General features: G+C 32.1%; 7 protein-coding genes across 7 annotated transcripts; 6 read left to right on the top strand and 1 right to left on the bottom strand.

Annotated features, from left to right (window-relative positions):
• The first annotated feature begins 1,101 nt into the window (after window positions 1-1,101).
• LOC139481252 (excitatory amino acid transporter 1-like) lies at window positions 1,102-30,421 on the top strand. Its single transcript, XM_071264431.1, has 15 exons — window positions 1,102-1,330; window positions 4,210-4,418; window positions 5,587-5,661; window positions 6,772-6,894; window positions 11,510-11,588; window positions 15,145-15,187; window positions 15,833-15,959; window positions 16,429-16,555; window positions 17,993-18,226; window positions 19,107-19,301; window positions 19,536-19,670; window positions 19,861-23,505; window positions 27,715-27,792; window positions 28,649-28,762; window positions 30,264-30,421. Exons 2-12 carry the CDS (start codon window positions 4,274-4,276, stop codon window positions 20,066-20,068), a joined length of 1,491 nt encoding a protein of 496 aa, XP_071120532.1. The 5' UTR covers window positions 1,102-1,330; window positions 4,210-4,273; the 3' UTR covers window positions 20,069-23,505; window positions 27,715-27,792; window positions 28,649-28,762; window positions 30,264-30,421.
• Window positions 30,422-37,897: 7,476 nt separating this feature from the next.
• Window positions 37,898-38,791, top strand: LOC139483083 (beta-1,4-mannosyl-glycoprotein 4-beta-N-acetylglucosaminyltransferase-like). The gene has a single exon (XM_071267114.1). It carries the CDS (start codon window positions 37,898-37,900, stop codon window positions 38,789-38,791), a length of 894 nt encoding a protein of 297 aa, XP_071123215.1.
• A 6,211-nt stretch (window positions 38,792-45,002) lies between these two features.
• On the top strand, window positions 45,003-58,288 carry LOC139481253 (excitatory amino acid transporter 1-like). The gene is made up of 11 exons (XM_071264432.1): window positions 45,003-45,200; window positions 45,585-45,659; window positions 50,751-50,873; window positions 51,182-51,263; window positions 52,937-52,979; window positions 53,531-53,657; window positions 54,864-54,990; window positions 55,597-55,830; window positions 56,480-56,677; window positions 57,201-57,335; window positions 58,012-58,288. Exons 1-11 carry the CDS (start codon window positions 45,056-45,058, stop codon window positions 58,214-58,216), a joined length of 1,494 nt encoding a protein of 497 aa, XP_071120533.1. The 5' UTR covers window positions 45,003-45,055; the 3' UTR covers window positions 58,217-58,288.
• A 5,142-nt stretch (window positions 58,289-63,430) lies between these two features.
• LOC139481255 (uncharacterized) lies at window positions 63,431-68,001 on the top strand. The gene is made up of 4 exons (XM_071264434.1): window positions 63,431-63,917; window positions 65,348-65,499; window positions 67,110-67,200; window positions 67,902-68,001. The coding sequence occupies exons 1-4, from the start codon at window positions 63,464-63,466 to the stop codon at window positions 67,997-67,999; spliced, it is 795 nt and encodes a 264-aa protein (XP_071120535.1). The 5' UTR covers window positions 63,431-63,463; the 3' UTR covers window positions 68,000-68,001.
• Window positions 68,002-68,984: 983 nt separating this feature from the next.
• Window positions 68,985-90,049, top strand: LOC139481254 (nose resistant to fluoxetine protein 6-like). Its single transcript, XM_071264433.1, has 11 exons — window positions 68,985-69,217; window positions 70,322-70,495; window positions 71,036-71,132; window positions 71,979-72,071; window positions 81,479-81,644; window positions 82,699-82,778; window positions 83,553-83,657; window positions 86,484-86,610; window positions 87,049-87,235; window positions 88,138-88,280; window positions 89,911-90,049. The coding sequence occupies exons 1-11, from the start codon at window positions 69,007-69,009 to the stop codon at window positions 90,040-90,042; spliced, it is 1,515 nt and encodes a 504-aa protein (XP_071120534.1). The 5' UTR covers window positions 68,985-69,006; the 3' UTR covers window positions 90,043-90,049.
• Window positions 90,050-92,060: 2,011 nt separating this feature from the next.
• LOC139483084 (excitatory amino acid transporter 3-like) lies at window positions 92,061-102,733 on the bottom strand. The gene is made up of 11 exons (XM_071267115.1): window positions 102,454-102,733; window positions 102,002-102,076; window positions 100,980-101,102; window positions 100,681-100,762; window positions 99,829-99,871; window positions 99,198-99,324; window positions 98,404-98,530; window positions 94,544-94,777; window positions 93,759-93,953; window positions 93,118-93,252; window positions 92,061-92,321 (listed from the first exon to the last, which is right to left on the bottom strand). The coding sequence occupies exons 1-11, from the start codon at window positions 102,602-102,604 to the stop codon at window positions 92,093-92,095; spliced, it is 1,521 nt and encodes a 506-aa protein (XP_071123216.1). The 5' UTR covers window positions 102,605-102,733; the 3' UTR covers window positions 92,061-92,092.
• A 7,295-nt stretch (window positions 102,734-110,028) lies between these two features.
• On the top strand, window positions 110,029-113,815 carry LOC139481257 (toll-like receptor 4). The gene has a single exon (XM_071264435.1). The coding sequence runs from the start codon at window positions 110,122-110,124 to the stop codon at window positions 112,603-112,605; it is 2,484 nt and encodes an 827-aa protein (XP_071120536.1). The 5' UTR covers window positions 110,029-110,121; the 3' UTR covers window positions 112,606-113,815.
• The last annotated feature ends 11,902 nt before the right edge of the window (window positions 113,816-125,717 follow it).

The raw sequence follows: 125,717 nt of genomic DNA on the forward strand, positions 1-125,717 counted from the left end.
AGAAACTATCAACAATAACAAAAGAAAAAAAGGGAAACAAAATCAGCAGCAGTAAAAGATCAATCAACTGAAATTCTAGTCATGAATATATTCTAGCGTAATACATTGGAGCTTGGCTTTCTAATTTCCATAAAAACATACTGCATTCTATTTCAAAAATGAAATGCCGACTAGCGGTATTTTTAAAATACATCGTACTTATTCAAGACGAGAAAAAAAAATGAATAAATAATAATACAATGTATAATAGTGCACAAATATAACATTCATTTCCTTTTCCTGTTCTGGTAATTCAAGATATATTTGGTTGAAATGCACTAGAAATTACCAATTGAGGGGAACTAACTCCGTAATTTGCTATCATTCTAACCAAAAATTATCTGGAGATTACTCGAATTACCAGACACACAGAAACGAAAAAGCTACCATTCCTACCTCAAGATGAACGTTACTTCAAATTGGATGATTAAGTTGGTTTGGGTTTTTTTCGGTCAAATTTGAAATTCTTCTAAATTGCCTGACGTTTACAAAGACTTAAATATATACAGCACAACTCACACAGATTATAAAGATGAATAAAACAAATTTTTATTTTTGGAAAACTGCATGGAATTTTTCAATTTCAAACAATATTCTCAAGCTTAAACTTATTAAAAATTTTCATTTTGCCTTATTCTACATGTGTAACTTCCAAAAATTATTTTTCGAATAAAAAGAAGCAATACACTATTCAAATTCAACATGCGTCGGTGTAAGTTATCACATCGGTGAAATATGATTGTATTTAGTACAATTAAAACATGTGTTACGTAGCCAAAACAAGGAGATGCAATATTCGGAAATAATGATAATTTCAGATGTATGAGAAGGTATATTAGACATGTAATTACAATGTTTAAATAAATATTTACGGATGGACAATAATAGTATCATTTTAATATGGATAGCCTAGCTATACCCTATAAGAAGATACAATCAACAACTCATGTTACTTCATTTAATTTACTGATGATTATGTATAACATATCAAAAAAATATACATACAAGTTTTTTATTTTTTTTTTATTTTGATACAATCATCAATCTTTAAGTGTAATTATTGTCAATTTTTTAATATATCTTGTGCGTAAACAACACAACCTGTTTCGCCAATTCTTTTAAAACCTTTTTTTTCAAATTGGAAAGATAATATTAAATTGACTCCGATTGACAAATACGTTCCCGAATTCGTCAATATATCTAATCAATGTACGTGTCCACACGCGGGTTTATGATGCACGACTGGGAGATTTCATTTTCTTGCTTGTGACAGTCCTACAGACAGTAGTTGGTAAGTTGAAATTTTAAAGATGTTATGTAAATATTATCTGTATGTAGATATCCGAAAGGTTTGTTAGTTTTACGTCCTTTTTAAAATTAAATACTTTTGAAAATTTGTGCCTTTGCACTCAATGATCATATAATTATAAAATCAAAATTATTCTTAAAATAAAGGTCAAATTAGAATAGAGGATGTATAAAATTTAAACATCGGTTATGTACTATTGCATAGATCGATATTTGCTGAGTTATTATTATTATTATTTGTTTTTATTCTTTACTTTTATTTTTTTATAGTTTTATTTTTGTTGGAAAAAGGGGTAAGTGTTGGGGTCGTTGTTCCAGTAAAAAAATATTGGTTTACAGACTAGCAGAATATGTTTCATACATATCAAGTTTTAAAAAAATAATACATAATTTACGCAGGGTTTTTAGAGAAATATGATAAACATTGAAGTCCAGCTCTCAGCTTACAGAGGATATAATGTTATGTGCAAAACAAAGTGTATCATGTTGCTATTACAAACAAAACTGTAACTTTCTATTCATATTTTTCTTTTCCTACTGACTGTATATTTTTGTCAAAATATGTTAAAATTGTTCACAATTATCATTTTATTTTCGGAAATCAATTTTCTTTTATCTTTTACACATCAACACACACTACTTAAAACTTTTAAAGGGGTTACATGGAATAATATATGTGTTGTTAATCAATGTGTCGGATTTTTTTCAAAACAAAATGGCATATAGACAAAGCAAACAATCATATATGATTCCATATATGCGCATTGCTTTCGTGTTTATATTAAATGCTTTTTGCGAGTTTAGGGTCATTATAACAAATGGACAAAAATTGCTGTGTTTAGAGTACAAAAAACTACTCCGAGTACGGACTACATTCATCTTTCTTTGATGGAACATGCATACTCTATTTTTAAAAAATATACCGAACACTTTATCCCATTTACGGATTAGTATTAAAAGTAGTGCATTTCAGTGAAGAAAACAAATAACAATAACTTCTACTTTTTTCCGCCCTACAGACTTGACGAAGTCTAATGGCAATTGGTCACGAAGTCTTGTGGCAAGTGGTCACTTTGTCTAATGGCAAATGGTCAGTGGATCTAATAACAAATGGTCACAAAGTCTAATTGCAAATGACCAGTGAATCTAAGTAGACATGGTAACCATTTGCCATTAGATTCACTGGCCATTTGCCATTGGACATAGTGACCATTTGCCATTAGACACAGTGACCATTCGCCATTAGATCCACTGACCATTTGCCATTAGGTTCACTGACCATTTGCCACAAGACTTGGTGACCAATTGCCATTAGACATAGTGATCATTTATCATTAGGTCCACTGACCATTTGCCATTAGACATAGTGGCCATTTGCCATTAGATTCACTGACAATTTGCCATCCGACATAGTGATCATTTGCCATTAGATTTACTGACCAATTGCCATTAGACATGGTGACTATTTGCCATTAGATTCACTGACCATTAGACAAAGTGACCATTTGCCATTAGATTCACTGGCAATTCGCCATTAGACATGGTGACCATTTGCCATCAGATTCACGGGCCATTTGCCATTGGACATAGGGACCATTTGCTATTAGCGACATAGTGACCATTTGCCATTAGACATAGTGACCATTCGCCATTAGATTCATTGGCCAAAAAACCAAAAGTGTCGGACAAAAAGCAAAAAAGACAAAAAGCAACGGACAAAAAGCAAAAGTGTCGGACAAAAAGCAAAATAATCGGACAAAAAGCAAAACGGACAAAAAGCAACGGACAAAAAGCAAAAGTTTCGGACAAAAAGCAAAATAATCGGACAAAAAGCAAAAACGGACAAAAAGCGAATTGCGGACAAAAAGCACCGTATCAATCGTATATAATGAAAACTTCATCTTGAATTCGAAAACAAATCGTGTATCGTTTCTTTTGTTGACTAACATATATCAAAGACAATCAAATATCGTCAACCACTCCAAAAAACATGAGATAACTAGCATGTTTCAACAAAAGACAAGTTTACCTATATAATGTTTTTGCTATTTATGAATTGCTGTGGATATATGAGAATATCATATGTTGGTTTCTAAATCTAATTTCTATCCTCTGATTAATTGTATTTACAAATCAGATGAGACTGTGCATTCATATAAGCTAGCAGTTATATCCCAGTGCCTAACATATATGAAGGCCACAGTAGTATACCGCTGTTCGAAATTCATAAATCGATTGAGAAAAAAAACAAATTCGGGTTACAAACTAAAACTGATATATTAGTGAACAGCAGAAACGATTCAAGGCAATGTGTTTTTTCATATATAATGAAATTTAATACACTGTAACCAGTTAAATAATTGGGCAATTGGTTTGAGTTATTTTCTTATCAAATTCATATTTTAAAGGCAATTTTGGTTATTTCAAAAATTTTCACCCAAAATATATACGTAACAAACACAACATAACCGGCAAAGTTATTTGAAAAATCGGATTTCTAATAATTCATTGTTGATCATTAGTTAGATAGACGGACTAAAATACCAATAAATTTTGTATTTTCATGTTGATTATTTTTTTTAAGTATGCCAGAGTTACTATTTAGTGCGTAAAAAACATATAAAATGGTGATATAATTATAATGTTCTATTTCATATACGGATACCCACATCTTTTTTTTTTATTTCATCAAAGTAATAAATGTACCATAGCGTATTCATAATGCGTATTCAGTTTAAATAGATTGTTACCATTGATATGTAAAGATTTATTATTAATGAAAAGCCTACGCTTACCTGCACACTTTGAATCAAGCACTTATTAAAAAGATGTATATTTACTTGTATCTCATTATTTCAAAAGTTCATATTTTTCGATGAAAAACAAGTAGGAGTGCCTAAATCTTTGAGTGTCATTGTATTGCAACATGGCAGTAGGAAAAGAAAAATGCTTGGAGATTTTAATAGCAAACTTGTTGGTACTTTTGACCTTAGTGGGAGCTGCAGGTGGATTTATTATAGGTGTGGTTGTTCGGAATACAAACCCAACGGACAGCACACTCATGTGGGTTGGTAAGTAAATTAACGAAACTCTGGTAACATTTTTTTATCAATGCCATTTGTTTCAGTTTTTATTGATTCTGAACAAACCTCAAGCTTTAAAACAAACAAAAAATAGTTATTAACAGTAACTGTTGTTATCTATTTGTTTAATGTGTTTGAGCTTTTAATTTTGCCATTTGATTAGGGAATTCCCGTTTTGAATTAGCACTGCGTCTTGTATTTTTGTAATTTTTACATAGAGGTGTTATCATTTATCAGCAAACGGAGCAGATTTGGGCAATAAAAATAGAAAAGACAAGACAGTACAGTGATTTGTATCGTCATACAAAAGCAGTGATCAATTTGTTGACAAAATTATAAATGTGATTAAGATTTGATTTCAAATCCATAAGTACACGCAAACCGTCTTCTGAAAGTGTTACTGAATCTTGAAGAGATAATAACGCTTTTCAGATTTAATCAAAACTTATTGCTCTTTTTAGAACAGCAGAAAATAGGATACAAAGTTTATTTATGAATTATATGCTAATCAGATATAATCCTCCTAATCTGAGCTAGATTAGCCAACACGGAAATTGGTAACGACAAAAACTTGATCTAATAAGATCTGCATTTATAGGTGATAATATATGATTATTACATGGCATCTGGCAAATCTTCAATTGTCGGTAGTCAATCAATGGAAACTATTGACTGTATAACGATACTTTTACAGAATCTTGTTTACGTCGTGATATTTCACATATTTGTTTGTCTATATCACTTTAATTCTTTTAATTCTATTTCATATTTCTGGGTAGGGTCAATTTTAAATGAGTGACGAAGCCTTATTTTTGTAACGCAGAGTGGATGTAGGAACTTGTGGGCTCCCTCACAATATTTTCATTTTCCAGTTATCAGCGTATTGCTTTTCTTCCAGTAGAAAATAATATAACAAAACCAAATCAAACAATGATATTTATTTTTGGTTTTATTTGGTTTCCCGTTCTTGTCCGTAGGTTGAAAATAAATTTGAAGAAGAGAATTTGGTATTAAGAAAAATAAAGTAGTATATTTTAATATTTATGTTAAAAACATGATATGAGAATGTATAAATGTTTGCTCGTTAAATATACTTAACATATATAGTTACGAAGTGTATAGCAAATTATTAATAAAGTTAGGGTTTGTGTTGTAGGTATCCTAGGAGAAATTTTTCTAAACATGCTGAAAATGTTGATAGTTCCCTTGACAGTAGCTTCAGTTATAACAGGTAATTAGGTTAAATTGTGGTGATAATAGTTGGACATTTTTTTTAAATGAAATTGAAGGGAAAAATCAGTCTTTGAAAAGTTTTTTCATGAACATACAGTGAGGATAAGTTTTTTGATTATTTTAGATGGGATTTGTTCCTATCATATTTTATAGTGTTTGTCTTCCTAAGTATTAACATAACTATCTAAAACTTGGGTCATATAATTATATGTTATGCATATGTTAAACAATTCTACTTACATCTGAAAATAATGACTTGTTACTAGAAAGAATTATAACATAGAATTATATTTTTTTAATTACATTGAACTTAGAATAAATGAATGACATACTTACCTATCTATGCTAAAATATCAATAACGTGTATGTTGAAAGAACTAAAAGAGTGGATAATTGCATCATGACTATGAACTACTCCCATGTGTATGGTTCTGTTTACTAGTATTGTCATGGCTTTGCATTAAAATTTGTCTGATTTGGGGAAAACAGTTTCAATGCTTTTATTAGCTTTTGTACTGTAAATCTTTTGACTAGCACATCATTGAATAGCCTTTGGAAACTTACACTTGCAGTTATTTTTTTACTGTTAATGTAAAAACTTTCAACTTGCCACATTCTTTTAGTTACGTATGTTGACTGCCATCAAACTGATATCATAATAGCTACATTACTGTACAGGCATATACTAAATCATTGGCTAGTAAATGGTTGTTTCATTCATGGTTCAATTGAAAACAATAGCCAGGGTATGTCTGCTAATGAGAAAACTTTCCATAGCAGACCATAAGACGTAGATGTTAACAACAAATGATCACAGGTACAGTCTTATCAATGAACCAAAGTCTATACCGCAACCAATTACAGGCCCTGACATGAAAAATACTAAAACATTCAAAACAAATAACCTCACAGTATGATTTAAGAGCAAAATAATAAACCAAGGGTCATACAATCTCCTTGAATAAACGAAAAATAAATATGATATGCAGCAACAATCCACCACAAATTTCAGACTCTTAACTTGACATGAATATAAAAAGAATGTAGAACATTAGGAACTCATGTTAAATTAAATTCATTTATAATTGTGTGTTATTTGATTAAACAGGAACAGCTACCCTAGACGCTAAATCAAATGGAAAAATTGGCTTAGTTAGTTTTGGTTATATTATGATTACGAATTTCCTAGGATGCTTAGTTGGCAGTTTACTTTGCTTGATCATCCGACCCGGTAAGATATTCATATCATGATCATTTAATACTTCACGCAAATGATTTAGTCTATTAACAAACAAATATTCGCGATTTCACAGCTGAATAATTTGCACACTTAGTGATTCACAAAGAACAAAATTAAAACTACTTACACGGTGGGTATGGTTGTCCTGCGAGAGAACGTTCTGTGCTGGTGATTCGGTCCTGACGGGTGCTGGTGATCAATGAAAAAATGTAAACAAAGACGAAAATGATGATTTTTGACGTTTTCACTCATAAAAAATGGAAGAAAACAGTTGAGATTTTTCAATTTTGTTTCTTATGGGTTCATATGTAAACCAATAAAAACTTGACCCTCTAAACTGTTTCAGTAAGCGTAACACAAAAATGCTCATTTTCAGAAAATCTAGAACTGAAAAAATAAAACAAAAATGCTCATAGAGTCCGCTTTCTATACCGCAATCCACACGACAAAACTATTTTGTGAAAAAACATTGCAATTTATTAAAATTTAGCATTTTCTCAATTTATTCATGTCCTGATACTGTGCTGGTGGGTCCTGTCATTGTGCTGGTGGGTCCTGATACGGTGCTGGTGATTTTGGATAAGAAGTTGATCATATTTGAAACAAATGTTACAAAATCAATAAAATTGGGCAGATAATTGTTGTCAATATAATGATCTATGACTCCTATTTTAGCTCTTGTGCATCCATTTGACTGTTTAATATGTGTTTTCAAATGATCGTAACTTGTATTACATAATTACATAAAAGGGCAACATCTTTTGTCCAATATCAGATAACAATATATAGTATCTAAAATAAGAATAGTTTTATTAAGATATCAAATGCCCCTTACATTGATGCTTCAACAATTATCAAAGCCCATGCCGCATAGACATGTTTGTTAGCGCTCCGCATACCCCTCCCCACTTCCACCCAACCAACCCTCCTCATTTTCCTCCTTCATTGTTACAGTGGTGTACCAACACAACAATTTATCACATAAAATAATAACACAAAGACACATTATTGAACAACGAATGCTCGCAGGTACTGAAAGCTAGTTCAAAGCCGCATTTTCAACTAATAGATAAACCATGTTCTCATATACAAAAATTCCAATCGTGTCGATTAAAAAATTCTCAAGACTTAAGTTCGCATTTTAATGTTTGATGAAGCAGAACTTTAAAAGTGTGCAGTGAATCTTGTACTCACAACAGTTATTGTCATAATTATGTTTACATAAGACTTATAAAGGAATTAGGTAGGTACCAAGAAATATTTTACAGTTCAATTTAATGATATTGAATGGAAGGAAATGGTACGGAAGTTTACATAGGACAAAAAGAAATTGATAGTATTTTTTGGCGAAAGACTTAAACGCTTCTTTGCATTATATAGTACAGCTCTTCTATAAAAGCATGCAAAAAAACTTTGATTGACTTGCTTGCTATGTTTGCTTGGATGTTTTCAAACATTAGGTAGGTGGAGTTTCAATACATACTGGAACAAATACAAACTGACAGGAATTGAAGTTAATGTTTATTGTCCAAACAAATTCTAGTATATAGTAAACAGACTACTTACCTGTCGTTTACAAACATCCAAACAATCATAGCAAGCAATTTGATCAATGGTTTGCTTTGCATATATTTATAGAAGAGCTGTTAATTCTAAAAAAAAAATCTTGTTGTCGTAGATGGTTAAATTCTCAACAAAATCTCAATAACTTTGTTGTAACGAATAAAGGTTTTAAATCAAATTTTCGTGGACTTTTTAGCTTCCACCCTGACGAGGCATGTTAGCTGTTCGTATGCTGTTGCACCTGACGCACGGAAACTTTGACATTTCCATCTTTTTTTCTGAAATATTTTTCCCAGCTCATACTTGACAAGATTGTTATCCTAGTAAAAGGTGTAACCAATGAATTGAACACAAGTTCAAAATTCCACAATACTATATAATTCATTTTATGTGTCAATTTGTTCGAAAAAAAAGTCGAAAAGAAGAGAGTTTTTTTAATGTCATGATTATCTGTCGCTTTCTAGATCTATGCTTAGCGTTTATTTCAGATGACATGGACTCCTCACCCTGGTGACCCTGCTGCCTTTCATAACTTTATCCGTATACATATATTGATAGATAAACAAAAGGCTGCAACTGCATGGTATTTTTGTATTTAAAATGAGAATATTTGTGGTGAATGGAAACTGTGAGGGTCAAAATCTTAAATTGCTTATAAATGTTGCTGGACCCAGTTTCGTTATCTGATCTGAATTTTCTGAAATGTGCAAGGTAGATAGACATTGGCCTTTTGATTTATTTTACTCGGTAAGTTTTGCCCTAATTGCTTGAACTTTTGCAATATTAAAGCCGATTTCAATGAGTGTGTAGACAAAGGGAATATATTTGGTTATCTTGCTTGCTGAACGGAAATACATTGTTAGGTTATGTCAACTACTCTACTTTAAGAGTAGACTAGTCCGACAAATGACACATCTTTCTGTCTGTAGGACCAGGCTACTTCGAAAGGAGGGTAGTATACCTTACCTAACAATGACTTCACGGTTTAGCTAACAAGCAAGCTAACTAAAGATATTACCTTTGCCTACATACTCAATGGAATCGGCTGTAACTAAAACTCGAATACATTTTAACAGACAGTGCTCATGTTTGTTGATGAATATTGTTTTTCCTAGATTCACTCTTGAAAAATCATTTAGTAACATTTGGTCAAGTAATTTCAGATAAGATCTTTTTGTAATTTCGAACGCCAAGACAATACATGAACCTCACACAACCCCTCGACAAAGGTGAGCTTATATATGATCTTGTAGCGATTCGGGTTGATAACCAGTTGAAATTAAGCCAGTTTTGTGTGTGTGTAGATTTGTATTGTTTTAAACTGTTATGACCTTTTAAAGTTAAATGTAGGTGTTTAATCTAAGAATTTCTTTTTTAAACTTATATACTTGTTTTATACTCAATTGGTAGTATGAAGCTACGAGATATTTTAATTGAAGGCACAATTAACAAAGCAAACGGTAGTTTCAAATACTTTTAAATAGATCTTTAAGGATAATGTACCCTTGTGTTGATCCCATGCTAAACATAACAAAAATCTCTGTACAAAGGTTATCTCGTCTTCATTCTCTGACATATTCTAGTCTGTCCTTTCATAAAATAGTGATTTTTTTTAGTGTTATATCGAAAAATACCTGATAACCGTTAAGACAATAAAATTATGTTGAAAAAATCTTACAGATACAGCAAGTGATTCTTAATAGCTATAAGATACATTTTTCTTTTCAAATACAACTTTTAAATCTTATGGGAAACTATTCCAAGCTTAACACTTTCACTGTAACCTCGCTCTAACTTATCCCCCATCCCCCCCCCCCCCCCCCCCAAAAAAACAAACAAACAAACCCGCAATACTATTGTCATTCTTATAGTCAGCACTAAATTGTTCCCAAACAAATGTGTTTTAAGCTGCTAAAGACATATGATTCAAACGCTCAGAAAGTCCTTTGTTCTATATTTTGGCTCTCCATTTTTATGCAAAACCTTTTACATTTTTATTTTATGGGTTACTGTTGAAGGTCGTACGATGACGTATGATTGTTAACACATACTTCCTTTGGTTTCTTATGGAAATTTGTCCATTGACAACAAACATACCACATCATCTACTTTATATAAGTATTGTATAAATTACAACGTATTTTGGTGATCTTATAAAATGATCGTAATCCCGAAAATCGTAAACATATTTTCTTATCTTAAAAGGGGGCAAGAAGGGTTTCATTTAACAGGCCAATAAATAAGATTACAGTTAATTTTTAAAAAAATTAAAAAATTGGGGATTTTTTCTCTCATAATAACAGTAAACAGATTCACAACAATGTCAATTTCAAGAAAGCAGACAACAGTTAATTAATCAATAACAGTACAGCATCAATGATCTTGAATATATGCCACTTTTAACTAAAATATAAAGACACAGAACCAGGACATAGGAGCACAGAACCAGGACCGTTTTTCTTATCACCAGCACAGCGTCAGGACAATTCTGTTTAACGAATTAGCACGACTTTTGCAATATAATATTGTTGTAATATACTTTGCATGGTACTTATGACGCATCCGAGAAAAATTAAGCAACAAAACAGTCGTTTCATTGCCGTTCTGATACAATGTAAACAAACCCACCAGCACAGAATCAGGACCCACCAGCACAGAATCAGGACCCACCAGCACCTGACAGGACCAAATCACCAGCACAGAACGTTCTCTCGCAGGACAACCATACCCACCGTGACTTAACTACTTTCAAAATCAACGAATTGCGTACTTATTACCGTTTTAATACGATATATCTTCAAGACTTTCTAAAGCATGTTATATGGGTAAATTGTAACCTCTGTCATTTGCTTCACTTTTCCCCCGAGTCATCTTGTTTACAGTTTGAGAAATATGTAACATGTTAAAACTTGCATCATTGATAAAATAAAAACTAAAAAATCGATAACACCGATTCTAGTTTATTTAAATTGGTCAATACATTGCTTTGCTTCATAACCAAAGTTTACAGTCTTCAATATTGTGTTTTGTGCTTTAATTACAGGTGAAATCGCTAAGACAGATATCAAAGCATTCAACACAGTTCCTCTACAAACGGAGGACATTTTCGCTGATTTACTCAGGTAACAAAGGCGCTATTTAGACTTACTTTTTATTGTAGATATTAAACTAAATACATGTATTCCTACACAAAAACTTAGAGTTCGAATACATTGTTGCAAAACTCAAGAAGATACCAAGCGACAGCCACATGTTCAAAGCAGAACAAACGACACTATTCCAGACGAAAAATTAATAACATGACCAAAACTGTACAATGAACTACAGATTGAGCGCTTAAGGTGGTATGGGAGTATAAAATAAAAATGATGGAAATTGTTCATACTTTGCCAAAACGTAGTATCTATTGATATATGTTGAAAAATATAATAAAAATGATAGGTCACCGTGCATTTTCTCAAGCTACAGGATGTGACAAAATAACACATTTTGTATGGATTATACAGGAAAAAAACACCATTTTGTGATTAGAAACTTAACAAAATGATAAAATTGTAAAATACTTAAGGAAAAGATAGCTTTCAGACAATGCTTTGAGAATATCAAAAGAAAAGATAGGGTCACCGTACGTTTTTTCCGGCTAAAATATAAAAAATAGGAAAATTTCATGTAGAATCCTTTAGAAAATGCACTGTTGTAGAGTAACCTCCCCTTGAAATGCCAATTTAAAAAAAAATAAAAAACAACCAAAACTAATCAACATTTGCAATAATATGAATATTTGTAAGTTATATTCGTATAAATTGGTTCTTTTAAATGAAAATCACATTAAATATCTGCATTCCTGCATCCCATTTTGCTAACTTGATAGAAAATATGGACCTTTAGTTCTCTGTTTTTTACAATCCAAGATGGAGGAAGACACCCATACCACCTTAAAACCCGGATTTAATTCCTTTTTAAGTGAAGTACTGTTCAATTGTCGAAATGCTCATCTGATGCAGTAAAATTGACACTATTTATTCATTTTTTTACTACCACTAGGACATAAATAGATCAGTAACTCAGTACTTTGGTATCTTTATGAAAATACTTTTCTATTGAAATGTTTTGTTGAACGTTGTTACCACGACTAACTCATGTAACATTTTACCTTTATTATATTGTATAAGTTAAGTTGACCATAGAAGTAATTAGCTAAAAAAAAGTTGTCCTTTTAAATCATATGATCTCAGTTTCAGTTTTGATAATCCTTTGCTTTCAAATATTAGTAAATCCAGAAAAGGGCTTCGGAAGTATGAATTTTTTTTGCATTAGGGGTTTACTTTCATATCAACAAATTTACCATGGCAAGTACATTTTAGATACACTGTAACATAAACTGCCAGTTAACATTATTGGCATACAATTTTGTTTTTAAATGTCAAAAGTTAAAATGTCAACAGGAATGTACATATAAAGAGCATCTGAAAAACATCTATAAATATTTCAATCCTATCAATGCCTACAAAAACACGTTCACAGAGGTAGAACAATGGCCTGATTGAAAATCATTTCGTTATTTGTTATATAATATCAGCATTTGTAGTGGTAGTGATGGTAGTAATGTCACTGGGGTAAAGCTGATCACCGTAACTGCATTCACGGTCATCCCAAGATGTCGGATGAAAAAATAGGTCAGTATCTGTATTGTCTGTTACAGTGTTTCTATATCATTTTCTTTACAAAGGAGACATTGATACGATGTAAATTTATAAAAGATTCACACGGAAGTCACGAATGACTTCCGAGAAATGTGCATGAAACAGGAAATTCGATTTAAAAAAATCGCTAAGATGACAGTAAATCACAATCGAGATGACCGTAACAGAATCAGCAATTCATAACAAAAGGTGACCGTAATTGGTTAAAAGATGACTGTTATTTGTAAAGGATGAACGTTATTTCTAAATGATGACAGTAACTTTTAAAGGATGATCGTCAATTCTAAGAAATATATATTTGTATAACTACTTTTTTTGTATCAAATGATTAACGGTGATATAAAACGTATTTATATGAGAGTATTATCCTATAGGTAGGAGAAAATAAGACGTGCTTTAAATACAAAGTTCACCATATATATCTTTTTTTACGGTACGGGGTATAATTTTTAACATGAACATACAACAAGACATGAAAAAGTGGGGAAAACATGCAACAAAAGCGCGGTTAAATGACACCTTACAAGTATAATAAAAAAAAAAAAAGTGTGCTGCACAGCCTCCAAAGAAAAACCAAAAGATTTTTTTTTATTTCTGGAATTCCTTGTAATTTTAAAAATGCCAATGGATGTACACCCATTGATATTATATCGTCTTTGATTTGTCTTCTATTTTGTCTTGCAAGTAAAACTAACAGAACCTGTTTTTATAATACTACGACCAAACTAGTGAAGGCGAGCTCCAGCAAAATGGATCCTTAAAATAGTCTTGTGCGTATAGCGTATCACAAGGGGCAGGGGCGGATTTAGCCATTTTCATAAAAAAAGGGGGGTCCCAACCCAGGGTAAAGGGGGTTCAAACTATGTGTCCCCATTCAAATACACTGATCGGTAAATACAAAGGGACCCACGGACCACGGACCACTTGTATATACAGCAATGTTATTCATATATAAAGACAAAATAAGATTTTCATCTGCTTCCTCTGGAACCATACACACATGCTCGTTTACCGGATATTCATATGTTTGATTAGTGTTTTCTTATGCTCCATTTATGGGCATCATGTTTTCTGGTCTGTGCGTCCGTTCGTTTGTTCGTCCGTTTGTTTGTTCGTCCGTTTAAAAGTTACGATCATCCTTTATAAATTACAGCCAATCTTTAAAAATTACGGTCATCTTATACAAGTTACGGTCATCTGTTTACCAATCACGGTCATCCTTGAGTTATATATATGTTACGGTCATCTTGAAAATATTTTGATAATGATTAACGGACATCTTAGCGATTTTTTCAAATTGAATTTCGCGTTTCCTGAACATTTTTTGGTAGTAATTTGTGATTTCTGTGTGAATCTTTTGTAAATTTACATCGTATCAATGTCTCCTTTGTAAAGAAAATGATATAGAAACACTGTAACAGACATTACAGATACTGACCTATATTTTTTTTGCAGTTACGGTCATCAGCTTTACCCCAGTGAATGTAGTTGTTGATGTAATTGTTGTAAAGGTGTACTACTATACGGTTTTGCCATGGCAAATTTCCATTTACTTTAATCAAAATTGAAGGAAGAAATATGTTCTTACGATCGCACCTTTTTAAACATTATCAACAACTATATCTTCTATACTAAAAACGAGTAAAAGACTTCGTTTATTTCTTGAAGGTACAATATAAATGGCTTGTGTCTCTGTAACATATACAAAAAGAACTATTGCATGAATGCCAGACAACTTTAATCAACTATAAGAACATTTTTCCTGCATGAATAAATGTTGGGTCGTTTTTGTGTTGTTTGGTTGATGAAGTTTACCCGACATCTTATTTTATAAAAAAAATTGCAAATATTGTGTAAATTTTCCAGACTTTATTTTTCATATTATTATTACATACAGCGGCTGCTGGGGACATTTTTATTCATCCAATCCGTTTACATCGATCGATTTATCAAATATATAATTTTCGTTTCACAGAAATATTTTTCCCGACAATTTGATATCTGCAACTTTTCGTAAGGTAAGTTATTTACAGAGTTCTAAGATCAGAAAGACTATTATTTATGATTTGATGTTGCAACAATAAACGTTCATTTTCGAATGTTACAGTGTCTCTCATCTTTCGAAACAAAGTTGCGGAAGGACTATACATAAGCGCTTGGAGAGAGCTTGAGTCACTTTTCTTTATTATTTCAATGTCAAAAACAAATTTCACAAATTTGTTGATGTGATTAATAATGGTGAAAATTTAAGGTCACTACATATGTTAAATAAATAAGATGTTTTATAGGTATTATTTATGGAATGACGATACCTTAAAATGTTTTGTATTATCTCGTGATTTTTTTTTTATATGTGCCACCTTCATATTATTTTACCTGATTTTTGGCCTCATTATTCTGTATTCATTAAAATGTTCTCATCTTAAATTTTATATGCATAGCAACACACACACAACCGTGGCAAAAACAGAATGTCATAAAATTGAGAATGGAAATGGGGAATGTGTCAAAGAGACAACAACCCAACCATAGAAAAAGACACAACAGCAGAAGGTCACCAATAGGTCTTCATACTTCATACTTACACGCCTGGGTTTCAATTGAATTAGTTCCAGGGAAGACATCTTCAGAGGATTTCTACAAATTTCATTGCTGTTTTTCAGACACTAACGAGCTACGATACAGAGATGTACAAAGCAAATGAAACTATAAATGGGACAATCGTAGAAGTAATAAAAACTATGGTGACTGGAAAACATATATCCAGCGCTGCTAGCACAAATATTCTAGGTATGGTCCTGCCAAGACGATTTGTTCAATTTGTTATATAACATGTGAACAATGTATACATATATATTAACGAACATAAATTGATTTTTTTTTAAAGAAATAATCGGTAAACACAGAAATCATATTTATGAAGTACTGTATTCTATACCTACATTAGATTACTAGCCATGTTCACGTGTTAAGTTTAACATCCTTCAGAAGTGATAAACTTTTCATTAACGCGTCAGTGTAGAATTAAACAATATGGCAATCACTTAAATACTTATCTACGATAGGAACATGCCGCAATCTTCTTGTTTATATCATAGACGTCACATAAAAGAAAATTCCAATTGTTTTTTATTGGTACATTATAAATTTATACAGCAATTAATTTTCTTTTTCATTTATGTTTTATGTGTAAAAATATAAACCAACTTTTTTACGCTCTTGCTATATTATGAAAAAATATATTATACTATTTATTTAGGTCTTTTGATTGCCAGTGCTATATTTGGCATTGCCACGGCGTCAACAAAAGAAATTGGACAACCATTCTTCAAGTTCTTCTACTCAGCTACTGAAATTATATTGGTGATATTAGGAAAATTAATTTGGTAAGGATTCAAAATAATGATAATAACTTCATTATAGACACAAGGCTTTTAACACCAAACGCGCAATTTATCTATAAAATATTCACCAGCGACGCTCAAATTAAAAACGTTTCAAAGGTCATTGTGATGAATGTTCCCTTTCTTTATGCGTATCAATACTTTGAAACAGAAGTTGGGTTGATCGAATTTTGCTGTTTATTGATTTTAACACATTTTTAATCACCAGTAGTTACGTATACTAAGTAACCGATTTGATCAAACATATCTGTAAGAGACAATTTAATTCAAAATGTAATGTAAGAAAAGTTACGTACAAAAAATGTAACCAACTTGCTTAAAGTCATATGACTTGAGTGAGTGGTGATAAATAATGTTTATCTGATTCTTGAACCAATGCATGTATATATCATAAACTTAGTCCTCTGTGCACGATTTTCTCATTTTTTACGCAAATGTATTGTATAATCGTCATTTTTTTTCTCTCTGTCTATTATGATTCAACAAATATGGCTGCTCATTAAATGCCATGTTTTTAAAGCCGAAGTTTACCGATTGTAACCTTATAGTAAACAAATAACAAAAAGCATGGGTATTGAGCACGTGTTTAACATGTACAATCAGACACTTGTTTATTTTAATGACAGATCCATGCGTATTGCGATAACCGGACTTTTACGAGGAGGGTTACGTTCAGGTCACTATGCATACGGAAAATTTGTAGACGAATTGCTTCCTAGAAGGAAGCAATTAAAAATAAGTAAACGTCTTCTAAATGTGGACAAATTAAAGAATTTTCCTCAGATAAAAGTAAATGTACATAAGTTGTATAATGAAAACTATCCATTTAGTTATAAAGAAACATATGTATATTTTTTTTTAATTTGAGGTTTCTTATGACTTTAATAAATGTACATTTATATTTAATACATAAGTCTTTATGTAACTATGTTCCATCAAATGCAACAAAAAAGGAACCAGTAAATTGAATATATCAATTTGTATATTTTCATACAACGACTAGATCATATATATTATACCTGAAGATAACCGAATATTAAAAAACAAATAAAGAATAAGGATGATGTTGATGATAGATCTAAAATAATATGTAGTGAATTAAGTCAGTAATAAAATTAACGATACTAATTTTCTTGCACCAGATGCGCATTTCGACAATACATGTCTCTTCAGTGATGCTCGTGGCCAAAATATTTGAAATCCAAAGCTTACATAAAAGATGAAGAGCTATAATCCAAAAGGTCCAAAAAGTATAGCCAAATCCGTAAAATATATGATGAACGCGGTTGCATGTTTTAGCCTATATGTTAAATTCTGCATAATTATCGGGTTTTTCATTGGTTGCATAATTAGTCTGGTTGATACCTCATTGGTGTTTACAGATAGTTATTTTATTCGTATAGGGAAATTTAATTCCAGGTTTACTCCAGTTGGTGTAGCGAGTCTGATCGGTAAAACTATTGGAGGAACCAAGAACTTGGAGGATGATTTCAGTAGACTCGGTTTATACATAGCAACTCAAATGATTGGTTATGTACTCTTCGGAATAGTAGCAGTTCCAATTACATATTTTATATTGATGAAAAGGAATCCGTTTAAATTTTTTTTCACTCTGATTCATGCTTTTGTAATAGTGTTTGCTACCTCTATAACGTAAGTACTGAACGCCATTGATAGTACATTTAAGCACGTTTGATCGATAGTAATTGTCAGACAATACTACTAGTGTTAGACTGTAAATAATACAGGTCATAGTGAGTGTTGAGCACTTAGATGTTTTTACACCAACCGTTAATATAAAGAAATAGAAAAGCTATTCAAAGTAGCATTCAGCTAGCTTGAATATACTTTTAATCCAGATTTCATGGTTATCTGATGCAGATAATCCTCACATTGTTACAGTATAAGCAGATATAGTTCCATATATTATAAAAATCTCATCGCCAACTTTAAATGAAATCTGTAATACAAATATTTAAGCAAAATAAGTTTCTGAAATACCTTTGGGTTTGATATTAATTCATTGATAGATATATAATTGATTCTGCGTCAGTGTTCTATGACAGCAAGTATGTGTATAAAAGACGCGAAAGTAGATACCTAAAAATACAAATATTGCATCATGGAACTAGAATGTAAAAACTAATGCATCTATAGTACCTAAACTCTAATAACCTTAACAACTCTAACAATACTCATGAAATTCGTTCGAACATTTTGCACAATCAATGATGTATTTCTCGTTATGAGTGGAATAAAGCTGCATCTGTTGGGTTTTATATTAACATTACTCCTTTATAATATGTTTTCTCATTTTGATTGACATAATAAGAATTTTTATTAATTCAGTGTTTTATTTGTAAATATGCAACATGGTAGAAATCGTATTGTATTTAAATCAAACATTGATGATAAATGTGAAACATTTCATTAAAAAATTATCTGATTTAAAGTATTTTTCATCAGGTGCACTGTTGGATGTTCAAATATGTGAAGCAAACATTTATTATAACCTTACTATTTCTCGTATCAGAGCTTTGACTATTCCTGAAAGTATACGACAATTAGAAGGACCAAACAAATTAGACCGTAGAGTGACTCGATTTATTATTCCATTATGTGCTGCTATAGGACGTTGTGGAAGCTGTATTTACATAAGTATATCCTGTTTGTTTGTCATGCAAATCACTGGCCATGAAGTAGACGCAGCTTCTGTCATTTTAGTTATGTAAGTTTCTTAAAAGTAAAAGTTTGTTACATTCGTACAAGATAAATTCATTTTAGAAAATAAAATTCCATTCATTTATGTACACTTTGAAAAGACGAACGCCTAATATATATGAATAACTTTATACTTACACGAAAATCCTATGTTTCACATGAACATTAAGACCACAAAGTTTGAGAATTTTGTATTGAATCTCCAAACAATAACTGATTACTAACAAATATTTTGTTTTAGCATTTTAACGACATTTTCGTCCTTGGCCATACCATCTGTGACAGGGGCTAGCTTGATTACTGTGATTATTCTACTAACTGCCTTAAATATTCCACCAGAAGCGGCAGCACTTCTTTATACATTCGAATGGCTTCTGTAAGTATATTGTTCCGTGCTATCCTTATTGTGTCTCACTCTTCGAATATTTAAATATGTACCAATTTTGTTTATGCCGGATAGTATGATATGTATGTGTTTGATTAAAATGGTTTTTTTATGAAAAATGTTCTAAAGTTCTTGTTGATGTATTAGTGCTTTCACTTTGTAAATACTTTTCTTGTTTCAGAGACAGGATGAGATCAATTACAAACTACAGCGTACAAGTGACATGTGTAGTGTTTACACAGAGGCTGTGTTTATCTTCATTAAAAACTGATAACAAAAATGATGAAACATTACAGGCACTTCATGAAAAAGAAAATACAATTGAAATAGCTGAGATGGTTGACGACGAAGAATTTTTTAAAGAGGACACATTTAATCAACTCCTTTGAAATATACCGTGGATTTTTTTCTTTCGCCATATCGAACGGAATATAAGCTTCAGTCTGCACAGGTTTTGGAACAACACGCATACTGGGTACATTGTATTTCAATGTATTCAATGTATTTGAAAAATATCGCTTATGCATTTTTCCTTAATTTAACAATTTCACTTGATACGCTGTTACTAATAGTCTGCTTGTTATATGCATCTTTGGTTGATTATTAATATGAAAATGAACTTTTTTAAGAAAGGATATCGTGTTAATATATCAATAAGAATAAAGTGTCAAAACTGAACATTATACATTTGTACTTAACAAAAAATGTTTTAAAAAAATTGATCCACAATATGCTACAGTGGGCGGAGTTTAAACAGACTGACCAATACTTATACAAAAGATTATCTGATAATCGTCATATTTTACTCCCACCCACTACAGACTAAAGATATATTTAAAAAGCAGGAAGGAAACATCAAGTTCGATATAGATTGTTTGTATTAGCATGAATTAAGTATCATACTGAATTTTAAAATTGAACTACAATTACACGTACAAGTTGTTTATATGTGTACTACATGTCTGTACATAGGCAATCTACACTTTAAAATCTTAAAATGTATATAAAAATATACAAATTATGTCAACGAAACAGTACTTGAAGTCGAATAAAAAATAATTGCGATGATCAGTTATTTTATTTTATTTTATTTATTTAAAGAAGGAAATAAATGAGTAAAACTATCTATCCGCAACAGTTTCCAGAGAGACGAAATTCGTTTCCTTATTTTAATATTTGGTGAAGATAAAGAACATCGAATTAAAATAAGCGGCTATGAAGTTTGTCATTTCCAACCCGATCAGATCATTTTCTTTTTGTCTACAATACTGATGCATAGAAATAACAATTTATAAATTTCGGGCGTCCAAAGTTGGATTTACGTTAACCAGAAACTCTGAAACCAAAATAAAACTGAAATTGGGCAAGAGAGATAAAGAAATGATCTCATCAACTAAATTTTTTGCTAAATTTGTGGCATTGTTTTCGTTATGGAATTCGACCCGGAACTGGTTTATTATGGGTAATATCAATTATGTAGATCACAAATGGGCATGGAGTGGTGCAATTTTTAATCGACAATATTGATGAATGTTAGTTATACTACAAGATTCCCGCGAAGTTCGATACAATATTGGGCAAGTGCTAAAACAAAGAGTTTTTACATGTCGCTGCAGAACGTCGACTGAAAATGCACAATACGTTTTAACACGGAGCGCTAACGGTTTCTGAATTGGGATATTTTCTTAAAAATTTGCGTTTTCTTTGGAATAAAGATGGTTTCAAAGATAAATAAAGAAGTACTAACACTACATTTAAATAAATACGCCATATCACAAATAATTTTGACTTCGTATTGTTTTAGAGGAGTTGCAGCTCAATGAAAGTAGTCTCTTCCTTTAAAGAAGTATAGAAATTAAGTTTTCATTTGAAAGCTTATTAAAAGAGGAACAAAATGATATAAATAGTATGTGCCGCAATGACAATTAGGGAGGTTACCGAGGACCTAAATGCCAAAATGCACGTGAATATTAAGAAATAGCCAATTTTGAATAATGGAATGGATATTTGCAATATTGGAATAGACTGTCGCGACCCTTCAACCCCTAATTCCAAATATAAATTATACCTAATTCGAAAGCTTACTAATATACCATTGTATCCCTCTTTCTATAAGCTTTCAAGTAGTGTATAAAGGGATCGAAGGGTCTGTGTTACTCCTCTAATAAGCGTTTCGGAACATATTGACTATATGTCTTTTGTTTTCTATAAATAAGCTATATAGTATAAATGGTATGCATGTAATTAGGGGCTGAAGAATTGCAGCAGTCCATTCCATTTTTCAAAATATCCATTCCATTATTCAAAATAATCTATTTCTTAATGTTCACGCGTATTTCGACATGTAGGTTCTATGTCAATCCTCTAATATGCGTTGCGGAACAGATTGACTATATGTATTTTGTTCTCTATAAATAAGCTTTCGAATGAGGTATAAGGTATGTATGTAATTAGGGGCTAAAGGATCGCAGCAGTCCATTCCATTATTCAAAATATCCCTTCCATTATTCAAAATTGGCTATTTCTTAACGTTCACGCGTATTTAGGCATTTAGGTCCTCCGTAACCCACTCTAATGGTCATTGCGGCACATATTATTTATAACCATTTTATTTCTCTATTAATAAGCTTTCAAATGGTCTATACATTTTTCCTTAATTATGGGCTGACGGGTCGCAGAAGTTCACTCCATTATTCAAAATAAGCTATTTTATAATGTCCCCCCGTGTTTCTATTTTTATGTCCTTGTTTACTTCTCTAATATGCGTTGCAGGACATATTGACTATATTCCTTTTGTTTCTCTATTAATAAGTTTTCGAATTAGGTCTAATTTATATCTGTATAGGGTCTGAAGGGTCGCAGCAGTCCATTCCATTATTCAAATTATTCCTTTCATTATTCAAAATTGGCTATTTTCATAATTTTCACGCGTATTTTTGCATGTATGTTTTCTGTAACCCCTCTAATGGTCATTGCGGCACAATGGACATGTTATATCTATAAATATGGCATGAAGAACAGCAAAGGTACTGTGAAAATAAAAAAAGGTAACGTTGAGTAGTTTGATATATATATATATGTTTTGGTAGTCAGGTCGTCCATACATTGAACCAAGGAATTTCTGTTAAAAATAGTTAGGGAAATCCACTAGTGTATTCTCCGAAACTAAACAAATGAAAGAATTAAGTTAAAAAAAATTGATAGTGCTTTGCATTTTTTTTCTGATATTAATTTTAATTATAATAATCCGAGATAACGATAAAATAATCCGAGATCTCGATATAACAGTTTCGTTTTCTCGAGATAACGATATATTTTTTATTGAAATCTCGGTAAAACGGTAATGTTTTATCGTGATCTCGAATTAAAAAAAAATATTTTCTAATGTTTTGAGTTTCCCCTTAAGGCTTCCGTAGAGAAGGGACTTTCCATTTTTTTAATCTTGGATTTTGCATATTTTGTTATTTTACTTTTTAAGACGATATGAATCCGATTGTAAAAAAATGTTGGCTTGTAATTGTTGCATTATAAAAACATTTCACTTATTAAAAGTATTTATTTGTCTCAGATAGTTAGATGGGCGACTGTGAGAACAAAAGACAACTTCAAAATAAATAGCAGTTTCAGTTGACTCCAATTCAATTCTTTCTGTTGAAATTTGTACTTAACGTGATGATCTTGACCTGAACTTGGTTCATACTTATCTTGTTAGCTTTCTTATCAGTATGTAATACGGTCACCAGTCTATAACGTTTGATATACATAAATAAACATTCAGTTGACAATGAAGCTTGAATATTTTCTATGGTCCTTAACAGTTATATTGGTAAGCATAGATGCCTTTTTTCTATAGATAATTGTGAATGGGGAATATAGTTGACTACCAAAACTGTTATGTTTCATTTAGCTACTAAAATTACTGTTGCAACTCTCCTTTTTTTACAGTTTAAATTATGTATTGTCTTTATAGACTTAACAGTGGTTAATTTGATACATGCCTTTTTGTAATTACATATTTAATTGTTTTATAGTGATTAAGATTATAACACAATGTTAACTGATTTACCCCTATTTTTTTTATTTTTCCCTTTTATATGTCTGTTTGTTTTGTTTACATCGTTGTCAATATAGTTGAATTTGATGCGACTGTAATATAAGTGAGAGGTCTATCTAGCTATAAAGCCAGGTGCAATTTACCATTTTCTACATAAGAAAATTGCTGTACCAAGTCGGCAAGATGACAATTTGTATCCATTCGTTTGATGTGTCTGAGATTTTGATCTTGCCTTTCGATTTGGGACTTTCTGTTTTGTTTTTTCTTTGGAGTTCAACATTTTGTGATTTTACTTTCATATGTGAAAAATGGCTGTCAATTTTAAAGGGAAAGCTTTTTGCATAAAATATGTATGATAAGTTAATTCTAAATTACAATTACGCTCACGCCCTGAAAAAATTAAATCTATCACTCAAAAAGAGACAAAGGATACGAAAGAGATATTCAAAGAAAAAAACTGACAACGCCAGGGCAAAAACAGAGACAAAACAAAGATAAAAAAGACTGCTAACAAATCACAACACAGAAAACTAACGGCTTAGCAACACAAACTCAAACAAAAACTGGAGATGACCTCAGTTTCTACGATTTCGGTTCTTAGACAAGAAAAGAATTGGCAATAAGTCACATTTGAGAATTGAAAGAATGGATTCAAGTTACGATAATGCAACATTTTTGAAAAAAATATTTCATAAAGGTCAACCAACACATCATAAAATTGAGAATGGAAATAGGGAATGTGCCAAAGAGACAACAACCCGACCATAGAGCAGACAACAGCAGAAGGTCACCAACGGGTCTTCAATGCAACGAGAAATTCCCGCACCCGGAGGCGTCCTTCAGCTGGCCCCTAATTAAATATATACTAGTTCAGTGATAATGAACGCCCTACTAAACTCCAAATTGTACACAAGAAAGTAAAAGTTAAAATAATACAAGACTAACAATGGCCAGAGGCTCCTGACTTGGGACAGGCGCAAAAATGCAGCGGGGTTAACATGTTTGTGATATCTCAACCCCCCCCCCCCTTTATACCTCTAGCCAATGCAGAAAAGGAAACGCATAACAATACGCACATTAAAATTCAGTTCAAGAGAAGTCCGAGTCTGATGTTAAAAAATGTAACCAAAGGAAATAAACAAAATGACAATAATACATAAATAACATCAGACTAGTAGCAGTTAACTGACATGCCAGCTCCAGACTTCAATTAAACTGATTGAAAAATTATGTCTACATCATATGAATATCAGGCACAATTCTCCCTGTGAGGGGTTTAGTATCATACCATCATAACATATATATGAAGAAGAACATAACCGTGTCATGCCAACAACTGGTTTATAAATAATAAATGTGTTTAGTTCCGATGCAAAGACCCTATAAGTGAATCAATATTAACGCCAATCTTTAATGACCTGACAACAGTATCGTAACTATATCCCTTAATAAGTCTATTTAAAGGTTTTGTTAGCTTCTGAGGTGAATACTGACATTTTTGTTCTTTATAAGGAATATTTCCATAAAATATTGGATGTGAAATACCTGAACGTATAAGCAGTCTGCATGTTGAGCTATATTTCTGAATGCTGTCCTTATACCGATTTTAAAATTTAGTAAATGTTTTGACTACTTTGTGATATCGAAAACCCTGGTGTAATAATTTTTCAGTTATACATAAATTTCTCTCGTTAAAATCTAAAAGCAGTCTGCATGTTGAGCTATATTTCTGAATGCTGTCCTTATACCGATTTTAAAATTTAGTAAATGTTTTGACTACTTTGTGATATCGAAAACCCTGGTGTAATAATTTTTCAGTTATACATAAATTTCTCTCGTTAAAATCTAAAACATTGTTAACACGAGCGAATCGTACAAGTTGAGATATATAAACACCGTAAGATGGTGACAAGGGAACGTCACGATTTAAAAATGGATAATTAACGATAGGAAATGAGAAATCATCTCTTTTATCATAAATTTTAGTATTAAGCTTTTCGTTAATGATATATATATCAAGATCGAGGAAAGGGCAGTGGTCATTGTTAGTATTAGATTTATTTAAAGTAAGTTCAACAGGATACATTTCTTTGGTATACATACTGAAGTCGTCATTATTGAGAGCCAAAATATCATCCAAATATCTAAAAGTATTTTAAATTTGTGTATCAGATGTTGTTTCGATGGGTCTTTGCTGATTTTTGTCATAAATTGTAACTCATAGCAATACAAAAACAGTTAGTCCCCATTGGAATTCCGATAACCTGACGATATACACGGAATCTCCAAAGCGAACAAAAATGTTATCCAGTAAAAATTCAAGGGCAGATATAGTATCAAAGCATGTCCAATTGACATAGTTTTTTTGTTTATTGCTACTAAAAAATGACCCATGTCGTTTAAGAGATGACTTCAACATTACCACTTGAAAACCTTTTATTTAATGATTCCCTTAAAGCATCAACATTCTATCATGGAAATCATGATAGCAAAAGCAGGGCAATTAATGTAAGGGCTAACCGATCAATTTGATTTTAACATCATCTGAGAACGTTAAGTCTTTTAAAGGAGTTGAAGTTTTTACCGACATTTTCTTGCTGATAGTTCGAAATTATTACACGGTGTGATTTTGTACTGGTAAATAACAACCACTGAACAGTCGAAACACAGACTGAACATAAATAACTACAAACAAATTGTCTGATTTTCCACAATGGATAGGACTGAAAATTGACTGAAAGACTGATCATAACGGTTTATTTTTTTATTTGGTCTTTTAAGAGTTGTTTAGTTCAGTTCAGTAATGAAACGCAAGCTCTGAAAAAGAGTACCAACTTGGAGATATGTATAACACATATGTAGGCGCTGCTCAAATGTTGATACATAACTGTGAATAGTTCAGAATTATGAAAATAAATCAAATTTTTGGTCATAAAGTTTCATTTTCAGCCGCCACTTATTGTCAGTTTATAGATGTAAGTCCAAAAAATAGGCATAGTCACTTGACTGTAAACTAATTAACAGGAGGCCATCATCTATATAACGGAACATAAAATCGCTTCTTTTTATTCTTCCAAAGAAGCTCTAGCAATAAGTCTACCTGATATAGATAAAGGAACAAGTCTGCAAGAGGAGTCCATGAGGCTAATCTGCGGAGACGCTAGCTCATTTGTGAAGGAGATTCAAGGGATGCCACGCAATATTTAATAGATCCTTGATGGTCGACGAAGTATAAGCTTCATTGACCGATTTAGTTTTTTAATTCCATTTTAAGTCAACGACCTGCAGCCATAACCCATTTAGAAAGAGTGTTCTTTTTGCGTTTAGTCCGTCGCCTGTAGCTAATAAATGAATCAAATAAATGTCATAAATAGTGTATACCAATTATTCGGTAAAATAAAAACACTTCCTATTTAAAATACCCGTGGAACCTAATTTTTAAGATACAAATTATCACATGTAAAAATAACTCATCGATGATCCTAGGCGTATACATGTAGTTGTTTACGCTTGACGCTCTTTTTTATCAGAGATGTCCTTATAAAAAAAATGTCATATAAAGAACGAAGTTGAAGAAAATTGAACACAAACAAAAGGTGTATTCTCATACAAAATATCAAATGAAATAAATAAGAAGATGTGGTATGAGTGCCCAGGAGACAGCTCTCCATCCAAGTCTCAATGTATGAAAAGTAAACAGTTATATGTCAAAGTAAGGCCTTCAATACGGAACCCGGCTCACATCGAATAGCAAGCTATAAAGGGCCTCACAATGATTACTTTAAAACTATTCTAATTGGAAAATCAACGGTATAATCTATATAAAAAACGAGAAACGAGAAACACCTTTGAACCACACCAACAAATGACAAACACTGAACAACAGGCTACTGATGTCTGTTCCAAAGTTTAAATGAATTATATCACACTTATTGTTTATGAATTTCAAACATGTAAACCATTAATATTTCTGTATTAAAGGTTGGATATGGTTTCAAAACATGCTTGTCAGATCACCCAGAACACACAGATCTATTATTTAAATATGAGCCTGATTCTGTAAGTAGAAGTTGTAAAGTTGTAATGATGGTAAAATGGGAACAATGTAGCTAAAAAGAAGGGGGGGGGGGGATATACAAATTGTGGATTCTTCAACTCTGTTATATTACAGGTGTCACATTCAAAACAATGCCAGACAAAAATTGTTGGAAAATTTCTCTTAATTTATCATTCAACAGCAATCGAAAAATTGTCATTGAGAGAACTATTGGAGAAGAATTGATCATACTTGATTAGTCCTTACTTACCAATGCACATTATTACTGTGCACATTAGCTCACACTTTTACGTAACACCAGAGCAGCGGCGTAATACATATACATATGTATACATGTAAAGCAAGCTATAAAGGACCCCAAAATGACTAGTGTAAAACCATTCAAACAGGAAAACCAACGGTAAAAAAACGAGAAGCATGAAAAACTTGGGACCACATCAACAAACAACAAACAACAACTCCTATGCTATAGATGCCTGACTTAGATAAGGTGCATAAAAAAGCAGCGAGTCTAATCATTTTAACAGGCGACAATCTGCTCCTTAATCTGAGACAGTAGTGTAACATTACAACATAAAAATACACACTAAAATATCAATTGAAATGGCTTTGCTCTTACAAAAAGACATTTATACGAAAATACAAGTAAACATACACTGAATGAATAAGTTTGATCTATGACACAATATAAATACAATATTAAAACAAAGGTGTTTATATAACATAGACGCTGGATGTAGTAATAAAAAAGATGTAGGAAGAGTGTCAGTTAGACAACGCTTACCTAGGATAAAATGGCGTTAAATCAAACAACGTACACAGGTACATTTAAATATAATAATTCTATATTTGTTTCAGAGAATGTTTGGAGTTAGATTTACAGTACACCGAAAGAGACACTGCTACGCTTATAACATGACGGAGTCGGAGCATTCATTGATACATACCCCCGGAGGCTTGCTATCAGTAGAGGTATAATTTATTGGTATAAATCCATAAACAAGAATATTATAAGGTAAATTTACAGTGGAAAACTAAAAAAAAAAAAACTTGAGTATGATTCGTTTTATGACGATTTGTATTACATTTTAAGACAGATGTTAGATGACCTTAGTATGCAAATATTGTTTCAAATCTAAATATCAGTCTAAAACCACTACATATATGTTGATCAAATTGATCAGTTTAAATGTAATCAATTGTTATTATATAAAAAAAATCAGTCTTTATAAATCTTTTACATGAAAATTATATATACTGTCTGGTAGTCCGAGATTACTCTGACGTCCAACGGCTGTTTTGCCAGACAAGCTGGGGCCGTGGGACGTCAGAGCTCGTCCCATATCAAAAAGTGGATATTTGCCCACCCAAAATAGATGCGCTGCTTCGTCGCTTCTGGTGCCGATTGAGGGCCTTGGAATTATATAAACCGGGCATCAATCTGTTCATTTTTCATTTATCTCTCCATTTATGTAAGTTTCACCTACCTGCCAGCCTTTATTTTTCCATATTTTAACAGTTTTCACAGAGACCCATCGATTTCTGCATTTTGAATTTCATTTTCAAAGATTATCACGTGGTCACGAGAAAACAGTGCAAATGACCAAAATGTAACACCTCGTTCATTTACAATGCAAGTTATCTAAATGTCCGAGAGCTTCCGATTGTTATCGTGGTTGGAACTAAATGCTAATACCGATCTCCTGTAAAGGAGGTGAAAAATCATGGTTAGCTTCTAAATGTTAAACATCGATCTCCTATAAAGGAGGTGAAAACATATAAATATTTGCAAATTTGAGTCTCGAGGCCACGAACTCTCTCGTAACTTGTCGTCCATTTGAAAGTGAAAGTCAAAATGCAGAAATCGATGGGTCTCTGTGAAAACTGTTAAAATATGGAAAAAATATGGTTTTATACTGACACTCAAGGATATTCAACCATCGGATGTTCCTGAAAAAATCAAACCTAGAACGATAAAGGTTTAGTGACATAAACAGTGTTGTTCTGGACTACAAAATCGATTGAACCCTGTATTACTGAGTTTATACAATAATATCAACATGCTGCTGATAAGAACCACATTTAACGCAAAAGAGATTGTATTTTCGAAAACAAGAATATATACCTTGTGATGTTCCGATTGAGTATTGTGCATTTAAAAACAATATGGAAATACCGTCAACCTAATACATTGCGTCTGAAGCGCTTTTCCGGAATTACCATCACCAGGAACGGAAAAGGTCAAATTATTGAAAGCCTAATAATTCTTTAAATTAAGCTTTATGATAGATGTTATCAACTTTTATAAAATGTACCATCTACTTTTGATAAGGCTATTAGTAAATTTCCACACTTTTATTCCATAGACTTATCACTAGTATTAATACTATAATTAAGGCTATTAGTAAATTTCCACACTTTTATTCCATAGACTTATCACTAGTATTAATACTATAATTATTTTATTTTGTAGTCGACGGTTCTAGCATTGCTTTCAAATGCTACACATCTGGCTCATATCACTCACAGGGAATCCATTGACCAAATCAGTCGCAACTTCGGCATTTTTTGTGGGAATGTCATAGTATATCTTTTGAACTGAATCTTGTATAATAAAGAAATATCAGTATGTTTGATTTTTTCTCTATTGATTGTAACTGTCAAACAAACTGGTTCCATCCTGCTAGGTCTGTTTGGGTAGAAAAGCTCTCCGAAGTGAGTCTCATTATGTGAATATTCAGTGCCGTATCGTTTATCTTGTTGAATGATCTGTCAAATTTTGTTTTACGGGTTTATTACCAAGAAAAAGATTAACGCAATGTTATAATGAAAAGAAAAAGAAATAACAGATCCGTTTACATTGGTTGCATTGAATTGCCGTGATTTCTCAGTAAAATCCAAACAGATAATTTCACATGTGAAATAAACCTGATTATGTCACTCCTGTTTATTCCTACAACAATGGATGATGTCAAGACGTTGTCGATGGCGTTGTATCAATACAATTGAGATTGTGCAGAAAAGAATATAATAGTTCCTTTCATTTTTGACTTTTTTTCCATTAAAAAGTCCAGGGTCAATGTAATAAAAAGAATAGCTCCTAGAATTAAAATATCGATAAATATTCAACTCGTGAACGAACAACACTGATAGCAAAGGCTTACACAATGATTGCATGAATAATCATGACGGTATGGAAGGAACAAATATATATATATTCATACATGTATATACTAGTAAATGTCATATCTCCCACGTCAATGCCTTTTTTTTGTCTTACCAAGATTAATAACAAATTTAATGCGTTTAAAGGGTTGCTGCAAATACAAAAGGGATGATCAAACTTACATATCAAACTGGCAACGATTTGACAAAAAACGGTAAAAAGGCAAACATTAAGTGTATAAAGACTACATAAAAACTGAAGACTGAGTAACAAAAGCCCTATAAAAAAATCAGAAATAAAAGCAGTTAATGGTTCACATGTGCCCGCTGTGGCTAATGCAGAACTTTTGGATATGAATGTCTAAAATCTTATCTAGTCTCAGATCAAAGGTAAAAGTCCTCCGGTAAAATGAGGTAAACAAATCTAGGAGAAACGCCTATAGGAAAAAAATAGTTTTTAAATTAAACAAAAATATCGTCGAGTTCTAGATAACTTCGTGGTCCCCAGCCCCTAAAAACCAAGTTATCACTTCTTCACCTGAAAAGATTATTACGGATTTGTGTTCTAGCTATATACTTTTATACTCAAGAAGATAAATAAAGGGAAATATTAAAATGATATTTTAAAAAGATATTCAGTTATGATTAGTTTTTTATTGTTTTATTTTATTTTTGTTTTTTTCATGGACATTAGAATCATATTCATAACAGCGTAGACAAGACCATGTCTAGACGCATTCAGGTTATCATTGACGTGGTTAAATTAGGTGAACGTTCGTCTGTTATGCCCATTTGTCATATCGTACTTGTTATAGACATTTAAGGGCATACGATACAGTTTTGATCCCGTATTTACATTTTTATAAAAATTTCCATATAGACTATTTTTCACCCGATTAAATCAAATATGTGATAAAAAATATACCTTCATGTGCTACTTTTTGTGTAAAATGAGGTCGAAATTTTGTATATTTGCTGAAAATTCGAATTTGTGGCCGTATTTTCTCTTTCGAAAGAAAGACATAACTTTTTTGTTTTAAAAGATAAACACAAATTGTTTTTTGTTAGATAATTTGTAATTTCTGTATTTCATAAGTATTCTAAAATTTATACCTTTTTTATTCAGAAATAACTCATATTTATCAAATGTTCATGAATGTAGAAAAAAAACATCATTTTTTGCTGTATATTTTTCAAATTAAAAAAAATTGCACTATTTACGTTTTCATGAAAATTGGCACACATAATCTTCTCGCATAATCAAACCAAATGGCATTTTAAAAAAGAGGGGTCCATGAACTCGTTTAAAAGTTAAATCAGTTTGAATGATAAAAATCAGTCGAAAACTGAATCTTTTCCCGATAAGTCATAGTTTGACGTCGCGAAAATAACAAAAGAACACATAGAACTATTTTACTTTACCATGTTTACGATAGATTGAGTGCACCTTTATTTTGTTATTGATTCTCAAAAACATTTTAAAAATTGAATAAATAGTTGTGGTAACGACATGTGTATACCAGTAAGCATAAGACTTATCTTACTGTAAGGAGTGATAACCACTAAAGGAAGGTTAGAATTGATTTTTGGGGTTATGGTCCCAAATGTTTAGGAATTAGGGACCAAAAAGGGGGCCCAAATCAGCATTTTGTAGTTTCCAGACAGTAACTTGTGTTAAATTGTATGAATCTCTCTGGAATTATACCACAAGTTTCTATACTACAAAGGGATGGTTAGGATTGACTTTGGGTGGTTATGGATCAAACCATTTAGGAATTAGAGGCAAAAAAAGAGGAAAAAAAGGACAATTGAGACAATTTAAAAGCAGTGTAAGGGAGCTAATCCAAATCAATTTAAAGAACAATGTTTTAATCCTCCCTTACACTGCTTGTAAATTATGTATTAAGAAATGATGATTGTCTTGAGGTGATTAGCTGTCAATTTATTTTTAGCAGTTACTATTAATTAATTATAGTTTTAGCCACGACTATGTATGTCAGTTAATATTTCAAAACTTTATGATGTATTCATATGGGTACCATAATTATGGTTGCAAACTCCATAATAAATTTGAATTGATATACTGACCATGACTTGAAGGAAAGGGTTAATTATTTTTTGGGGGGATAAGATTAGAGGGGGACAATTTATCCCATTTTTGATTTCAGAAATTATAAGAAAATTTCTTCAAATATTTTTTTATTTTTTTTTTTTTGGGAGGGGGGTAATATTCATCAGCATAGTGTATTGCACAAAAGCAAAATAGATAATATAAATTCAAATCATATAACCAATTTAAAGTCCTTTGACTACAGTTATTCTGAGTCAGAAACCTATTATGTGTCAAAACTTTAATTACAATCCAAATTCAGACCTGTATATTGTGTCCATTTTGGCTCCAACTTTTCAGGGTTGGACATCTGCTGTCGTATCTAGCTGCGCTCAGTGAAGCAATGTATCATTAGTATAAATGTTTATCAACGGTGCTTTACACATTCATGTTTACATATGTACATTTATAAACCTGAATGAGAAAAGAATGTTAATAGCTTTTGTCAATCAAATCAACTTCGGGTCAAACAGAAGTCAATAATAAGTTCGTGTCAGTTTGGGTTTTTTTAACAACGATTTGAATACAAAAAAATGTTCTTTATTTAACGGATAAAGGAGATAAATCGAACACACATTAAATGTAATTAAACGAAACTCAACGTAAGGTTGCGTAACATTCAACAACACAAAATAAATTAGAACACTATTGTTTACCCACAACAATGAAAGGTTGCGAAAATAATTATTTATCAAATAGTTTCCTGTTGTCTTTAAACACACTGCAATATCGATTGAAATTTGTTACTGATCAAAATCACTGCTCCTTAATGATACTGTATTTGTGCTAGGGGCGGCAACTCTGAAAAGCAGATATCCATTTTGAAACTATCGAGATATCCTTGCATATGACTGTCAGTACTTGTTCTATTTCTCATAAAAATGCAATATTTTGTTCATATGTAAACGATAACAAAAATATGACTAATGCATTCCAAACAAACACAAATCGTCGGCATTTTTTTTAATTATGAAAGGTTTGATGATATAATAATATGCAGATTATGATCGCTGACACTACAATTTCGCACATGATTCTTATTCAATTTATGAAGAGTGATTGGCAATGAGCCAATGAGAGGACATGCGACAACTTTTCAACAAAGGGAAACCAATGAGAGATTGCGAGACAAGTTTTCAACAGAAGGGAACCAATGAGAGGACATGAGACAACTTTTTAAAAGAGGGGAACCAATGAGAGGACATGAGACAATTTTTCAAAGAGGGGAACCAATGAGACGAAATGAAACAACTTTTCAACATGGGGGAACGGCTGGGATTTAAGCATATAATTATACGTCAGCATACGTCCCACAACAATAATTAAAAGGCACAAGTCGAAATGGCAAAAAGAGATTCGATTAATTAAATAAAAACAACGGCTTGATTTATAATAGAACACTATTGATACAGGGAAATTCACACCTAACAAACAGAAATTAACAAGTACTGCAATATAGGCATTCCGAATAAGGCTGGGTTAAACATGTCTGTGAGCGCTACAAAATCCCCAAACTTTTCAACAGCCTGTGTGACAGAATAACTTCAGAACAAACTATAAAATCAGTGAAAAATGAATTGTATGCTCAAATCGGGAGGAATTGTGCTTAGTTTTCATACTATGAAGACATAATCTTTCAGTAAGTTTAATTGAGGTATGGAGCTGGCATATCAGTAACTGCTAGTAGTCCTTTGTCAATTTGCTTAGGTTCTTTTGATACCTATTTTTTTTTTCTTCTTTATTATACATTGCCTAGAGAACAAAGGGAGAGTTGATATCTCAAAAAACATGTTTAACCCCGTTGCAATGTTTGTGGCTGTCCCAAGTCATGTGCCTCTGACCTTTGTTAGTCTTGTATATTTTTTCAATTTTAGTTCAATTTTATGTTTTGGAGTTTAGTATGTGCCATTTTCACTACCCTAGTACACATTTTTATTTAGGAGCCAGCTGAGGCGGTCTCCGTTTGTGGGATATTCTTGCTGCGTTGAAGACCCATTGGTTGCCTGATGCTGTGTTCTTCTCTTTGGTCGGGTTTTAACCCTTTTAAAAGTTTGACTTATTCCCCAGTGATATTCTCAATTTTATCTTTGTATTTCGAACAACTAAATTTTTTTTGTAAATAGTAAATTTGTTATATTATGATCGATCTATAATTACCTATATTAAAGTGTTGTTTAAATTTAGTGTAATGATTAACATGGCAAGATATTATAAATAAACACACCTTTCAATGATTTAAACAATGAAATATTTAAAAACAAACAAAACAGTATACTAGATAAATCCTTTATTTTAACATTTTATTCATATTTTCAAGAATCGACGAAACGAATTTCAGTTCATTAGAATTATTTTTGCTATCTGTTTATTTATTTTTTGTGTAAATGGATTTCACATCACTGGTTCATGAGTAAATAATTAGGCCTCAATACTTGGCAGACTTTTTATTAGGTAAGTTTTTTTTTTGTTTTTTGTTTTTTTATTGTTTAACAAATTATATTTCGCGTTATTTTACAAAAATAATGAACAAGTACTAAGTGATATTGAAGCTTGCAAATGTACAGTAAGTATAATTGACAGCAGTTCGTTCCTTTCTACCAATGGGCTGTTGGACTAATGGGCTGTAGGAATGATGGCGTGTAACCGGAGTAATGGGCTGTCGGAATAATGGTTGTCGGACTAACGGGATGTCACCATCTTGTTTTCGAAAGTTTTACTTAAATTGGTTGAGAAAAACCGTTGGAAATATTTTAAATTAGGGAGCTACCATTTGATTTTTATGGGGGGGCTAGGATGAAAAATTTTGTCCTGCATTTTTTTTAGCTGTAATCTCTGTCCTGCCTTTTTATTTTTCACTCTGTTCGGTCCTGCCTTTTTTTTTTTTAGTTTATCCAGACTTTTTTTTTACCTAAATTGTCGTCCTGACTTTTTTTTTTTGCAAGTGTCTCATCCTGCCTTTTTTTTTACTCAAAACTCCTGTCCTGCCTATTTTTTTCAAATTTCATCCTAGCCCACCCCCCCCCCCCCCCCCCCCCCCATAAAAATCAAATGGTAGCTCCCTTAACTCGAGTGATAATATTTTTTCCTCAATAATGCTGCTATTTATAAACCCTTACCCTGCGAGGGACGTAATGGCGATCCATACATTTGGAGGTCAACGTTATGCACATGATTAACATCTTTGAGGCGAATTCCTGACCACACATCCCCGCATCCTGACCCCAACCACCCCACCCCGTGATCCCCTATCTTAGATTTAAAGGAATCATCAGGGTATAGCTCATTTGCATATAATTTGCATATTTTTGAATAAATAAATCAGCATGGTAAGACACTTGCACTTCAAATAGACACCACTCGGTACAATAAACAGTAACTTAACTTAACTTTTAAACTTTTTTTTTTTGTTTTTTTTCCATAGCTGCAAAAGATGCGTTGAATGTTAATGATAGCTTTATTATACTTTTTTATATATATAAATCAAAATGGTTAATACGGCAATAATTATTTATAATTTTGTAAGGAAAAAAAATTGTCTCAGATAAGAGCTTAAAACATATAAATGTACCAAAGTTTTTAAAAGACTAACAAAGACCAGAGGCTCCTGAATTAGGACAGTCGCATAAATTCGACGGGGTTGAAAATGTTTTGTGAGATATCAACCCTCACCCTGTACCTCTAGACAATGTTACTTTATTTAATCGATTATTATACCACTGCTGGTGGAAGATTCCTTCTCAATGGTACAACCAGATAAGTAGTCATCAAATCTGTGTTAACATCAATAATATGGTCAAAATTATAAATTAACTGTTAACGAATGTTTTAATTTTCTCAAAATGCCAAGGATTTTCTACCCCAAAGAATATATCAACTTATCCCTATTTGGAAAAAAAATAGTATTTTAGGTTTTTAATGCTATTCAGATTCGTACTTTATTCGTTTTGTTTTGTTTTGTTTTTTATTTGAGCATCTCTAGCGAGTTAAACGCCCGTCTAGCGTACAAGTTTTAAGCCTGGTACATGTATCTATGATTAGTTTATTTAGTTACAATCACTTGGTCGAAGACTCTGCTGGTGGAAGTTTCCTTCAAGAGAGTAACATACAAGGGGCTAGTAGTCATCCAATCTGAATTGGTATGAATTATCTTTGAAAGTTTCAAGCTTGGTACATGTATCTACGTATTTGATGAGGTTATTTTGCAACAGTAGAATCATATAATCAGGGAAAAGTTTTTGTATGAGGTATTACTTATGTCATCGCATGTTGTGGTTATAATGCACGGAGTTAAATATCAAGGATTAAATGAGATACATTTGACTCATTTACATTCATTCTGCCTAAATATAAAGAACAAGAATGTGTCCATAGTATACGGATGCCCCACTTGTACTATCAATTTCCATGTTTAGTGGACCGTAAAATTGAAGCATTAAAATTTGGCTTTAAAATTAGAAAGATCATATCATTGAAAACATGTTGCTTGGTTCAAACTTTATTAAAAACTACCTTGACCAAAAATTTTAGAAGAGCTTTTCTGGGTTTATCTTTATTAAGAAAGCTCAAAGCCAAATATTTGAAAACATTAAATAGTAAGTGATTAATGTATGATATTACTTTTTTTCAGATAACTTGACACAGCAATAATGTACTTGCGATTAAATAAGGTCTGGTTTTTAAAGTTAACTATAATATTCATGTTTTACACATATGTATTATACATTTCTCTCCCCGAGATTCTTGCAAACATTCAAACACGGTACACAGATAATTATAAATCGTATCCGAAGAAAGTTTACCAATCGAAGAGCACAAAGAGATGCTTAACTAAAATGTCGAATGATACGTGTAAAACATGCTTGAATGGCTGGAGTGGAAATGATTGTGGGATACCGCTGCATCCAAATCACGTGACCATAACTGAAAGAGACGAGCCTTGTTATATAGTACAGGCTACAATAGTAAACCATGAGATAGACATGTTAAAATTAAAGATAGAAAACTCCCTTCCTTACACGGATGAGTTTATTGTCATTGAAGGAGATAAGACATTTGCGTTAGAACCCAAAACATTTTATTTAAAAGACCACAAGAAGGAGTTATCGTCCTTGGTTAAATTACGTCAACATCATGTTCACATAAAGACCAGAGATAAATTTTCTTGGGATGTTCAAAACGAAATGCGCTTAAGTAATACTACATTACATAATTTATACAAGGACATACCATTAAACTCGCTTGTTATTTTTACTGATCTAGATGAGATTGTCCGTCCAGAAGTTCTTCATTTTCTTAAGTATTACAACTGCTCCCCATATCCGACTGGAGTCAAATGGGATACATTTCTGTTCGGATTCTTTTTCTTTGATTCTGTTGTAAATCGTCAATCTTCTTTTGGAACTATATTCAAATCACCACTTGATATTCGTCATCAGCCAAAAACATGGACTATTCCCAAAGGAGGATGGCATTGCCGGTGGTGTTTTACAATAGAAGATATCCAGATGAAATTAAAATCTTCGCCTTATGTTGATTTACCACGCATTGCAGATAACCCAGAAAAGATGAAATCCAATGTTATCTATGAACATATCATTAATGGAAAATGGTTTCTTGGGAAAAAACTTATTCCAAGGATTGAGCCTAAAGACTTTCCCATAAATACACCGATTTATATGAGATCGTACGACTGGTGGATAAACCATCCCCCAAATAAGACGGCTTGATATAAAATTAAATCTACTTCGTTTATCTTATATATTACTAGAAGATGTCCCCGAAATCGCGGTACAATTAGGCAAGTGTTGAAACAGTGTTTTTAAATTTCGCTAGCAGTAAGTCGACTGTGCATGCGCGCAAGCTTATAACACACGGGTCGATACTGGTCGTTTGGATATTTTCTAAAAAATAATAATGGCGTTTTCTGTGTTTCAAAGACAAAATTAAGAAGTACAAAACACTACATTTATACGTCATGTCACAAATATTTCTGATTTTGTATGGTTTCAGAGGAGTTGCGGCTCAATGAAATCGGTATTTTCCTTAAGTAGTATAAATTTTTTATCTTTCTGGTGAATTTATATTGAATATATTAGTTTTATATAGGTGGTTCGAAATGCGTGAAATATGGATGAAGCATTTTAAAAGAAGGACGAAATACAAAATGTATACCAGAGGGACATTCAAGGATCGCAAATAAACTGACAACGTCATGACAAAAAAGGACCAAAACGCAATCAAATGTTCACAAAACACAACATACAAAACTAAATAAAAAAACCGGGTGTTATCTCATATGCTCCGGAAGGGTACTTTTTCTATTTAAATTGACTGTATCATGCATATGTGGGGCCTGTTATTGAGTTATACATGTATTTAAGTGTTATACATGTATTTAAGTGTAAAAATGTACATAACTTAGTATCTCTGGTGTGAATATATTCATGTCGGATCTAAAATGTGAGCTACAAAACTATTTTTGATATAGTTAAAAACATTAAAAAAATAAAGGCAAACGTCAGACAATCAGCTTATATAAAATCGGTCACATATTCCTAGATGGCCGCACCACCTATCACACAATTCCACAGTCACTATCGGGCATAATGTCAGATGGACCTAGGGAGATATGAGTACTCATTGCAAAATTACTGTTGAGTGACAGGAAAGTATGTTTAACCCTAAAAAGGTATTAAAGATATAATAATTTACCATTAGTATAGATTAAACGTTATTCAACATTATGTAACTAAATGAATAACTGTAAATAGGTTTTCCAGACATACAAACTGGTATCTGCATCTACCATTCGATAAAAAGCTCTCTTCAACATAATGTTACTCACTGAAAAAAAACAAAAAAGAATTTACAAGAAAAGGAACCATAACTAAACAATTTGCTGAAATGTAAAAGAGGTGTATAAAATACTAAGGAGATAAATAAAATCAGTAGCCGGGGAAAACAAATAACAGTATTATACAGTATAGTCAAAATGAAAAAGGGTAATAAAAACAAACAAAGTTTAAAAATGCTACACAAGGCAAAGAAGCAATTAGCAACTCAAAACCTCGCCAAAACCCGAGTGATATCAGGTGCTCTGAAAGGATTTTAAAAGTATTGTCGCATTGCCCATGATCATGACAAGTATAAGAGATTTGCATTCGGTGACGGGATTTTGATTACAATGATTGGACATATTTGTGGTCAGATATACATTGACAGTCAATCAAATCATAACAACAGTTATCAAACTTCCGAAGGAATGACCTCAACTTTTCAATTGTTCGGTTTATTGTGCTCTACATAATTAATTTATAATACTTTAAACTATTAAAAAAATTCGCATTTATAGCGCATAAATGTAAACACATTTTATCAATTAAATTTCAGGTTTAATTATATGCACAATTTGGTATAAACATATTGACAATTATCAGGACCTGGAAACAAGCTGTTTTCTTATATTAATCCGTTTCCTAGCACCTTCGTTGATTTACCTAGATTTTTAAGGTAAATGATTAATAAATATATTGATGTTTTGTATTATTATTTACTCGTACAATAGCTGTAGCTCATATCTCAGTTGTTTGATGTTATGATCCTGTAATTACAGCTTAGTTTTAACTAGTAGCAGCTCATCTTGTATTGGTGATAATTTATTTAATCCGTTTTCAGTATTTCTCAATTAAGCAAACACCAAGCAACAATTTCTACCTTTCATTACAGTAAAATGGGCTATCGAACAGATTTTGGTAAAAATTTCCATACTGCTTTGGCTCGTTGGACTTAAACTGAAATTCCGAAAAATAATGCATTTATCTCTTTTATTGTCTGGAAATAATCCTGGTATCTTAGATGAGTTTATTTACTGACTAAATTCTTTCTAGATAGGTGAACATTTGAGTAGAAAGCATCCCCAAGTGTTTTCGTTAAACAGTATTATTTTTAAGAAGCTTGAAATAAGCAATGTAAAGATCTGAAAATTACGACGGGATCAACGCCATTTTGTAATAGCAGCTCTTCATAAAAGTAGTCAAATTTGTCGTTTTAACATCGTTTATAGCATATGCTTATGATTGGACAGTTTTTGTAACATTCTATTGAAAAAATATCAAAAAATTTCTCATTTTTGTCCTTGTGGTCACTGATATTTTTAGGTCTGACCTTTGACCTCAGTTTCACAAAAATGTGACCACTATGGATTTTTACGACCAAACTTTTATTATTGTACACGTTTTCCTCATTCCATCAATAGTAAAATTAAGAAAGGAAATGAGGAATGTGCCAAAAAGACAACAACCCGACCAAAGAGCAGACAACAGTCGCAGGCCACCAATGGGACGTCAATTCAGCGAGAAACATCCGCACCCGGAGGCGTGCTTCAGCTGGCCCCCAAATAAAAATGTATACCAGTTCAGTGACAATGGACGTCATAGTAAACTCCGAAATATACCCAAGAAACTAAAAATTAAAAATCATACAAGACTTACAAAGGCCAGAGGTTCCTAACATGGGACAGGCGCAAAAATGCGGCGGGGTTTAATATGTTATTTTATATCTCAACCCTCCCCATATACCTCTAGCCAATGTAGAAAATAACAAACACACAACAGTTCGCACAGGAAAACTAAGTTCAAAAGAAGTCCGAGTCCGATGTCAGAATAGGTAACAAAAAAAACTTAACAAAATGACAATGATACATAAATTAACAAAGGACTACTAGCAGTTACTAACATGGCAGCTCCAGACCTCAATTAAACTGATTGAAAGATTATGTCTTCATCATATGAATATCAAGTGCAATCCTTCTCGTTAGGGGTTTAGTATTATACCATAATAAAATATATGAGAACATAACCCATGTCATGCCAACAACTGGTTTTAGAATAAATGTGTTTATTTCCGATGCAAAGACTCTATAAGTGAATCCACAATATGCAATCTTAATGACTTGACAACAGTATCGTAAGTATATCTCTTCTTAATGAGTAAAGGTTTTGTTAGATTTTAAGGTGAAAGTCGACATATTTGTGCTTTGTAAAGAACATTACCATAAAAATTAGATGTGAAATATTTGCACGTATAAGATGTCTACATATTGAATTATATTTACAAATGATGACCTTGTACCAATGATAAAATGAAGCAATTGTTTTGACTAGTTTGTGATATCGATAACCCTGGTGTGTGTCATCTGCAGAAGATTGGTGTATCGTCATCTTCTGAAATTTCTGTCACTGACGCATTCCGGGGACGGACATTAATCTGGTCACCCATACGGTCTTTATTTCATCAATGAGTTCCCACTTTCTGCTTGCTCCAGATGTGTTGTGTTCATCTTCCATTTATATCAAATCATTTTGCAGATAAGGAAAGTTTAGTATCATCTTTTCACTTAAAATGAATCCAATTTTTCAGTTGGTCTATTATTTCTATACTTATAAGCATTGATTACTATTACAAAAAAACAACATTTCTGCTTTTTCTGTCATATGTGTGTATAATTAATGGTTTGACAACAAGTCTATCTTTCCCCTGCATATCATTGTCATTAGATGTTGTAATATAATTATGAGATGATAATGTTGATGTACATGTTGTTTGAAAAGGAGTGGTAGATAGTTGTGTTTGAAGTATATTATTCGTTCCATACTAAGCTGGTAAATTCCTTCTATTATTTGTACTAACAGGTCTCGGTTCCTGCTCATTTCAGGGTAGATCAAACCTTCTAATGAATGATCCTGTATATGATGATCAAGTAATTGTCTGGAACATGAAAGGTGAAGTTTTAGCATTGGTAGCTGCAAGATCTATAAAAATACGAATATTTCAAAGTAAACAACAGATTTTAATGCAAAGTAAAATAATCATGTATGAATTTTACACAACAATGAAAGACGGCAATATTGGTAGAATAACATGCATCTTTTTACACTCTCATTTTCTATCACAAAGATTGAATATTTAAAATATATAGATATATAGATATACTATTCCTGGGTCAAAGTAGCTACACAGAATGTCTGAGCGGTTATAATCGTCATCTTCAAATGAATAATTGAATTGAATTTATTGAATTAGTAACATCATTGTGTTTAGATTTAATTATTGAACAAAAGCGATAAATTGCTACCGATTCGATATTTTTGTTAACGAGAAAAAACACTTGTAGATTAAAGTTAATTCAAGATTGAAGTTCGAGACAAATGCAGTGTATATGTTACAGGGAATTTGTGAAATCAGAGATTTTGTAAAATCACTGAAATTTCAGGGAATTTGTACAATCACTGAACTGATTAGTGATTTTATAAATCTAGTCTAGACCAATGGCTCAGGCACAAATGTCTTGAAATCAAGAGCAAACATACACACAAAAGTTACTTCAAATAATTGAGGTAAAATTATAGTGCAACATATGGAACCAGGGAAAATATGATAAACATTTTGGAATATTTTGTCAATGAGCTACAGACAGAAGACAAAACAAACTCTTATCACTACCCTGTTTGAAAGAAAGTTACTGTTTATTTAGTTTTTCTGTATAATTACTGTAGAAAATAAAACAAATTATGTAAAATTTTTAAAATCAAATATAAAAACGGAACATATAGGTAAATAATACATGCTGCATATCAGAGCAAGAGCATCTTATTGCTGCATGAAAAGGAGTAGGTCCGGTAAGGCCCCAAAATATAGCAGTTTTGCAAAATTTTTAAAACGTAAACTTTTAGTTACGGTAACCTATTGGAAAGTAGAATGCTTCTTCTGCTTAAATATGGGTTGTTTTCTACAATAAAATGCACATATATCGGGTACTTAGTAGCATCATTAAGTCATGCTTAATTACTGAAATTTTCACAATTCAAGCATTTTTGTTAAATTTTTGACGGTTTCCGTCTTAAATGAAAGTGGCCGTATTTGTGTTCATTCATCATATTAAAATGTAAGTTGTATTTGATGATATTACATAACGTCATATATGAAGGTTGAGGATGAACACGGATGCGGCCACTTTGGTTTTTGACAAAAAAGCATCTGAAAAGTTCCATTTTTTGGCATATTTGATAGATTGTTTATATTTGAGCTTGAATTGGAGCATTATTAATGACTCAATCAGTTAAAATCTTTCACATAAACTAATTTAATCAAATGAAATAGACACTTAAGTGTTTAAAAAGTGTCCAAAATCTTTCGTCAGATGAACCTTAAATTTGAGGCCAAAATCAGCCCTTTCCGGACCTACTCCTTTATATATAAAAAGCAAATAAAACTTAGTGTTGTATGCTATGTTATAATTTATTGTAATCAGGGATTTTACAAAATCCCTAGCTCTATTTTCAGTGAATTTGTAAAATCCCTAACAATTTCAGGGACTTTACAACACCACTGAAACCGTTAGTGATTTTACACAATCACTGATTAGTCCAGTGATTTTACAAATAAAATTCCCTGATTTTACAAATTCCCTGTAACATAGGTTATATATACTGACTAATCAACGATGAACAATAAAATACTACGCATTTTACAGCTAGTGCATAGTTTCAAAGTGTAAGCAAAGTTTGCAAACGTACGTGTGCTCGCTTAATCGTTTGTGTTACAGAAAGTAATGTACTCTTATATTTCATTTATTTGACTTATTTGCATGTTGTATTATGCAATGTGTCTATTGTAAATATTGCTTTATCTGCATATCATGTCAAAACAATATCATGTCTTGACAAATGAACTCAGGAATAAAACTGACAGTTTAATAAATTAGTTTTGTAAAATTCTCGAACAATAATGTCGTTGTACAATGAAGCATTTGTCAAAGACTAAACTTTTGTTTTTATTGAGTGTTGGTAAATATATACATTTGTTATGCAGACAACATCAACAGGTTGATATTACAATGAACCTATATCTGGAGATTAATTCATACAATTAGAACACGGGCTATGTACTGATAAAGTTAAAACTGTCAGTATCAAATTACTACAAGAGTGAAAATGGCGTCAAGTGATAAAAGTTGTTTATATTTCATAAAAACCAATCTGTTGGTGATTTTAACACTTATTGGAGTAGTTATTGGATTCGCTATTGGAATTTCTGTCCGTGAACTTCACCCTTCTGCAGATGCTCTCATGTGGATCGGTAAGTTTCTCTCTATATATCATAAAATTTAATATGAATATAATTTTTCTGCATAATAAAATGGCTGTACCAAGTTAGGAATATGATTCGTTTGATGTGTTTGAGCTTTAGATTTTGCTTTTTGAGTAGGGATTTTACGTTTTGAATTATCATCAGAATTCAGTATTTTTGTGATTTTACTTTTTTGTACATATACGTTAAAATTTCTAGACATGAAAATATTACTACAATGTGTTATTGAAATAAGTTTCTTTTTCGCTATAAATGCAAAATTGCCATATGAATTTATGTGTGGTAATTTAGTCTTAACGCCAATTTCTAAAATACATATATATTTACAGGGATTTATTACAAAACTAATACAAAGTGTCTATTGTTCCACAGGTATCCTTGGTGAGCTCTACCTTAATGTCATTAAAATGATGATTGTTCCACTGGTTGCATCTTCTATAATATCAGGTACTTTTATTCATATAAAGTCATAAAGTCCTGCCGATATACGTATTATACAAGTGACTTTACTCACACATTTCTCAAAATGATTCTCTAAGTCTTTTTTGATTCAGTCTTGTATTATATTTTTTCAAAATCATATAAATCTTAAAGAATAAAAAACAATTCTTCTAAATCAAGCAATTCGCTGACTATGCGGTATGGGCTTTGCTCATTGTTGAAGGCCGTACAATGACCTATAGTTGTTAGTTTCTGTGCCATTCGATCTCTTGTGGAGAGTTGTCTCGTTTGCAATCAAACCACATGTTCTTAATTATAATTTAGAAGTTAATATTTAAAGAAAATTGAAGTTCTTCAAAAATCCGTCTTAAAATGAAACGATTCCTTTCAACGCAACATAGGTGAGTGTTGTTGGTTTTTTTTTTGCGGAAATAGCCTTCGCTTAAAGCTTTGATATTTGCCCTATGACATAGCTACATGTATATGCAAATAGGGATCATTTTATGCAAATAGGGATCATTTTGCTGTCCTATGTTTAGAAAACATATTCTTTTTTTAATATATTCACTATTGTTGTATCAGGAAGAAAATATTTTGTCAAAATTAAAGAAGGAAAAAGAAAAAGAAAAAATTGCGGTTTTTTTTTTTTTCTATTCAAACTATTTTTTTTTTAAGTCATGGAAGTCAACTGACATTAATCTTAAATCAGAGGCAAAATTGCAATCAGTAACCTTCAATGGGAACGACCTAGTTTTTAATGAATTATGAATGATGCTACTGCTCTTTGTTTAAAAAATAGTTATTCATCATGGTTCACAAGGTGATGCGTTTTAGACTGTTTATAAATTCTAACTCCGTTGGATGTGTACTGATTGAAATTTTTGTTTGGGTTTACATGATTTATATAAAGTAATTGTTTATTCATTTATTAATAAGCTTTGAATTAGCTTTCAGTGACTGCGAGTACTTTTATATCAGTGCTTTGTGTGCATGGTTTTTCTGCTTGTTGTTTTTGTGCCTCTTATATACCGATCTTTTGAAATAAGCCAATTATTACTGATTTTTACAGTTTGTTCTTATGTTGCGCTGTGAAAACCACTATTTTTGGGAGGAGAGGTTGTGTGCTTTGATACAAGTTAAAGATCGCCACCTTATGTATGTGCCTGTCTCAAGTCCGCAGCCTGTTACTATAGCTCTTTGGTTGTCGTTAGTTATTATCTGTCATACATGGGTCGTTTTGTGAATTGTTTTTGTTATAAATTTGGCCGTTAATTTTCTCATTTGATTTGTTTTCTACTTTTTATGTTGGGGTCTTTTATATCCCACTACATATATAGTATATATACGGTCTGCGTTTTTCTCATTTTTTTAAAGACCGTACGGTTGCCTATAATTGCTAATACCACTTCATTTATACTTTGGTGGATCATAATCTTAATCCGGAATGCTCGAAACCGAATATTTGAAAGGCAATTATTATTAAAAACCCAATAGTTGCATGAAGTGCTATACAATCAAAAAGGAGCAAAAACCAGAAAAAGTTATCTTAGCTTGTCATCTTATTAAAAAGGCAAATTCTTACAAAAAAATATGTCAGTTAATACCAGACAACTATATGTATATGTTACCTTATATGTAAATTTGGTGTTACCATATATGTATATGTACATGTAGATGTTTCACCTTTCGATGTGCCAAATTTCTATCAATGATTGATGGGTGAGATACAGAAAGTCACCTACATCTACTTTAGAACCAAACTAAAATAAATAAGGACTTTTGGTTTTGTGCTTTGCCCATTGTGAAAGACCGTAGGTTGGCCTGTAGTTTCTGTGTCATTTCGTGTCTTGTGGAGAGTTGTCTCATTGGCAATCTTATCACATCTTCTTTTTTATGTATATAATATAAATGTTCTGCCCTAAATTTACACCTAAAAAGCAGGAATGCCACATGTATTTATATCCTTAAGCTTTTTCATGTTTTTTTAGAATTCTGTTCCGTCAATTAAGTAGTGTCTATATTTATTCTCTTTTAATGTAGAACTGCTGTATTCGAATAGTTTTACGACAGGACAAACAATATAGTTCATATGATATATCTTCGAAATGAATATGATTCGGTGCATTACGTTTGTGCGCATTACCATTACATGTGCGCGCAAAAATCATTACGTTTGCGCTCAGCTTTTTATTACATTTGCGCGCATTATATTTGGCAGGTAAACTCAGGTAAAATACAGGCAACAATACTAATTCATTTATTAATTTGAGCAATTATTTACAAGTATCGGTACGCCTTCCGTCAGTGTAAGTCTGCTAAGGCACATATTTTGAAAGAATTCAATCAGTAATATTTTAGGGAAAACACGGTTAATAATAATTATTTATTCATTTAATTGTTCAATCGTTTACAAGTATCAGTATCCATTCCGTCAGTCTAAGTCTCATAAGGCAGGGAAAAAAGGAGATCGATAAAGCCGCATATTTTTTTTTATTCAATAAGTCAAAGGTGTAAGCAAAATTTTAAGAAATCTGTGACATAGCCCATTTATTATAGCTTGACCTTAAGCTATAATGGGGTTTAAAATTGGTTTTAGAATTCAATATGAACAATATATAATTTGAATTAACAAAGTATTTTCAAAACTAATAATTGATAGTCATATAAAAAGAAGATGTGGTATGATTGCCAATGAGACAACTGTCCACAAGAGACCAAAATGACAAAGACATTAACAACTATAGGTCGTTGTACGGCCTTCAACAATGAGCAAAGCCCATACCGCATAGTCAGCTATAAAAGGCCCCGATATGACCAAGTAAAATAATTCAAACGAGAAAACTAACAGCCTTATTTATATAAGAGAATGAACGAAAAACAAATATGTCACAGAAACGACAACCACTGAATTACAGGCTTCTGACTTAAGACAGGCACATACATAAATAATGTGGCAGGTTTGTGGCGGGGTTAATAATACTCTATTATGAAAATACCAAAAAAATATAGACATTTATAATTTAATATATTTTTATGTATATTTTTACCTGAGATTACCTGTAAAATGAATGCGCGCAAATATAATCAAAAGCTGCGCGCAAACGTAAAACATTGTAATCCCCAAATGCGCGCAAACGTAAAACATTTTAATCCCCAAATGCGCGCAAACGTAGTGCGCCCATATGATTTAGCCGATTGAAAATATAATATATATGATTAATGTCTCTTCGCCATAAACTTTTAGCCGCAAATCAAACGGAAGTCCCACTATGTCATAGGATTTTACTATCGGTAAGAAACAGCCCAAGGGGTGACCATATTTCTATACCCAGGCAACTCTTGCGGATGAAAGACGTCTAATAATAAAACAAATATCGTAGATATTTATCAAATGCTTTGCATGTACATGTATACATAAACTAGACACATTTTGTCTAGACAGTGACTTGTTTTTTTCTATTGCAACGATAGTTTCATTAATCTAATCATTTTTATTGTTAGTACGTATAATATTTCACCTTATGACTCTTATATACTTATCTGGACGTAAGACAATAATTTGATGTAAGACAACGACCTACTTTTTCACTTCAACACTTCCTTGTGTTATAATGTGCATGACGTTGAATAATCTACTTCTATTAGTTTTATCATAATCTATACAAGCACTTTATAATTTTATAAAATTGCCCGTTGCAATGGGTCAATATGTACAAAAGTTTGCTATATGTACAGTTTTAAAACTTTTTGAACTTTCGAAGGACATGTTCAATTGGAGAATTAATTGAAATTTCTGTCAATTGATGGAGTAGTTAATCGCTTGTTCAACGGTTAACCATGCAAATCTGTTACCGGATGGGGTTGTCGCTTTTTCAAACTTCACGTTTTTGTCTCTGATGGAGTTATTGCCTGTTCCATCCGTACCGTGACATCCAAAATCTAACGCATTCGTTGCTTTTTCCACCTGTACTCCTCCGCCATCATCTGTTAAAGTTTTTGTTCGCTTATCCCATAAGCTTCCGACACCTGATGGTGATGGGGTTTTCGCTCATTTAAACTGTACGCTCTGTCATCTGATGGAGCTACTGTTACGATTAAACCTACAATACACATGTTTAAAAAGAAAAGATGGCATATCGCAAGCCTCGATCAAAACCATCAAACGCTAGAGAGCAATATGATCCATAAAAAAACTATGTTTTGCTAATACATTTGTACATGTAAAGCCATCATCTGAATTTTTCGGTATAATCCTCATTTCTGAGTAATACACATAAACACACAATTGTTTGCTGCTATCGTAAATGCAGTAGCTAAATGATGAGTGTATTTACAACCACTGGGTCGATGCCACTGCTGGTGGAGATCTATTTCCCCAGGTCATCACCAGTTCAGTAGTCAGCACTTCTGTGTTGACTTGACTTATCATTGTATTGATATGTTCATAATTCATGTAATTATAAATTAACTGTTAACAACATTTTGAATCTTTGAAATACTTTAAGGCTTTTCTACTTCAGGAATGAATTACCTTTAGTTAGCTGTATTTGGCAAAACTTTTAGGAAATTTTTGGTCTTCAGTGCTCTTCAACTTCGTACTTAGGCCTTTTTAACCTGTTTTGATTCGAGCGTCACTGATGACCCTTTAGTAGACGAAACGCGCGTCTGGCATAAATATGAAATGTCAATCCTGGTATCTGTGATGAGTTTATAAACTACACTTTATGAGATCACTATTTTAGACTTGTTTCTACATCATAGAGTATGTTTCAATTTATTCATAGTTATTGGTAGGTCTTTTAATTCTATGAATATGTGTTTCAATTCGTGAAATAGTTAGGATCAAAATTCAATAAAGATAATGTTCTCGAGGGACAAGAATAGTGATGTTGAAAATTAATTGGTGAAAAAAACTTATTTATTATCTACCGCCGCACTATGATCATGTGACTTTCGCAGAATCAGTTTGAAGGTATATATAATGGCAAAAAGTCATCGAAAGGGCCATGTTATAATGTTTTTATTATGTGCATACGGCAAATTATATATGTTCTATCAGTTATATGTAAGTCGTTATACACCAGTATATGTTTGTAGGTACAGCCTCACTAGACCCAAGGTTTAACGGCAAAATAAGTTTGGTAGGAATATCGTTTATTTTAATAACAAACTTCTTTGGAACAGTACTTGGAACCGTGCTATGTGTAGTTATAAATCCAGGTCAGTTTCTTTATACTTTCTTTTAAACTATGTATTTGTTCATTCATATTTATAGTTATTAACATGCAAAATATGCTCTAATGACCGTTAAAGGAAAAAAAATCAAGAATCAAGAAGTTTGGCGAGCGTTTTTTTTTAACGGCAGGAAAAGTTTGCGTATTATTTCTGAAAAATTTCCGAACTTATCTAGATTTGTAAATCGATATTTTAGTATTGATCATTTTAAAGAAAAATCCACTCCATATTGATTATTCAAATTACTCATATACAATACATTCAAGCTAATGCATATTAGCGTGTCATTGTAGGTGGCAGATCATCACAATTGAGACCAGTTTCTGCAGCAAAAACCAACATACAAACACAGGATGTTTTCGCCGATTTATTAAGGTATTATATACTAACACCAGCACCATGGTACATTCGATGAGTCATTAAGGGTATATGATACAGTAAGTTCCATCGTTGATTTTTTTCTAGAAATTTGGATAAACGGTCAATTTTAATGAGTACTTTTGTAATATGAATTGAAATATACCTTTTTGACTTACTCAGTTTTGAAATAGTTTGGTTTGTAATTTTCATATTTGAAGAGAAAATTCTGAAGAATCATAATAAAGGACTTTTGGTGTAGCTATACTTTTGACCTTATCGCCAAGATTTAAAAACACATCAGCGGGAAAATGAAAATGGCATCAGCTTTTCGACGCCAGTAATGTAAAAACTGTTCAAGTTCGTAACTAGTTCATTGAATTAAAACAAAATATACACATGTAAGAACAAATTAGATAACTACCAAATCTATTAAACTCGTCGTGTTTTTTAAAGAATGTGTAAATAAGATTCAAGATTCAAGGTTCAGTCTATTATCTCAGACAAACACAGGGATACCAGAGGATTATATAATTACTAGTACAAGATAAGATAAAACATAGTGAGACAGAACAGGCAAAACTAAAATACATAGTACGGAATTAAAAAAATTTGATTAATTGAAGTACTTCATAATTTTCTTTACGAAATTATATCATTAATTTTCTTTTGCACTTGTACGTTACATAAAGAAATCGAGAATAGATTTATTCGTGCTTGCATCAATCAAAAATTGATATGACTTTACATGTTACAGTTACCTAAACATGAAACTTATCACCTTTTTCCCTCATTACAAATTCTATTTTTTTTTTTTAAAGTAGTGTTCTTAAAAAAAATTAAGTTTAACAACAGAATTGTATTCCCCCTAGATGTATCTTTGCGAACCAATGGTGATAGTGCTGGTCTCTTTTTCGCTGTTTAGTTACCAATCATTATTTACAACTACTCATTGTTCCGTCAAAATTATGATTTTAATTATTGAATCCATGCACCCTCTGACTTGAATTTGGCATGATTATTTCCGTGAAAAAGAAGTCTAAGAAGAATATTTGACAGTTTGCTCTCTGCTTTGATAGTTCTGTCTCAGTAACGCGATCCATGAAACGAAAATCAAATAAGATAAGGTCATAACTGTTTCGTGCTGTGTTTCATTCTATGCTTCTAATGAGATAAAAGGGTCTCGTTATTTGGACCCTACTTTCCAATGGCTACATAATTAAAGGAAATGCATAAAAAAACATGTGCTCCTTCACAAAACTGATATGGTTTTTTTTCTCTATAACCTCAATAATTCTTGTGTCGACATCTTTGTTCCTATCATAATCATTGAAATAGTATGTGGAATAGAATGTTGCTTCGACTATCAATATTGAAATAGATAAAGCAATACACAATAAGTAGATTGAGTATATTAATGTGTGTTCGCTAATGAGACTACTATCCATCAGAATACAAAGCAACTATATATCACTTTACTGCTTTCAACAATAAGCAAGCAAGTCCCCGTATATTGACCAATTAACCAAATATTTATAATAAATTTTCCTTAATGAATAAATATACCAAACCAAGAACATATTTGACAGAAAATTCGAAATTCAAAATTGAACGAAGTGGTTTCTTGTCAAATCAATTAAATTAAAAGGCTTATTTATAATGAACTATTCCAATGTTATTTTCTTTTTTAGAAATATTTTACCAGGAAATTTGGTCGCTGCTACTTTTCAAGTTGTAAGATTAATTTATATTTACACACCATGATAGTATCAAAATCTCATATAATGTTTCAAGCAACTTTTATTCAAACAACTAAAATAAATTACATATTAATTATATCTCGAGTAAACGTTGATTTCGTTTTAGATTTGACATTTTGCTTTGATTTGAATTTATGCTTTGAAACAGTTGAATGACAGCTGTAAGAGTAAACCGGGCAACTTTTGCAGATTTTTAGGCAATTTTTGAAACGGGAGATGGACATAATTTTGATTAGTGGAATGTCGCTTATCAATATATATTAGAGTCTTAATATATGGAAAATAAAAAAAAGGCATTGGAAATAGTAAGTGAACAATCGTACACGCAAGACTTAAATATTTTGTTTCTTCCATTTAGTTATATAAAAAAAAACACTTCAAATAAGTACTTTCTGTCATTTTTGGTGAGTAATTGTTGCTGGCCTCGGATTAAACCCCTTAAAGTGTATGATAATCAGGTATACATTAAGCATATTTTTTTAATGTTTGAACTTTTCAAAAAAATTGTAACTTCTCATTTTGCAGACAATGACGAAATACGAAATCGGAGAGCGTATTGTCAACACAACAATAAATGGGACTCACTCGCAGGATGTTATCTCTTTTATAAAGAACAAAAATCTCGGTACTTCAAATAGTGTCAACATGCTTGGTACGTAAAAAGAAACATATAACGTTAACAAGGTTTATTTGGAATGTTTGGATATAATACAAAATAAAACCAAATTGAACAATCAGAACATTCTTATAGCTGGAAATATAGAATGAAATTCAAAACAGTGTGGCTGTGGCCATTGATTGACACATTAAATTCATCCATTGACTGGGACAATTTACGTGAACTTTTGTCTGTAACGACCACTGTTCACGACGTACCTACGATAGACATTTAAACTGTGGGGTCACCAAGGTTTCTTAATGCCTTTAATTATAAAATAATTCGAAAAATTAATCAGAAATAACCTTTATGTTTTGATTTAAATAATTGATATAAATCAAAACATCGTGTTATTTCTGATTAATTTTTTCGAATTACTTTATTAAGGTGTTGAGAACCTTTGGTGACCCCATAGTTTAAGTGTCTTTAAAAAGTACACAGTAAGCAATGGTCGTTACATACAAACGTTCACCTAAATTGTCCCAGTCAATGGATGAATTTAATGTGTCAATCAATGGTCACAGCCACACTGTTTTGAATTTCATTCTACCAAATAGTATAACTATAGGATAAAAATTTCTTTATAAGAGAACTATCCAGTTTAATGTTATAAACTTGTGAACAAGTACTGTAACAATTTAGTACATAGCAACACTCTGTCGAAGACTTGAGAAATCCTCCTGGCACTTCTGCCTTAACATTTGTCACTTTGATTTATATTATTATATGTTATGAATCATCATCCTTTACAGTCATAAGACTTTCATCATTTGGTCTGTATCAGTATTCGTAGCAACTAAGTCCACTATTCTCTTGAAAATGTTTCTGTTTTTATCTTACACTAAAAAAATGCAGCCTTTATCTATAGGAATAATATGGACATAGGCACAATTGTAATCCGACAAGACAAAATCGGCTGAGTTTCCCCGAATGTTATAGGACGCACCTAACTGTCGGGGTGCTTTGCCTAACTATTCGGACCCATCCCGACAAATATCAATGATTAAACTGGCAACCCCATACATATCTTACTATACTTTACCTCTGTCGCAGGTTAGAGGTAGGATTGAGCGTTCAATCCTACCTCTAACCTGCGACAGAGGTAAAGTATAGTAAGTTTACATTAAAGTGCAATGTAACTTGTAACGACTATTTCTAGTACTTCCGAACTACTGTTGATTACTTTTGTTTCCTTTTTAGGTATACTGGTCATAAGTTCATTTTTCGGGATGGCAACAGCAGCTACCGGTAAAATTGGACGTCCATTTTTCAAGTTTTTCTATGCAGCGACTGAAATAGTACTTGTAATTCTAGAAAAGATATTATGGTTTGTTTTATATTATGGAAATAGGAGTACATTATGCGAAAAGCTGTTAAATTAAATAGGCTTTCATATTAATCGAGAATATTAAATACATCGTCTTAATCTAACATAGTACGTATAAAAATAAAGAGTTATGGTTGCAATGAGACAACTATTCAACAGAACTAGAATAAAAGGGTAACAAGCAACTATTATAGATCAATGTACGATCCTCAGTAACGAGTAAACCCCATCACCGTATAGTTGTCTTTGAACGGTCCAAACATGAAAAATTTGAAATAATTCGAATGAGAAAACAAACGATCGACCTAATTCATAAAAAATACATATGAGCCAACGACAACCACGTGCACTGTACTATAGACTCATAACTATGGACAGACACATACAAAATGTGTTGGGGATAAATATGTTTGTGAGCGCTCAATCCTACCTCTAATCTGAGACAGAGGTAAAATAGCACAAACAGCAAAATGTTGCGGCTGTATAATCGTAGGTGGTCGTCTTTGTTGTCGTCCGAAGACATTTGGTTTCCAGACATTAACATGAGTATACATTTGAAAGCGTATGGATCGCTATGTATTCAAATTCATATTTGTTTTCTTAAAGGTTTACGCCAATTGGGGTTGCCAGTTTAATCATGAGGGAAGTCGCGGGAGCAGATGATTTACAAGGAAACTTTATGAGACTTGGTATATTTATTGGTACCTTTATGTTGGGACAGGTTATAGCTCTGTTTATCGTTCTTCCAATTATATATGTTGTCATCGTCAGAAGGAATCCTCTGAAGTTTTTTACGTCTCTTGCAGAGCCAATGTTGATAGTCTTGGCCACAACTTTGACGTAAGCATTTATTTGAAGTATTATACCAAATGATAATAATACATTATAATAAGACAAAATGTAAACACACGTGCAAATCTACATTTAAGTGAAACTATAAATTGTGTACAAAAAAAAAACAGGTTACTATAACTCTATATAGACATTCAAAAAAGGATGCATGTTAATAGATACTAACTCTTCAAAAACAAACCTTACAAAACGAATTATCGTTATTTCAGACGAAGATCGACCTTTATTTTGCTTTGTTTACGATCATGCTTCAACAATTTTTAACTATGTTTTGTAAGTCAGATAAGTTGGGAAATGTCACTAAGACAGAATCCATACAATAAAGACAAACTAGAGAAGTGAAATACAACTAAGTCAACTTTTCCTTTAAAAAAAAAATACTCGTCTGCTTTATAGACTTCTCGATCTAAAAATCTAGCTTAAGGTATCCCATCTGTTTATTTTTCGTCGTGCAGAATAAATATAGCAGAAAACATGACATTAACAAAGGCATGACGCAAATTAAAAACGCAATACAAATAAGTATGAGTTATTGGTTAACATTGATATATGAACACATGTATATTTGTATGTAGTACATTGTTTTTTTCTTTAGGCATCCTTTTCTATAAATCAACGAATTTATATTTTTTTCCAGATCTATAGCTATGCCTGAATCTTTGAGGAAATTAGAAGGACCATATAATAAAATAGATAAACGTATAACCCGCTTCATTGTTCCTTTAAATGCAGCTATAGGCAGAACGGGAAGCTGCATATTTCTGTCAGCATCGTGTGTCTTCATTTCACAACTGGAGAATCAAGATCAAAATGCTGGATCAATAGTACTCATTATGTATGTACAAATTCAATTTTGAAACTAATTTGTAATTTAATATTCATCTTTAACCTATTTCCTATGTTTATGTTTATGCAATCATATGTATAAATACGTAGAAACGTTACAAGCTAAATGACAAAAATACCTATAAGACTTTAGTGCAAAATCCGTCTAATCTCTTTAAAATTGCAACAAAGTATTATGCATTCCTCGTGCATATAACAGAAAAAAAGAAAACACGTTATAAATTTCATTCATCCGATGCACTTTTTTATGGATTAACCTTTATTAAGAACGCTCAGAACCAAATATTTGAAAGCCAAGGAAGTATGAGGACGGAAAGCATTGGAGAGCTTAAAAAAAAATTAGACAAACCCATCGAAGGCAAACATCCCTAAAGGAGTGAAAACCTTAGTTTCTGTATTATTTCTAAAATTTGATAAGCATACAAAAGTAATGACTTGTAACTTTTAGTTAATTTTCAAATTTTCACAATCGTGCAGATCACCTCATTATAATTAAATTGTTTTTTTTTCAGTTTGTTAGTCACGCTGATGTCATTTGCTGTGCCATCCATACCAAGTGGATCCCTCGTCACCATTATCATTTTACTGTCGGCTATAGGAATTCCACCTGAGGCAGCATCTCTTTTATTTGCATTTGATTGGTTTTCGTAAGTATGGATGGTATCAATTCTTCCAAATGAGTTGTTTAGTTTTATTTGCACTTGCATAAAAGTACCAAACTTCGGGATTCGGTCGAGTTGTACTTCTGAATTCCATTTGGGTGTGTAGAAATCTATATTTATTATCAGTCTTTTACATGTCACGAAGTTGTCCTTCATGCAGTCATTTGGGTTGATTTTAAATACATATATAAGTAGTAATGCATGTGGTTGTTTAGTTTCATATTTCCTTTTTTGTGCTTCTTTGTTATATATTTGTTTGTTTTGTTCTGATTGAGATTGTGACACGGGGGGATGACTGCTGTACCCCAATTTTGACAATTGTACCTGTTATGTCTGTTTTGTTCACGCATAGTTACAAATAAAATGGAATTTGATGCGACTGTCATATGATACAAGTTAGAGGTTTAGCTCTATAACACCAGGTTCGATTCACCATTTTGTAAATTTGAAAATGCGTGTACCAAGTCAGGAATATGATAGTTTTTGTCCATTCGTTTGATATGTTTTATCATTTGATTTTGCCATTTGATTAGGGACTTTCCGTTTTGAATTTTCCTCGGAGTTCAGTATTTTTCTTATTTTACTTTTTCTTCTACATTTTATTTCGTCTCCGTCTAGAAATTTATAAACTATCTGCTAATCCGGCTTGGTTCTGTTTCAGAGACCGAATGAGATCGGTAACTAACATATATTACCAATGCCTGACATCAGCTGTGACTTACAAGGTGTGTAAATCATCATTACGATCAATCTGTGACAATGGAAAAGTCGGTCTGCATGACGATATTGAAGGCGAGACAATTATTCCAATGGTCGACGAAAACAATAAGGAAATAGAAATAAGAGCAGAGTTTATATCTGTTTAGTACAGGAAAATTGGTAGAGAATATACGTATGCTTGGATATCCGATCAATTTAAATAAAAGATTTAAATATTATTATTCTGTCTTCGTATAGTACATATATTGTATCGCAAAACTACTTCAGGATATATTTAGAAAATTACAGGAGTCTTGCTAAACGTAGGTGTATTTTTCCCTCTTGACTAAGTCTCAATTCTAGATTTTTATAAACAAAAAAATAAGTTACAAGCCTGAGCTGACTCGATATTCGTGCAATGATAAAAAAAAAACTATTCACTCGTGTCTTTTTACTTCTTAAACCATTAGACAAGACTGTTTACTCTTTGCATTCGTTTGCATTAATGCTTTTCTTTTTAAAAAAAAAGTGTTTCTTAAGCAATACGTAAATATTACGGATACGTGAAATGTGTAAAATAAAATTGAGAATGGAAATGGGGAATGTGTCAAAGAGACAACAACCCGACCAAATAAAAAAACAACAGCAGAGAGTCACCAACAGGTCTTCAATGTAGCGAGAAATTCCCGCACCCGGAGGCGTCCTTCAGCTGGCCCCTAAACAAATATATACTAGTCCAGTGATAATGAACGCCATACTAATTTCCAAATTGTACACAAGAAACTAAAATTAAAATAATACAAGACTAACAAAGGCCAGAGGCTCCTGACTTTGGACAGGCGCAAAAGTGCGGCGGGTTTAACATGTTTGTGAGATCTCAACCCTCCCCCCTATACCTCTAACCAATGTAGAAAAGTAAACGCATAACAATACGCACATTAAAGTTCAGTTCAAGAGAAGTCCGAGTCTGATGTCAGAAGATGTCACCAAAGAAAATAAACAAAATGACAATAATACATAAATAACAACAGACTACTAGCAGTTAACTGACATGCCATCCAGACTTCAATTAAACTGACTGAAAGATTATGATTTCATCATATGAACATCAGGCACAATCCTTCCCGTTAGGGGTTTAGTATCATACCATCATAACATATATGAGAAGAACATAACCCGTGTCATGCCAACAACTGTTTTTAGAATAAATGTGTTTAGTTTCGATGCAAAGACCTTATCAGTGAGTCAATACATGTTGAGATCGAATATGTATTAATAATATCTAAAAACAGAAAAGGGATTGGACAAAAGAGATCAACGAAATCATTGGGAAAAACAGCATTGAAGGCCGTACCGGTGACCTATAGTTGTTAATGTCTGTGTCATTTTGGTCTCTTGTGGACAGTTGTCTCATTGGCAATCATACCACATCTTCTTTTTTTATATGAAATTCAAAACATAATCTTATCAAAATGACCAAAAGGAAATAAATGAAACATGATCAAACATTATCATTTAATCGAACAAACTTGGTACCATTTAAACGTTTAATCCCGCTGCAAATATTTGCACCTGTCCTAAGTCAGGAATCTGATGAATCGTGGTTGTCCTCTGTTTATGTAGTTCCTACGTGTTTCTCGTTTCTCCTTTTTATATAGTTAAGACCGTTGGTTTCCCCGTTTGAATGGTTTTACACTAGTAATATTTTGAGGCCCTTTATAGCTTGTTGCTCGGCGTCAGCAAAGGCTCCATATTGAAGGCCGTACCTTGACCTATAATGGTTTACTTTTTTTTTTTATAAATTGTTACTTGGATAGAGAGTTGTCTCATTGGCACTCATACCATATCTTCCTATATCTAAATATATAGGTCCTTGTACGGGTTTCGAAAATGAACAAACCCACACCTCATGGCTAGCTATAAAAGATCCCGAAATTCAAAATATAAAACAATTCAAACCAGAAAACTAATTGCATAATTTACGTTCAAATCAACAAACTGAAATTTAACATGATAAACAGCAATAAACGACAACCACTACATTACATGCGCCTGACATGGGACAGGTGCATATATAATGTAGTTGGATTATTCTTGTTTGCAGGAGCCCAACATAACCCTTACCTGGCACAATGGTTGTTCAACAGCACAACACAAGAACAAACTACAATGAGTTGAAAAGTGCTCAACTTCATTTGATCGCTGCAAAGCAATCGAACAAGTAACAAACATTAATGCGACAAAGTAAGATCTGTTAGTACTCGTTGTTAAACTGGGAACTTATTCGAAGCCAATTATAGACACTAAAACAAAAAGCACAGATCAAAGACATAATATCAATTCAATGGCTATAGTTGGAATGCGTCAAAAACAGTCCAGAAAATCATGAAGCATTTCTACGCCTGTCCAAAGTAAGGAAACTCTAGCCTTTGGTGTTCTTGTCGTTTTTTATAATTTGGAATCATTAGTATGTATCGGGGTTTAGTGTGGCGCCCATATCACTGAACTGGTATAATTTATTGTTGTAATGCTAGCTAAAGACCGCTTCCTTGTGTTGTATTTTATCACTAAGTTAAAGATCCATTGGTGGCCGTGGGCTGTTTTCTGCTCTTTGGTCAGGTTGTTATCTCTTTAGATATTTCCCGTTTCAATTTTCTATTCTATAGCCTTGTGCAAGGCCAAAATATAAGTACCGACATGTTTAAGTGTTAAATAATAATAACTGTAGCAATACATATTTATCACGTTTTAAGATATTGATAACAAAATCGATGATGGAACCAATAAAAACATTTAATTACAGTGTTAAATTATTTAGAATAAGTTTATTCACAGAATTCAAGCGTACATGGATCGTTTCTATATTTACAGACTCTAAAAGCAACATTCGCATAAAAAATAAGATGTGATATTCCGTATATGTAATAAGGCACAGCTGACCATCCAAACCAAATACATGTATCTATAAAAGAATTAAGTAAAGTTATAAAATAATTTGTGAATACGAAATAATTTGTAATTTAAATTACGAAATTGATAATTCATTTAAATCTGTAATGTCTTTACAAACATATAATATAATAACTAACAAGTAAGAATATATAATACACCGTAAGATGGCGTCACAGAAACTTCACCTTTTAAAAGAGGAAAATTACAATAGGGAACGAATGATGGTACTAGTAGTTGTTATTGTTGATTTTAGAATAGAGTTTTCGGTGAGAAATTGAAATATCTAAATCTTGTAAACGGCAGTTATTGCTGTTAATAATAAACTAAGTAAAGTAGGTGAACTTTGGTAAATATCAACAGTATATTATGAACATTCTTTATTTCATGTATTTAACATTGACCTTTAACAAAACACTGACAGGAGTTTCACTTGTTTACTAAAGTTAATAAAAATTAAGTAATAACTGTTTGGATCGAAGCAATATAAATGTTTAAATTTTAAATGGTCCATACGAAAGTGTAATACTAGAATTAATTATTGGAGCTATATTGTAAGAGAGATTTTAAAAATACATAGCAATGAGCAGTATTGTGATTTTTAGATACATGTATATGTATTGAGCAAGAATGATATTGAACACATTGAGGAAAATGTATTAAAAAAGTAAAATAACAAAAATACCGAACTCCGAGGTAAATTAAAAAATCAAAAGCTCTAACACATCAAACGACTGTCATATTCCTAACTTGGTACTGGCATTTTCTAATGAAAATGATGGATTACACCTTTTCATATAGCTACCTGACCCTCTCACTTGCATGACACTCGCATAACATTTGTAATATTACACCTTATAAACAGAAGAAAATGACAAATTCAAGTATGATTGGGTTACGTTTTGTGGATACTAGTATCATCAAATAACAAACAACAACATCAACATATATTAGAATCAGAAGTAGAGATGAATCTACACCCATGTCTAAACAATATAAAGAGAAGGGACAATTTTAAGAGAAGCTGGTTCTGAACAGATGGTATATCAAGAGACATGTTGGTACGTCCACTGTAAGTTATGTGTTTAGTTAACGACTGAATTATCTTTTCTGGTTATAAAGAAATAATATAAAAAATGTGGTGCATACTGAGTAACCCGCGTAGTCTATGCAAAAGGTGGTCACACATTAACCCGTTAAGTTCATTATTCGGGGTGCACGACATTTTAATATAAATGTTGTCTTCATATCCAGAAAAAAATATTACAACAATTCCTTATCAGTTAATTCTAAATTCTAAGGAGTAAATCATAAAAAAGACGTCATGTTTTTGGACATTTTCCCTATATAGGGAAAAAATTCTGAGACAAGTGCCTGTGTCCATTATAAATGAATTCATGTAGCTTAAAAGTGCCTTGACAATATAACTTTTAATCATGCGCTTTAATGTGACAGTGCATTACTTTTGCGCTAAAATTTCCCATTAAATCGCTTACATGTCCTCTGCCGAGAGAAACTGCTAATGTAAATTGAGGACTGTTGTGTGTAGAGAAGACAACAGTTTTGGAGGGGGTTTTCATTTGTATTTTTGAATATTTACATTTGGGTTTCATTTTCATATTTTGATACAAAATTTGATACGGAATTATCTCTGTTCTGAGAAGCACGACTAGGGACTTGGAAAGGAAAATGTCAGGAGGATTTTTAAAATGAATAAGAGCTCTAAAAACTAAAGATAAGTAAAACAAATATTTCCCATTAAAAGATAATAATAAATATTTTGATAAAACTTTACTTATGAAAACTATTCATTATCTTTATTTCGAGACTTTTTAAATCTTGTTTAAAAATATTTTACTTGATGATTTAAAACATGAATTATCTTTAGATTTCAAATTTCAAACTTTGACGTCTTAAAGTAGTATTTTTATTTTTATAGCAAACTATTTAGATAATGTTATGGCAGCATCACTTGTAACAGTCAAAACTTGTAAAAATACTTCAGTTTGTATTAAGGTTTCTGTTTCTTTAACTTAAAGTGATATTTTATGTGTTGCATTCATCTTTGACCTGCCGTTGGTACAATAACAAATTTATATTTACAATCGGGTGTACAAACAAGCAACAATACAGAGTTTCACATGTTCTGATTTATTATGACACCTAGAAAGAAAATCATGGAGGAAATGCCTCCAATCCGTTATGTTATTTTGCATAGCTCGTTTGGTATGACTGCATGCATGGCTTATAAATATAATCTCTTGAAACATCGTGATCCTAATCTCCTTTTCGCAAGGTCACTGACTGTGTGTACACGTGACCTCACTAATTATTATAGTGAATTCATCCATAACGTATAGTGTTTACACTGACCGTTAAATATTTCATAAATAGGTTAACTATTTAATACATGTGTTTAGTGATGCTATAACATATGAAAAGAGAATAAAACATTTAATGGAAATATGAAATATTTTGGATTTATATGCATTTTGCTGTTGTTTTTAAACGACTGTTCTGCAAAGAACGACACAGCCAAACTAAGTTTAGCAGATATAGTTAAAAATGTGGCTCTCGCGTTCAGTAAAATAAACAATAACAACGGGACTGTACCTTTTGCAGACGCTTTAACGGACAATTACAATGGTATGTTGAACAATGTCCGGTCTGCTTTAGAAGCAGTGAATAAAGTAGAGAATGTGTCGGAATTTATACAAACAAACGCACAATTGAATGATGTGTTATCGAAGTTTGATGTGAAAGACGTCTTATCATTAATTACAAACAATGCATATGTTATAAACAACAGCAATGTATTGAAGACGAACGATGCATCAAGCAACAATTCTTCAAGATGTTTAAATGATACCCAAAGTATTGTTCCTGGAGTGGAAAAGTCAAAAGATTGGGCCTTACGAAGTGAGTAATAGATTGTGTCAATAGTGTATCTACTTAGTTATTTTTATATTGTCATATTTCATTAAATATCTATATACAAATGGATGTACTCTTTTGGTTGATAAATAACTATAAGAGAAGTTGTGCGAGTTGTTTATGACTAGGGGACGAATGTATACAAATATGTATTATATTTTGGAACACAAACTGCTGGAAACAACTGTGTACTAACATGACTAAAGTGATAATAAACTTTGCTGTGGAGAAGCCGTGTATTGAAAAAAAACAAGCATGTGTAACAACAGATAAAAATTAATAGGTAATCTTCAAAACGTCCTCCTCCCTTACACCAGAATATGATCGTTCCCTCAGTTGTCAAAACCAGTATGTGGCTGCAACCAAATTTTAGTTCTACTAATCAGTGTTTAATTCTCTTCTCGTCTAGACGCACATCAGAATAATTCCTGACGGGATTTTAGGAATAAATATTAAAATGGAATGCTGCGTCTACCACAACAGACATGTACGATACTATTCAATTGAAATTCAGCAAAATAAACATGTTTGGTAATGATAAACATTTATCATTTTGCACATCGTCATTTACAAGAAAGGTGATGTAAAATTAGTTTATATATTCCTATATGGAATGAAATAACATTAATGTTATTTCATTCCGTATAGGAATATATAAACTAATTTTCCCAAATGTTTCAGAGGAATAGGTTGGCGTAGTTCATAAGGTGGGAAAAGGAAGGAAGGTAAACCCATGTTGACCTTTTAGTTTATCAACCTTATAAATGACACTAATCATATGATAATAAAGGGATGTTGGATGATTGCCGATGGGGTAAAATACAGAATGACAAGGATATAAACTAACATATGCACCGTGCGGCCTTACATGTAACATTTAAGCGAAATATAAAGTAGGATAACCCATTATTTTTCTCATATAATTGCAAAAATGGTAAAATTGATCAATAAAATTGAGAATGGCAATAGGGACTGTGTCAAAGAGACAACAACCCCACAATAGAGCAGACCAAGCCTTTCAAAAAAAAAATGACAATTCTATAGATAAAGAAGAGGCAGTTATACTACGTGCACTCCAAAGCGGAAAATCAAATATGTTCACCATTGAATGATAAAAAAGTAGAAATTTACACATTTGACTTAAAATTTCGATTTCACTCGTAGTTTTTTTGTCAAAATATATATCTTAACAACTGTTCTAATAAACAGAATAAAAAAGTTGCAGGTTTATTTTCCTTTCTTAAAATAAATATAATCGAGGATATATGTCACAATAAGACAGCAACCCACTTCAACATCAAAACCAAAAAGGTCTCCAAAACATCCAATATTGGCTTTATCATAATATTTTCAGTTCTTAATCGTCTTTAATGTTTCGGCACTAGTTTCGATGATGATATTTTTTGTATTTTTAGTGATAGATGCTAACGGAAAGCCTCCATCAGGACTGTTGAATTTTATTTTAACCTGGGAAGGAGATTATGAAGAATGTCTTCGTATTACAGCCGAAACATTCAAAGGAAAATACTGTCTGGGTTCATTTTGGATAACAGGAGTTCCAAACCCGGTAATGGATACTAGTCATACAACTAACCAAATTATGTATAACATGTCCGAGTACTATATCTACATGATATATTGGGACACCACATTTTTTTCTTCTGTTTTGCTTAAGGAGGTTCGCTACTCTGTTTAAAAATAACAAGCTTTATAAAAGACTGTTTTAAATTGATAACATAAATAAAGAAACTAAAAAATCAGAAAAAATGGAGGGTCCGTGTGCTTCTTTTCGAGATATAAGCCATTGAAAATTTGGCGGGAAATAATTTTTTATAGATTTTTCTTACATTTAACATTGGCACCTTTTTTGTTAAAAAAAAACTATGAAAATAACAAGGATTTTATTTAAGAATTGAATGCTTCTTTTTTTAACGTCATTGGGGTGTAAAAGCGTTGACCGAAGTACATTTTGTATGAAGCGCGGTCAACGCTTTTACAACCCTGTGAAGTTACAAAAAGAAGCATTCAATACTTATAATTACATTTTTTTAGCAATGATCATGAAAACACGAATTTTATTATTGTTTTATTTAATTCACCTGTGCATTTTATTGTGGGACCACGTGTTATCATGATTGAAAAGTTTTATTGAGCAATACAATTGCTTACGGAATAACACGTGATGTGCAATTAGCCAATCATAATAAAGTATCACAATGAAACATACATCTAATGTAATTATAAGAATTTGAAATACGTCCTTTTAAACTATATGTGATAAAAATATGAAAAGAAAAGTAGGGGTTAGTGGGTAAATTTGTTTAATGTTAATACATGAATAAAACCAGAGGATTCCAAAACATCTGGCAAAAATTCAAAAAAATAGAGGAGAAAACATCCCTAATTTCATAGTTTGAATCCTTCAATGATATATTTCTACAATAAAATTGAGAATGGAAATGGGGAATGTGTCAAAGAGACAACAACCCGAATATAGAACAGACAACAACAGAAAGTCACCAACAAGTCTTCAATGCAGCGGGAATTTCGCACCCTGAGGCGTCCTTCAGCTGGACCCTAAACAAATATATATACTAGTTCAGTGATAATGAACGCCATACTAAACTCCAAATTGTACAGAATAAAACTAAAAGTAAAAATAATACAAGACTAACAAAAGCCAGAGGCTCCTGAATTGGGACAGGGGCAAAAATGCGGCGGGAATAAACATGTTTATGAGATCTCAACCCTCCCCCTATACCTCTAGCCAATGTAGAAAAGTAAACGCATAACAATACGCACATTAAAATTCAGTTTAAGAAAAGTCCGAGTCTGATGTCAGAAGATGTAACCAAAGAAAATAATCAAAATGACAATAATACATAAATAACAACAGACTACCAGCAGTTAACTGACATGCCAGCTCCAGACTTCAATTAAACTGATTGAAAGATTATGTCTCCATCATATGAATATCAGGCACAATCCTTCCCGTTAGGGGTTTAGTATCACACCATCATAACATATATGAGAAAAACATACCAACAACTGGTTTTTAAATAGATGTGTTTAGTTTCGATGCAAATACATTTTGTATCTGGCCGCCACGAAACACCCCAAAAGTGGCGCTTAAAAGTGGCGTTAAAGCACCAACAATCAATCAATCAATATATTTAGGTGACAAAAGCGGATGGAGTTTCAATCAAAATTGGATTGTGTATACCTGATACTTGTACGAAAGAAGAAGAACTTGTAATGTTAAGTGCAGGTAATGTATATATTAAATTGTACATACAGAACACAATTTAAACATTAATGGACGTTAGACTCCTCGTAGAATAACCATTAACCATTTTTCAGTATATGTACAATTTATACGATCGAAATCAAAAGAGAAATGTTTATTGATGGAATCAAAAATATTTTGAGATGTCATCAAAATATTTCATATCATGATCAAATACTAGTAGTTTGTACCTTTATTGGGCTATTGGCTGTTTCAGAGAATTTGTAATGATCTGTAATTGTTTAAAGTTCTGACGTGAGTGCAAGTTCAAACGCCCCGTTGTTTATGAGTCTACCAACTTGTGTATATCATGTATATAGGATCGAGACTTAATTCATTAATGTTGCAAAATCAGTATCGCGAGAACTGCATCTGTTCACAATAACCCTACAACTTTAAATGTGGCTGACATTAAATAAAGGCAATAGTATACCGCTGTTCGAAATTCATAAATTGATTGAGAAAAAAACAAAATCTGGGTTACAAACTAAAACTGAGGGAAATATCAAATATAAGAGGAGAACTACGACACAACAGAAATACAACACTAAAATGCAACACACTAGGAAACGAACTGGTTTTGTGATCAGCCAATCCTCCTGCTTTATGGCAATGTTAAATATAAAATTAAACTTAAAAGTTTTAAAACATTTAAATGCTTTTGATGTAAACTCTTTTTTCAGTCGCCCCTAAATTGACCAACAACCGAATTTATGCTTATGATTTAACGTGCCAGGAACCAGGTCGTAAACTTGATACCAGAGCTATAGCCCTGATGTAAGTATAAGTTTAAAATTCAGGCCCATATTTGGCCCTAAAGAGATATACACTGGAAATTATAAATATGCAATATTAGATTCAATGGAAATTATGTCACAGAAATGCTGTTATTGTTATATGAACATGGAGTATAAATAAGGAAATAAGGAGCTCCGATAACGTTAACTTAAGTTACGAATGAAAGACTTCTGTGAAGCAAGTCTGGTATGAAACGAAGCTTGTCCCTGAAAGATATTAGGATTTTAACAAACTGTTATTTAGAAATTTAGAAATTTTATTGAATCAATCTGATATAATACTCTCTTAGGCATGTTAGGAAAAGTTGTTTATGTCTCTTTTGGTCATATACATGTAGCTCTAGAAGTATTTCATCTTTTATAACATTGACTTTCAAAGGTTTGAGTTTGAGCATTTCATGGTACAAGTAGCAGAAAAATGAACCAGACGCATAAACGTAATAAATCATTATTTAATTTTAAGATTAAATATACAATTATCTCTGAGTTTGTAGTTTTCCCCTGACGTTTGAACAAATACAAATTACTTTTATTCAGTATAAAACGCAGTAATTTCGTCAATTTCTGAGACAGGGCTGTTTTTGACCCTTCGTGGCCATACTCTTTTGGATCATATAATAGTATTTCCAAATGTGAATCCCTTAGTAATAATGGTATTTCCAATTTGGATCCCATAGTAATAATGGTATTTCCAATTTGGATCCTAAAGTAATAATGGTATTTCTAATTTCGATCCCATAATGTTATTTCAATTTTGATCTCATTATGTTATTTCCACTTTGGATCCCATAATGTTATTTCCAAATTGGATCAAAGAGTAATAATGGTATTTCCAATTTGAATCCTGCAATGGTAGTTCCAATTTGGACAGATTTTTTCTGATTAAGTTGTGGATGACATATTGATTGTTTAGCACTCTTAATATTTCCTATTTCTATCATTACTTTAAAATTTCTTTTTCAGTTCAGTTTGTGTTGTCTTTGTAGTTGTAATGTCAATAGCAACAATATATGACATAATCACAAGACAAATTTTCAAACGCAACAAGACAAGTAAATATACGGTTAATTCTTCAACTAATGAAACACAAGAGACAGATGCAATAAAGGGGGAATCCTACTCCAAGAACGCAGATACTCCGGTAGTGTGTAGTACAAGAGAACTAAGTAACAAGGAGGAAGAAAAATCAACCATTAAGCACGGTACAGGGTATTCATATATAGATTTGTCGACTGTGACAAAATAGATAAGGTTATACTATTTTACCCTAAAAATTTGTTGCACATAACATTCAATACAATTTGAAAGGCTGAATTAGAAATTGAAATTTGAAAACGTAGCTGTTGAGTAAGGCATACTTGGCATTTTAAATTTTGAATATTGTTTTAATGTTTTCCATAAGATAACAAGGCCCTATGTACGAAAATTTACTCTATAATTCTATAAAAATACGATGTGGTATGATAGCCAATGACACAACTCTTAACAAATGACACAGAAATTAACAAACATAGGTGACCGTACGGCCTTCAACAATGAACAAAGCCATAGTATTTTACACAGTACATTGACTTCTTAATTTTCTGTAGATCTTTTATATAAACTCTGTTCATATCAATTAATCTGAAAGTAAAAAATAAGTTTTGTCCACCACACACTTTTCCTCCTTTTCGTACATTGATATAATATAAGTCATTCATGGCCATATATATAAGTAACCGAGGCTAAAAACTATAACGTGTAAATGGTTTGTCTTGAAAAAACGTCGGAGCATATTCATTTACAGCTCTACAAGAACAATTGTCATGATCTTTGAATTGTGATTTTAAAATAAACACATACCATTTTTTTATTTTAATCTTTACATCAGAATGACTACAAATAATCTATATACATTAAAAAGACTACATACATAATAAATGCATCAAAACAGCATTGAATTAACAACACTGCATAATATTTTAGAACAGTGAAAGTGTCATTTTGAATACAATATATGTAAAGTGGTTCATTGATTGATTTCTTTTGTGTTTTAACGCCACAGTCAACACAATTGAGTTAACGAAGTAGCCAGATTTTATTTAAGAAGAAAGCAGGAATTTCCGGAGAGAACCAAAAACCGTTGAAAGGAAAACTGGCATATACTTATTCAATCAGATCGGTCGAACGCACCTGTTACTTGCAGAATTCGAGGTGCTCACAACCACAGTGTTGAATCCTCTAAAATATAATAGACATACTTAGGCGTTTTATTGTAATGAATACAGATGTTAGCATTTCTGAAAATGATGTGTTTACTTTAACAGGGATCCTTGGACAATTACTCTTATCCTTTTCCGTATACACGAATGGTTCCAAGATTCTAAGCACACACCAATCAGCTGGGACATTAACAGCTATCAATGGTATCCGATTCATTAGTATGACCTGGATAATACTGGGTCATACATTTGTATTTGGATTTATGCAGGGGAGCGTAGGTATGCATTTTTATCAGATTAAAATGTTTGATATTATTTCAATAACAAAGTTAATATTTTAGATAAAAACAAGCATTTGTTTACTTTCAAGGTTGCTTGTCGTTTAATCGTTACAAAAACAGTTTCTTTTAAATATGGATGGTATATTTTTTATCCAATGAATTGAGCTTAAAGGATGACCACGTCTAAACATCTGTCTTTTAATCAGTCCGCTTATCTGTGTATCTCTCTTTATTTCTGTCTGATATATTACAATTTGTTCCAAGAGGGAAGAGGGAAGTTTTGAAATTAAGATAAACTAGATGTGTCGGAGTGACACGAATAGTCCCGCTCGCAAAAGAAAAACGCTAGAAGCCATTTTTAAAAGACCTTATAGCTGTTCGTTCCGGAATGACGGAATGACGGATAAGGGTAACCCTAATTTGTCCCGACAACGTTGTTTCGGGGCTATAAAAACGTGTTCCTCTATGTTTTAAAAGAATATTACATGTAAAAAAATATTTCTCAATTCAATTTTCAATTTATTTATTTTTACTGTAGAAAATATTGCCACGATGTTTCCAACGTATATAAAGAGGCTCTCATTTATGGCTGTCATGAATGCCCCGGTTGCTGTAGATACGTTCTTTGCGCTCAGGTAGGATTTTAATGCTAGTATAGATACATGTAGACGAAGTTCTAGGCTATTGATTCAGACAAAATATTCTGTGCACGTATTAAGTCTGCTTTGTGTTTTAAGTGGCTTTGTCTTTGTTTTGAAGGCACATTTTTTTCCAATGACCATTTAAGGAATCGCCAACCTTGTTACAGAAAAATTGAAATATACTGGATATGTATGGTTTATATGCAGTCAACTTAATGGTATGCCGTTGTCCGTATTTTTGGTAGTCCATTTTATTTCTTTTTTTTCGTCCAAGTGTTACTGGTCTTTAATGTCGTTGTTAACTTAACAGTTTGATTGCTAGATATTTTGATCTTTCAAAACTAAAAGTACAAACAACTTCCTTTCAAATGTTACGAGCTTTCATATGTATAAAATTGAAGATAACCAAAATCCGATAAGGACAAAAACGCTCGGAGAGTCAATTTCGTGATAACGTAAAGCATCTAAATTGACGAAATATTTCTTTTTGGATATATCAATAATGATTATTTGTATGAACGTGTAACGTTTCAGAACAATTTTGAATAGAGGGAATCTTCAAACATCAAAACTTGACAAATAACCTAATTGATATCACCAAAACTGACAAATAACCTAAATGTTATCACCAGAACTGACAAATAACCTAAATGATATCACCAAAACTGATAAATAACCTAATTGATATCACCAAAATTTAATACTGGTTATTCAGATTTCGATGCTTGGGAAATGGTCATTTGATTGTGGGAGAGGGGTGGGGCATGGAGCTTATTGTTGTTTTATCCTGATTGTTTAAATATATTAAAGTATGTTATATAATTTCATGTTATATTTCAGTGGTCTTCTGTTAACCTATTTAACTCTGAAACAGATGAAGAAAAGCAAAGGAAAGATTAACTGGTTTCTGTTCTATTTTCATCGTTTTTGGAGGTTAGTAGGAATCAAAATGGTAACAGAAAAACAAGTAAATGAGTATTTTTAATTAAACAGGTCGAGAACTCTAGATTTCCTGACGTCAGAATATATTTGCATAGTAATTTCCCAAACACAAGGCCAATACGGCCTTGAAAAACTGACCAATCGACTCAATGAACTACAATGCATTGTGGGATACTACGAGTTGACTACAACTTGAAAACACGTGGAATTAGTGGGAAAACTGTCCACTAATATAGTGTCTTGGACTCTCAAAATAAATGTTTTTGATCTGCGAATATGTTTATTGTAAAATGTATAACATACTCTTCAATTTGCATGCTCAGATTAAAAAAATATTGTTTACGGGCTTCACGATTCGACTTTCTTTTTCGCCTTGTAAAAGTAGTTGAACAGGTTTTTTGTATGGAACGCCATGACTGCCTTTTGTTAATGATCAGCATTATATGCAGTGCTCACACCATTATATTAAGTGCTCACACCATTATATTAAGTGCTCACAACATTATATTAAGTGCTCACACCATTATATGCAGTGCTCACACCATTATATGCAGTGCTCACAACATTATATTAAGTGCTCACACCATTATATGCAGTGCTCACACCATTATATTAAGTGCTCAACATTATATTAAGTGCTCACAACATTATATGCAGTGCTCACACCATTATATTAAGTGCTCACAACATTATATTAAGGGCTCACAACATTATATTAAGTGCTCACACCATTATATTAAGTGCTCACAACATTATATTAAGGGCTCACAACATTATATTAAGTGCTCACACCATTATATGCAGTGCTCACATCATTATATTAAGTGCTCAAAACATTATATTATGTGCTCGCAACATTATATTAAGTGCTCCCAACATTATATGCAGTGGTCAAAGCATTATATGAAGTGGTCAAAACATTATATGCAGTGGTCACAACATTATATGAAGTGATCACAACATTATATGAAGTGATCACAACATTATATGAAGTGCTCACAACATTATACGTTTTTTGTTGTATGATGAGATTGTTGTATGATGAGATTAATGTATGATGAGATCATTCGGTAAACATCGTTTTTTAGCGGAAATTACCGAATCCATAATTTGTAAATTACGGTAATGCCCAGCAAACAAATTTAAACAGTTATTAAAGTCATGTGATCATAAGGCAGTATACAATATTTAAAACTGATTGAAATAAGTAAGGAAAAGATGAAACTAAGAAGTGAATGATTAAAGTAGTTCTGTTCGTCGTAAGAAATACGAATGGCAAAATGTAAGTGAAATAATAAAAAGCTTATTTAATGAAATATCGAAGGGAAATTTGTATAACATATTCCTCGAGCTCATTTCCCACTGAAGAACTTTAGCAAGGTGCCACTTTATAGTCCGTACTCAGTTTAAAAAAAGCTTAATTACATTTTAAATAAAACAGTCAGCTTTCTATAACACATAAGCGTTATATTACGCTAGCTTATATATATGTCATGATTGAGTCATTTTTGGCATCCATTTTCAGAATTTGGGGCTATTGATTTTTATTTTTCTCTCGGCAAGTCGAAAATATTTTTTTTAATTCAATTTTAGCATTACATATATTGGCAGCTAGGGGTGAATCAACCAAATTTTTTTTCTCAGAATCAAAAACAAATTATTTTTTTCTCCAAAAACTGGAAATAAAATTGAGAAAGGAAATGGTGAATATGTCAAAGCGACAACCACCCGACCATAGAGCAAACAACAGCCGAAGGCAACCAATGGGTCTTCAATGTAGCGAGAATTCCCGCACCCGTAGGTGTCCTTCAGCTGGCCCCTAAAATATGCATAATAGTACAGTGATAATGGACGTCATACTAAACTCCGAAGAATTATACACAAGAAACTAAAATTTAAAATCATACAAGACTAACAAAGGCCAGAGGCTCCTGACTTGGGACAGGCGCAAAATTGCGGCGGGGTTAAACATGTTTATGAGATCTCAACCCTCCCCCTATACCTCTAGCCAATGTAGAAAAGTAAAAGAATAACAATACGCACATTAAAATTCAGTTCAAGAGAAGTCCGAGTCTGATGTCAAAAGATGTAACAAAAGAAAATAAATAAAATGACAATAATACATAAATAACAACAGACTACTAGCAGTTAACTGACATGCCAGCTCCAGATCTCAATTAAACTGATTGAAAGATTATGTCTTCATCATATGAATATCAGGTACAATCCCTCCCGTTAGGGGTTTAGTATCATACTATCATAAAATATATGAGAAGAACATAACCCGTGTCATGCCAACAACTGTTTTTTTTAGAAATAAATGTGTTTAGTTCCGATGCAAAGACCCTATCAGTGAATCAATGTTAAAGCCAAAATATGCAATCTTTAATGACCTGACAACAGTATCGTAACTATATCCCCTTTTAATAAGTCTATTTAAAGGTTTTGTTAGTTTCTGAGGAGAATACTGACATTTTTGTGCTTTATAAAGAATATTTCCATAAAATTTTGGATGTGAAATACCTGAACGTATAAGATGTCTGCATGTTGAGTTATATTTACGAATTATTTCCTTATACCGGTGATAAAATTTAGTAAATGTTTTGACCAGTTTGTGATATCGAAAACCCTGGTGTAATAATTTTTCAGTAATACATAAATTTCTCTCGCTAAAATCTAATACATTGTTACATACACGAGCGAATCGTACAAGTTGAGATATATAAACACCATAAGATGGTGACAAGGGAACGTCACCATCTAAAAATGGATAATTAACAATAGGAAATGAAAAATCATCTCTTTTATCATAAATTTTTGTATTAAGCTTCCCGTTTATGATATAGATATCAAGATCGAGGAAAGGGCAGTGGTCATTGTTATCATTAGCTTTATTTAAAGTAAGTTCTACAGGATAAATTTCTTTAGTATACATACTGAAGTCGTCATTATTTAGAGCCAATATATCATCCAAATATCTAAAAGTATTGTTAAATTTTTGTATCAAATGTTGTTTTGATGGGTCTTTGCTAATTTTAGTCATAAATTGTAACTCATAACAATACAAAAACAGGTCCGCAATAAGTGGTGCACAGTTAGTCCCCATTGGAATTCCAATAACTTGACGATATACGGAATCTCCAAAGCGAACAAAAATGTTATCAAGTAAAAATTCAAGTGCATAAATAGTATCAAAGCATGTCCAATTGACATAGTTCTTTTGTTTATTGCTACTAAAAAATGATCTAAAAGAGTTTGAACATATGTACTCGCATTCCGACTTTTTAAATGCCCAGTTAATTAGGGATGTGAATTTTTTCTTAATAAGAATATGAGGCAAAGTGGTATATAGGGTAGAAAAATCAAAACTTTGAACAGATTCAAAATCACCAATATATGCATGCAATTTATCAAGTACTTCCAACGAGTTTTTGACACTCCAAAAGTAATTAATTCCACTATTTTCAAAGGCCTTATTTGAACAATTTATTATCAGGTTTTTTATTGTACCAAGTGTACTAGTAAGTAAAACAGACAATTAAGTAGTTGAACAATGGCTGGAAGATGAAATAAATCTATATTTGTAAGGTTTTACACTTTTTTTCAAAAAAATCCATAAATTTTACCCTTTCAAGACCCAGTTTAACATTATTTTCATTTAAAGTTATCATCTCTTATGAAAACTGAGTTTGTGGGGATGAAAAACGTTTACTACGTTTGTTTGTCATTTTGCACGGTTAATATATATATAAAAAAAAGTGGTATGCTTGATAATGAAACAACTTTCCACAAGAGACAAAATGACATCACAGAAATTAACAACTAAACGGCCACAGTACGGCCTTCAACAATGAGCAAAGCCCATACTGCATAGTCATGCAGCTATAGAAGGCCCCGAAATGATAAACGTAAAACATTCCTAATTTATGTACAAACAAACGATCGAAAAACTAACATGTATATAACACATTAACAAACGACAACCACTGAAATAAAGGCACCTCCAGACTTGGGACAGCCACATATACAGAATGTGCGGCGGGTTTTAACATGTTAGCGGGATACCAACCCTCCGTCTAACCTGGGACAGTGGCGTAACAGAACAACATAAGAACGAACTATGAAAATCAGTTGTAAAAGGCTTAACTCATCAGATGGGTACAAATATAAATCCATCTACCAGAAAATAGAGTAGACGTGGGCGGGTACTTCTATATCCCAACAACAAAAAGACACTATAAGTACTGATCTGAGAGTACTCGCAATTACTGACAGCTAGTTCAAAGCCACTAACAACTAATAAAAAAACATGCATCTAAGTTTTGCATTTAGGTAAAGATTGAAACAAACTGTGAGTAAAATAGAATGATTTACTATTATTGGATAGTAACGATTGTCTATGAAAAAGGAGTCATTTTCAATTTTCTTCAACTTTGTACTTGTTTGGATGTATAAATATTTTGATATGAGCGTCACTGGTGAGTCTTATGTAGACGAAACAAGCATTTGGCGTACTAAATTATAATCCTGATACCTTTGATAACTACTTGACCTAAATTAATTCTGGTTAAGTTACATTAAGATACAAAATATAATCAACTACAAGTCATAGAAGAATAATATCATTTAGATCGCACTTCTTTGATAACAATGGACCTCGAAAAAAGATTCAAATTTGTGTTTAGGTCCAGATGATAGCAACAACACAAAAAATAAGAATTCTATTTGTTGCTGAGCACTTCTTTGATTTTATTTAAAGTCCACACAATTTGTTTTGTAACGGAAGAACAAAAAAAGATACTCATTATTATGTCAATATATAATTGTAATATAATTATATTAATGGAGAACTTCTAGTATTGTTTTACTGTGAATTCTTCTCGTTGTTGTGATTGGCGTTCTAATTCTTCTCACATACAAGCTTGTCTATAGTCTGAGGATTTCTGTTATTTTTGCTACCAATTTTTTTCCATATCCCATGTTAGGGTTGAAAATTTCATATCTGAATATTTTTTTCGTTATCTGGAAAGTTACTTTTGACGGCGGATCTTGATTGTTTCTGTGGGGCTTCTTTCTCATGGATAGGGATCACTCACGGGGAAAAAAATGGAAAATTGTCGAAACTAATTTGACTTTTATGTATAGCATAAAATCGAGAATGGAAATGGGGAATGTATCAAAGAGACCACAACCCGACTCCATAGAAAAAACAACGGCAGAAGGTCACCAACAGTTCTTCAACGTAAAGAGAAATTCCCGAACCCGGAGGCGTCCTTCAGCTGGCCCATAAACGAATATATATTAGTTCAGTGATAATGAACGCCATACTAATTTCCAAATTGTACACAAGAAACTAAAATTATAATAATATAAGAAAAACAAAGACCAGAGGCTCCTGACTTGGGACAGGCGCAAAAATGCGGCGTAGTCCGAATTATATTCTTAAAAGAATTTAAATTCACAAACTAGTTATTTTGCACCAAACATTAATAACTGTTTAAATTTGTTTGCTGGGAATTACCGTAATTTACAAATTATGGATTCGGTAATTTCCGCAAAAAAACGATGTTTACCGAATGATCTCATCATACATCAATCTCATCATACAACAATCTCATCATACAACAAAAAACGTATAATGTTGTGAGCACTTCATATAATGGTGTGAGCACTTAATATAATGTTGTGAGCCCTTAATATAATGTTGTGAGCACTTAATATAATGGTGTGAGCACTGCATATAATGTTGTGAGCACTTAATATAATGTTGTGAGCACTTAATATAATGGTGTGAGCACTGCATATAATGGTGTGAGCACTTAATATAATGTTGTGAGCACTTAATATAATGTTGTGAGCACTTAATATAATGCTGTGAGCACTTAATATAATGGTGTGAGCACTGCATATAATGCTGATCATTAACATAAGGCAGTCATGGCGTTCCATATTTTTTCATTGTTATGCATTGTACTTGTGCAATAATTTCACGGCGTGAAATAGTGAAATTTTAGATAAATTGACTACTGTCTAGTATGAACAATTTTTGAGCTCTTTTAAACCTGTATATTTTCATTCCAACAACATTTCTGCCTCGAAAAACATGAAAACTGGCGCTGATTGAAACACATCTATATATACTGGATGTGTAAACTTATTTTTATCAGGACCTGAACTAAAAGTAAGAACATCATAATATTCAGTATGCTAAAAATCAGTGTTTTTAAAACGGGGACGGTAAATTGCTTATAAAAAAAGAAGATGTGGTTTGATTGCCAAAGAGAAACTCTCCAAAAGAAACCAAAATGCCTGACACAGACATTAACAACTATAGGTCAGCGTACTGTCTTCAACAATGAGCATATCCCATTCCCATTCCGCATAGTCAGCTATAAAAGGCCCCGAAATGACAATGGAAAACAATTCAAACTAGAAAACTAACGGCCTTATTTAAAAAAAAAAAAAAAAAAGAAGAGACCAAAATGCCTGCAAAACAAAAGGAACAGTTTGAAGATCTTTGAAAGTCCCAAATACTGAAATATGTCTAAAATCAATTATACCTATTTTGTTTACATTGTCAGATACGAATCTAAAAAGGTCTTGTTCAGTTTTGTTGAAATATGATGGATGATATAGGTTTTGTCCATGTTCTGTACCTTTCAAATACTCAATATGAAAATATTACTTAGTGTTCTACAGACGTCAGTAAATATTTTATACAGAAAAATTGAACTTTCTGAAAGATGTTTGTATACAAAAATAAGGAGATGTGGTATGATTGCCAATGGGACAACTATCCATTTAAGCTCAAATGAATTGGATGTAATTAGTGATAGGCATCTGTAATGCCTTCAACGATGAGAAACATCCCGTATAATCGGCTATATTTGGCCCCGATTGATGAACATTCGTTTCTTAAAGACAAAGGAATAAACACATTCTTTTCCTTGATTTAAATTACTTTTTAATCATAAAAGAAGGTACACTATCATAAAATGAATTTTGTGAAAACATAGATGTAGGTAAATCCAGAAAAGCGCTTCGGACGCAAGAAATTACTAAATGTGTTGTTTTCAATTTTTTAGAAAGTTTAGTGATCTCATCAGATATTTGACTAACTCTAAGTCTTCGCCTTTTTACGAACACAAAATTCAAGGATCATATGTTTTTCATTAACTATCTACCAGTATGCAAAAGTTGATGCTCTCATGAATATTAGCACCGGCTATTATCGACGACTAACTCTAAACTATTTGTTTGATGGGTAATTGTGTTTTTCACTGTTGTTTCGCTTCTGTCTGGTGGACGAATACCTGACATCTCCGTGTCATCATCAAACATATTAATGGCTGTATATCGGGTAATTCAAACACTTATTTCTTCGTATAGAAACATTTCTTCGTTAATCTGAGCATGGAACGAATACTTTATATTACGAACTATAAATGTGGATACAAAAAATGAAAAACTAAGCGAAATTGTGAATCCCGCATTGCACGAAAAAATGTGTTGTACTTCAGTAAATAACACGCGTGTTCGGTTGATAGTAAACACGTAGTAGTCCATCATGCATTGTTACTCATTTAGTGGATTGGTCAAAAACCCAGGTAAAAATAAATTGCGTCACACGTAAACAAACAATTACATGTGCTAGGACATAAGTATGCTAATTCATGCATTTCCATATAAGGTAGTGGTCCCGACCTGTTAAAGGGAAATGATGAACATATGATTATTACTATCATAAACTATACTTAACGTGACAACTGAATTTCTGAAATCAAGTCATAAGCGATATGAAAATATGCAATATAATCAGAACCGACTTATACATTGTGTTTTGAAAATGCCTTAAGTATATAACTTACATGTTAGAAACATGTATGTGTTTCTTTCTTTTCCCCACGCAAACTGAAAAGTGCAATGCTGTCTTAAATTATGATTAATATGTATAAACATCATTTATATAAGATTTGAAGAATTTTCTGTTGGAGTTAATTTCTTAATGCTTACATAATAAAGTAAGATTTCGGTTTGCCTGCTTACTTTGTTTGTATAAAGGTTTATATATCGTTGTCAATATAAATTTGGAATTTTATGCGACTGTCATACATGTAGAGGTTTAGCTAGCTATAAAACCAGGTTAAATCCACCATATGCATTCACTACATAAGAAAATGCCTGTATCAAGTCAGGAATATGACAGTTGTTACCCATTCGTTTGATGTGTTTGAGCTTTTGATTTGCCATTTGATTATGGTCTTTCCGTTTTGAATTTCCCTCGGAGTTTGGTATTTTTGTTATTTTACTTTTTGGTAACGCATTATGATTAAGATTGACATCTGCAAACAATATAAATAAGCAGTTAAACCTGTATATCTTATATTTAGATTCCTAACTTTCAGGATAATATCCAATCAGGCGCGGATCCAGAAGGGGGGGGGGGGTTCCGGGGGTTGGAACCCCCCTTTTTTTTGGACGATCAATGCATTTGAAGGGGACATGTAATTGGAACCCACCCCCCTTTTGTCCTAGGTTAGGAACCCCCCTTTTTAAAATGGCTGGATCCGCCCCTGCCAATCAAATTTAAGTATAATGTAGACATGTTTATCTCCGCTTATTTATATAGTTTGCAGATGTCAATCTTGATTACAATGCTCGAGCAAACATTTATACAAACAAAGCATGCAAGCCAACCAAAGCCTTAGTCTACAAGCATTAGGCTATTAGCTCTTAAGTGTTCATGCAGCCTTTGCTACCTTATATTTTTTTTTTAATTTCAAAAATCAGTTTGACATCATCTACTCTTAGTACATACAAATACATTTTAGTGAATAGGTAGAATGGTTGAACCTTGACATAAGGTTCCAAGTTTTACGGACCCTTTTATTTAAGATATTTGAAACATTCAAGTGTATTTCATGATTTTCCAAAACTAGAACTTGAAAGGGTGAACTAAGGTGAAATTTTAAAAATCTAGAATTCGAAGTTGATACTTTAAGTCGAAAGAACATTAGTTAAGGAACAAATAAGCTAAAAATATTAATAGGTTATGGAGCACTTTTTCGAGATATTTGATATTTTTTAAATGGCGGGAAAAGGCTGACTTGGACTTTTACCCTATATTTGCATCGGTAAATTTTGGGTCTCAAATCGAAAGAAAAGAAATCTAGAATCTGCTTAAATTTTGGTAAATGACCTTTTATGAGCTATTAAGTCTTTTATGAAAAGCAAAATGGGTGTTATGGGGCAAAATACTTTACCCTGCATTGAAGGAAAAGAACCAAGGAGTCTAAACATCTGACACAAATTCCTGAGCATCACTTAAGTACATCCTTAATTATATATTTTCATAATATTTTTTGAAATGTTCTGTTTACTTTACTTGTTCTTATTAGATTGACCCCTCCCTACATGTTGATTATGGGAATTTACATAGCAGTATTTCCTTACATTGGAAACGGACCTTTCTGGCCCAAGGATGGCTTCGAGAAAAACTACTGTAAAAACACGTGGTGGTGGAATCTATTATACATAAATAACTTCAAACCAGTTAGTGAAGAGGTTAGTATACATTTCTGCAAGAGTATCCTATAAAAGGGGCACTAGCTATCAAATTCATGTTCACCGATTTGACTAAAAATCTCATATTCGACTTATAACATACTAAACCGTAACTATATCCAAATAAAAAAAAAAAAAAAAAAAATAATTTACGATGCATAAACTCGAAATTATGTATCAGCATTTCGTGTGTATTCTAGTCTAGACTGCATCTAATTAACCATAGAGATGATCTTCCGAAGAATGCCGACAGTTATATAACCCATTGTAAACATAAACATATATATAAATAGATAGCGTACTCATGAAATTGGATTTTTCTAGGTCTGTTTGATTTCATATTATAGGTTAAAACAAAATGTTAATAATCGTTTTTACCTGTATAGAATGAGCATTTGAAGATCAATCGAATCAGTCAATCAAAATGGTTTACCCTTGTTTCACTTCCAATTTTGAAATTCTTTTCCATTTACTAGCTGAATACGCCTAGTTCATGCGTAACCCATCTCTAGCTAAGAGGTTCAATTGAAGTTAACATGAATATGGATTTAATGAGGTCGAATTATTCACTTGCAAGTGATAGTTCATTAGCAATGTTGTTGTTTTTTTACTTATTTTGACAAAACTGAAACCAAACTGGATGCTAAAAGCGAATTTTGTATTTCACAACTTCACTTTCATTAATTATTGAACAAACCAAAATTTTTTTTTATTTTATTCTATATCTCGTAGCTAGTGCCCCTTTAAGATTGTGTTGTGACTGTTATTAAATCTGCACATGAGTATAACATGATTAATATTTATACCCTTCTTTATCACATGGATTTATTTACAAAAAGTTGTATTTAGATTCATATTCCTTAGATTCATATTCCTGTTTTGTCTAGCTTTTTTTGTTTTGATTCGAATGGTGTAAGAATATGGATAAGAAGTTCCTGAAACACATGTACAAATTCAAGACCCAAATATGAATACAAAATATATACTCCAAAATATCAATAATTGATAAACATTTGTCCTCTCTGTTAATACAGGTTTATTTATATCTTTATAGTGTTTTTCCTGGACCTGGTATTTAGCTAATGATATGCAGTTTTATATAATCAGTCCAATCATAATCGCACCTCTTTACTTGTAAGTACTATACGATGCAAATGAAGATGTTGACCGTACTTATATGCTTGATATTTATAATGACATTTGTACTGGTGATGATGAGGAGGACGACGACGACGACGACGACGCAGGTAGACACATTCCAAGACGACCAGTCTTTGCTATAATTCCTATATGTCGAGTGCTTCGCAGAGGATCAGCATAATTATACAAGTTTTATAATGTTCTGTTTAACTTTTTCGGTAATCGAACCAACTACCTCCCACACTTGAGGCTAGCACTCTTCGTCGAATTCACCGAGCCAGTTTGTTTCTTGTCGAACAGTTTAAAAATAAATATCATCTTCTTTGTAATTTATTTGCAGTGTTTTCATCCGCGTCGTTTCTAATGCTATAAATAGATATAAGAAGATGTGGTATGAGTGAAATGAGACAACTCTCCATCCAACAATTAAGAACAAAGATATGATAAGCATGTGAAAGCTCTCTCACAGGCAATCAACCCATCTTTGAAAAATGTAAGGGCATACACCACAAGCACGGGGACACAGTCTACTGCATCCACACAGCACGAGCAACAAAACATGCAGTACATAGATATAAGAAGATGTGGTATGAGTGCTAATGAGACAAGTCTCCATCCAATTCCAATCCTATAAGAATGTTTTCTAAAGTGTGAATTTACTTGACATTTTGTCAACGTCTATATGTGCCAACTAGTTTATATGTTTGTATTTATTTATATCATATAAGGGTTTACCAAATTATGTTGATTTTTAATTTGTATATTTAGTTCGAAGATTGCAGGCACAATTGTTATAAGCATCTTTTTGCTTGCAACATCAATAACATCAGGGATTGTATCTAAGCATTTTGAACTTGGAGTTTCCACATTTGGGTAAGTTGTATATGAATACTGGAAAAGGAATTACAATTTAACTGTTTATTCAAGACGATGCTCTATAGTTTTCAGATAATATAATTGATATATTAAATTTAAGTTTTTTAGTTTTTTTTTTATTTACACTGTGCCTTTGCAGAATTGTTACAAATAGGCGTAGTTTCATTCATTATGTTCTATGTTTTTATGCCCCCCCCCCCCCCCCCATGTTCGTTTCCGTACTCTAACTTCGGTTTACCTCATGTAAATTTTATGAAACTCATACACAATGCTAAGAACTAAAACTTGAATTTTTGAAGCGATTCACCCACTGTTCAAGATTAATGTCCATTTGGAAAATTGAATTTTTTTTTGTTATTTCCGCATTCTTACTAAAGGTTGCCTTACACAAATTTTATGATACTCATAAACAATGCTTACAACTATAAAACGCTGACAGGATTCGAATTTAGGCAGTGAGTCATTTACCGTTCTAGACTTATTCCTCTTTTTAACTAGGAAAATTGCAAATTTTGAGCGGGGGCATTCGTGTCCTCGGATACATTTTCATTTTATTTTTATTTTTTCAATATTAGAGAAAGTATTCTGTGCTTACATGTCATCTGTATAGAATCATTGTATAGTCTAAGTACATATAGATTTTGATGTTTTTGAAAGACAACATTGGATGGTATAGATATGGATTATGTAAATAAGGGGGTGTCAGTGTTTCATATTTGTTTTCTAACTATATTGTATATAATTTAAGTTACTTTGAAAGAATTGAGTATAAGAAGGGTAACGTAATCCCACTTTTTGTTTTTGTATTGATTTAGTCGGTCACATTTCGACTGAAAGAGTTTTTATTGACCCTTCGATATCTTCCGCCTCTTAAATGTTTAATTACAGGTTTAATTCACCATTTTCTACATTAGAAAATGCCTGCACTAAGCTTAAGTCAGGAATATGACAGTTGTTTTTCATTCGTTTGATGTGTTTGAGTTTTTAATTTTGCCATTAAAAACCGGACTTTCCGTTTTTTTTTTTAAAGTATGGGAATTGTGTTACTTTACTTTTTATTACATTTTTAGTGCTCAGCTTAAGGTAGCACTACAGTCAAAATTTTCTGACTCCAATCAACAGTCTTTAAAGATTAATTTCTACAAAACTACTCAATGGATTTTTAAAATCTTTAACTCATTTTAAAGCTGAAATATAACTCTTTCTTAATCTATATATAAATTTATTTTTTGTTTGATTAATTTCAAAATATAGCTCATTAATTGCCCGAAAAGTGGTCTTCCAACTTGGATGAAAATGGCACATTCATGTCAAATGGTAGTAAAAATCTGTTTTCATCCCTTTAATCAACCATATACAATCAACAAAACCGTGTCTTAGATTTTTGATATATTCCTCCAGTAAGAAGATATATTGATTTAACTGCTGGGTTCCAAACCTCATTTCACCTTTCATCTTTGAAGACCTATAAATTCATTTAGAAACAAATTATCCAAAAACTGGGACACGGTATTGTAAAAAATACATGCTTCAATCATATATATCAAAGTCAGGCCAGAGGGGGTAATCATTAAGTTTCTATTTTCATTTTTTCCTTACAATTCTCATGAAAAATTGTTCTGAGAAATGACCTAAAAACTGAATTTCCCCCTTAGAACCCCTATAAAGACAATATAAATACAAAAATTCCACTGGGAACCCACCAGGAGTGTTCTGATACCATTACTATATCAATAGAACCACACACTTTGTGTCTTTGATGCTCTAATGCTGTAAATTTTGCATTATATGTGAACTGTCCAACACTAACTTGGCATTTGGCGGGAGTTTGACGTCACAGATTTGACCAACATCTGTGATGTAGTAATTAAATATAGACAAAGATCCGCCTCTTTCCAGACAGTCTAAGATAAGAGAATAACCTCATTGACCAGCTGTATATAATCAATGTTTAACATCATTATTCTCTATATATAAAGAATAACTTTCATTTGAATTTGAAAAAAGAAATAAACTGTCTGAAATAAGCTAGAACATTAAAAGTGTGCATCAAAAAACATGTTCATAAAAAGATCAAGAGTTAGACCATGTTTTTTTTAAAAATTTAATGGAACTGACAAATTACACATAAACTGAAAATTAGTTAAAATGCATAAAACTGTATTTAAATGAATAAGACCAAAGAGAAGATATTTATACAGACAGTCAGAGGCTTTCAAAAATACTTTCCCATTCTTTACCATATTAATTTTATTTCATTTTTTGCAGATTTTTTCTTTTTCTTTGTTCACTTCCATGTTATATAAACAATTTTTGTTGCAAAACAATAAGATAAGACGACAATATTTATCTTGTGGTCAGGGATTAACAGCTGGACACTGGTAACAACAGATGATTGACATATAATTAGCCCCTCCCAAATGCCTATATATTTAGATTAATTACCATGTGCTTTTATTTACATAAGTTCAATATCAATTTTCTCCCTGTTGTGATATGATAATGACTTTGGGATTTTTACAAACTGCCCAGAATAATTCTTACTTCAAAATTATGTGATAAAAAAATATCTTCAAAAAATCATCGTTAGACTGTAGTGCTACCTTAATTGCAGTGATATGGCAAATGTTGTTTTTTAATATGTCCATGTATAACATTTCTAAGAAATTTAGATCTGCGTCTTTCCTGAGAGAACGAAAGAGTCAAAGTTAGTATGTCAAATATACCTGGGCATTGTCATTATTATTCATACTTTGTTATCTATAGATGCATTTAAATATTCTCTTGCAAAATTGGATTTTTTAGTACTGCATTTGTTTTTAGAAAAAATGGTGGCGCACATTTTGACGAATACTATCAGAAACCTTATTGTAGAATGGGACCTTATCTTCTAGGCATGTACACAGGTTATCTCCTGTATAAATGTAACTGTAAATGTCGTATTAACAGGGTAAGTGTTTTTAAATGTACGTTAATAATTCTTATTCATGAAAAGTGGTTTGCTGGTTATGGACTATTGCGAGCTCATATTGTGTAGCTGTCATATTGTGATTGTTGTCATTGTTGAAGACCAATTTGACAATAATATTTATTTCCGGTGGGCTACCATGTATAGATAATATAGAATAATATTTAAAAACTCACGAGATAGCGACGTTTCACTATAAAAAGAGTGATCTAAAGTTACATCATGTGTTACAACTAATTGTTTTTAATTTTGACAAATAAGAGTCATTCTACAATAAAACAAAGACCAGTCAATTTCTACAAGTAGTCTCTTACACATGTACAGGATATTTGAAAATTACCAATTTGTCGATTATATTGCTATGGAATTGGTCGTCCCGAAGATGATCCACTTATTATCCAATTTAATGTTTTGTTACAGTACCTGAACTTCTTGCTGTGGATAGTATTTTCTGTAATTGCTGTTCTGGTACTGTATGGAGTGTATGGAAACTACAACGATAATCCAATGTCTGAAGATGTTACTGCTCTTTACAACGCGGTCCACAGATCTGCATGGGGTGCTGCCATCTGTTGGGTAATATTTGCGTGTGCTACGGGAAATGGTGGTGAGTACTTTTGATATGTGTGATATTGTGATTATTTTGTGCGGCGGCTTCTTCAAACATATTAAGCGTGTAGAATAAATTGTTAAGCAAATTTGAAAAGCATGTATTTTTTACAGATTATTTTTTAGTTTATGTGGAAGATATCGAATCGAAGGAACATTCAAAACAAATAGGGCGAAGAAAAACTGACAACGCCATGGCAAAAAATGAAAAGAAGAACAAAAATTTTATAGTGATTAAGATTATATTTAAAGTTGACAGTTGTAACCCAATATTTAACATTTTTCACCTATTATTTTTTGTATTTTGCTCACACATTGTTGTAAATATATTGAAATTCTATGCGAATTTCATAAAAGTGAGAGGTTTAGCTAGCTATGAAACAAGGTTATCCACCATTTGCTATGTAAGGAGATGCTTGTGCCAAGTCAGGACTAGAACAGTTGTTTTCCATTCGTTAGATGTGGTTGAGCATTTGATTTTGCCATTTCGTAAAGGACTTTCCGTTTTGAATTTCCCTTTTAGTTCGGTATTTTTTTCTTTTCTGCTACACATGTTACACCCGTCGTTGCTCAAGCAAGTACAAATCTGGTGATTAGTCTCATTGGGTGATGTCACAAGTGAGTAGATATGACGGGATTATGGTCAGGATAATTGGAAAATACATTTTATCGTAAAAATGCATGTCATCCATCTAAGCTGAAATGTTTTACGATAAACAGTCGCAAGATAACAATATATATGCGAGATGTGGAGCTTTTTTTAAGGAAATAAAGCTTGTGAACAAGATGTTTATCATTGCAAGTCGGCTATAGTTGTTGAGCCATATGACACAACGAACTATACTCATTACATGTATGTCATACAAATCTGTTTCTTGTAGTCTATGTTTATTTTCCTAGGGTTTATCAATACTGTACTCTCCTGGAAGATGTTTATACCCTTTAGTAGACTGACGTTTTGTGCCTATCTATTACATCCCGTGGTACAGTTTTACTATTATGGATCTAAGAAGAAGATGACATATTGGGATGACCACCAGACGGTAATTCTTATTAACATGAAAGCACTTTCATTCATACTCTAAAATTCTATTTATTTTCTATGATTTCCGTTTTTGTAATAACCTTTTTAAATTAAGGTGAAAGTAGTATACTGATGTTCAAATTTAATAGATCTATTAAAAGCAAGCAAATCAAGGTAACAAACAGAAACTGAAAGCATAAAAAAAGAAGCTAGACCGTATGCGTCGACACGGTAAGCTAGAATTAACTAAACAAACTGATGTCATATGTTTACTATGATTGATCCAAATTCGTTGATTTGATTTATTACAAAATAGAGGTAAAATATACCAAAAAGATAATCTAACTCTAATCATGTAAATTGAAGTCAACCTGATAATATCATGACAAAAAAATCAAAGACGACGAAAAGAAACATAACAACCTACAAGACACAACAATACATTGTTATCAAGGTACCAGGCTTTTAATTTGTATTATTGGTACGCCAGACGCGCGTTTCGTCTACACAAGACCAATCAGTGACGTTCAGATCAAAATAGTTAGAAAAGCCAAACAAGTATATAGTTAAAACATGAGCAACATTAACTTTACTAAAACCCGCAGGTGATTTCAACTACTTCGGATTGGTAAGCAGATCCTGGATATATTATACAACTTGTAAATGAAGAATGTAGAACATTTTACATTTACTCACAATTAACTTCTGTAATGATAAAATTATAAAATGGTATGATCCCAACACTAGTAGGTTTATCGTGAAAAAACGGCACTAATTTCTTGCTATGATCTTTTATATTGAATTCTTCCAATCTTCTATATTGTGCCTATCGAGTGATATGTTTAGTTTTGTCTCAGTGTTTTGCAGTGTTAGTGAGATGCAATCTTTCAAAAAATATGTGTCACAGATGGACAGGATGTGATTTTATTTTGTATTTGCATCACCAAATGCTTTTAACAATTTGTAGCCCGATTTTTCCGAGGCACGATAAACACATTGGAGCTGAAAAGGCTTATCCTTATCAAATTCGTTCACATTAGGAGGTTTTTAGGGATTCCTTTTGCTCAATCTTAAGTTTGTTTTGTCTGGTGTTTTGTGGACTACTGTATTTCTGTTAGTCTTTTTTTCTCTTTTGTCCATGGTATTATTTGTTTATAATAAATCTACGGATTTCGATTGCCTCCATAGTTTCTTCTCTGTTTCTAAACGGAAGTTAATGAATTTAGCTAGTATTAAATGTAGATTGGAAATTTTTGGTAACCCCTGTTAAAGTTATTTTCGACGTGTGTAAGTGAGTGCTTGTTGGTTGATCTTATTAATTATTATCTAGTTAATATCATCTAACATAGTGTATTTACTCTGTGCAACTTAAGTATTACATGATATGTACGCAATCTGTGCTACTACATGTAGATATACAAGTTGAACACGATGTACAATAAATAGTAAAACTGTAGAATGGCGACAAACATGCATTTTTTGCTCAATCTTTAGTTTTCTATGTTGTATTTTGTGTACTTTTGTTTTTCTGTTGGCCTTTTTTTTTGCCATGGCGTTGACGATTTATTATTTTCGACTTATGAGTTTGAATGTACTTTTGGTATCTTTCGCCTATCTTTAACAATTTACATACAGTTTTTTTATTTTAGATATACGAGTTTCTAGCACACGTTGTATTGTCATTTGCGGTTGCATTTATCGCTTCACTTGCATTTGAATCACCTATGATGGGACTGGAAAAGGTCATTTTAAGACGAGAAAGGAAGAAACGTGCACTTTAATCCAAAGTTGTTATACATTTTACCAAATACGAGTACATTTTGCATATAATAACGTTTTATACATTTTGATATATATATATATTTTATGACTGATTTTCAATATTTTTTTATCTGTGAATTTTGTAATCGTGTATTTGTTCTTTTAAACAATGCTTTAATAAACATACTTAAAAGGCAAATCTTTTGAAAATTTACAGTAGTCATTTGACATAACACTACGAACAGTTGTATTTGTCTCCTACACTTCTTGTGTTATAAACCTGTAATCTCTTTTGAGTTATCAATTAACAAAATGCAGTTTTTGGCTTATAACTCAAAAACCAAAGCATTTAGAACAAATCTGAAATGGGGTTAAAATTGTTTATCAGATCAAGAGCTATCTGCCCTCAAATTTTCAGATGAATTGGACAACCCGTTGTTGGGTTGCTCCCCCTTAATTGGTAATTTTAAGGAAATTTTGCTGTTTTTTTGGTTATTATCTTCAATATTATTATAGATAGAGATAAACTGTTAACAGCAATAATGTTCAGCAAAGTAAGATTTACAAATTACCGAATTTACCGAAATGGTCAGTTGACCCCTTTAGGAGTTATTGCCCTTTATAGTCAATTTTTAACCATTTTCGTAAATCTTAGTAATCGTAATCTAAACTTGGCCACAATCATCTTTGGGGTATCTAGTTTTAAAAATATGTCCGGTGACCCGGCCAACCAACCAAGATGGCCGCCACGGCTAAAAATGAAACATAGGGGTAAAATGCAGTTTTTGGCTTATAACTCAAAAACTAAATTAATGGGGTTAAATTGTTAATCCGGTTATGATCTATCTGCCCTGAAATTTCCAGATGGATCGGACAACCCGTTGTTGTGTTGCTGCCCCTGAATTGGTAATTTTAAGGAAATTTTGCTGTTTTTGGTTATTATCTTGAATGTTATTATAGATAGAGATAAACTGTAAACAGCAATAATGTATAGCAAAGTTAGACCTAAAAATAAGTCAACATGTCCAAAATGGTCAATTGACCCCCCTAAGGAGTTATTGTCCTTTAGAGTCAATTTTTAACAATTTTCATAAAAGGAGTAGGTCCGGTAAGGCCTTATTTCGGCCTCAATTTTCAAGTTCATCTAACGAAAAATTTTAGACGTTTTTTAAACACTTAAGTGTCTATTTCAATTGATTCAATTAGTTTATGGGAAAGATTTTAACTGATTACGTCATTAAAAACGCTCCGATTCAAGCTTATATGAAATATCTATCAAATATGCCAAAAATCGTCACTTTTCAGATGGTTGTTGTCAAAAATGAATGTGGCCGCATCCGTATTCATCCTCAACCTTTATATATATTATGTATTATCATAAAATACAACTTACATTTCAATATAATGGATGAACACGAATGCGGCCACTTTCATTTCAGACGGAAACCGTCTAAAATTTAACTAAAATGATCAAATTGTGAAGATTTCAGTAACTTAGCACGACTTAATGATGCTAGTACTCGATATATGTGCATTGTATTGTCAAAAACAGCCCATATTTATGTAGCAGAAGCATTCTACTTTTCAATAAATATCTTAACGATTACATATTCACAATTTTCTAAAACGGCTATATTTTGGGGCCAAAAATGGGTCTTACTGAACCTACTTCTATGTAAATTTTTACTAACATTTTCCACTGAAACTACTGGGCCAAGTTCATTATAGATAGAGATAATTGTAAGCAGCAAGAATGCTCAGTAAAGTAAGATGTACAAACACAATTTTGTCATGAATCCATCTTCTTCCTTTGTTTAATATTTACATACACCAAGGTGAGCGACACAGGATCTTCAGAGCCTCTAGTTTATGACAGTGCCATGTCAAAATACGAAAAAAGAAAAAAAAACATCTTTTTTCTTGGTTTATGTCCTTCTGACTTCAAAACTTTACTCTGATCTATGTTTGGTTTAAAATAAGTTTACTGCTTTTAAAACAAATAATATGACAGTTCACGTGCAGACGAAAATTTACAGAAGAGTAATGAAGATTTCCTATTTTATGTACGGATCACAATTTTTCGTTGAATAACTCTGGATGATTGTGAGTTTCTTTATATGGAACTATATTTGATGAAACAGTGATATCTATTTTTTGCTCAACAACTATTTCCTTCTCATAATCAACGTTGTTTTCGGAAGATTTCTCTAACACCTTGAGGGACGACTGACATATTTTGTTAGTTACTACTCCACATAACCCTTGTACAAACACATTTGTAGTAGAACGCATTCGGTCTCTGTATGGAAATAAATATAAATTATCATATTTACAGATTTCTAAGATTTGTCAACTATGCATCTATTAACAAATAAAAACAACAGGTCAGCTTTAGCAAAACCTGTAACAGATATTAGTATGTTAAGTAAACGTGTCATGATAAAAGAATAAAATATGACCACAGCACGGATTAAACCATTCACAAGCAGTGGTTGTAAGTGTCAACAGAATATATTGGTTATGCTGCGATCGGTGAGCACTTGCATTCATTAAGTACGCTAAGATAAGTAATGACGGCAATACAAATAGAAATAAATACACTTGGAAATTAACAATGAAATTGTGTGCATCTGTAAGTTACGAAACAATAAGGCATTTTAAATTAACTTGGGCTTGAAACCTTATCCTGATTCATTCGAATAATATATTTGTGCTTTTCCTGGCTACACAATTGGGAAGATTGGCTTCTCAAACATAAACTTTAACCTTCTGCATCATTGCAATACGTATAATCTGTGTCTATTCTAACTAATTTAAGTAGTCGGGTTACTCGCCACTTCAACCCTGTTTCCTACAATTGTTACTATCCATCATTCATCATATATATATGTCTTATACATCGTAATCTTCATTTCTCATCCATTTTGATATATTTTATTTGTTTGACTCTTATAATTCAGAAAACAAATTATATGTCGTTCCAATACTGGAATATTTTCAACGTATTGTTAAATTGTCCAATAACATTTTGTTAGATATAAGAAATGTATCTTTAGTGAAGTAAATGTCGTTACATTAACGAAAGAACTACTCACAAGAACCATTCAAAGGCGTATAGTAAAGATACTTCTTCGGCTGGTATTCCCAAAGCTGTTAGTAAAATAATCACGGTCACCAATGAAGCTCCCGCTACAGCTGGAATGGCTAGTGATGAAAACGTTGTAAGGATGCTTTGCAAATTAAGGAAAATATGCAATTTTAGTAAAAATCCAAGGTAACTCGTAACAATGATTAAAAAAACAATTGTCGCCATATTTCTCATGTTAATCAAAAGATATCATCTTATCAAAATTTCTAGAAACACATCGAGACAAATGGTGCTGTGAGTAGTTGGTGGTTATATAGAATCGTAATTAAATAAAAGAAAAATATAATTGAAATTTCTATTTTGTCAAACTTGTGAGTTCCATCGGTAATAATCCTTGCATAAGTTTGTGATTTTGGCATGAAAAAGTAAAATAAAAAAATCCGAACTCCTACGAATATTCAAATCGGAAAGTCTCTTTATCAAATGACAATATCAGAAGGGCAAATACATCAAACGAATCGGAAACAACTGTCATATTACTGACATGGTACAGGCAATTCTTTATGTAGAAGATGGTGAATTAAACCTGGTTTTATAGCTAGCTTAACCTCTCACTTTTTAACGTAATGAATCGATCAAATAACCTACCAAACTAATATAACTGTCGCTGCATCAATATCTCGATTTACCATTTGCATTATAAATAGACAAGATACACAAATATACAAACAGGAACCACACCGACCTATAGCTGCGTTTAAAGGACACACAAAGCGGCTTATTTTACTGTCTACACGATTAGGACCTTCCAATTGTTGTATGGTAGATGGCATAGCCACAGCCCTACAATGAAAATTGATAAATATGTATCAGCTGTTGTAAAAACAACTTTATTTAGCTTGACAGATACAGTATTTCATAAAATATTAACACTTTAATTACGTACCCTAAAACTTTTTAACACTACAGGACCGAGGAAAATGTTGACAAGTCAAACAGAATATGAAATAGGATATTTGAACTAAATTCATGATTCATGTAAAATATAGGGAACATGAAAAAAGAAAAATATCACACCATTATGTAAACACTTTTTATACAAAATAATTAGAATTATTTTTGTTGATTTTAATCGACAATGTTCGCTTTACGGTTAGCACTATACTACATTTGCCTTTATTTATCATCAGCGGATTTGAATCTCTGTAGGTGTACAGTAGTGTCCTCGGGGATTCTACCAGTCCGGTAGTCTAACAGTGTTCCAAAATGATACACGCATTATTTATGTCTACACCCATAATTTATACCTTGTGAAAATAAGAATATTCAAGTCTTTAGTACTACGTCACCTAATTTATTCTACTAGATAAAGACTAGGTACATATAAATAATGTATGCATAATATAGTACAAAATAGGTATACATGCTCTTACGTGCTGGTGGATGCTAGAACAATCATAGCTGGTTGTAACATTGTCCAGAGAAATTTGAACGGGTTTCTTCGTATGAATATAAAGTAAGTGATGGGAAGTGCAACGAATGATAAGATTCCTAATCCTGCCATAACAGTTGCAATAAACAATCCAAGTCGATTGAAATCTTCCTCTAAATTTTTCGTTGATGCTAAAGTTTTGGCAATTAGACTTGCGACTCCAATAGGAGTGGTCCTGGAAAACACAGTAAAAGTACATATAAAGGATGCAATGAACATAGAAGTAAAAAATACTGTTTTACCTTTTTTTCTGGTCATAAAATATTTCAAACAGAAAAGCAATTTGTTTTGACGAAAATTTGTGTAGAGAAAATCCTTCATCAACATCGAAACTGTTTTGTCAAATTGGTTTCATGAATAAAATTAGTATGCATACACCGTATATTTTATTTTTTGGATAATATTTTTGTTGTTGTTAAGACTTTTTGAAGATAACTTCAGGTTTGTTTAAGACATGTGCTGGAAAAATATCAGGTCAAGCTTTTGATGTCTGGGTTTTAGCTCTTCCCCTAATGGATCGGTAGTTTTTTTCGAGATCCTTTATCTTAGGATTTTCGTCTTTCCACTACCAGGAATATAGCTGAACATTAAGTTGTATCTTTTTGAAATTCAAGTTTGTTCTTACCAGTGTCCGATTTGCCATGGCATTTGTGCAGCATCCGGGATGAGCTTGCTTTGTATTTTATTCTGCACCCTTTTTTTAAGAATGAGCGAATCAGGTGAATGCGTGTGTTTCAAATGTTTTGTTATTTTTTTTGGCATTGTGTTTTGAGGAGTGTAACTTTCTGGTAGTAAGATCCGTCACGAACAGACTTGGAACTGGATAGGCAAATGCTCACATTAATCTGTGTTGATACAATGTGCTAATTGTCCTCCTTCACACAATACCTCAGGTGCTGCTACAAAAATAGGTTTTTCAAGAGCACATGCTTAGTCTCATTATCCCTAATGCACCAAGTGTACTTTTGAGAAGATACGTACACTGTCACCTCTTTTGTTAAATATCAACGGGGTCGTTTAAAATGAAACATTATTAGTTCTACCTAATTGTTTACAATAACATTAGAAAGTAGTATTCAAAACTGAATATAAAATCAGGATATTTTAGGAAATCGAGTTCCTTTACCTATTGTCATGGGGTAACAGAGAATAAGAGGCAAACTGTAGAGAATAAATGGCATATAAGTTGAAGAATGGAGAAAAATAGGCAAAAAACAAAGAATAAATTATAACGGTGTGCTAAAATAAAGAATAAAAAATAAAAGGATGCTGAAATATAAAGAATAGACCATAATGGGGTGCTGAAATATAAACAATAGAGATCAATGGACCAAAAACATCAAGAGTAGAGAAAAGGACATAAAAAAAATAAGAATACACCCAAAATTCAAAACCATCCTGTATACCTTAGCTGTATTTGACTACATTTTTAGGAATTTTGGATCTGAATGCTCTTCAACTTCGTACTTTATTTTGATTTTTAACTTTTTGGGATTCGAGCGTCACTGATGAGTCTTTTGTAGACGAAACGCAAGTCTAGCGATTTTTAACTTTTTTGGAGTTTATTTACAACCACTGGGTCGATGCCACTGCTGGTGGCGATTTATTTCCCCGAAGGTATCGCAAGCTTAGTAGTCAGCACTTTTTGTGCTGACATGAATTATCATTGATATATAGTTATATTTATAGATTAACTGTTTACATAATTTTGATTTTTTGAAATACTAAGGCTTTTAAAGTTCGTACTTTATTTTGATTTTTAACTTTTTGGGATTCGAGCGTCACTGATGAGTCTTTTGTAGACGAAACGCAAGTCTAGCGTATATATAAAATTTAGTCCTGGTATCTATGATGAGTTTATTTACAACCACTGGGTCGATGCCACTGCTGGTGGAGATTTATTTCCCGAGGCTAGTTCCAGCCCAGTAGTCATCACTTCGGTGTTTACATGAATATCAATTATGTGATCATTTTTATAAATTCCCTGATACAAAACTTTGAATTTTTCGAAAAACTAAGATTTTCTTGTCTCAGGAATAGATTACCTTAGCCGTATTTGGTACAACTTTTTGGAATTTTGGATCCTCTATGCTCTTCAACTTTGTATTGTTTGGCTTTATAACTATTTTTATATGAGCGTCACTCATGAGTCTTATGTAGACGAAACGCGCGTCTGGCGTACTAAATTATAATCCTGGTACTTTTGATAACTATTTACACCACTGGGTCGATGCCACTGCTTGTGGACGTTTCGTCCCCAAAGGGTATCACCAGCCCAGTAGTCATCACTTCGGTGTTGACATGAATATCAATTATGTGATCATTTTTATATATTCCCGGATACAAAACTTTGAATTTTTCGAAAAACTAAGGTATTCTTGTCCCAGGAATAGATTACTTTAGCCGTATTTGGCACAACTTTTTGGAATTTTGGATCCTCTGTGCTCTTCAACTTTGTATTGTTTGGCTTTATAACTATTTTTATATGAGCGTCACTGATGAGTCTTGTGTAGACGAAACGCGCGTCTGGCGTACTAAATTATAATCCTGGTACGTTTGATAATTATTTGTGCTGAAAAGAATTATCACTGATACATAGTTATTTTTATAAATTAACTGTTTACAAAATTTCGATTATTTTGAAATAATAAGGCTTTTCTACCTCAGGCATAGATTACCTTAGCTGTGTTTGGCAACACTTTTAGAAATTTTGGATCTGAATGCTCTTCAGCTTCGTACTTTATTTTGATTTTGATTTTTTTTTGGATTCGAGAGTCACTGATGAGTCTTTTTTGTAGACAAAACGCGCGTCTGGTGTATATATAAAATTTAGTCCTGGTATCTATGATGAGTTTATTTCATAAATTTATAGACCATTTTGTAGTGTTGTTTTATCGGTAGTATTTTGAAACAATATCTTGATCTTAAAGGTAATAAATCTATTCATTTGTATTATATTTGTAAGGATGGTTGTTATTGTTTTACCTCTGACCTTTGTGTTATCTTTTGTACCAGTTTTATAGACTTATATGCTTTTCATGTACTTATTTTTTGTATACGTTCTTTTTTGTTAATTCAGTATTCGAGTTAAAAGAAGTACGGTTGAGATTTATAGAAATCAGTTTATCCCCACCACATGTACCTGTCCGACATGAAGTGGTTTTCATCTAATATCTTAATGTTTTTGCATTAATGGCATTTGTATTAATGAAAGGTCTTAAGTAGGTATAAGAAGATGTGGTATGAGTGCCAATGAGACAACTCTCCATCCAAGTCACAATTAATAAAAGTAAATCATTATAGGTCAAAGTGCGGTCTTCAACACAGAGACTTGTCTCACATCGGACAGCCAGCTATAAAGGGCCCCAAAAATTACTAGTGTAAAACCATTCAAACGGGAAAACCAACGGTCTAATATATATAAAAAAAACGAAAAAACGAGAAACATTTATGAACCGCATCAACAAACGATAATAGCCTGAACATCAGATTCCTGACTTAGGACAGGTGCAAACAATTGCATCGGGTTTAAACGTTTTAATGGTACCAAACCGTCATCCTTATCTGAAACAATAGTGTAACATCACAACATAGAAAGACACACTATAAAATATCAATTGAAATGGCTTAACTCAATCAAAAGACATATTAAGGTCTATTAAATGTACTGAAATTTTTTCTAGACTATTTTTGAAGATTATTTGTTGACCTCTAGATATGTCTATGTAAAAATACTTATTACCTGCGGGGAAATGTGAATTAGAAATTGTTATTAAAAATAAATAAATAAACGTTTCTTACCATATGATTTTCCCCAATAACAGTAGAATTACTTCAGTAGCAGAGTAGAAAAACCTTGCAAACTGACGACCAGTTTCTTTTGCTGCCCCAGCAGCGATTCCAAGCATACAACTAGCAATTAGAATTCCTACAAAGATTGTTGTCAACTATCTTAAATTTTTAAAACTAATTGGCATTGTTTTTAAACTTGTCTTTTAGAAATGAACTGAATGTTATACAATATTTTTGTTTACAATTGAAATAGTCAAACACTTTACGTCCTTTTTCACTGAACTAGTACATACTTTTGTTTAGGGGCTAGCTGAAGCCCGCCAACGGGTGCGGGATTTTCATGCTGTGTTGAAGACCCATTAGTGGCCTTCGGCTGTTTTTTCCTCTTTGGTCGGGTTGTTGTCTCTTTGACACATTCCCCATTTTCATTTTCAATTTTAAAACATTTGAAGGTGACCATTTACTGGATGAAGTGTAAAAGGGCTGTTTCAAAAAGATTTTTTTTTTAATTTTCATAATTAGTTTTCTTTTAATTTTAAGTTTTGTTTAATCTTTCGCCTTTGCAAGAAAACTGCAATCCTAAACACTCGCGACAAAAATTCCCATGGAAACTTTATTCATGGATTTTATATAATTTTGCAAATGAATGCAAAAAGACACGGTTTAATTTTTATCAAAACAGTATTGGGAATTTCAAAAGAAACGGATTTGTCTGCAAAACGTTTAAGTTATCATCATCATGGTATATACTTATTTAACTCTTGCATAGATCAAATACAAAAAAGGCAAATAATCTTGCTGACCTAAAATATTGGTGCTAGATGATTTTTCTACTTTTTTGCTGATCACAACAGAATGCATAAGAGTTGTTGTTGTACCATTAATTGTTACATTGTATTGTTGGTTTTCTGTCTGGTATTCTGTTTGAGCCTGTATAGATGTAAACGAGGTTGATGTATTCGAAGTAATTGTTTAATAAGATCTACATGTACTAAATTTATAAATACATACAAATGCTCGCGATTCATTTCTGTATGTAATATGTTGTTCTATATCAGTCGTAATTTCTGTTACAAGACTAATTGTTTTATTCAATTATAGACAAATAAGAAAAACCAGACGCATTCATCTTAACGACAATGCTGAAAAATATTTTGTAACAACAATGAGGAGGTAACTGAGAAATATCTATCTGATAATTATACTATATATCCGCCATCCTTGGGTAGTTTATGTTCAATCAATTCATAAACTAGATGATTGACAAATGGTATAGACACTTGTATATTTGTAAGTCAGTTCGATGTCCGTTGTACGTTTTGTCTGTTTTAATCTGTTTCAGAGTTAAGTCTCATTATTTGTACAACCGCCGTCTTTTTTATATCATTTTTTATTTATCATAATCACTAATTTATGAGAGCTTTCATACTTTACCTTCTGAAAAGTGGCAGATATCAAATTGTCAGGAAATAAGTTTCTACAAAAATTGCACATAATATTTTAAAACTCTATTTTAAAGATGGTTAGTTAATTAATGTATAAATGCTCTATATATACTGCACTCAAAGGTGTGGTTACTGAAAGATTTTCAATGACATACGAATATTTACTGTTTATAGTTTGTTGATACAACCAAAGACATATAATATGACACAATATTTTTTGCATTTAGAAAGAAAGTACAAAGATTAATTCATATGTGGTGTTGCTTATGTCTGTAGTTAAAGCCAGATAGATTTACCAATCTGCTATGATATGAAGTTTAGTTGTTGACTATAACTATTATGATTATAATATGAGTAAGACGAAGGATGTAAAAAGTAAAATCACAAAAATACTGAACTCCAAGGAAAATTCAAAAAGGAAAGTCCCCAATCAAATGACAAAATCAAAAGTTCAAACACATCAAACGAATGGATAACAACTGTCATATTCCTGACTTGGTACAGGCATTTTCTAATGTAGAAAATGGTGGATTGAACCTGGTTTTATAGCTAGCTAAACCTCTCACTTGTATGACAGTCGCATCAAAATCAATATATTGTCACCGATGCGTGAACAAAACAAGCAGACACAATGGGTAAAAATGTCAAAAAAGGGGTACAGCATTCAACATTGTGTTAACTGGTTGAACCGGAAGTAATGACCCTACCAGAGCATCTTGGTTTATTTCCAGCTGTTTTTTATAGGTTTTTGTGTATGTAGTTATGGATTTTGATTTTCTTTTGGACATGGTTTTGTTCCACGTAGTTTTTATTGTTCCTAAATGTATCTTCACTTATTTACCTTAGAAGATCTGCAAATATGTCCTCTGTTTGGATGTTTGTGTTCTTACTTCCACCAATTGATTGTGTTGAAGATATTTCACCTAAGAAAATATTTAAGAAAACTGTTAAAACAAATAAAAATGCTATCATGATATTACAGAAATAATAAAATACATAAAATGATTGTACAAATGTATCTATTGCAGGTAAAGGTAATTATAGTACCCATGAACTTTGTCCCGTTTCTAACTTTTGTTTCTAAAACGGACGGGTTCTTTTGAAATTGAAGATTGGGTAAAAAAACAAATAAATAAATACCTGGTTTAATAATTAAACATACCAACACTCCAACTAGACATGGAACAAAATTTGATATCATGATGAACGTCAGACTTACAATACTGATTTTACCATTCGATTTTGGATCCAACGACGCCGTTCCTACAAACAAAATATATTTTAACCACTCCAATGTTTTTAGGGGGAGAGGTTAGCATAAATAATGACAAAAGAGATAGACTGACATTCATCCGAACGTTCGAGTAAAAAGTTAGACCTTGTCAGAAGGAGTATTGTCCCTATTCCTTCCAGTCAACAGAGGATTTGTTTAAATAGAAAAATCCGCCTTCGCCATTTTAAACGATTTTTATTTTTCATTTATCCCCATAAAATGGTTTTTTTAATGTTAGACCACTGACAACAAACAATCACATATCACAGTCAGAATTTTGTGTTTCTGATTTTTTTTTTAAATGAAAAATATATTCTACGAAAATAATCCAGATTTTTCTTAAATATAGAAATGAAATTTATGAACTCATTTTTACTTAGTCAAAATGTTAATAATGACCAATTTCCCCATTTGAAACTCTAGATTAGAATTCAACGTTATCTTCATTTCAAAACTATTTGAAAAACAAGACAACTTTTCTTCATATTGTTAATTTTCCTTTCCTTGATTTTGATGTCTCATATGGTTCGTTTGCTTGCAATGAAGTCTAGGATTTAAATTGTAATATTTGTATGTAACTAAGAAATCATAGACATGAAATCAAATTAACCTTAATTTTATCACGAACTTTAACATTTAACATTGAACTAGGAGTCCATCTACATGACTATAACCAAATTTGATAATATCCCATTTAGCTTCAAAAAATTTGTTAAGTTGACGAATTGTCCATTTTTTTTAATTTTTTTTTTATATTTGGCTTGATAGACTTATTGGTAAAGGCTTGTTATAGATAAAGATATATTGGTGTTGCTAAATCTATGCGTCTTAAATTGTGAGCAACAAGCATCAATACTAAGCAGATCAACAAAATAAGCACATGGCATACCTGATATTACTGAACAAGCCACCAAAGGTACAATCATCATTTTTAATAAGTTTAAGTACATTTCTCCAAGGATTCCTAATAAAGAAAATATATAAGTTTTACGACTACATACTGACCGATCGTGGAATGTACGAAACATTTTGTAAATAGGCTCAGATAATTTTGTGAACAACAAAACAAATGTTTTTATTCATCTTCCACGTTTTCGTACTGTATCGCTTTTAACATTATAATATTCTTTGGTACCATATGTAACTATGGTTACCATAAATAAAGGACTTCTAGGTTTGTCCAGTAAAATGAGTTTTGTCAGCGAAAACAAACAAAATTGTAGTTATCACCGTGTTTTGTTTCAAATTTTAAACGCGTATATTTCGATATTCAATAATTCGTGCTTGCATTTTCAATTATTTAAGAAGTAGGTTAATGCTCAATATAAGAAATTGTCTTACCTATCCACATAAGTGCAGACTCTGACGGAGAAAACTGCCGAACTCCTATACCGAGTCCAAACCCAATAGCTGCACCAATAAATGTTAATATCACCAGTAGGTTTGAAACAATTATTTGTTTGCATCTTATATTCTTTGTCTCGTCCGACATTATCCCCGGACAATCACTGATGCATTAATATAGAACCAGTTTCTAGACTTCAAAGTTGTGTTGAACAGGTTGACGTAATGGGATATTACATACACTTGTACGAGATGGTAAATATCTTCGTTACCGAGAAGACACATTTGTTTGTTGATTTTAATGTAAATAGTTTACGCTGTGAATGTTGAAACCGTTTTATCATCTAATTGTTTATGGTTTATCACACAACAAATCAATAAATAATCAACCGTATGACTTGTACGATATGTTGGGAAACGTCAATTAAACAGCAACTCAACGACACAAATAACTAAAAGATATTGGAGGACAATGTACATTCTTCAGTAAAACATAGATATCTATAAACTATATTCCCAGCTTAAAATCGTCATTTCAAAAAGTGTAAAAATTTTACAAAGTATTTGAAACATCTACCATTATTCTCCACATAAATAAAAATATTAAAAAATATATTGAACCTTACATAAAAAATAAGGTAATGTGCTATGATTGTAAATGAGACAATTATCAATTAAATATAAATAAGAAGATGTAGTATGTGTGCTATTTAGACAACTCTCCATCCAAGTCACAATGTATAAAAAGTTAACAATCATAGGCCAAGGTACGGCCTTCCACACAGAGCCTTGGCTCACACTACACAGACAGCTATAAAGAGCTCTAAAATGACTGTGTAAAACAATTCAACCGGAAAACCAACGACAGCCACTGAAAAAACCGGCTCCTGACTTGGGACAGGTGCATAAAAATTCAGCGGGTTTAAACTAGTTAGATGTCACGAACCCTAGACGTTTTGATGTTTGATAACAAGTCAAACACTGACGAAGTTCCTTATTTGAAACAGGCAAACCAACATGTGGCGGGTTCAAACTATTTATTTTCTTCGTGTAAGGAAATAATTAATGAGGTAAACTGGAATCGTTTGCAGACTTTAGCTGAGTTTAAACATATTTAATTTAGCTGAGAGAATGTTAAGGTGTAAATTCCCTATGTACTCATCGAATGAATGTAAGTCTATTTTTTTTTTTTTATTAATTTTAACTGAAATTAAAATATTTATAAACATGTGAGTTTGAATGTGAAAATGACGACAGTTCTAGAGCATAATGAAGTGGAGGTCAACTCACATGGTGTCTTAATATATAGCAAACATTCACGTGCCATAACTTCGCTCTAAGTATATATGAACCATTACTTCGCTATAAGCATAAACAGACCACATCTTCGCTCTAAGAATATATATGCAACATCTTCGCTCTAAGCATACATGTGCAACAACTTCGCTCTTAGTATACATGTGCCACAACTTTGCTCTTAGCATACATGTGCCACAACTTCAAAAATATGCCTTTAATATGATTTAGCGAATTTATTTTCTTTTAACAAATGTGTCAAATGGCGTTATACTGCTTATCTCAGTTCTTTGATCTGGTATAATGGAATCTGATGCGACAGTCGTACAATTGAGAGGTTTAGCTAGCTATAAAACCAGGTTCAATCCACCATTTTCTACATAAGAAAATGTCTGTACCAAGTCAGGTATATGACAGTTATTATCCATTCGTTTGATGTGTTTTGGCTTTTGATTTTGCCATTTGATAAGGGACTTTCCGTTTTGAATTTTTCTCGGAGTTCAGTATTTTTGCGATTTTACTTTTTATAAAGAGTCCGTTAATCAGCCTCAATTTTAATTCATTTCATTTTCAGTCCAGTGCTAACATTTCAGTTACCTTAGATGCAATAAATTCACATTCGATGTTATACTATCTATTGGTTTACAGGAAAGCCATAGAGACAGGATGGCGCTGTCTATGCCAATATGTATGCACGAGCAAATAAAAAAGTACTTATCATTGTCCTCTTTACATTTAGTACCAGCTCTTTTTTTATTCGTTTCATTTTTGACTTCGTCCACAGCAATTGAGAAAAATTCTATCAGGAACTTAAAAAGATGCGAAAGATGCCAAAGGGATATTCAAACTCATAAGTAGAAAACAATACTGGCAATGTCATTGTAATAAAATAAAAACTTAAAATGACGAAAAGACAAAACAGTACACAGTACACAAATCACAACAGAGATAATTAAATACACGAAACACGACACGAACACGAACCCAATTAAAATTGGAGGTGATCCCATGTGCTCCAGAAGGGTAAGCAGATCCTTCTGTACATGTCACACCATTTGTAAAACAAATGTCCTATAACTGTCAACCAACTCATGTTGGCGTCCGGAACAAATTAGAAGGGATGATTTTAACTTCACCACTTGGCTCTTGGTTCAACATTTTTCTTTTAAGCAGCAATCCTCTTATTAAAGAAATCATGATACGAAAAGCAAGATATAGAATATCGTATCAACTGGGAGATATATACTCCATATATATGCAGGTGCTGCTGGAATGTTGCTACATAGAAATAGAGAAAGTTCACAATTTGGGATGCTGAAATCATCTCTTTTGTTTTGTTCTCAACCGACCCTCATTGTCGATTTGTAGATGTAAATCAAGATATTAGGTATACTTAACTGCAACTGTTGTATCCTTTATTTAAAGTTTGGTAGGATATATACAATGACAGATGCTTTCAACATAGTCACCAAACTTTGAATTATTTTTTGAAAGGACATCACCTTAAAAGAAGAACGTGAAGTTGGAGGATAATGCTAGCTTCTATTAATTCTTCAAAAGAAGCTCATGTAAGAAGTTTACCTCACATGAAAAAAGAACAAGCCGTCAAAAGATGCATAGTTGGTTCCCACAGGAATGCCGATTATTTGTTAAAACACATTCTCAAAACGCTACATTTATGTCATCAATCAAGAAATTTAACATCTTGATAATGGTATTTGAAGAGTGATTATTTTTACGAAGTCGAACTATGGCTTCCTAATACAAAATACTTGTATCTTTTTAACCATTCCTATCATGAAACAGGATAAGAAGATCCAGTTTTTCGTCTTTTTTTTTAAATCCCAAAAGGAACATTTGGACAGACCTATGATTATTCAGAATTTCAGCTCGCCAGTAATAGCGTGGCCAGTCGAATCATGTATTAATTGTGAGATGTGTAGCAAACGTGCAATCATGATGTTTAGACTTGATTCGTCAAAATTAAGTATCTGCAACACGGGATTTGTTTTATTTACAATTTGTTTTGTCTAGGTATAAGATATGATAGATACAGACTTGTTTTCTGCTCTTTGGTCGGGCTGTTTTTCATTGACACATTCCCTGTGTCCATTTTCAATTTTATTATCTTTAAGATAGGAAGATATTATCCAGTGAACTTATTTATGATGAAGGATATTGCCCAAATTAATGGCATCGGGACGTTTGTTGGCAAAGGAAAGTTTTAGAAAGGATATTTTCTCCTTTTCGTCTTTTCGAATGCGCAACGGTCTGAAAAGTTAGTGACTGTCATTATTCGAGCTGATTTGTGTGAGTTTGTATTGGTTTAAACGGGGATTCGTAATAATGGTTTCTTAACATAAGTTGTACAGATAATGAAGTTTGAATTGGGTAGTGAATAAAGCTTCTTGCGAATGTCACGAATATCCAACGGATTTTATATAAATAACAGAAGGTCATTACTAGTGACAGCATGGAATGAAGGTGGTTCATAATGACGATGACCATGACTGTGTCTACGCCGAGATGAAGGACTAGATAGAATACCTATACCATCAATTTTATCATCGCAATCATATTGTGTCGCAGTTCCCAAATCCCGAATCCAGTAATTTTGCTTTTGTTTACAGAGAGGTGTTGCAAGATAAAGATTGTTAGTCCTGTTGTATTTTCTTTTGACGATGCAAACTCGCATTGAAAGGTTTCAGCATTCTGACTGATCAAAATGCTGGTAAAAATTGACATTTACATTGTTGTCAATGTCTAATATATAGCCGCACAAATGTTTATCAAGCATTCCTTTCTTTCCACCGACATTCACCAATCCGAAAAGGCACTAGTCCGAAGACGAGATTTGTTAATAATTATTGATAATTATGATCGTCGTAGCTTCTGATATAGCAGAGAATTTTAGTTAACATACTAGTTAACTGAGTATCTGTTTTTATGTTTTTAAACATTTTACAGTATTTGCAGTTTTTGGCTTTACTTTAATTAGACAGTGTTGTTGGGAGTCATTAAAGCCCAAAGTGTCTTGTTGTAGAACCGTTCACAACCGGGGACTAATATTGTGGTCGCTAGCGCCATTATTATTATGATCTCAATGTGTCGTACTCGAGGTATTTGCCATATCTGGTGATGAAGAAACACCTGTCATTTCAGGGGACACCGTGTCCGTGGTGCCATCTGTTTTGGACCTTTCAATACTGGGCGATGTCCGAGCCAGTATTCTGTATGACATTTTCAACATGGCAACATCGCCCGTCACTCAATAAAATAACTACCTCTTTTCTATGATTCAGTACTATTTTGCGGTATTTAAAGCATTGAGTACAGCCATTATTTCAGAAATAATGAAGGCTTCTCCTTAAGTTATGTTCAACCAAAAACATTAACGGCCGATTTTGCTATCACGCACCCGTTTATTTTTCTTTCTAACCCACTACAATGTTGTGAATATGATATAAGGTCTTCTTTTCATAAACAATTTTAATACTGTAGATTTAGAAATAATTGTGCTCATAGTTCACATATTTTATCGCGGACACACGAGATAACTATATGCGATCTTAGAATATATATCAGTATAACAATGATTTGGGATTCAAAATGTTCATCCCTGTGAGGTATATCGTTTAATAGATTGGCTGCTTTTCCCCTTTGTCCCCATGTCTTTGCAGAACCATCGCTTGGTGTTTCATTTGGTCTTCTTGGCACAACAAACACATTTGGTGAAACTCTTACTATCACATATTCAGCTTTGCAAAAAACTTTGTATCCGATAAAACACTTAGACGTTTCAAAACATAGGTTTTATGCAAACAGCAATCACAAGAATATCTCCTCTTCTTTTTAAAGCTTTCCTAAAATATTAAAATTGATATAATATATATAGTTATCAAAGGTACCAGGCTTATAATTTGAAACGTCAGACGCGCGTTCTACATACATGTAAGACTCATCAGTGACGCTCATATCAAAATAGTCAGAAATTCAAACAAGTATAAAGTTGAAGAGCATTGAGGCCCAAAAATTTAAAGCTAGCTAAACCTCTCACTTGTATGACCGTTGCATCAAATTCCATAATATTGACAAGGACGTAAACTAAACAAACATACACAATAGGTACAAATGTCAGAAATAGGGGTAGAGCAGTCAACATTGTGTTATCATCTTAATTACTATAAAAACACAAAAATGTAACAAAGCACAATAAGTTATACATCAAATTTAACAAACTCATTTTGCTATTTTATCATACGATTTAATTTGTATATGTTATATCCATCCAGAAAAGATTGAAAGATTTTAAGTACTGGGTCCGAATCCTTACTCTGACAGCCACATGGTTACATTATCTTTAAATTAGACGATTCTGGTACTGAGATGATCGCTAAAGGACAATTTCGGATCTTTCTTTAATTTCTAGTTCTAGGATAATTTATATGTATACAATTAGAAGTTTAAATTTTTATGGAAAGTACATCATTGATATATCTAAAGGTGAAATTAAATGATCTGGCTTCTTTCAACTTTTTATGTTTGACAAGTGTCTGAAGGTAGTGACTTAAACGAAAATAAGAAGTGGTCGGCAAGAATAGGCGCTAAGGTCATCACCATAGAAATGCTTGCAATTTATGGAAAAAGTCTATCTCCAATTTCATTATGTATGTTGGAATTTGAAAACTCCACCATACTGATCACTTTTTCCACTGTCTAGCATATTTTGCATTTTTTCAAACAATAGCACACATCAGTGTAAGTTTTTTATTGGAATCAATTCCTCTATTGCAGATTTAATTGCCCAAATATATGCATTGATATTTTAGACTAGACGTCATTCAATTTAAGGCAAGTCATAATGGATTTAAACTAGAAATTTTTCTTTTCGCTCATTTTGCTCCATTTATATATAGTTCTTCATAGTGTGTAATATCAACAAAATTGTGTTTTATTTAAAGAGGAAAGTAACGTTGAAGAAAACATCACCAGTTTCTGGGCAAAAAAATATTCCGTATCAACTTCACAGATATGACATGATGGTCTTGAATTAAAGATTCTGGGTACTGCAATTAAGGGTTCATCATTTTAAATACGTGTAATGGTGTTCTGTTATTTGTTATTGTGAATTATTACCTTCACTGTTTAATACATTGATAATGTCACTTATACACCCCGTCATTGTGTTATTGAGCTATATTAATTTTTTGTATTATTGTCTTTTATGTTTGCTAATGTGGTTAATGAATATGCCATTTTGATTTTCTTAGTTGATATGTTTGTTTTTAGTTAATATAGTGATTTTAGATATTATAACATAAGATTGACTGCTGCACCCTCATTTTTTACAATTTTACCTATTATGTTTGTTTGGTTTTTTACACATGGTTGTCAATATAAGGAAATTGGGTGTCACTGTCAAACAAGTGAAAAAAGTTTAACTAGCTATAAAACCAGGTTTAATCCACCATGTTCTTCATAAGGAAATGTCAGTTGTTGCCATTCGTTTGATGTTTTTGAGCTTTGATTTTGTCGTTTAATTTAGGACTTTCTGTTTTAAACTTGGAGTTGAGTAATTTAGTTTTTTTTACTTTTTTGCCACAGAGTAGGATATCATCTCATTTTACCCGTGTACATCAGCACAAAGCAAATAAATCAAATCAAATTGACTGCTCATCGCTGTTGTAATCAGTATAATTCTTTCATGTCGTGCATTTGCATTATAACATGGATAGGTATTATATTTGTCAACGCCTCTATATTCAATTTGAAAGTGGGATTCTTTTTTAAGAATAATGTACAACAAATTTCCTGTTACACATCACACGTTTGTCCTTATCCTACTTGAATTATGTATGATAACATTATATCTTGTGAGTTAAGGAAGAGTTTTCTATCATCATTTATATTTTCTACCTGTTTTCCATTCGTTTGATGTGTTTGAGCTTTTGATTGTGCCAACTATGACAACGTAAGCAATGTTAAATCGGCTTTAAACTGATAGAAATATATTTTGAATAACCTTTCTCGATATGAGGCCTGCATAGTCCAGCAAGAAAAAACTGTGTTTGAAGTTAACATTCTTAATAAATAAATTTGATTAAATGAAGTGAGAGAAAATATCAACATAGTCCAACCCACATTTTGAAATAGACCTACTTTAGAAATCGTGCGACAACTGATTGTCGTGGAAAAACATAATTTCTAAAGTTGTACTTCCTACTACGAGTGTATTTTCCTTTTAATGTCAAATAAAGACCCAAATAAACCAATCTTATCATAAAGATACAAGTAGAGTAGACAGAGTATTCTATGTCCGTGTCCGTGTAGACATCTTCGTTAATCTAAAACTGATCTTGAAATATATTCATGATGTACAAATACCAAGAACAAAAATGGATCATGTTTGTATTACTTTTTAAATTCGTTCAAATTTCAAAAGCAAATTGCAAAATACAAATAGAGAAAGTGTATAAATCAGCATTTTGTTGGCATCAGGGATTAGTATCTGTTCCGCAGGATTTGCCTGTTGACATTAACAGATTAGATCTAAGGTGGAATAATCTGACTACAATTCAAAATTTTGCATTTGCAAGATATACTGTTCTGGAACATTTATATATTCGCGATAATCAATTGCGTTCACTCAGGATATATTCCTTCTGTGGTGTAATGAATCTGCAGTTATTGGCATTATCGGGTAATAAATTAGATGTATCGGTCTATCCGTACGGTGTTTTCCGACCAATAGAGAACCTAAAATATTTAGATGTAAGTCGAAATATGGAAAACGGCAAAACTGATGAAGTGGTTTATTCCTTAGCCTTCAATCATCTCGTACATTTACGCGAGCTTCATGTGGATCTTGTTTCTAAACCCAACTTAAGTAAAAGCTTCATGGGAATGAATAGTTTGCAGAAGTTATGGTTTGATTATTGTTACATATATTATATATCAAATAAAACTTTTACCAGTCTTCCTAAAAATATAACAGAGTTACGAATGCAGAACTGCAAGTCTTTCTTTACGATTGAATCAGATGCTCTACGACATTTTCCGAGTCTGAATGCTCTTGATTTTTCTGGCAGCCACATTCATCTTCATCAGGCTTTACGTTCATTGTACCCACTTCAGAACTACAGAATGAAAGAAATAAATTTTCATCACATAACATACTCTAGTATAACTAGATATGATTATGATGTAATACTATCTAAAGAAATGATGAAGTATATTGCAACAATTTGCATTCAAACACTGGATATTTCATACAATAACATTGTCGCTATTAAGGAAATGTCATTAATTATGTTTCAGCATCCAGAGTGTTTTATCAATGTTATATTATCAGCAAATAGATTTGGCATTGAACAAATGGAAATTGAATTTTTAGACTTTTTTTATAAGATGACAAACTTGAAATTGTTTGATTTTTCATATTTACCTCTTGAATTCAAAAATCCAGTATTTCCAAACATATTATACGGAAGTCCACAAAACAATATTGAAGAAAGGATACCCGCAATAAAGAAAATCAAAACACTGTTTCTACCAAAACAGCTAAAAACACTTCGATTAACGCATTTTATGGCAAACATGAATATCGACGAAATACGAGCAGTTAATTGTTCTCTAACGGCTATCGACTTATCTTATTTTCAGTCAAAAGTGTTTCCTAAATTTATATTTGAGAAAAACCACTACATAATTGAGCTCGATTTATCTGGAATAAGTGCATTAAACACTAAAAGCAAATTTCCGCAGTTAAACGCCCTTCTTGCACTAAGAATGCGACAAACTGAGTTATGCAGGCTTATAGACACTGACACCAATATTTTTTCTTGGGCGCCAAGAATGAATAAACTGGATATTTCCAGTAATTTTATATGGTATTTGAAAGAAAACTCGCTTGGTGATTTATCAAATTTGTATTTTCTAAATTTGTCAAACAATATTTTACAGTATTTTCCAACGTCATTAACCAAACTAGAAAATATACTCACTTTGGACTTATCGTTCAATCGACTTATAGCTCTTAATGAACACACAAGAGGATGGATAGATAGTCAACAAATAAAAAATAATTATTTTAAAGTATATCTAACTGGCAATTCGTTTATCTGCTCCTGTGAAACAAAAGAATTTTTGACCTGGCTGTTTAGTACTAAAGCAGAGTTAGATAATGAAGGAAATTATTCATGCCGTTTGTCGGACGGTAAAACAAATTTTACAATAAATGTATATAACGATTTTCATAATCATTTTGCTAACTGTGAGAATCAAATATGGTTAAAGATAGGCGTCGCCTCAATGACTTCATTAAGCATCGCAGTTGCATGTGTCACTTTGATGTACAATTTCAGATGGCGCATGATATTCTTTTTCCACAAAAGCTTCCGAAAACGTGCAGAAGAAGTGTTAAAAATAAATTTTGTCTATGATGTATACGTGTCTTATTCAGATGATAGTACTACATTCGTTAAAAAGGTATTGCAGCCTATCATAGAACACAAATGGGGGTTAACTATGTGCTGCGAGGACAGAGATTTTTTAGTCGGAGAATCTAATGCTGACGTCAGAGCCACATCAATACACCAAAGTAGATATATCATTTTCTTGGTTACACCAGCATTCATTGGAAGAGAATGGAGTAGTTTTGAAATTGAAAGAGCCAAATATGAAAAAATTTCGAACGAACTTCAAAAGATCATTGTGATCACGAAAGACATATCATTTAGACATATCCCATCGGAGTTTCGAACAATTTGGAAGGACATATACTTAATTGATTGGCCGATCGAAATAGATGGTCAGGAGACGGCCTGGAAAAAACTACGACTATGGTTTCTGTAATCTAAAAGTTCAGTAGTATTTGAATTTTACGTTTCATCGTTATACAATAGATTTTAGTATGTCGGGAGAAGTAGAGAGAAAGACCATTTTGTTTTATGTTCGATAGCAATAGAAAAACACTACTGTAAAGTTATGGTAATTTTTTGTAAACATGCTTTAAAAGAATTAGCCAAGCAATATAATTGTAAATAGTATTCGACATAAATAAGTGTCCTTTCACCTTCAACTTAACTTCGTATATCACACTAAAAACTACAAAACTATTAACGCTTATTACAACGATTGTCTATAACATTTAAGTCAATTATAATTAGTCATTTTGTAATTGATTAAAATGTAAAGATGTAATACTATCATGTCCTTTTTGTCTATATAGCGAAGCTATGAAATATAATGTAGATTTTAATGATTTGTCTGATGATGATAGATTTGTTTATTTATTTAAAAACATTAATTGTTATGATAGTATGAAATTCAAAACAGTGTGGCTGTGGCCATTGATTGACACATTAAATTCATCCTTTGACTGGGACAATTTACGTGAACGTTTGTCTGTAACGACCACTGTTCACGACGTACCTACGATAGACATTTAAACTGTGGGGTCACCAAAGGTTTCTTAACGCCTTTAATTATAAAGTTATTCGAAAAAATAATCAGGAATAACCTTTATGTTTTGATTTACATAATTGGTATAAATCAAAACATCGTGTTATTTCTGATTATTTTTTTCGAATTACTTTATTGAGGTGTTGAGAACCTTTGGTGACCCCATAGTTTACGTGTCTTTAAAAAGTACATAGTGATCAGTGGTCGTTACATACAAACGTTCACCTAAATTGTCCCAGTCAATGGATGAATTTAATGTGTCAATCAATGGCCACAGCCACACTGTTTTGAATTTCATTCTATGGTTGCCAAAACCTGCTATGATATTTTAAGTAGAAGAAATACCTTTTTATATTCTTAAAATGAAATTATTTTAATATTCGTATGTATTTTAACTAGTTTTATATAGAAATTGTTTTACAGTCTCTCATAATTCTTAATAGAATGGTACTTGTATTTTATATTTGTGTATTGTTTGTTTTATATTGTGTATATACTCTGTATGTACTGTATATTTATGTATTGCAAGTAGTGAGACTTTAATAAAATATTGAATCTTGAATCTTGAATTTTAAAAAATAAAAGTTAAATAAAAAAAGAATATAGTGTTTTAATTTATGGTGTGAAAAATTACATACTTTTCTTGACAAAATCCAAAGCAAAGGAACATCGCTTCATATAAGAGGCACATTAACGCCTACTAAATGGAGCAAAAACTGTGAATGTGATTATCTAAGTAGACGTGCCAAGAAGGATTCGTTTTGAACTGCAGAATATATCTATTGGCAATAAAAGTAGAATTTCACTGATTTGTAATTTGTAGCAAAGCTTTTGAAATATTTAATTATAAGGTCTGTTGTTCTGTCAATGTAGTGACCTCCATACCAAGATGATGTTCAGATATAACCCTACTAATCAAAGTTTTTATTCTTTCGAAATGAAAATTCACTTATAGATCTATCTTGCAATTTGACCCGACTTAGAGAGGTTTTTTTTGTTACATGTATTACCTTATTAGTATCCTCCCTTTTTATGAATACGACCTACCGAATTCGACTATTTACCGGGTTTGTAATAACATAAGCAACACGACGGGTGCCACATTTGGAGAATAATCTGCTTATCCTTCCAGAGCACATGAGATCACTCCCAGTTTTGGTGGGGTTCGTGTTGCTTAGTCTTTAGTTTTCTATGTTGTGTCATGTGTACTATTATTTGTCTGTTTGTCTTTTTCATTTTTAGCCATGGCGTTGTCAGTTTGTTTTCGTTTTATGAGTTTTACTGTCCCTCTGGTATCTTTCGCCCCTCTTTCTAAATCATGTTTATGGATTTATGAAGTCGGAACATCGGTAAACTACTGTTTACTCTAATTGGGAGGTGTATATATTTATCGTTGCGTTGTTTCATAATTTGTTTTTGGAGCATGACTGATTTCAATATAAGTATCAATTTACACGGAGTTCGGTAATTTGATTATATTTGTTAATATGTTTCTCCTATATGAAATGGATTAAGAGGATGAAATAGTTTTAAACCGTGGAGGTAAGAAATGTGTAGTCAGCATGCATTAAATCACTTGCGATTTGAAGAAAACCTTTAAAAAAAATGGTTACACACCTATCTTCGCGCCAATTAACACTTTTTTTCAGAATTCTGACAATAAATGAATACTTATAAGTTAGACAATACTTCGCCTTGGGCTTAAATCTTCATAAAACATGACCAAGTATTGTCTGACCAATTTAGAACATATTCACACTTTCAAGTGACCTTACAAAATTAGTATTTCACATTGTTATATTCAAACCTAAATAAGAGTTCACTTTTTATAATGAAGTGAATGTAAAACCTAGGTAATGATCATTCAATGGATGGACGGAATGAAATAGCACTGACATAGTCTGTGAAGACCAAAAGGATAAATTGTTTGTTTTACTTTTTCAGGTAAAATTTAATACTTATATATCTTGAGATTAATTGTTTTTTAAAAGCACACAATGTTATATAAATCCCCTTTTTGAAATTTGATTTTTTTATATAATTAAACTGTTTAAATTTTTCAAATTCAGACCATTCAACATTAGATATAAAAAAGAAGATGTGGTATGATGGCCAATGAGACAACTCTCAACAAGAGGCCAAAATGACACAGAAATTAACAATTATAGGTAACCGTACGGTTTTTTTTTCGAAAAACAGTCCTTTGCTTTATATATATCAGCAGTCTGGCATTGTTTTCTTGAAAGTTTCTTTTTTAGTTCACGCGAATGTCAGGTATATAAATTAAAAAAAATATTATTTTACATTGTTACCTCCTCCCTTCTATTTCATATATTTTAATTTCAATAACTTTGAGGGTTTCTTGTAAAACATTTATCCACACAATTGGTGATATGTCTCATTTCTGTGTCATATCATAGGATGGCACTAAGATATTTTTCAGTCTTAAGTCAGTTAAACGATAGATGTCGCAGAATTTGTCCTAGAACTGCTTCTTCCCTCGGATATATTTAAAGAGTGGTAAAGACTCATACCAAATGTACGTTGAACTAATTTATGAAAGCAGTTCACGCAATGTTTAATTCATCAAGCAAAAATAAACTGTTTTAGTGGCGTTTATGTGAAATAGTTAAAATTAAAAATTTATTTTCGCTCTGGAATCTTAACTATCCCTTTTCTCCAGACAACCTTTAAGTAAATAGTAATCCTTTGAAGTAACTATAAACTCACGGCCGACACTCGGCTAACCGAGAGATTGGTCGGTTAATCTATATTGAGTATGCGGCTATATCGGCAGTGGGTCTGTTAATCGGGTTGGCTATACGTCTGTTAAGAGTAAAACGCACAATTTAATGTTAAACTCGATCAAATATACAGATTTTTGGCATATTATAAGAATTAAATCAAAAAAAGAAAAGTGTCTGACAAAATGATATCTATCAAAGAACATTTTCCACCTTTAAAAACATTTCATAGTCTGCGCAGTTTTCAGTAAAAGTAAAAGGCGTCGCGCAAGTATGTAGTATTTATGATTACACGCATAGCAATTTTTTAATGAAAGGCGAAACAAACAATTTTAGATATCATTTAAAAGACACAAAATACTACTTTGGTTCTTAAATATAAATTGACATTAGTAAATATTTCATAATTGTAATATAACGTGAGTAATACCACGTTTTAGTGAAAATTATGTAAATAAAGTCTGTTAATGGGTTGGACAATTGAAATTGTGTCAGTTAAGAGTTATTTAGCCACGAAAATAGTTGTGCTACCTTTATATTTTCCCATTGAAAATGTTAAGAATGAGATGTTCTTGAGTAAAAAAAAATATTGTAAGGGTTCCGCGGAACCCAGTGTCTCGCCTACTTTTGCTGTAAATCGCAGGCTCAACAAAAATGAGGAAAAAAATCAATAAAAATATTCCTCTTGATACTATCTTATGATTGTAAGAAGCTTCTGTCCAAGTTTAGTAAAAATTTAGGATAGTGAATGAATCTAATAAATGTTTTGAAAACTTTAACTGCAGACTGTATGTAATGTTAACTGGAAGAAAATCTAAGTCCATTTAAAAGTAAAATACAGAATAAATGGAGTTATCTTTTTACAATATTTACTTCTGGATACTATCTTATGATCATAAATAAGCTTCTGTCCAAGTTTGGTACAAACCCAGGATAGTTTAAGAAAGTTATTAAAACTTTAAAAACTTTAACCACAGAGTGAATGTAATGTTTCCCCGCAGAACAAACTAAGTCCATAATTTATAAGTAAAATACGGAAAAAATGGAATTTTATTTTTACAAAATTTACTTCTGGATACTATCTTAATATGATCATAAACAAGCTTCTGTCCAAGGTTGTTAGAAATCCAGTATAGTTCAAGAAAGTTATTAAAATTTCAAAAACTTTAACCACAGAGTGAATATTTGTGGACGCCGCCGACGACGACGACACCGACGATGACGGAATGTAGGATTGCTTAGTCTCGCTTTTACGACTAAAGTCGAAGGCTCGACAAAAAATAATAATACGATGCAACACTATCCTTCCAGTAAAAGCATTTTTATTTTGACTTTCTTTGCATTTTACTCAAGAGTGTGTCACTTCAATATAGCGTGATCTGGGTTGGTCGCTGGAATATGCATGAATTTACTATTAACGATTTCAATCAGCCTTAATTTTTGTGTCTGCTCAAAGTAGCATGTTCTCAAATCCGATTGAACGTGTCTTTCTAATACAACACAGGGTACATATATAACGTGTTGTCGTTTTCAAGTGCACATGACATTTGTCACTGGACGTTTAGGTGGTACCCAACACTACAGGGAGATAACTCTGTAAAGTCAGTGATACGTTTTAATTACGTTGTGTTGTAAGGGGAATAATAAGCTTCTCGAAGATCAAAATTGGTGTTTGTCAAACTGCTATATAACCAGTTAATTTGTCTGACAAAACGGTTGGTTCAATTTTTTTGAAATTTTTATATTTCTGTTAAAGGTTCAAATTAAATACTTTGTCAAAATGTTATCCAAATTAAACGAACCACATTGGTTTTAGTGAAAGTGTTCGGTACCACCTTAATCCTAATTCCTCAGCATCATCCAATTGTTTTTTTTTTCTTGTATTACTTAATCATCTGTTGTTTACAAATCATTCTAAAGAAGTAAATGGAAAGGAGCGAATGTATGGAACGCCACGACTGCCTTATGTTAATAATCAGCATTATACGCAGTGTTCACAGCATTATATGAAGTGATCACATCATTATATGTAGTGCTCACAACATTATATGAAGTGATCACAGCATTATAAGCAGTGCTCACAGCATTATATGCAGTGTTCACAACATTATATGAAGTGCTCACAACATTATATTAAGTGCTCACAACATTATATTAAGTGCTCACAACATTATATTAAGTGCTCACAACATTATATTAAGTGTTCACAACATTATACGTTTTTTGTTGTATGATGAGATTGATGTATGATGAGATTTACCGAATCCATAATTGGTAAATAACGGTAATGCCCAGCAAACAAATTTAAAAAGTTATTAAAATCATGTTATCATAAGGTAGCATGCAATATTTAAAACTGATTGAAATAAGTAAGGAAAAGATGAAACTGAGAGGTGAATGATTGAAGTAGTTCTGTTCGTCGTAAGAAATACGAATGGCAAAATGTAAGTTAAATAATAAAAAGTTTATTTAATGAAATATCGTAGGAAAATTTGTATGATATATTCTCGAGTTCATTTCCTACTGAAGAAATTTAGCAAGGTGCCACTTTATAGTCCGTACTCAGTTTTAAAAAGCTTAATTACCTTTTAAATAAAACAGTCAGCTTTCTATAACACATAGGTGCCATATTACGCTAGCTTATATATGTCATGATAGAGTCTTTTTTGGCATCGATTTTCAGAATTTGGCATTTTTACATGAATAAGTATCTAACAGATATGGAAAATGCAGTTTAAAGCATTTCACTGTAGGTGTTAAACATAACTTTACATCAATTATTCCATTTTTTTACAAGCTTTTTAGCACGGCAAGTACTAAGATTGTCTTCTAAATATGATCAGCAGTCTTATATAGAAATTTAAACTTTCATAGAAAAATTTACCCTTTCAAGACCCTGTTTAACATTTTCATTTAAAGATATCATCTATTATGAAAATTGAGTTTGTGGGGATGAATAAAACATTTACTACGTTTGTTCGTCAGTTTGCACGGTACATACATGTATATAATATTATATAAAAGTGGTATGCTTGCCAATGAAACAACTTTCCACAAGAGACAAAATGACATCACAGAAATTTTAAACAGCTAAACGGCCACAGTACGACCTTCAACAATGAGGAAAGCCCATACCGGATAGTCAGCTATAGAAGGCCCCGAAATGATAAACGAAAAATATTCCTAATTTATGTACAAACAAACGATCGAAAAACTAACATGTATATACATGTAACACATTAATTAACAAACGACAACCACTAAAATAAAGGCTCCTCCTGACTTGGGACGGCCACATATATGCAAAATGTGGCGGGTTTTAACATGTTAGCGGGATGTTGGTATCCTCCCTCTAACCTGGGACAGTGGCGTAACAGAACAACATAAGAACGAACTATGAAAATCAGTTGTAAAAGGCTTGTTAGTTTTCTCGTTTGAATTGTTTTACATGGTCGTATCGGGGCCTTTTATAGCTGACTATGCGGTATGGGATTTGCTCATTGTTGAAGGCCGTACAGTGTGACCTATAGTTGTTAATGTTAGTGTCATTTTGGTATTTTGTGGATAGTTGTCTCATTGGCAATCATACCACATCTTCTTTTTTATATTAACTCATTAGATGGGTACAAATATAAATACATATGATCTAACAAGAAAATAGAGTGAACGTGCATGTGGGCGGGTACTTGTATATCCCAACAATAAAAAGACACTATAAGTACTGATCTGAGAGTATATATAACTAATATAGTACCATGCTGTTGATTAAAAATAACATCACTCCAGACCCTTTTGTTTTCCACATAATTAATATTGCCAATAATTAAGAAGTTCCGGGTCGAATCGATACCAATAATATATTCACCTGTTAACTATTACATTATCTGTACGTTCCGCATCTGACAGGAGTACCACGAAACGCTGTATTTAAGATTTTGCTATATACACGGGTCGTAATCACAGGGTTGAAACTACTACTTAATTCAATCATTGTCACATTGTTCCCGATTGTAGTACTTTAATCAGTATGACTTTCTAAGATGACAATACGAATAATAAAAATCTGGACTTAAAATAAGGCGTATAGGTACAGCATGTACAGTTTTCAATTTGTTAGACGTAAAACAGCGAATCAAAGATTCAATTTTATTCATAACTCATAAAGGACAAAACTGTTGATTAAAAAATACTCCTTTCCAGAGACTTTTGTTTTCCAAACAAAATCAATAATACCAATATTAAATTGACAAGTTCCAGGTCGACGGGTTCAAACAGAAAGATGTTAAAAGTAGAGAAAACTTCATCTTATAATCGGCATGACTCAAGTTATCATGATGACAATACCAATACTAAAATAAGGCTTACGCATAGTTATATTCTTTAATTCAGTCACAGACCCGCGATATCACGGATGTGTTCTAGTAAATTAAGAAGTATGATCAATTTAACCCAAGTTTATTCTACACCAGGGCATTTTAAACTTATTTTGAGGATTAGTTTCACCATATTCACAACTTAGTATGGCATACTAAGTTGTGAATATGGTGAAACTAATCCTCAACTTAGTATGGCATACTAAGTTGTGAATATGGTGAAACTAATCCTCAAAATAAGTTTAAAATGCCATGGTGTAGAATAAACTTGGGTTAAATTGATCATACTTCTTAATTTACTTATTTCAATCCGTTTTAAATATTGTAAACTGCCTTAATGATCACATATATAATTTTGTTTGCTGGGCATTAATTTACCGTAATTTACGAATTATGGATTCGGTAATTTCCGCTAAAAACGAAGTTTACCGAATGATCTCATCATTCATAAATCTCATCATACATCAATCTCATCTTACAACAAAAAACGTATAATGTTGTGAACACTTAATATAATGTTGTGAGCACTTAATATAATGTTGTGAGCACTTAATATAATGTTGTGAGCACTTAATATAATGTTGTGAGCACTTCATATAATGTTGTGAACACTGCATATAATGCTGTGAGCACTGCATATAATGCTGTGATCACTTTATATAATGTTGTGAGCACTACATATAATGCTGTGATCACTTCATATAATGCTGTGAACACTGCGTATAATGCTGATTATTAACATAAGGCAGTCGTGGCGTTCCATACGAATGCAGCTACATTTGGTTAATGGTTGTATTAAAATTTAATTCATTTTATTCCGTTTAGTTCCTTTTCTACATATGTGCAGAGGAGAACTGCAGGTGTCCACATGTAAACGTCAAGCATTTGTCACCAATATGAGTACATCGCAATCCGTTACTGTTTCAACACACAGGGGGGTTTCATGTCTTTATTCTTAAACAATTTGTTTTCTTCTCTTTTTTAGCAATGCATCACTCTCTACTGTCCTTATCTTTTATTTTGTATTCTGTATCTCCATCCAGATTCTCGTGTATACCATGAGGGTACGGATTGGGGGGTGTTGTTTATTTCTGTATTCTTTAAATGGTTATATTACTTTTTTACTACATTTTATTTATCTTACCCATTATTCTTTCTCTATTCTTTATATTTAGGCATCCCAATACACTGATGTTTAGTTACATTACGACGTTAATCTCTGATTTATATACTGGTTACGAATGTAGATGACAAATTGGTGTCATTCATGACAATTAAACAGAATCCACATGATATATGCGACCATTCTCGGATAAAATCAATTTTACTTTAATTTAACACTTTTTGAAACCATTTTTATCAATTTTCAATATCCATTGCCTACATTGTTATTGTTCATGTGTTTTGTTCCGTATATTTTAAATTCCATTGCTCATGTTTTGTTTCCGTGGCGTATATATTTTATGTTCCATCGCTCCAGTGTTGTTTCCGTATATTTTAGCCGCTCGTCTTGAGCCTACCAAATGAACACACCATAAAGTAATAAAATTATACTTTCATTCATAACTCTTAACAGACTAATTAACAGACCGGGTTTTATACATCCGACCCATTAACAGACCAGGTTTTTAATAAAGATTGATTTATGTCACCAAAATACAGATTTTCGTGTAGATTTTTCACAAAATGATATCAATTTGGTTAACACTCATAATGCCTGTCTTTTTTGGATGTTCAAAATAGTGCATGCAAGTAAATTCAACCCAAGTGTCATTTGTGTACATTTTGTGTGTGTAAAATGTGTATAAATTTACTGATGAGTAATTTGCCTTTTCATTTTATAGATCGTACATAGAAGCTAGAAAAATAATAATTAGACCACTGGATTCAGTACATTGAATAGTTTTGTCAGACATAAATATTTTTTATGATAAACATATGTTTAAAAGGTTATACAATGAAACATTCTGAGTTTTCAATGATTTTCTCGATAACACCTGATTAACAGACTTTAGCCAACCCGATTAACAGACCCACTACCGATATAGCCGCATACTCAATATAGATTAACCGACCAATCTCTCGGTTAGCCGAGTGTCGGCCGTGAAACTGTATCATGTAATTCCATTTCCTCACAAAATTGTCAAGGAAAGTAAATTGAGGTGTATTGATATATATATATATATTTTAATAAGATTGTAACAAGAGTTTTTAGAATTATGTTTCTAAATGACTTTTAATTTATATGATCATTTTTTTTTTGTATTTTGTTGGGGTTTTTTTTTTTTTTGTCTTTTCAAGTACCACTCAGCTTATCTAAGTCACCGGAAGAAATCATAATATATGAAAATTGAAAGTGTTTTGCTATAAATCATATTATTCTTCTTTCTCAAAATTTTACAAGGAGGTCTTCCTATAAATGAAGTTAAATTGTCTGTCAAATAAGGCGTATAACTGGCGATTTCCTATTTATATAACATAAAAATTATGTCTCTTTGTTTTGTTTCACACACCGTTGACAATAAATGGAACTTGATGCGATTGTCATACAATTGAGAGGTTTAGCTCGGTTTAAAACTACGTTTAATCCACCATTTTCTACATAAGAAAATGTCTGTACCAAGTCAGGAATATGACAGTTGTTTTAGATATTCGGTTGATGTGTTTGAGCTTTTGATTTTGCCATTCAATTAGGGACTTTCCTTTTTGAATTTTCCTCAGAGTTTAGTATTTTTGTGATTTTACTTTTTGCCTACAAATTTAGCATAAAATGAAAACAGCATTTGTCGTGTATTATCCATGTTATTTTAAAACTTTCCTTTCTACTTCAAAAGTAGAATGTAAAGGTTAAGGTTTTGTTAGGTTCTGTTCTATTTTTAAAATACTTGACGTTCTATGTTTAAAATATAAGTCACTGAATAATTCAAAAGTTGGTGACTATGTTGACCCCTCTATCCAACTGAAGTTAAAAAAGAAGAGCACAGATACAGTTAATAGATATAGGAAGATGTGGTATGAGTGCCAATGAGACAACTCTTCACCTAAGTCACAATTCTTATAAAGTAAACCATTATAGTTCAAGGTATGGTCTTGAACACGGAGCCTAGGCATACACCGAACAGCAAGCTATAAAGGGTCCCAAAATTACTAGTGAAAAACAATTTATATGGGAAAACAAAAGGTGTAATCTATATTAAACGAGAAACACTTATGAACCACATAAACAAACGACAACAACTGAATATCAGATTCTCGACTTAGGACAGGAGCAAACAATTGCAGCGAGATTAAACGTTTTAATGGTACAAAACCTTCTCCCTTTTCTGAAACAGTAGTATAACATCACAACATAGAAAGACACATTATAAAATATCATTGGAATGACTTAACTCAATCAAAAAACGAAGTCTGCCTCATATCTTGATTTGCGTCTAGCACTCGACATTTCCTGCTCGTTCAGAACAAAACATGATACGATATGATTTCAATTATCCCATTGTGAACATTCAATATATATGTAGCAAACGTTAAAGAATTGAGAAAGATAGCAAAGGAATATTCAAATTTATGTCGAAAACAAACCAAACAGTACACAAAACACAACAAAGAAAGCTCCATATTGAGTAACACGAACTCCACAAAAAACCTGTGTGATCTGATGTGCTCCGGAAATGTTAGCAGATCCTGCTTCACATGTGGCACCTGTTTTGTTCTCATACAAGATCAAACCCGACGATAAGTCTATTCGATAGGTCATATTCAAGGAAAAGAGGACGGGATTGTGGTTACAATTGGAACAAATTTTGTGAAACATATATTTCCTAACGGTCAACCAACTCGTGGTGACGTCCGTAAAATTTTCGAAGGGATGATTTCAACTTCACCACTTTAAACTATAAGTTCAATAGCTGAAAGTGCTTTCTTGTAAGCTGTAACCCTTTGTTAAGGAAATCGTGATAGGAAATGTAAACTTTTGAATATCGTATCAACCGAGAGATATATAATTTATATGCAGGTGCTGAATAGAAATGGAAAGTTCACAATTGGCTGGGAAGCTGAAATCATATCTTTTGTCATAAAGTTTTGTTTCAACGGATTCTTTATGGCAATATCTAGATTTAAGTCAAGATGTAGGCAGACTTAACATATATCTCATGAACAATACGATATTTCAGGGCATGTATATGGGCATCACGATTTCTTTAACATAAGGTATCGCTTACAGCAAAGTTATGGAACGAAGTGAACTAAATGGAAAACTTGGAGTCATCCGTTTTTAAATTTAAGACCCAATCTGGACTTATTTTACCATTGTGAAATATCTGTCACAGGTGATCTTAAATATGCTTCACTTGTGAAATCTACCATTCAATCTTCATTTCCTTGATTGTGACATCTAGAAATGCATCTTAACCTAGTTTTGTTACTTGCAATGAGTAATACAAGTGCAAGATTTTTGTGGTGTTAGTGTTTGTGTTGCTTGTTCTAGTTGTTTTACCCTATGCCATTACTGTTTTTTTTTCGCCATGGTGTTGTCAGATTATTTATGATATGTGGTCTTTGATTTTCTCATTTGTGTCTTCCCCTTTTTCCGTAAATGACAATTTACATAAAGGAATTCTGGAAGTCATAGCTAACAGACAAAGACAACACCAGACTGTCAATTGAGATGTATAATACTATTCCAATAAAATATAACTTTGTCCACCTAATCACAGTTACTATATATGAACTGTTTTGATTACAGTTTATTTAAAAACACAAAAAGAGAATACAAATTGTCTTTCAAATCTTTCCTTTTGGCTTTACAAATATAATTATCCATTCATTTGATGTATTTGAGCTTTAATTTTTCTACTTAACTTTAACTTTGTTATTTTACTTTTTTTAATGCGAAATTTTTAAGTCTTGCCTTTCCAATATGTATTACTTACAATGCTGACTTTCAATTCAACATGTTACAAGTCTTAATTTGCAGTTAGGCATTTTTCAATAAATTAATCTTGATTGTAGTTAACGACCCATTTTTAAAAACTTGTGTACATTTGTACGTTTTCAATTATCTTGATGAAAATTAATATTGAATGAAATAATGTTGAGAATTATAAACATAACAAACTAAATATAAGAAATGTTTGAAAAAGAAACAAGGAAACCCTTGTTTCATTGATCACAAAAGAGATTACAACAGCTGAAAGGAATTTGTTTTTTATGAGCATTATTTTGTGCTACACATTTCCATCAGTGGCGTAGCTTGCATGTATGCTCAGATGCTCAAGCATCCACATCATTTTGATAAAAAAAAAAAAGATTTAAAAAAAAATGTGTTCGTAGGAGTTAAACTCGTATGTATCCAAATGTAACAAGGATGGAGATATGAGGATAA

This window comes from Mytilus edulis, chromosome 7, assembly GCF_963676685.1.
Source record: "Mytilus edulis chromosome 7, xbMytEdul2.2, whole genome shotgun sequence".
NCBI classification, from domain to species: Eukaryota; Metazoa; Mollusca; class Bivalvia; order Mytilida; family Mytilidae; genus Mytilus; species Mytilus edulis.

Coding starts and splice junctions, on each gene's coding strand:
- LOC139481252 (XM_071264431.1), top strand. CDS start 4,274: ATGGCAGTAGGAAAAGAAAAATGCTTGGAGATTTTAATAGCAAACTTG. Junction 15,188..15,832: donor TATCTGCAACTTTTCGTAAG/GTAAGTTATTTA, acceptor GCTGTTTTTCAG/ACACTAACGAGCTACGATAC. Junction 19,302..19,535: donor GCTTCTGTCATTTTAGTTAT/GTAAGTTTCTTA, acceptor ATTTTGTTTTAG/CATTTTAACGACATTTTCGT.
- LOC139483083 (XM_071267114.1), top strand. CDS start 37,898: ATGTCGAATGATACGTGTAAAACATGCTTGAATGGCTGGAGTGGAAAT.
- LOC139481253 (XM_071264432.1), top strand. CDS start 45,056: ATGGCGTCAAGTGATAAAAGTTGTTTATATTTCATAAAAACCAATCTG. Junction 52,980..53,530: donor TCGCTGCTACTTTTCAAGTT/GTAAGATTAATT, acceptor CTCATTTTGCAG/ACAATGACGAAATACGAAAT. Junction 57,336..58,011: donor TTTGCATTTGATTGGTTTTC/GTAAGTATGGAT, acceptor GTTCTGTTTCAG/AGACCGAATGAGATCGGTAA.
- LOC139481255 (XM_071264434.1), top strand. CDS start 63,464: ATGAAATATTTTGGATTTATATGCATTTTGCTGTTGTTTTTAAACGAC. Junction 63,918..65,347: donor AAAAGATTGGGCCTTACGAA/GTGAGTAATAGA, acceptor TTGTATTTTTAG/TGATAGATGCTAACGGAAAG. Junction 67,201..67,901: donor ACTTGTAATGTTAAGTGCAG/GTAATGTATATA, acceptor CTCTTTTTTCAG/TCGCCCCTAAATTGACCAAC.
- LOC139481254 (XM_071264433.1), top strand. CDS start 69,007: ATGTCAATAGCAACAATATATGACATAATCACAAGACAAATTTTCAAA. Junction 72,072..81,478: donor TATTTTCATCGTTTTTGGAG/GTTAGTAGGAAT, acceptor TGTTCTTATTAG/ATTGACCCCTCCCTACATGT. Junction 82,779..83,552: donor ATAATCGCACCTCTTTACTT/GTAAGTACTATA, acceptor TTGTATATTTAG/TTCGAAGATTGCAGGCACAA.
- LOC139483084 (XM_071267115.1), bottom strand. CDS start 102,604: ATGTCGGACGAGACAAAGAATATAAGATGCAAACAAATAATTGTTTCA. Junction 98,531..99,197: donor ATCTAGCACCAATATTTTAG/GTCAGCAAGATT, acceptor CAATCTTTGTAG/GAATTCTAATTGCTAGTTGT. Junction 94,778..98,403: donor TTATTGGGGAAAATCATATG/GTAAGAAACGTT, acceptor TGTGTTTTCCAG/GACCACTCCTATTGGAGTCG.
- LOC139481257 (XM_071264435.1), top strand. CDS start 110,122: ATGATGTACAAATACCAAGAACAAAAATGGATCATGTTTGTATTACTT.